The 121,896-nt window shown below is 46.1% G+C and overlaps 13 protein-coding genes and 1 pseudogene across 13 annotated transcripts; 3 read left to right on the plus strand and 11 right to left on the minus strand.

Annotated features, from left to right (window-relative positions):
* Positions 1–844: 844 nt before the first annotated feature.
* On the minus strand, positions 845–9,134 carry aggf1 (angiogenic factor with G patch and FHA domains 1). Its single transcript, XM_072662373.1, has 15 exons — positions 8,971–9,134; positions 8,069–8,469; positions 7,849–7,948; positions 7,327–7,538; positions 6,894–7,031; positions 6,255–6,458; positions 4,973–5,345; positions 4,550–4,652; positions 4,257–4,308; positions 4,056–4,157; positions 3,736–3,901; positions 3,377–3,456; positions 2,775–2,902; positions 1,663–1,762; positions 845–1,272 (listed from the first exon to the last, which is right to left on the minus strand). The coding sequence occupies exons 2-15, from the start codon at positions 8,435–8,437 to the stop codon at positions 1,078–1,080; spliced, it is 2,322 nt and encodes a 773-aa protein (XP_072518474.1). The 5' UTR covers positions 8,438–8,469; positions 8,971–9,134; the 3' UTR covers positions 845–1,077.
* Positions 9,135–27,454: 18,320 nt separating this feature from the next.
* On the plus strand, positions 27,455–36,098 carry crhbp (corticotropin releasing hormone binding protein). The gene is made up of 7 exons (XM_072662419.1): positions 27,455–27,563; positions 28,005–28,098; positions 28,320–28,477; positions 33,404–33,614; positions 34,376–34,518; positions 35,181–35,298; positions 35,423–36,098. Exons 1-7 carry the CDS (start codon positions 27,477–27,479, stop codon positions 35,575–35,577), a joined length of 966 nt encoding a protein of 321 aa, XP_072518520.1. The 5' UTR covers positions 27,455–27,476; the 3' UTR covers positions 35,578–36,098.
* A 10,992-nt stretch (positions 36,099–47,090) lies between these two features.
* On the minus strand, positions 47,091–52,417 carry s100z (S100 calcium binding protein Z). Its single transcript, XM_072661658.1, has 3 exons — positions 52,326–52,417; positions 51,012–51,171; positions 47,091–48,040 (listed from the first exon to the last, which is right to left on the minus strand). The coding sequence occupies exons 2-3, from the start codon at positions 51,150–51,152 to the stop codon at positions 47,888–47,890; spliced, it is 294 nt and encodes a 97-aa protein (XP_072517759.1). The 5' UTR covers positions 51,153–51,171; positions 52,326–52,417; the 3' UTR covers positions 47,091–47,887.
* Positions 52,418–60,719: 8,302 nt separating this feature from the next.
* Positions 60,720–62,739, plus strand: ch25hl2 (cholesterol 25-hydroxylase like 2). The gene has a single exon (XM_072662116.1). It carries the CDS (start codon positions 60,801–60,803, stop codon positions 61,689–61,691), a length of 891 nt encoding a protein of 296 aa, XP_072518217.1. The 5' UTR covers positions 60,720–60,800; the 3' UTR covers positions 61,692–62,739.
* Positions 62,740–70,190: 7,451 nt separating this feature from the next.
* On the minus strand, positions 70,191–73,912 carry f2rl1.2 (coagulation factor II (thrombin) receptor-like 1, tandem duplicate 2). Its single transcript, XM_072661871.1, has 2 exons — positions 73,683–73,912; positions 70,191–72,230 (listed from the first exon to the last, which is right to left on the minus strand). Exons 1-2 carry the CDS (start codon positions 73,762–73,764, stop codon positions 71,116–71,118), a joined length of 1,197 nt encoding a protein of 398 aa, XP_072517972.1. The 5' UTR covers positions 73,765–73,912; the 3' UTR covers positions 70,191–71,115.
* A 3,051-nt stretch (positions 73,913–76,963) lies between these two features.
* Positions 76,964–78,528, minus strand: LOC140539412 (proteinase-activated receptor 2-like). Its single transcript, XM_072662120.1, has 2 exons — positions 78,480–78,528; positions 76,964–78,051 (listed from the first exon to the last, which is right to left on the minus strand). Exons 1-2 carry the CDS (start codon positions 78,526–78,528, stop codon positions 76,964–76,966), a joined length of 1,137 nt encoding a protein of 378 aa, XP_072518221.1.
* Positions 78,529–80,931: 2,403 nt separating this feature from the next.
* Positions 80,932–82,410, minus strand: LOC140538814 (proteinase-activated receptor 2-like). Its single transcript, XM_072661323.1, has 2 exons — positions 82,368–82,410; positions 80,932–82,010 (listed from the first exon to the last, which is right to left on the minus strand). The coding sequence occupies exons 1-2, from the start codon at positions 82,408–82,410 to the stop codon at positions 80,932–80,934; spliced, it is 1,122 nt and encodes a 373-aa protein (XP_072517424.1).
* Positions 82,411–84,929: 2,519 nt separating this feature from the next.
* Positions 84,930–86,491, minus strand: LOC140539370 (proteinase-activated receptor 2-like). The gene is made up of 2 exons (XM_072662075.1): positions 85,968–86,491; positions 84,930–85,296 (listed from the first exon to the last, which is right to left on the minus strand). Exons 1-2 carry the CDS (start codon positions 86,489–86,491, stop codon positions 84,930–84,932), a joined length of 891 nt encoding a protein of 296 aa, XP_072518176.1.
* A 2,741-nt stretch (positions 86,492–89,232) lies between these two features.
* LOC140538815 (proteinase-activated receptor 2-like) lies at positions 89,233–90,797 on the minus strand. Its single transcript, XM_072661324.1, has 2 exons — positions 90,749–90,797; positions 89,233–90,320 (listed from the first exon to the last, which is right to left on the minus strand). Exons 1-2 carry the CDS (start codon positions 90,795–90,797, stop codon positions 89,233–89,235), a joined length of 1,137 nt encoding a protein of 378 aa, XP_072517425.1.
* A 2,708-nt stretch (positions 90,798–93,505) lies between these two features.
* Positions 93,506–96,942, minus strand: LOC140538816 (proteinase-activated receptor 2-like). Its single transcript, XM_072661325.1, has 2 exons — positions 96,882–96,942; positions 93,506–94,590 (listed from the first exon to the last, which is right to left on the minus strand). The coding sequence occupies exons 1-2, from the start codon at positions 96,940–96,942 to the stop codon at positions 93,506–93,508; spliced, it is 1,146 nt and encodes a 381-aa protein (XP_072517426.1).
* An 8,461-nt stretch (positions 96,943–105,403) lies between these two features.
* On the minus strand, positions 105,404–107,430 carry LOC140538818 (proteinase-activated receptor 2-like). The gene is made up of 3 exons (XM_072661326.1): positions 107,397–107,430; positions 107,236–107,298; positions 105,404–106,506 (listed from the first exon to the last, which is right to left on the minus strand). The coding sequence occupies exons 1-3, from the start codon at positions 107,428–107,430 to the stop codon at positions 105,404–105,406; spliced, it is 1,200 nt and encodes a 399-aa protein (XP_072517427.1).
* A 3,083-nt stretch (positions 107,431–110,513) lies between these two features.
* LOC140538819 (proteinase-activated receptor 2-like) lies at positions 110,514–111,606 on the plus strand (annotated as a pseudogene).
* Positions 111,607–114,329: 2,723 nt separating this feature from the next.
* LOC140538820 (proteinase-activated receptor 2-like) lies at positions 114,330–117,368 on the minus strand. The gene is made up of 3 exons (XM_072661327.1): positions 117,278–117,368; positions 117,076–117,177; positions 114,330–115,487 (listed from the first exon to the last, which is right to left on the minus strand). The coding sequence occupies exons 1-3, from the start codon at positions 117,366–117,368 to the stop codon at positions 114,427–114,429; spliced, it is 1,254 nt and encodes a 417-aa protein (XP_072517428.1). The 3' UTR covers positions 114,330–114,426.
* Positions 117,369–119,407: 2,039 nt separating this feature from the next.
* Positions 119,408–121,318, minus strand: LOC140538822 (proteinase-activated receptor 2-like). Its single transcript, XM_072661328.1, has 2 exons — positions 121,267–121,318; positions 119,408–120,450 (listed from the first exon to the last, which is right to left on the minus strand). The coding sequence occupies exons 1-2, from the start codon at positions 121,316–121,318 to the stop codon at positions 119,408–119,410; spliced, it is 1,095 nt and encodes a 364-aa protein (XP_072517429.1).
* Between the last annotated feature and the right edge of the window lie 578 nt (positions 121,319–121,896).

Consider the following 121,896-nt stretch of genomic DNA (forward strand, 5'->3'; position numbering starts at 1 on the left):
AGTCGACTCTGAATACGACTCGATGGAGTCGATTCCAGACGGCTTTGACCGTGAACAAGACGTCTGTCGTGAACGAACGCTCGAGGAATCGGATCAGTGGAACCGATTCCAAAGTGAACTGACCTTTTCTCGTCAGGACAGTGCAGAGAATCGACTCTCTTTAAAATTCTTCTTGAATTCAATTCCCTCAGAATATAATCTCAACATTCTCAAAACACAGCCCGGCATCGGAGTCGACTCCGAATCCAATTCCAAGTGACCGACACCAAAGAAGGAGTCGGTTTCACAGGTGTGTCTCCCCATTAAATTATAAACCACTGGACAGAAACGTTAGCGGACGCTCGAGGAATCGGATCTTTTAAAGCGGAGCAGTTGAACCGATTCTGAAGTGAACCGAGCTCTTTTATCAGTAATGTAATTATCTTAAAATCTAAACCCAGCACTTCTAAAACTCGAGGTCTAATGAATCGTGCAGAGTGAGAGAGACGAACAGCTCAGCTTGCTCGGCTAGCTTTCACACTTAAACCTCATTAAAGCAGCGTTACGTAAACCGTGACTCAGAACAGCTCCGGCGTGCGGCTGTGACATGGGTGTTGCTAGGCGGTTGTTATGGCAACAGGTTGTTGCTAGGGTAAATGTGTTGGTTGCTAAGGTGCTGCGTGTTGCTTATTTTGATCATGGGTTGGTATGGTAACAGGTTGTTGTTAAAGTGTTTCCAAGGTATAGGTATTGGCTGCTAAGGTATAGCCGTCATTTGCTAAGATGCTGCTATGGCGTCCCCATCGTCAGGTAACCGGGGTCTAGAGAGTCCTGAACAGAAGTCCACATCCACCGTTGTTGTTGTTTACTCCAATTTTATTAAGAAAATATCAGAAATGTACAGAACTCAGATCTCCTCACAACCCCCTGCTCCTCAGCTTCAGCTGTACAGTACAGTCCCCCCAGTCTCTCGCCCAGGCCGGACCTCCACATGAATAAAACTCATGGGACCGGTCGCTCTCCGAGGACGTGTCCTTCTCCCGGAACGGCGACGCCCCAGGACCAGGCGAACGCAGACAAAGACCCGTCTTCTCCCGGTCAGTCAGCAGGCTGCCCTTTGATCCAGGTCTGCGGGGGCTTCGGTGTTGGGGTGTGCGGTTCGGCCTGCGAGAACCGCTCCCTCGCCCGCTCCCAGTTCTGCTGCTTCTTACTCCGGCCTGCAGACGCCTCCTCCACCGTGAGAGCAGCGGTGGAGCCCAGCCCGGACTGCGCCGGATGCACCTGCAGCCCGATCTGCAGAGACAGAGAGAGACAGACGTTTGGGAGCCATCCTGATTTCAGACACTGTCCAGTTTAGTAAAGTCTCAGAACCGAACTCTTTAGGACTGGTCAGACCACCACTGCTGCTGCAGAGGATCTGATGGGGCTACTGGGAGGGGAAGTGCGGAAGACCAGGAGAACTCCCAGACGGAGCTCCTCCTCCTATGCTGGCAAGAAAGGCAAGGCACCCCCCTTACCTCCCAGTGCGCCATCAAAGCCCTGCAGCCTTCACAGAGGGGCCTGTGCAGGAACAGGTGGGCTACTTTCAGTAACTACAGTCCCACAAATCACACCTGCATACGGAACTCAATCTCTATCAATAAATCATTAATAATCATTTCATATGTGTGTGTGTTTGTTTACAGGCTCTGTGATGCCGGCGCTGTCTTTGCCCAGTCCCTCTCCGCTCTTCCAGCCCATTTTCTCCAACATCTGTCGGCCTTTATTCTCCTCATTGATCTCCCTACACACACACACACACACACACACACATTACAGCAGCAAATCAGCGGTTCAGATGCTGCTGTGACGAGGTGGTGGTAAGGAACAGCAGCAAAAGAGGAAGTGCAACTGTGACAAAGGACAAGCAACTAACACACACACACACACGCGCACACCTGTCTGAACATTTGTTTACTTAATCAGATGCTTTATTTAGGTGCGTTTCATTTACAACTATGTAAAAAAGTGTGAGCTGTAAAAAGTGTGTGTGTGTGTGAGATGTAGCGCAGCAGGAAGTGAGGACACCGGGCAGCTGATCGGGTTAATGACCCATTTCTCAGACGTATGCAGACTCGTACATTTAGTTATTGTTTTTTTTATGTATTGTAAAAGTATGAATGTCAGTAAATAAATAAATAAATAAAACTAAGTAATTATTTAATTAAGTATTGTAGTTTAAGGGTTTGCAGTTTAAGGGTAAGGACTTAAGCGGCGGGTCCCGAGCTCATGCTGACAGCAAAGCGACATGGCTCGGGATTCTAAAGCTGGTGAGCCGCCAGATGTCCAGGGGCCACCGAGGGGCCGAGGCCATGTTCTCACAGGAGCGTGAGCGAGAACCGAGCTCTGCTCTCTGCCCTGCGGGGAAATTTACTGCAGATGGTAATCTCCAACCTGCTTCAGCACGGCCGGATCATCCATCACAGCCAGTTCCTGAAATCGGTTATTAATAAAGTCCTGAGTTCCACCCGGGACGGGACCAGACACCCACCTCCGGGACGCAGCTGAGCTCCCAGCCATGACCTCTGCTCTACTCTACTGAGGTCAGCCCACGACAGTTTCTGCAGCTTGCATCGGAACACTGAAGGGGCAAGCTCCGCCCCCTGCGCCCCACTGCCATGATGTGGCCTGTAAGGAGCTGATCTGCATGTGCGCGGTTTCAGAACCACTGCAGCGGAGGTCAGCTGATCACCAGGATGGGATGCTGCAGACCCAGTCGTGACCGAGGAAGGGAAGGTGCTCGAGGAAATACGTACACATGCAGAGATGCTGGAGCGGCGTCTCTGTAGAAGGTCCCCTCGCTGCCCACCGTCTGTCTCCTGCTCTCGGCTCGGTCCTTGTACTTACTGTTCCTTAATGCCCCGCTCTCCTCATACTCGCTGCTCTGTAACACACACACACACACACACACACTATCTATCCGTCTGTTCGTGTGTCCGTCTACATTTTCAGAGCATTATGACCACCCCTGCTCTTTAAGGAACCCAGGCATGCCCGTCAGCTGCAGCCGAGTGCAGGACCATCGCCCGCGGGCAAAGGGTGCGATCTGGCCGCCGCACCGGGCGAACGGTGGGCCGTTCTAGAGCCGCTGTAGTGAGGGTGTCCTCAGAATGGACTTCTGGCACATTGATGCTGAAGGGGAACATTTTATATGTGCACAGTACCAGTCAAAAGTTTGGACACCCAGTAGTCCATATTTTTAGTTGTTACCGTAGTTAGGATGTCAGGGCTGAGGGGGTCATTTTGGAGCGTTTCTATTGGTCCGTTCATCCTGTTATTCAGCTGCAGTATAAAGAACCTCTCTGGGCTCACTAGTAAGTGTGGATCAGACAGACGGATCAGACGGAGTCAGACTCACTTTGAGGCCGTACTTGATCTTGATCTGTTTGAGCTCTTTCTGCCTCTGCACCTCTTTATCCTCCTTACTCAACACACACACTGAAACACACACACACACACACAAGGGTACACAGCGGTCAGTCATCACAGCTACACACAGTGTGTAATCATGCAGACAGGTGACAGATTATGGAGAAAGAGAGAGAGTGTGTGTGTGTGTGTTAGTGGGGCGTCGGCGCCGTCCTCTCTCACTATAAATATAAAAGCCATAATGCTGCCAGGACTGATCATATCAGACCCCGGCCAGGGTTCAAGCACAGCGGTGTGTGTGTGTGTGTGTGTGTGTGTGTTTGTGTGTGTGTGTACGTGCGTGCTTACCCGTGTTCTCCTCTGGGCGGCGCCGGCTCAGGTGAGCTCGGACCTGACCTGGTTCACAGCCGTCGCAGGTGTCGGTGCCTGAGTGGATGTGGAAGGACAAAACCGTCTCCCCGAGCTTCACCTCATCGCCGTGGGTCAGAGGACACGGGTCACACCTCACCTTCGGCTGCGGAGACACGGATCAGCCAGAACATTAGAACCAGCCAGCTGAAGAGACCAACACCGGTGATCTGGGTCCAGCGGCTCCTGGCTGTCAGGGGGTGGATCTACATCATTAGGCAGCGAGTGAACAGGCAGGTCTGGACCGCGAGAAGGGGTACCTGTAGTATTCTGTTGCCGTTGACGACCGTGCCGTTCTGACTGCCCTGGTCTACCAGCATGTAGCACTGCTGATCCTGATCAAAGAACACCTCCGCATGAGACTGGAAGACAGAAAACACACACCTGGCTGCTGATCCTGATCAACACACACCAGAGCGGAACACACACACAGGCTGTGTAGTGGTCAGACGCTCTCATACCTTACTCACTCCCATCTCAGGAACCCTGATGGCATGGTTCATGTCCTTCTCTCTGTCACAGAACACACACACACACACACACACACACACAGTTACTATAGTTCTCACTGCTGACACCAGTATAGATGGGAAGTATCAGAAAGTAAAAATCCTGCCTGGACATTAGCATTAGCACTAGCATTACTGACCGAACCATTCCTTTAACATTAAGATTCTGCCAACTGCGAGAGAGAGAGAGAGAGTGTTCGGGGCTAAGACGCTTTAGTGAAGGCCAGTCCTGGACCGCTACTGACCGGCCGATAGTCGCCACAGCATCAGCCGTGAGGATGAAGAGAGTTCCAGGCTGCAGGACGGGAGAACGGACCACAGTCACCCTCACACACGGAGGCCAGGCTTCTGCAAAACACACACACACACACACACACACACACACGTCCATGCTTTGCACTTTTACCGCATGCCATAGCAGCAAAACCAGGGTAACCAGGACTACAGCAGGAGTGAATTTCAGTAGGGCCAGTTTATATTAATAATATAAAACCAGCTGAACTGGACAAAAGTATTGGGACACCTCCACCCTATTCCATCTCCAGGAGCTTTCCTGACACCCCATTCTAACCCCATAGGTATTAATATGGAGCCGGTCCCCCATCCTCGCCTGTCCAGCCTGCGGTGTGTTTAATTTGTAGGGGATGAAGGGAGCCTTCCTTCCTCACCTTCCTGACTCTGGGTTTCTCTCTCCGGGCTCTCTGCTGATGGGGAGGCCGGAGGAGAGGATGAGGACGATGCTGATGAGGGTGACGAAGGCTCTTTCTCTCCCTCAGACCCCGTGATCTCTCCCTCCTCCGGCTCGCTCTCGCCGCTCGTGTCAGCAGAGCGCGACTTCTTGCTCTTATGAGCCCTCTTCTTCTTCTTCCTCTTCTTGCCACGCCCCTCGTCAGAATGCGACCCGTTCCGCCTCCGCCTTCCGTTGCCACGGCGCCCGGAACGCTTCCTGCTCCGCGAGCGAGAGCGCCGTTCCTTTCTGCGCCGGCCTTCCCTCCTTTCCTCGCCGCGCTCCTCTGAGCCCTCCCCTGCGCTGGCGGGCTCCTGTCAGTCAGCAGAGATTCAGCCAATCAGGACTGAGGACCTGTTTGGTCCAGCCTCTCTCTCCCCCCATTCATTGGTGCAGAGTCTGTGTGATCCTAATGGTCTCTAACGGCTCGTAATCACTCATGCACAAAAACCTCGGATCTCCAGATCAGCTGCTTCACGGGAGGAGGGGAAGCTTTCCGAACTTATAATAGAAAATTTGACTCCAGGTCATTCTGGGGCGTTTCTACTGGTCCGAAATTGTGATGCGTTATAAAGAACCACAGCCAGGTTTCCATTATGGAGAAAAGTGGAAAACGAAGATACAGGGCTTTTGCGCGGCTGTGACGACATACACGTTTTTACTAATTTGATAAATAATTTTATTTATGAAATATCGTACGCAACGCTCCCGGCACACGCCGCTTCCGACATGGGTGCAGCCAGCCACCCGCCTCTGTTAAGAAATGCCGCCAGCAGACGCCGGTGGCAGCCAGCACCGCACTGGAGAGAGCAAGGGCAAGGCCGACTGTGCTCCCCCAGGCTCCGGCTGCCGATGTATCTAATCAGAAGCACGAGATTCACGCCTAGCACACGGTTCAGAACGGTGGAAGGAGGACATCTACCTCTACGTGCTGGTCTTCTGCTACGCTTGGCTATCTTCAGCTTGGCCAAAGAGTTAGTGACCGCCTCAACCTACGGCAAGAAAAACAACAACACAGCATCAGAGCCTGACCCGGCCGCCACGCCTCGACCCTCATCCTACAGCCACTGACACGGTCAACCTCAGCAGTAGCATGCTCACGGTCAGTGTGTGTGTGTGGAAGAGAGCTTTGCACCAGAATGGGAGGGGAGATGTCTGGAGAACAGTGTCCATCAGCCTCATTCATCACAACACCAACAACCAATCATCAGCCAGGGCTTTACCTTGCTTTCCAAGCGGGCTGCCTTCTCTGCGGCCCTCCTGCTGCTGCTGCTGCTGCTCTTCTTCTGGCTGCTGCTGGTCTGAACCGGCTGCTCCGTGGACTGCGCTGTGGGAAGCTCAATTCTGGAGTGGAACTGGTACTTCCCGCTCTCCGGGTCGTAGTAGTAGTACATGCCCGTGTTGGCGTCGTAATACAGCTGGCTAGCCTGCAAGAGGCGAGAGGCAGAGCTTAGTCTGGATGATAATCAAGGAATCCACAGACCATTAAAAGAGCTGCAGTCTGAGCATTCTCCCCCAGGAGGAGCTAGTAGCATTTAGTGAGATCACGGGTCTTTCTACATTACATTGACAGAAGTATTGGGACACCTCCGCCGGCTTGGTTTTATACACCTGTGGTGGTGACGGGACTGAATCAGACACCTGAGGGCAGTGATTAAGATAAGATAAGATAAGATAATCCTTTATTAGTCCCGCAGTGGGGAAATTCACAAATTAAGAGGGGCGTCCCAATACTTTTGTCCAAATAGTCCTGTCCCGTCATCATCGACTCGCAGGTTTACACCGGGCTTCTGTGGTCAGGATCTGAGGTCCGCTTTGGACGGCAGCCGTCCTCCAGGTGGAGGGGTCTCGGGGGAACTCACCGAGTCGTAGTAGAAGCCTGTGGCGTGGTCGTAGTACATCCCCGACGTCTCGTCAAACACGAAGCCCGTCTGGGTCAGAGCCTCCTCCGCTGTGGCTCTCAGCATGTCCGCTATGGAGGAGTTTCCCTCACCGCCTGCCTGGAACCACCACACACCCAGTATTATTAGATATTGCATGTACACCACATGTCCAAAAGTTTGTGGACACTCCTTCTAATGGGTGCAGCTTTAAGCTGCTGACACAGATGTGCAAATGCACAGAAACAGCTTGTCTAGTCCCTGTAGAGAAGAAGAACTGCCAATAGAATGCCAGGCATGGGCTATAGAGGGGTACAAAGCCCACCTCTCTGGAATGATGGAGGTGGTCCATCCAATAATAATAATAATAATATTAATAATGACATCCTCAACACATAAATCCACGCAGTCTTACCTCTGCCACCTCGGCACCAGCCACGACGCTCTGGTCCTCTGGAGGCAGCTCGCTGACTGCCGCCGCTGATGCCGCCACCGCCTCCATCGCCGTGGGACACGCTTCTGCGTGCTCTGAGGTGTCCTGCACTTCAGTGGAGGTGCCCGGCTCTGCCTCGGCCGCTCCGTCCACAGCAGACTGATAGTAGCCGCCGTAGTAGTAATTATAATAATCTGATCAATAGAAAAAAAAATCATTGATTAAATTAAGAAAAATAAATAATAATATTTTTAATAAATAAATACATTGGTTCCCTGATTGTAACTAAAATATCTAAAAATTAAATACAATAAATATACTGTTTTGATTTATACTGTAATCTGGTTCATTTTCATATTAATATTTACATTTGATTTTAAATAAATAATTAATTATTATTATTATTATTATTATTATTATTATTACAATCGATCACTGTTAGGGCTGGTTAATAAGCACTGTGCTGTGTGTGTGTGTTTGTTTGAAAGAGGGACCCTAAGGTACCGGTTTCGGTCCAGGCGTATTCCTCAGTCTGAGTCTCGGCCTCCACCCGGTTCTTCTCCTTCTTCTTCCGTTCATGAAGCTCCGCGCTCAGATTCTCCACCTACGGCACACAGGTCAGGCCATCAACCCCCCTAAATTCACCACAGCCCCCCCCCGCCCTGCGTCACTCAGCCCAACCAGGTGTAGGGGACCCCCGAGGCATGCTGCGGCCCTCTCGTACCTGCTGTCTCAGGTCCAGGTTGTAGCTCTCCGTGCTGTTCTGGAGCCTGGCGCTGTGGCTGAGCTGCTTCTGCACTCTCTGCAGTTCCCCCCGACACTCCGTCAGCTCGCGCTGCAGCCTCTCCACCTCCTTCCGCAGAACGCCCACCTCACCCCCAGACCCGCCGGGTACAGCATCGGGCCCTGGTCCCGCCGTCTGCAGCCGCGGCGACTCTGCTCCAGCCTGAACGTCCTCGGCCCGGGCCGCTGGCTCAAACCCGCAGCCGTCGTTTTCCTCTGCCTCTGAACTCTCCCCGCCGGACCCCAAGCTCTCGCGCTGGTCCGGATCCGCCGGCCCGGGGGTGCAGCTCTCCTCAGCGCCACTCGCCATCCTGCGGCCCACCGTCCGCTCCCCAGCTAAGACTGAACAGAAGATCCGGACATGAGCCAGTCTGAAAACACCGCCCGCCCTATGTGCTCCATAACATCCAGTGACAAAAGTATTGGGACACCTGCTCACTCATTCATTCATTCAGTCACTCACTGCTTCTGCTGAAATCAAGGCTATTAAAGAGCTGACCCTGCTTTAGTTGGAGTAACTGTCTCTACTGCCCAGAGAAGAAGACCTTCTACTTTTAGGAGCATTGCTGTGAGGATTTGATTGCATTCCGCATCACTCCACAGCTCAATGCTGGGGGGCTTCATGCCTGACAATAGGTTTACACTGATCTGCTCCAGATGGTCCTAATCTATTGGCAGTACTTCTCCTCTGCAGGGACTAGACAGGCTGTTTACGTGCATTTGCACATCAGTATCAGCAATAGGCGCAGCTTAAAGCAGCTGAATGCATTGATTGGGAGGGGTGTCCACAAACATTTGGCCACGCAGTGTGTGGGCAGCTGGGGTACAGAGGGGCTCTCTCACCGTGGGTCCGGTCTCCTCTCCCCCTCTCTCTCCTCCGCCCCGCCCCTCAGCTCAACCTGCAAATCAAAGACAGACATCTTAGGACCACCCCGCGCGGGAAACCCACCGCACAAACAGTTAGTTTGATCAGAAAATCAGTTACAGTCGATCAGATCGGTGTGTTTATCTCCCCCTGCGACCCACGCGGCCATTTTCACTGAGCCCACTTCCTCCACAGGCTCCACAGGCGCCGCTGGACCGCGCTGCCGCTCTGCTGCCCTCTGCTGCCCTGGAGGGAGGGGCCGCTGCAGTCTGCTGCTGCTGTGAGGACTGTGGTTTAATCAGGAGCCCTAATTAAAACAGACCAATCAAGAGCATGATAGAAACTTCACTTAATACATGAGTATTAATAATAATAATAATAATAATAATAGTAAAGAAGCGTTAGACAAGGAGACAGAAAGACAGACAGCTAGAGAGGTCTCTGTCTGTCTGTCGTTCCATCTGTCTGTAGGTCTGTCTGTCTGTCTGTCTATCTATCTGTCTGTCTCTATAGATCTACAGACAGACAGACAGATAAACCTACAGCTCTGTCTATCTCTCTATCTGTCTGTCTATCTATCCGTCTGTCTCTCTATAGATCTACAGAAAGACAGATAGACAGATAAACCTACAGATCTGTCTGTCTATCTGTCTGTATTTCTGTCTGTCTGTAGGTCTATCTGTCTATCTATCTGTATGCCTGTCTGTCTATCTGTCTGTCTGTCTGTCTGTCTATCTATCTATCTATCTATCTATCTATCTATCTATCTATCTATCTGTCTGTCTGTCTCTCTATAGATCTACAGACAGACAGACAAACCTACAGCTCTGTCTATCTCTCTATCTGTCTGTCTATCTATCTGTCTGTCTCTCTATAGATCTACAGACAGACAGACAGATAAACCTACAGATCTGTCTGTCTATCTGACTGTATTTCTGTCTGTCTGTAGGTCTATCTCTGTCTATCTATCTGTCTGTCTGTCTGTCTGTCTGTAGGTCTATCTCTGTCTATCTATCTGTCTGTCTGTCTGTCTGTCTGTCTATCTATCTATCTATCTATCTATCTATCTATCTGTCTCTCTATAGATCTACAGACAGACAGACAGATAAACCTACAGATCTGTCTGTCTATCTGTCTGTATTTCTGTCTGTCTGTAGGTCTATCTATCTGTCTATCTATCTGTATGCCTGTCTGTCTGTCTGCCTGTCTGTAGGTCTGATACAGGTCTGTATCAGTTCAACCCCTTTGAATAAACAGCTAGCACGGCTAGCTGATTAGCACTCTGAGGCTAAAGAGGTTAATGTAGCCAAGGCCAAGCTTCCCGCGTCAGCCGTGAGCGACCCCTTCTCCAGGGCTAGTTTAAGGACTTATACAGCTTCCGACATTTCCAGCCAGCAGGGGGCAGCAGAGCCATGTCTCAAACTGAGCCTGAATGACGGAGGCCTTGTGTTCCTCACATCCCACTGGGGTTTAGATCAGCTTGGGCGAATCAGTCCGGCCCTTCGGAGTTCTGCTTTACAACTTTCCACATTTCACAACTTCTCGGAAGTTTCACAGAACCGCTCCGCCGGTTCCGGACACGACCCGTAATGAGGAGCGTCTATCAGCGCAGCAGCACCTGCTTCGGGCCCTGAGCCGCTAATGGCATCCACATGAGTCAGGCAGCGAGCGGAGCAGTAATAGGAGAGAGGCGAGGAGGGGAAATGGGAGGCTAATGAGAGAGAGGTGGAGAGCGAGAGGGGGACAGGGTGAGGGGACACCGTCTCCTGGCTCTTGTGGTAAACGGCTCTAGAGTGTAATTGACATTTGCATGAAAAGCGTGAGGCTGAAAAGGAAGCTCGCCCATACTCCCACTCTCACCCCCTAAACTCAACCAGCAACGTTATAACGGATGAGCGCTGATGCTAAACAATGTCGTAAACACGCTGTATGGACAAAAGTATCGGGACACCCGCTCATTTCTCCTGCTTTTGTTGGAGGAACTGTCTCTACTGTCCAGGGAAGAAGACTTTCCACTAGATTGTATTGCATTGCATTTAGTGGATGTTGGGCAGATGATCACCACCCCACCTCATCATCCCCATCAACTCCCCAACTCATCCTATCAAAAGTACTGGCTGGAGCTCCACCACCATCATTCCAGAGATACAGATCGATGGAGACTGATACAGATACAGACTGATGGAGACTGATACAGACCGATGGAGACTGATACAGACCGATGGAGACTGATACAGACCGATGGAGACTGATGGAGACTGATACAGACTGATGGAGACTGATACAGACTGATTCAGATAGAGACCGATGGAGACCGATGGAGACTGATGGAGACTGATGGAGACTGATACAGACTGATACAGACTGATGGAGACTGATACAGACTGATGGAGACTGATGGAGACTGATGGAGACTGATACAGACTGATACAGACTGATGGAGACTGATGGAGACTGATACAGACTGATTCAGATACAGACCGATGGAGACTGATACAGACTGATACAGACTGATGGAGACTGATGGAGACTGATATAGACTGATTCAGATACAGACTGATACAGACCGATGGAGACTGATACAGACTGATACAGACCGATGGAGACTGATACAGACTGATACAGACTGATGGAGACTGATACAGACTGATGGAGACTGATGGGACGATGATTAGTAGGACGAGGACTGGTGGGACAACAGCCAGCAGAGGTGAGGGCAGGTCTGCTTCTCAAACCACTGGTGCTGGACATTGGGGGTTTCTGGAGGTTACTGAACTGCGGCTTGCTCTGAAGATCTGAAGTTCTGCAGCTTTAACGGGGGGCCGGGGGGTCTCTGAGGAAGGTCAGGGAGGGCCTGGAAAGCGCTGGGCTCTGTGAGCTGAAGGATGGCTGTTAGCTTTGGGTTGGAGATGAAAGTTCTGCAGGAGGGTTGGTCTCCGGCTTCCAGCTCTGAAATTTACCGCCTGTTTTCAGCACTCCAACTTTGCTGCAGTAAAGCTGCAAGTTCGGGGTTTATTGGCATGGAAACACGGCAGCCCTGCAGGCTCTGAGGCTCTGAGGATCAAAGCAGGACAAAGACCGAAGACAACAGCAGAGAAGAGCTCTCAACGAGACAAAGACCTGAAGGACAAACCAGTCCTCCTCACAATGCTTTCCATTTCCACTCGTCTACTCCCCATCCGCCCCCCACTCCGAGCCCCCCTCCAACCCACCTCCAACCCCCCCCCCCCCTACATGCCTCAAGAATTCAATTAGCGTGTTTTTCCCCGGCCTGGTGAGCAGATGCTTGCTTATCGTAGCGGGAAAAAGGGGGAAACAACAGGAGAAGAATTCCTGTTGAGCTTTCAGTCGGAATCCAGTGACGCTAATTCCCATTCCAATGAGCTCAGCACACACACACACACACACACAGCTCTGGGGGTGTGTGAGTGTTTGTTTTCCTACCCTTACAGGACTTCAAGTTTTACCCATGCTAGCTCCTCACGAGCAGATCCAGCCCACGTTGGCGCAGCTGTGGAGTGTGTGTGTGTGTGTGTGTGTGTGTGTGTGTGTGTGTGTGTGTGTGTGTGTGTGTGTGTGGTTTTACGGGATCCGCGGGAACAGTAACCGGTTAGGGATGGGGACATTTCTAGAGCGCTACAGAAATCCACGCCAGCGAAGGCCGTAGATAAGATCTGGAAAGGGCTCTAAGTGGGTCAGCTCCCGAGCCCAGAGCCCAGAGCCACGCCGCTTTGCCATCAGCAGCCGCAGTCAGAGGGAGCACAATTGGCCGTGCTCTCTCCAGGTGGGTAGATGGCGCTGTCTCTCTCTCCTCATCAGCTGGCTGAAGTGGTGGCTGGAACTGGGGACCCCGGCGCTGTCCTTATCAGTAAGAAAAGAGGTGAGGGAGCATTGCTAGCACTAGGGGGAGCTAAGATCCTGCAGTTGGAGCCAGTGTGAAAGACCCCTAAGAGCACAGAAAAGACCACTCGGCCCGGATCGACTGGTCGGCAGTATGAGAACACTTGTTTGGACGGTCCGGGAATTTCAGACCGACCACGTGAAGCTGAGATGGGCCACCAGCCGGGACGTCGTCCTGACAAAGTCCCGCCCCCTTCAGAAAGAGTCAGTCGCCATGCCGATGAAGGCTAGCGTGCTAGTCAGGACGCCGTATCGCCTGAACCCGAGACTTCCTGCAGATCTGACAGCAACATTTCATAACAACTGGAAAAATGGATGATGTGCGTCCTCAGCGGGCTGGATCGGAGTGTGTGTGTGTGTGTGTGTGTGTGTGTGTGTCTGAAGATTCTGTGGTCGAGGAGCCAAGAATATCAGCAGTGCGAGGAGCATGTACGCCCGGCTGACGTAGGGATGACGCTCTTATCCCCCCAAAAGTGCCGATAAAATCTCCAATATCGCTCTCAAATTTCCCTCGGCGGCGCGGCCTCGCCGGAGTGAGCCCAGCGTTATTGCTGCTACAGTTTACTGGAGTCCTGCAGATCTACTGATCTCACACACACACACACACACACCTGCCCTTTCTTCTTCCACTGTGTGTGTGTGTGTGTGTGTCCCATTTTCGTGTCACGTTTTTGCCGATTGAACAAGCCTGTTTATATTGGGTTATGGCAGTATGTAGGAGTCATGTAGTGGACAAAAGTATTTGGACACCGAAACCCATAGACGTTAATGTGGCTATGGGTTGGACTTTCGAACCCCACTGCAGGTGGGTGTGTGTGTGTGTGACCTGGTTGCTAATCGTGTCCATCCTCCCCACCAGGCCCCGTCAGTCCTGCTTCTCACAGGTCTGATGATGACACCATATTGCGGCTAATGCTGTTAGCTGGGGGTTTGTGCAGCAGGACCTTTGCAGTAATTTAGCTCCTAATTAAATAAGGCCCTTCCACTGCTGGTGTTTGGTAGAGTAGCAGCAGGAGGTCTGGCGTGCTCCCCCAACACGGCCCGAGCGAAGGGTGAGCGCGAGAGAGAGAGCGAGAGAGAGAGAGGCCTGCAGGAACACAGAGAGGAAATTACACGGAGCAGATGATCCGCCCGAGGACAGAGAGGAGCTCGGGCCAAAATTAGGACTGAAATTAATACCAAGAATCTAAATTAGTTGAAGGCCCCTTTTCAGTGACACAGCGAGGACACACACACACACACACACACAGAGCTCTGGAGGCCTCGTTTTTCCCATGATGCATGTGCATTTCCACTTCCCTTTGGAACAGCCTTGAACGAAGTAGCGTCCAAAAACTTTCTGTTTTTAATGCGTGTATACGCAAACAGACGTGAGCACCCTCGCTGAGAGACGGGGGGCGAGGGGGAGCGCGAGGGTGATCGGGTTCACTATGCCTGTCACCTCCTGATGACCGGGCCAGCGCTTAGACAGTTGCCCCACTCAGCGGCTGAAGGGCACATTTGTTATTGCAGTTGTTTATTTGTTGTTTATCCGAGAGCCTCGCCACACTCGATCCATCTGCCTGTGTGTGTGTGTGAGTGTGTGTGTGTGTGTGTGTGTGTGAGTGATGATGACTGATTTATGACAGACTGGTGAGGATGTGCTCTAATATCCGAGCGTCTGAATGGATGGAGTGAATAAATCAGGGTGTTTCTGTATTCCGAGCGACAGAGCTGCCTCTAATTACGCTCAGAGACGTGCTGACCTCTAATGCAGCCGCACTGCGCTGCTCTGTCCCACCGGCGTGATGAGGACGGAGGGGGGACTCGTCCCTTACGAGAGCAGGCAGGAGACGCTGGTGTGCATGGGAATGTGGGAAGGCCCAGGAGACCAGGTGAACTCACCCTGCGCCCTCCGACCCAACCCACCAGGGAGGCAGCAGGACTCGACTCAGACTCACTCTTAACTGACTCTGTACTCAGACCTGCTCCTGACTGACTCTGTACTCAGACCTGTTCCTGACTGACTCTGTACTCAGACCTGCTCCTGCTCCTGACTGACTCTGTACTCAGACCTGCTCCTGACCGACTCTGTACTCAGACCTGCTCCTGACTCTGACTGACTCTGTACTCAGACCTGCTCCTGACTGACTCTGTACTCAGACCTGCTCCTGACTGACTCTGTACTCAGACCTGCTCCTGACCGACTCTGTACTCAGACCTGCTCCTGACCGACTCTGTACTCAGACCTGCTCCTGCTCCTGACCGACTCTGTACTCAGACCTGCTCCTGCTCCTGACCGACTCTGTACTCAGACCTGTTCCTGACTGACTCTGTACTCAGACCTGCTCCTGACCGACTCTGTACTCAGACCTGCTCCTGCTCCTGACTGACTCTGTACTCAGACCTGCTCCTGCTCCTGACTGACTCTGTACTCAGACCTGCTCCTGCTCCTGACTGACTCTGTACTCAGACCTGCTCCTGCTCCTGACTAACTCTGTACTCAGACCTGCTCCTGACCGACTCTGTACTCAGACCTGCTCCTGCTCCTGACCGACTCTGTACTCAGACCTGCTCCTGACTCTGACTGACTCTGTACTCAGACCTGCTCCTGACCGACTCTGTACTCAGACCTGCTCCTGCTCCTGACCGACTCTGTACTCAGACCTGCTCCTGACTCTGACCGACTCTGTACTCAGACCTGCTCCTGCTCCTGACCGACTCTGTACTCAGACCTGCTCCTGACTCTGACTGACTCTGTACTCAGACCTGCTCCTGACTGACTCTGTACTCAGACCTGCTCCTGACTGACTCACAACTCGACTCAGACTGGCTTTTGACTAATGCACAGCCTATAAATGACTCATGACTTGACTCAGACTCTGCCTTAAAAAACCTGTAACTTGACTTAGACTTGCAAGTAACTGACTAATGAGTCGAATCAGACTTAGACCTGAGCTGGTGAATTAAGTGAAGCTGAAGCTCAGATGAATTCGGAGAGTCAGAGAAGCCCCCCTGTTGACCACCCGCCCCCTTCCCCTCCCCACCCGAGCGGACAGTTCCAGTCCTCTGCAGCATTGATCAGGGATCAATCAGACCTCGGTAGATGAAGACGTCATTCTCTACAGGACACTGGACATCATCGAGTGACCGCTTCTGTCCAGAGGAGCATTGGATCACTTATTAACACACACACACACACACACACACCTGTCCGTTGGCTCAGGATGAGCTGAGGCTGTCTGATGTACAGTGTCTGACCGCCGTCGCCGTCAGAGTTCACATCTCAGTGACTTCCAGATGAGTCTAGAAGAACATGCACCACTGACTTTACACACACACACACACACACACACACACACACACACACACACACACACTAAAGAGCTTATGTAAGCAGTGCTGTGAGGAGCTCAAATGAAGCGCTTTAATACGCCAAATGGAGCGAGAGAGAGAGAGAGAGAGAGAGAGAGAGAGAGAGAGAGAGAGACCACAGCCTGGACTCACACGCCCAGCAAGGTCTACATGTGGAGGAGTGTGAGGGTCACTCGGGAGCTGAGGAGCAGGACACGTGTGTGTTTGAGGGACACTCTAGTGCTGGACAGCTGGACGTGTGTGTTCTTCCACTGCTCCACAGCTCCTCAATGCTGGGGGTCTTTATACCCCTCTAGCCCACGCCTGGCATTAGGCAGCATGGAGCCGATAGGGTCATAATGTTGATCTGCTCCTGTAGAGAGTCCTATTCTATTGGCAGTACTTCTAGACAGGCTGTGTGTGTGCATTTGCACATCTGTGTCAACAATAGGTGCAGCTTAAAGCAGCTGAATGCATTCATTAGAAGGGCTGTCCACAAACATTTGGACACATAGCGAAGCCTTGCTTTTTGAGCAGACTGGACGTTTATCGGTGACAGGTTCTCAAAGCGTCACTTTCCACAGAGTGACCTTCCGTGTTTCTGATATTGTGGCCACTGGGTGTAGATATGAGGGAGTGCATATGGTCAGTCAGACTGCAGGTCATGATTTGTCATATAAGTGTCTGTATGCAATAGTAACGTAACCCATATGTGTTACGTATATACAAGTGTCTGTGTGTAATAGTAACGTAACCCATATGTGTTACGTATATATAAGTGTCTGTATGCAATAGTAAAGTAACCCATATGTGTTACATATATACAAGTGTCTGTGTGTAATAGTAACGTAACCCATATGTGTTACATATATACAAGTGTCTGTGTGTAATAGTAACGTAACCCATGTGTGTTACGTATGTACAAGTGTCTGCGTGTAATAGTAACGTAACCCATATGTGTTACGTATATACAAGTGTCTGCGTGTAATAGTAACGTAACCCATATGTGTTACGTATGTACAAGTGCCTGCGTGTAATAGTAACGTAACCCATATGTGTTACGTATATACAAGTGTCTGCGTGTAATAGTAACGTAACCCATATGTGTTACGTATATACAAGTGCCTGCGTGTAATAGTAACGTAACCCATATGTGTTACGTATGTACAAGTGTCTGCGTGTAATAGTAACGTAACCCATATGTGTTACGTATATACAAGGGTCTGCGTGTAATAGTAACGTAACTCATATGTGTTACGTATATACAAGGGTCTGCGTGTAATAGTAACGTAACCCATATGTGTTACGTATATACAAGGGTCTGAGTGTAATAGTAACGTAACTCATATGTGTTACGTATGTACAAGGGTCTGCGTGTAATAGTAACGTAACTCATATGTGTTACGTATGTACAAGGGTCTGCGTGTAATAGTAACGTAACCCATATGTGTTACGTATGTACAAGGGTCTGCGTGTAATAGTAACGTAACCCATATGTGTTACGTATATATGTAAGTGTCTGTATGTAATAGTAATGTGTCCCATATGTATTATATATATGTATTGTATATATGTAAGTGTCTATATGTAATAGTAATGTGTCCCATATGTATTATATATATGTATTATATATATGTAAGTGTCTATATGTAATAGTAACGTATCCCATATGTATTATATATATGTAAGTGTCTATATGTAATAGTAACATATCCCATATGTATTATATATATGTGTCTATATGTAATAGTAATGTAACCCATATGTATTATATATATGTAAGTGTCTATATGTAATAGTAATGTAACCCATATGTATTATATATATGTAAGTGTCTATATGTAATAGTAACGTATCCCATATGTATTATATATATGTAAGTGTCTATATGTAATAGTAAAGTATCCCATATGTATTATATATATGTGTCTATATGTAATAGTAATGTAACCCATATGTATTATATATATGTAAGTGTCTATATGTAATAGTAATGTAACCCATATGTATTATATATATGTGTTACGTCTGTATGTAATAGTAACGTAACCCATATGTATTACGTATATACAAGTGTCTGTATGTAATAGTAAAGTAACCCATATGTATTACGTATATACAAGTGTCTGTATGTAATAGTAATGTAACCCATATGTATTACGTATATATAAGTGTTTGGAGGTTGGGGGTTCTGGTACTACGGGTCCACCCACCTTAATGTTGACAGTGAAGGAAACAGTGTGACGCAGGCTCCGCACACCTACAACCTTTAATCTTATTCTGTTTACTCCATTATTTATTAGTAATTACTGTACTCTCTCTCTCTCTCTCTCTCCGCGGAGGCAGTCGTGCAGGGCGGGCGAGCGAGTGAGTGGGGTTGGACCCGACCCGAGTGTGTGAGATGAGGAGTGGGCCGACGCAATTATGCCTAATTCTGCCAGCAGCGTAATTGACCCTGAAATGGCCGTCATTGTCCTGTTTACTTTCCCGTTGTGCAGGGAGTGCGCACACACTCACACACACACACACACACACTCACAGACACACACTCATACACACTCACACACACTCACACACACTCACACATACTCACACACTGTTATTATGTGCTTTTATGTGTGTATTGCGAGGCCTTAGGGAGCACTTGGCATTTCTTAATCTCTCAAAAAGCCTCTAGAGAGAAAAGGGAGAGGAGAGCGAGAGTGTGAGCGTGCGAGCGAGAGAGAGCGAGAGTGTGAGCGAGAGAGAGCGAGAGTGTGAGCGAGAGAGAGAGAGAGCGAGAGAGAGAGAGAGAGAGAGAGAGAGTGTGTGTCTGACCTATGCATGTGGGCTCTGCATTTGTGTGTATGAAAGTACACACATTGTATGTGCGTATGACCTGTGGTTATGCCTTGAGTGAGTGTATGTGTGTGTGTGTGTGTGTGTATGTGTGTGTGTGTGTGTGTGTTCCCCAGTGGGAGATGAAAGATTTACACTGAAACAACAGCCTGAAAGCTGCCAAGTGCGTCATACTGAATACTGGAGAGCCAGAATACAGGGATGAAACAGGGGAGTCTAGCCAGATCCTCAGCACACACACACACACACACACACACACACACACACATACACACACACACACAGGCATATGCTGAGGAACTGTAAAACGTGATGAACTGAATTGAATTAAAATGTGTATTTTGTCCGTAACTGTGCTGTGTACCCCTACACACACACACACACACACACTATGAAATGAGACGTCAGTAACCCATATGTATTAAATACAGTGGGGGAAAAGAGTATTTAGTCAGTCACCAATTGTGAAAGTTCTCCCTCTTAAAAAGATGAGAGAGGCTGTAATTGACATCATAGGTAGACTCAACTATGAGAGACAAAATGAGAAAAAAAAAAATCAGAAAATCACATTGTCTGATTTTTAAAGAATTTATTTGTAAATAATGGTGGAAAATAAGTATTTGGTCACCTACAAACAAGCAAGATTTCTGGCTGTCACAGACCTGTAACTTCTTCTTTAAGAGGCTTCTCTGTCCTCCACTCATTACCTGTATTAATGGCACCTGTTTGAACTGGTTAACAGTATAAAAGACACCTGCCCACAACCTCAAACAGTCCCACTCCAAACTCCACTATGGTGAAGACCAAAGAGCTGTCGAAGGACACCAGAAACAGAACTGTAGACCTGCACCAGGCTGGGAAGACTGAATCTGCAATAGGCAGCAGCTTGGTGTGAAGACATCTACTGTGGGAGCAATAATCAGAAAATGGGAGACCTACAAGACCACTGCTAATCTCCCTCCATCAGGGGCTCCACGCAAGATCTCAGCCCGTGGGGTCAAAATGATCACAAGAACGGTGAGCAGAAATCCCAGAACCACACAGGGGGACCTAGTGAATGACCTGCAGAAAGCTGGGACCAACGTTACAAAGGCTACCGTCAGTAACACACTACGCCGCCAGGGACTCAGATCTTGCAGTGCCAGACGTGTTCCCCTGCTTAAGCCAGTACATATCCGGGCTCAGTTTGCTAGAGAGCATTTGGATGTTCCGGAAGACTATCGGGAGAATGTCTTATGGTCAGATGAAACCAAAGTAGAACTGTTTGGTACAAACACAACTCGCTGTGTTTGGAGGAGAGAGAATGCTACTTTTTACGCTTTTATGCCTCTATCATGCTGCTCTCTTGTTTGATTTTGCTGCTGTAAAAACTGACTTTCCCTGTGGGATAAATAAAGTGATCTATCTATCTATCTATCTATCTATCTATCTATCTAATGCTGAGTTGCATCCAAAGAGCACCATACCAACTGTGAAACATGGGGACGGCAACATCATGCTTTGGGGCTGTTTCTCTGCAAAGGGACTAGGACGACTGGTCCGTGTACATGAAAGAATGAATGGGGCCATGTATTGTGAGATTTTGAGTGCAAACCTCCTTCCATCAGCAAGGGCATTGAAGATGAAAGGTGGCTGGGTCTTTTAGCATGACAATGATCCCAAGCACCATGCCAGGGCAACAAAGGAGTGGCTTCGTAAGAAGCATTTCAAGGTCCTGGAGTGGCCCAGCCAGTCTCCAGATCTCAACCCCATAGAAAAGCTTTGGAGGGAGTTGAAAGTCTGTGTTGCCGCCGACAGCCCCAAAACATCACTGCTCTAGAGGAGATCTGCATGGAGGAATGGGCCAACATACCAACAACGGTGTGAGCCAACCTTGTGAAGACTTACAGAAAACGTTTGACCTCTGTCATTGCCAACAAAGGATATATAACAAAGTATTGAGGTGAACTTTTGTTATTGACCAAATACTTATTTTCCACCATTATTAGCAAATAAATTCTTTAAAAATCAGACAATGTGATTTTCTGATATTTTTTTTTCTCATTTTGTCTCTCATAGTTGAGTCTACCTATGATGTCAATTACAGCCTCTATCATCTTTTTAAGTGGGAGAACTTTCACAATTGGTGACTGACTAAATACTTTTTCCCCCACTGTATTTATAAGTGTCTACATGTAATAGTAATGTATCCCATATGTATTATATATATGTAAGTGTCTATATGTAATAGTAATGTATCCCATATGTATTATATATATGTATTATATATATGTAAGTGTCTATATGTAATAGTAATGTATCCCATATGTATTATATATATGTATTATATATATGTAAGTGTCTATATGTAATAGTAACATATCCCAAATGTATTATATATATGTATTATATATATGTACAGTGAGTCCAAGAAGTATTTGATCCCTTGCTGATTTTCTTTGTTTGCCCACTAATAAAGACACTATCCTTCTGCACTTTTAATGGTAGATATATTCTAACATGGAGAGACAGAATATCAAGACAAAAATCCAGAATATAATTTTAAAGAATATATTTTAATTAATTTGTATTTCAATGAGGAAAATAAGTATTTGATCCCTCTTGCCAAACACACTCAATACTTAGTGGCAAAGCCTTTGTTTGCAAGCACAGCGGTGAGACGTTTGTTGTAGTTAACCACAAGTTTAGCACACACACCAGGGGGAATTTTGGCCCACTCTTCTTTGCAGATCCTCTCTAAATCATGAAGGTTGGTGGGCTGTCGCTTGGCAACTCTGACCTTCAGCTCCCTCCATAGATTTTCGATCGGATTGAGGTCTGGCGACTGGCTGGGCCACTCCATGACCTTAATGTGATTTTTCTTGAGCCAATCCTTTGTTGCCTTTGCTGTATGTTTAGGGTCGTTATCATGTTGGAAGACCCAACCACGGCCCATTTTCAGATCCCTGGCAGAGGGGAGGAGGTTGTCCCTCAGGATTGTGCGGTACATGGCTCCATCCATCTTCCCAGTGATGCGGTGAAGTAGCCCTGTACCCTTGGCAGAGAAACACCCCCAAAACATTATGCTTCCACCTCCATGCTTGACGGTGGGCACAGTGTTCTTGGGGTCATAGGCAGCATTTTTCTTCCTCCACACATGGCGGGTGGAGTTGAGGCCAAAAAGTTCAATTTTGGTCTCGTCTGACCACAAAACCTTCTCCCAATAACTTGGTTCATCTTTCAAATGATCATTGGCATACTTGAGGCGCGCCTCCACATGTGCTCTCTTCAGCAGGGGTACCTTTCGGGAATCCATTGTTGCGCAAAGTGTTGCCAATTGTTTCCTTGCAAACTGTGGTCCCAGCTGCCTTCAGGTCATTTGCTAACTCCTGCCGAGTGGTTGCAGGACGATTTCTGACTGTTCTCAGCATCATTGCCACCCCACGAGGCGAAATCTTCTTTGGAGCACCGGGCCGAGGTCTGTTGATTGTCATGTTATACTCTTTAAACTTTCTGATAATTGCACCAATAGTTGTTACTTTCACATCCAACACCTTACTAATCTTTTTGTAGCCCATTCCAGCTTTGTGAAGGTCAACAATTCTGACTCTGAGGTCCTGTGACAGCTCTTTGGTTTTACCCATGTTGGAGACTTGAAATCTGTGTGATCTGTCTGATTCTGTGGACAGGTGTTTTTCACACAAGTGATTAGTGAGAACAGGTGGCTTCAGGTCAGGTAACAAGTTGATTGGGAGTGTCTAACTGGTCTGTAAAAGCCAGAACTGCTAATGAATACTAAGGGATCAAATACTTATTTCACTCCATGAAATACAAATCAATTAATATATATTCCTTAGATTTATTTTCTGGATTTTCTTTTTAATATTCTGTCTCTCCATGTAAGAATACATCTACCATTAAAAGTATAGAATGATCATGTCTTTATTAGTGGGCCAACGAAGAAAATCAGCAAGGGATCAAATACTTCTTGGACTCACTGTAAGTGTCAATTGTTTTCTATACTGTGTCTGAATATTCATGAGGAATTGACCAATAGAAATGCTCTAAAACATCTTTAGTTTAGTTTCCTGCTCCTGTAAAGTTTCAGCTTTGGTGTGATGTGCTGAGCTCCTCGGCTCGTTCCTTCAGAAATAATCAAAAGCAGGCAGCTGGAAAGCCGCAGCATCTCTCCCACAGTAACGGGCTTTGCTCAGATCTTCGCCGGACGCATGACAGCCGCTCAGCCTCGTGTAACACTGTTGCTGACCCTGTGAAAGAGCCAAATGGGCAGCGACTCTTTCATTCTTGACGCATGTGCCTTAATCCCCCCGGTTCTTGGAGAAACCCCCTCTTTCCGCAGAAGGATGGCGTGCTCTCAGGCAGGAGGTAAGTGTCTTGCTGGGCCTGCAGGGGAAGGGTAATGACAGTGCGCTGCTGTTAGACTGGAGGAGCTCGTTTTCTAAAGCGAGACCTTCAGAAAGACTGCCAATAAAGACTGTTGTGTCCAGACCGGGGGGCGAATCTCTGCTGAAGGGCTTTCATCCTACCCTGTGTTTACTCTCCCGTCCACTGCGTTGGGTCATATACTTCAAACATTATCATTTGCTTTATATATACAACCAATTCCCAAATGTATCACTGCAAACTACACCTGTAACCCTCTGCGAGTCACACTGCGGAATACATGTTCCTGGATCCTCGTTTCGAAACTTTCCTGACCCTTTCTGCAGGTAGATACACGAGTCAACCAGCTGGTTGACTTGCCCAGTCAGGGTAATTTGAGGCATGAACTAACAAGTACTACAGAACTAGTCTTACAGTTTACTGTGCTCAATAAAACCTGGACAAATATGACAATCCCTTTAATTACAGCCTCATACGCATGTTAATCAGTGAGGTTCAGCCCTGGTGGCCCTGGCAGAAATAATGATTATTTTTCATATCATTTCTCATGAATTATTAGTAGCTCATATTTAATTATGTAAAGAGTAAATAGCTGTAAAGATCTGCCCACTCAAACACAAGGAAACCAGTGATATGATCTTGTGCAGTGTTTAGCTTGAGCTTTCAATGCAGTTGACCCCAACCGGGCAACTCAACCGAGCGGTCACGACCTGCTTGCCAGGGTAGCACAGAGACCCACTTTACTGTAATGCTTCTGTCCTTCAACAAAATATCATAGAATGAAATTCTGTCTCCCTTTTGAAACATCATTTCCTTTTACGCTGTTTCCACCCAGTGGAAAGAATCGGCATTGCACACTCCGTTCAATGAGGGGATTAAGGTCAAACAGCCGACGATGGTGTGTCGTGTATGTCCGGCGGGGTGGGGAGATGCTGGAGCTCCACTGGAAGGCTTTGAATGTTATTTTGGATGCTTCTGACCTTTCTCGGCTCCTAACACGGCACTGCCCTCTTACGCCGTGTCTCCGAGGTCTGAGATGGTGGATGCAGGCTAGGCTGGACGGGCAGGCTGACTCCCGCCGGTCAACAGATGTCACTTGCTGGGTTAGGGAGATGTGTGCACAGGAGACAACTAACCTTTCTGCTCACCTTTGGTAGAATGTGTTTGTTTATGAGTAAGAGAGAGAGAGAGAGAGAGTGTGTGTGTGTGTGTGTGTGTGTGTGTGTGTGTGTGTGTGTGTGTAGGAAAAGCACACGGACTCCCTCTGGCCGTTATTTGTCCCTACTGGCCTTCACTGGTCTTCAGTATAGTTGAACCAGTTGGTTCATTCACATCCCTGTTGCTGCCCCTACTGCCTCCTACTGGCCTCTGCTAGCCACACTGTCCTCTGCTAGCCACACTGTCCTCTGCTAGACACACTGGCCTCTGCTATACACACTGTCCACTGCTAGACACACTGTCCTCTGCTAGACACACTGGCCTCTGCTAGACACACTGGCCTCTGCTATACACACTGTCCACTGCTAGACACGCTGGCCTCTGCTAGCCACACTGGCCTCTGCTAGACACACTGTCCTCTGCTAGACACACTGGCCTCTGCTAGACACGCTGTCCTCTGCTAGCCACGCTGTCCTCTGCTAGCCACGCTGGCCTCTGCTAGCCACACTGTCCTCTGCTAGACACACTGTCCACTGCTAGCCACACTGTCCTCTGCTAGCCACACTGTCCTCTGCTAGACACACTGTCCTCTGCTAGCCTCGGTTTCATGCTGGCCCAATTAAATCTTACTGGACCCTACTTAATTGGCTTCTGCTGCCTCTTACTGACCCCTGCTGACCCACTACCATCCCCTGCTGGCTACTACAATGTTGACCATGTTGACTCCTGCTAATTTCAGTTGTAGCAATCTGATCTGATATGTAGACTGATGTATAGACTGATATGTAAACTGATGTACAGACTATTTTATAGACTGATGTGTAGACTGATGTACAGACTGTTTTATAGACTGATGTATAGACTGACATACAGACTGATGTACAGACTGTTTTATAGACTGACATGCAGACTGACATGCAGACTGATGTACAGACTGTTTTACAGACTGATGTACAGACTGTTTTATAGACAGATATGTAGACTGACATGCAGACTGATGTACAGCCTGTTTTACAGACTGATGTACAGACTGTTTTATAGACTGACATGTAGACTGTTTTACAGACTGATGTACAGACTGTTTTACAGACTGATGTACAGACTGTTTTACAGACTGATGTACAGACTGTTTTACAGACAGATATGTAGACTGATGTGCAGACTGATGTACAGACTGTTGTATAGACTGATGTACAGACTGTTTTATAGACAGATATGTAGACTGATGTACAGACTGTTGTATAGACTGATGTACAGACTGTTGTATAGACAGATATGTAGACTGATGTACAGACTGATGTACAGACTGTTGTGAAATAACATGAACATGAAATAACTTCTATGCAACTAAAAAAGATACACACACACACACAGATATTCAGGCAGATGCACGCAGCATCACGTACACCTACATTCCCGCAGTCTGCAGGGGCGCATGCTGGAGCTCACGCGCTCGTGTTTGATTGACAGGGCGTGTACCCTGCTATTGACTCCTAAATGAATGTGCGACGGGAGACCGAGCGCTACACGACTCGGGTGAGTGAGCGGAGTAATTGTGGAGGTCAGGCTGAGAGGAAAAGCTGGCATCAGTTCAATAGCCTCTCAGAACCTCAGGCCTGACCTGAGGTAGACGAGGTGGAACCGTAACGTGGAGAACCGTGAACAGCGAGGAGAAAAGCCACCTGTAGCATGATGCTAACTCCAGTTAAGCAGTAGGAAAGCTGACCTATCGGTCACTTTGCAGATGGACTGCAGCTCTGTTTCCTGCCAACAAGAGCGCTAATAATGGAAGGCAGGGCTCGGCTACATGCCTCGGTGATGTGCATGACCGCTGGGCTCATGGCGCTGTCACTATCACTCGTCCCTCTGATTAAAAATACCCTCTTTAACGGGTTCATTAATGGAGCTTCCGCTCGTCTGCGTGCGGACTGACCACAGTGTGCAAACGTGGAGCGGTGCAGGGCTATAACGAGGCTCCCAGCCGCTCCGTTCCCCGGATGAACTCCGGCTGCTCAGCCGCGAGGCGCTCAGTGACAGGCCTTCCGCTCCGTGCCTGCGCTCGTCAGGGCCAGCGGTGCCCCCGTAGTGACCGGAGTCAGACCCATTCAGACTCCACAGCATGCGGTACAGGCCCTGCGCTCGGGGGTGGGCCAGTTGTTTTTTTTTGGGGGGGGGGCGGGGGGGGTAATGCAAAGGGGCTGGATAATGCAACATTATTATTATTATTATTATTATTATTATTATTATTATTATTAACATTATACAAATAATGTTAATAATATTGCCATCATAATCATAGTTGCTTAATTATTAAGTATTATTATGATTTTTTGTATTACTTTTAAAATATGAAAGTATTTCAATAATTACATAAATAATTGCATTATTTCATAGACAATATCCTCGTTATTGTTTATCATAATTACCTAATAATTAAATATATATATTTTTAAAGATTAAACATATGTATGTATATTCTTGTTATTATTATTATTATTATTATTATTATTATTAATAATAATAATAATAATAATAATAATAATAATAATAAACTGTTGCTTTTATTAATATATCATGTTGAATGCATTTTTTGGGGATTGGAATTCAGAACTGAGTGATCTGATTGGCCGAGCTTCCCTGAGCCCCGCCCACTGTATCGATTGATCTTTCAAGGCAGTTTTATTTTATTTCACTTTATTTATTTATTTTATTTATTTATTTATTTATTTACACACACACCCCCCCTCCTTTCCTCCTCCTCTTCTTCCTCCTCCTCCTCCTCCTCGCCGGTGAGGGTGGGGTATAAAAGGCGCGAGGCAGGCAGGGCTCGGCTATTTCCCTCTGAAGTAGATCCGGACCTGCGGAGGCGGAGATGACGGGCAGCTCGCGCGCGCACTTGTGTTTTCTGCTGCTGAGCGTGACGGCGCTCCGGGGGCGCGGGCGCTACATCGACGTGCAGGTAAGGAGGAGGAGGAGGAGGAGGAGGAGGAGGAAGGACGGGAGGGGGGGACGGTGGCTGGGTGGTGCGGGGGGGTCCCTGGGGGTCCCTGGAGGTCCCTGGTATTGGTCCGCAGGTGTTTTTAATGAAGGTGGTTCTCGAGGGAGCCGAACACGCCGTGCTGGAATTTCAGAGCACCTGGGGGCTCATTAGGGTCCTGCAGAGCGGGGCTGGAGACCCCCCGCGTGGGCTGAAGTTCAGATAAGTTTGGGTGGGTGGGTGTTACAGTGCGTCCAGAGAAACTGACCGATGCAGTAAGACGTTAAACGCGTGAAAATAGTTTATAAAATATGATATAAATGAAAAAGTAAAGAGATGCATTAAAGCTGCAGACAGAGACAGACAGAGAGCTGAGCTCTGCATGAAGCCACACAAAGCCTCTTAACCCCGCCTCTGTTCCAGGAGAACGAGATCAGCGCGGAGGGACTACTTTCTCTCCTAAACTCCGAGCTGAAGCGCGAGCTGCCGGACGAGTACGTCTACCGGCGCCCCCTGAGTAAGTGGGATGATGGGAAAGTGAGTTTCTGTGTGAAATGGTGGTGCCCCCCCCCAGGCTAAGCTGCAGCACAGTGCTGTTGGCTCTCGGGCAGATCACGACCCTGCGGTCAGAGTGAGGGGGGCCGTGGGGTCCGTCCATCTGCACCCTGTCCCTGTGAGGGGTTCCCAGCCTGGCCGTGTCTCTCACGTCCCGCTCTGTGTCCGTGTGTCCCCTCTCAGGGTGTCTGGACATGGTGGCGGTGGAGGGGCAGTTCACGTTCACGGCCGACCGCCCGCAGTTGAACTGCGCCGCTTTCTTCATCGGCGAGCCCACCGACATCATCAGCCTCGAGTACGACTCCGTGGACATCGACTGCAGAGGAGGGGATTTCGTGAAGGTAAGGGGTCCGCCGCACCGCCCCGTCACGCCCAGCGTTCAGTAAACCCACCATCCCTCTTGCAGGACCAGGGGGGTTCCTCACCCTGTGGGTCCTCTGTCAGGAGCAGGGTCAGGAGCCTGCTGAGTTTAACACTATACACATAGATAAAGATATATATACTGTTAGAATCCCTGGTTCTAGAGCTTTATATACATATAAATAAATAAATATATATATATACTGTTAAAATCCCTGGTTCTAGAGCTTTATATACATATAAATAAATAAATATATATATATACTGTTAAAATCCCTGGTTCTAGAGCTTTATATACATATAAATAAATAAATATATATATATACTGTTAAAATCCCTGGTTCTAGAGCTTTATATAAATAAAAATATATATATATATACTGTTAAAATCCCTGGTTCTAGAGCTTTATATACATATAAATAAATATATATACATATATATATATATTGTTAAAATCCCTGGTTCTAGAGCTTTATATACATATAAATATATAAATATACATAAACATGACATCACAGCTACATGTGTGATCATTTTATCTACCCAAAGTGTTTCATTCCACTGGAAGATTAAAAAAAATGGCTTAAAGGATGTAAAAAGGGTAAAAAGTGTAAAATGTAATTAATACATGTAATTAAATATTTGAGTATTTATACAAAAACAGCCTCAGAAACCAGAGCTGTGAGAGTTATAGAGCAGACTGAGGATGAGCAGAGCCAATGAATGAGCTTTAGATGTTGCAGTGATCGTATGGACACACACACACACACACACACACACACACACACACACACGGTAGGCTTGTGGTCCATCTTATATCGCATGTGTCTATATATATATATATAAATCATCTGGAGTGTGGTCTGCATGTGTAGGTTATTAGATTATAATATTATAGTCTCTCCAGGGAGATATATGATATTAATATTAATAATAATAATAATAATAATAATAATAATAATTGATTTAATTCAATTTAAATGTGTTCAATTTCTCCTTATCCTTTTTTTGTTTTTAACTTCATGTTTTTCATTTGGACTCTTTTTTAATCCAGTGAATTTGGCCACAGTCGACAGATCCTTCAGTTTAGTTGAATGAAAATTAGCAGAAATGCCTTAAAATGAGGTGAAAAGAAGCGTACAGTGAAGTACAGTCTCTCAAACACAGCCTGCAGGAACCCAGCTCGTCTGCTTACTGACAGACTAAAGACGAAGCCAGGTTGGGAGGGGGTCCAAGGGGGTCACTGAGTGATGAAGAGATTAAGCCTCATCATAAAACATCTGACCAACAACACAGGAGCATCTGTCCAAAACCAACGCTGGGCTGACCTCGAGCTCCAATGTTGGACAGATGTTAAAACTTCAGTTGGAAACCGGAGTCAGACATCTGTCATAAAATAAACGTTGGGTCGATATCGAGCTCCAGTGCTGAACGGATGATAGATTCTTGCTGGAAGTCAGAGTCACGTATGTGAGAAAACGAACATTAGCTCGACATCGAGCTCCAACGTTGAACAGATGTTGAATTTTGGGTTGTTTCTGTTCTCTTTAAAACCCAACGCTAATTTAAGATGTTGAATTTTGCATGGAAACCAGACATCTGTCATAAAATTAACGTTTGGTCAACCTCGAGCTGCAGTGTTGGACAGATGTTGGATTTCAGTTGGTCTTGGTTCTCTTTATAAACCCAGGGAGGGGGAGCTGGGAGGACTGGGAGGACTGTGGAGGGCTGTGGAGGGCTGTGGAGGGCTGGGAGGACTGTGGAGGACTGTGGAGGGCTGGGAGGGCTGGGAGGACTGTGGAGGACTGTGGAGGGCTGTGGAGGGCTGTGGAGGACTGTGGAGGGCTGGGAGGACTGTGGAGGACTGGGAGGACTGTGGAGGGCTGGGAGGACTGTGGAGGACTGGGAGGACTGTGGAGGACTGTGGAGGGCTGTGGAGGACTGTGGAGGACTGGGAGGACTGTGGAGGACTGGGAGGACTGTGGAGGACTGGGAGGGCTGTGGAGGGCTGGGAGGGCCGTGGAAGACTGTGGAGGGCTGGGAGGACTGTGGAGGGCTGGGAGGGCTGTGGAGGGCTGTGGAGGGCTGAGGAGGGCTGGGAGGACTGTGAAGGGCTGGGAGGACTGTGGAGGGCTGGGAGGACTGTGGAGGGCTGTGGAGGACTGGGAGGGCTGGGAGGGCTGTGGAGGGCTGGGAGGACTGTGGAGGACTGTGGAGGACTGTGGAGGGCTGTGGAGGGCTGGGAGGACTGTGGAGGGCTGTGGAGGGCTGTGGAGGGCTGGGAGGACTGTGGAGGGCTGGGAGGACTGTGGAGGGCTGTGGAGGGCTGGGTGGACTGTGGAGGGCTGTGGGGCTGGGAGGGCTGTGGAGGGCTGTGGAGGACTGTGGAGGGCTGTGGGGGACTGTGGAGGGCTGTGGAGGGCTGTGGAGGGCTGTGGGGGACTCTGGAGGGCTGTGGGGGACTGTGGAGGGCTGTGGAGGACTGTGGAGGGCTGTGGGGGACTGTGGAGGGCTGTGGGGCTGGGAGGGCTGGGAGGACTGGGAACAGGGTTCTTGGACTGTACTATGACTAACCGTTCTAGAACCGTGTTCTTGTGCTGGTGAAACGTCAGTAGAAACCCTCGCCCCGCCGGCAGCACTTTTCTTGTATCGCTTGCGTTCAGAACCCGAGGTTCTAGGTCGATGTTTGAGATGCAGGGTACTTTAATGTATTGCCCTGAGGTCAGTGAGAGAGAAGGGGTGGGGGGGTCTGCAGGGGTTCACTGGTTGTAGGTAGACTTTGGTATCTGATGCTAATACTGGTATTAAAGTGTGTGTGTGTGTGTGTGGAGTGTTTATAATGTATGTGGATGTCCAGTGTGTGTATAGCGTTTGTACAGTGTATATGGGTGTATAGTGTATGAATAGAGTATGAATAGTGTGTGTGTAGAGTGTATGGTGTGTAGAATGTGTAGTGTGTGTATGTACATATAGAGTGTATAGTGAGTGTGTATAATGTGTGTGTATATATAATGTATAGAGTGTGTAGTGTATGTATAGTGAGTGAGTGTGTGTGTGTACATATAGAGTGTACAGTGAGTGTGTATAATGTGTGTATATATAATGTATAGAGTGTATAGTGAGTGTGTGTGTATATATAGAGTGTATAGTGAGTGTGTGTGTATATATAGAGTGTATAGTGAGTGTGTATAATGTGTGTGTATATATAATGTATAGAGTGTATAGAGTGTATAGTGAGTGTGTGTGTATATATAGAGTGTATAGTGAGTGTGTATAATGTGTGTGTATATATAATGTATAGAGTGTATAGTGAGTGTGTGTGTATATATAGAGTGTATAGTGAGTGTGTATAATGTGTGTGTGTATATACAATGTATAGAGTGTATAGAGTGTATAGTGAGTGTGTGTGTATATATAGAGTGTATAGTGAGTGTGTATAATGTGTGTGTATATATAATGTATAGAGTGTATAGAGTGTATAGTGAGTGTGTGTGTATATATAGAGTGTATAGTGAGTGTGTATAATGTGTGTGTGTATATACAATGTATAGAGTGTATAGAGTGTATAGTGAGTGTGTGTATATATAGAGTGTATAGTGAGTGTGTATAATGTGTGTGTATATATAATGTATAGAGTGTATAGTGAGTGTGTGTGTATATATAGAGTGTATAGTGAGTGTGTATAATGTGTGTGTGTATATATAATGTATAGAGTGTATAGAGTGTATAGTGAGTGTGTGTGTATATATAGAGTGTATAGTGAGTGTGTATAATGTGTGTGTATATACAATGTATAGAGTGTATAGAGTGTATAGTGAGTGTGTGTATATATAGAGTGTATAGTGAGTGTGTATAATGTGTGTGTATATATAATGTATAGAGTGTATAGTGAGTGTGTGTGTATATATAGAGTGTATAGTGAGTGTGTATAATGTGTGTGTGTATATATAATGTATAGAGTGTATAGAGTGTATAGTGAGTGTGTGTGTATATATAGAGTGTATAGTGAGTATGTATAATGTGTGTGTATATACAATGTATAGAGTGTATAGTGAGTGTGTGTATATATAGAGTGTATAGTGAGTGTGTATAATGTGTGTGTATATATAATGTATAGAGTGTATAGTGAGTGTGTGTGTATATATAGAGTGTATAGTGAGTGTGTATAATGTGTGTGTGTGTATATATAATGTATAGAGTGTATAGAGTGTATAGTGAGTGTGTGTGTATATATAGAGTGTATAGTGAGTGTGTATAATGTGTGTGTATATATAATGTATAGAGTGTATAGTGTATGTATAGTGAGTGTGTGTGTGTGTATATATATATAGTGTATTGTAAGTGTGTGAGTATATATACAGAGAGAGTGTGTAGTGTTTGTAGTGTATGTGTAGTGTGTATAGTGAGTGTGTATATAATGTATGGTGTGTGTGTGTGTGTGTGTGTGTGTGTGTGTGTTTGTGTGTGTGTATATGTATGTTGTGTGTAGAGTGTAATACTGTGATGTGAGGATGCATCTGGTTTAGTTATAAAATAGGTAAACATCTGTAAAGTCAAAAACCTGAATCTGAACAACAACAAACAACAATACTACTACTAATATTATTATTAATAATAATAATAATAATAATATTAATACTACTACTACTACTACTAATAATAATAATATTCATACTACTACTACTACGACTACTACTAATAATAATAATATTCATAATAATATTAATACTAATAATAATACTACTACTAAAGCTGTACCCGGTGAAATCCGGTACGGTTACAGCCTCATCATCTGGAGTTACTGCCCCTCCTAAAATGCCTCTCAGCCAATCAGATTGCGGGTTCCGCCGCAGCGGGTGGGCGTGGACTGTAACCCGAGCCTTCCTCTCTCTCCTCCTCTGCCCAGGTGTTTGACGGCTGGGTGATGAAGGGCGAGAAGTTCCCGAGCTCTCAGGACCACCCGCTTCCTCTCTACGAGCGCTACTCGGACTACTGCGACAGCGGGGAGGCTCAGCCAATCGTGCGCTCCTCTCAGAACGTTGCCATGGTGTTCTTCAGGCTCCACCAGTCAGGGAGCAGCTTCACCGTCACCTTCCGCAAAGTCCTCAACCCCTTCCGTAAGTGGAGCTCACGCCCTCCGCCGATCCGCTCTTTCTTTAGGTTGATCAAAGACCGGAGATCAAAGCATCTGGGTCCTCTTTGTAGTGTGAACACTTCGTTTGGACATTGCAGGGACTGTCCCGTGAGTGAGGACAGTGGTCCTGGATTGAGAGACCTGTGTTCTCTGAAATGAGGGTGGTGGAGCTCCATCCAGTACTTTTTTGGGTGGATGGGATGAGGTGGGGTGCTGATCACCATCCTGATCAACATCCTGACCTCACTAACAGTAGTAGTAGTAGTAGTAGTAGTAGTAGAAGGCCTTTTCCCTGGACAGTAGAGACAGTTACTCCAATAAAAGCAGGATTATTATTATTATTATTATTCCAAATACTTTTGTCTAAACGTTGCTCTTCTTTCCTACCATCTGTCTCTCTCTCTTTTTCTCTCTCTCTCTTTCTCTCTCTCTCTCTTTCTCTCTCTCTCTCTTTTTCTCTCTCTCTCTCTCTCCCGCTCTCTCTCTCTTTCTCTTTCTCTTTCTCTCTCTCTCTCTCTCTCTCTCTCCCGCTCTCTGTATCTCTCTCTCTCTCTCTCTCTCTCTCTCTCTCTCTCTCTGTGTATCTCTCTGTATCTCTCTCTCTCTTTCTCTCTCTCTGTATCTCTCTGTATCTCTCTCTCTTTCTCTCTCTCTGTATCTCTCTCTCTCTCTCTCTCCCTCTCTCTCTCTCTCTCTCTCTCTCTCTCTCTCTCTCTCTGTATCTCTCTCTCTCTCTCTCTCCAGCATGTAATGTGATCTCTCAGACTCCAGAGGGCAGGTTCAGTATGGTTATCCCGCAGCAGCACAGGAACTGCAGTTACTCCATCATTTACCCGGTGGAGATCCAGATCGGAGAGCTCAGCCTTGGACACCACAATGACCTGAAGGTGAGCTCTGCAGACGCCTGGCCGAGGCCCCCAGCAGATAGAGCAGTTTTAAGCCTGGTCCTGGTCCTGGTTCTGGTTCTGGAGATCCCACACTTAACACCCCTGCTCCAGTAGATGAGGGGCTTGTTCAGGAGCTAGTTCATGACTCGACCCCCCTTTGAAATCCAGTCCCGGCTCTGTAGAACCCCGCTCTGCACATTTCCGAGTTCCCTGTCCTGGACTCGTGGGCCCGGGTTGGCAGCCCCTGGTCCAGTGAGTCCGGTTGATTCCATAATGGAATCTCATGGAGCTTTTCTGGGCTTCAAAGCCTCGGCCGCTCTGCAGACGCTGCAGCTGGGCAGGAGCAGAGCCGGAAGCAGCCTGGCATCGGGAGAACTGGCGAGTCTCGGCCAGGGCAGAGAATCGCAGCGGAACCGCTGATCAGGGCTGACCAGACCCGGTCCTGGAGGACCCGCGCCCTGCAGAGCCTCCGTCCAGCCGCAGTCCATCTCAGCTGCCCCGAGAGCCCCAGCAAGCCGGGTCAGGTGTACAGGATTAGGGCTCGCCCTGAGTCAGGTGTGCTGGAGCAGCAGAGAGGGTCTTCAGGGCCAGAACCGGACCCTGACGCCTTTAACCGGTCAGTTGAGTGATGTGGGTCTGTTTGCTCTCTGTTTCCTGTGCAGCGCTCGGTGCCCGGGTGTGTGGGTGCGGGGGATTTCGTGGAACTCCTGGGGGGTAAAGGGGTCGACCCCTCCAAAATGTTCCCCATGGCAGATCTCTGTTACTCCTTCAACGGACCAGGTGAGACCCCTCTCTCGTCCTCTCTTGCCCTTTCTCTCTCTCTCTCTCTCTCTCTGCCGATTCTGTTCCCACTCTGAACCTCTGTGTGTGTGTGTGTGTGTGTGTGTGTGTGTTTGTCCCGCAGCCCAGCTGAAAGTAGGCTGTGATAACACGGTGGTCAGGATGGTCTCCAGCGGGAAGTTTGTGAATCGGGTCACTTTCCAGTACCGGCTACTGGGCGGCCAGGAGCTGCAGAAGCTGAAGGGGAACAGTGTGGAGGACGTGTGTTTAAGTGGATAAAGGGCGAGTCAGGACCTCTCTCTCTCTCTCTCTCTCTCTCTCTCGCTCTCTCTCTCTCTCATTTTAGTGTCCTTGCATTGGTCACTGGGTTCCAGGCTACCTGGAGGCTGATATTGCTGAAGTTCTGGGGTGGCTATTGTACATTATTATTATTATTATTATTATTATTATTATTAATATTAATATTTTCTGTCAGAGATTATTTATTTTGTATGATTTTTCTGGTCTTTATTTTTTTCATGTTTCCTCTTGGAGAGAATCTTGACCCTGTACCGGTCCAGTCTGTGGCTGAAGTGAAGTAAAGAAATAAAGAGAAGCCTCCTGTGTTTTGTGCTCACTGCTAATGATTTGACCAGTGTTCTCTTTGTTTGTTTGTTTGTTTGTTTGTTTGTTTGCGGATGTGAAAAAAAGGAAAATGCAGACCCTCGCCCCCTCGCCCCCGACCTGCTGCTCTGACACTCACAGTTATATGGGTGATATGGCTGCCGGGGTTACGCTCACAGCGGTGGGGGTGGTGGGTGATGGGGGGGTGAGGGGGGACGAGGGGGGACGAGGGGGGACGTAAATCCAGTGAAGAAATGTTTCTGTCTGTATTTATTTGTATTAAACAAGTTTTGTAATAAAATCAGTCTGCATGATCAAAGCAAACCAGCCCGACTCTCTGATCTCATTTCCACCTAATAAACAACAGAGAGACCCTCTCCCTCTGATCTGCTGAGATTACTAACCTTCACACACACACACACTCTCACTCACACACTCACACTCTCACACTCTCTCAGACACACATACACACACTCTCACACACACACTCACACACTCTCACACACACACTCACACACACACTCTCACTCACACACACACACTCTCACACTCTCTCAGACACACATACACACACTCTCACACACACACTCACACACTCACTCACACACACACACACTCTCACACACACTCGCACACACTCTCACTCACACACACACACACTCTCACACACTCTCACACACACACTCGCACACACACTCTCACTCTCACACACACACTCTCACACACACACTCACACACACTCTCACACACACTCTCACACACTCTCACACACACACACTCTCACTCACACACACACACTCTCACACACACTCTCACTCACACACACTCACTCTCACACACACTATCACACACACTCTCACTCACACACTCTCACACACACTCACACTCTAACACACACACACACACTTACTCACACCCACTCACTCACACACACTCACTCATACTCACTCACACACACACTCACACACACACACACACACTCTCACTCACACACACACACACACACTCTCACTCAGCTGAGGGTGGAGTAATCAGTAATGGATCAGCTGCAGTAGATGAATGATTAATGATCTCGGCTCTAATCACCTGTAATGATTGTAATCGCTGGTTATCAGTCACAGCTTCTTTTCTGTTCTTCAAACAAACAAATCAAAGACAAAAGCACCAAAAGTTCCAGAAATCAAAAGTCAGCTGCTAGAACTTTCCTAGAACCTTTTTAGTCCTTTATTTTCATTTTAATTCTTTTTTAGACTTTACTAGAACTTCAGAACTTTTATCTTTTATAATATAAAAATTAAAAATAATATAAAAAATAATAAAAAATAAAAAATAAAAAATAATATAAGTATTTATTTTAACTTTGTTCTTTCTTTTTTTATTTATTTATTTTAATTAGTATTATATTGATTACATTTAGTTTTATTATGTTTAAAACTTTTCTTTATTATTGTTATTGCATGCATTTATTTTTCAAAACTTTACTAGAAGCTTTTATTTATTTATTTATTTATTTATTTTTGGGACTTTACTAGAATATTTTTATTTAGTTTTAGTTAGTTTTCTTACTTGATGTTTATTTTATTTAGTTTTTAGAACTTTACTAGAATCTTTAGAATATTTATTTTATTTTCTTACTTTATTATTATTTTAATTTGGTTTAGAACCTTTTTTGTTTATTTATTTATTTATCTGTATAACTTTACTGGATCCTTTATTTATTTTTATTTATTTATTTTTTAAAACTTTTCTTTCTTTCATTTAATTTCTTTCTGTTTCAGAACTTATTTATTTTTTAATTAATTGAATGAATAAACTTATTAATGGATGAATGATGACGGGCATCACAGTAGGTGCAGCAGGTGAAGTAACTCAGGTGAGCTGGAGCAGTGAAATGAGCTGGGTGAGCAGAGCCTCGGCCCTTCAGAACCAGAACCAGAACCAGAACCGGGCCCTTCTCCCACACCAGTCAGGAGTCCGGAGGGGCGGGTCCTGGATCAGCACCGGGGACAGGGGGACAGGCCTGTCCTTACCCACAGTTCCCTGTTCTGCAGGCCAGGTCTCCAGACTCGCGCGCCGGCTTGGCCTCTGATGTCACAGATCGCGGCGAGTTTCCCGGGAGTGACTCACCCGCGTAAGAGCCGCTGTTAGCCGCACGCGGTAATCCGCGCGCCCGTCGGGGGGGCTGCGCTCCCCTCGGCAGGTTTTAATGAGACCCGCGGGCTCGCGCTTGATTAAAGGTCGCAGCGTGCGTTAGCCCGGTCGGAAGCGCCGCGCGCCACAGAGACTTTAGCGGGATTAATTGATAACGATCTGAAATTCCCGGCGGGGGCGCGCGAGAGGTGAAGCAGCTGCGCCGGTCCCCCGCCGCGCGCATCAACGGAAAGATCACCGCCGAGTCGGAAATTACTCCACCTACTCACGTGCTTCACCAGGGAGAGAGAGAGAGCGCGCGAGAGAGAGAGAGCGTGAGAGAGAGCGCGAGAGAGTGTACGGGCCTCTCTCCACCACAGAGCACGCGCCCTGCACTTACACTGCATGTCCAAAAGTTTGTGGACACCCCCTTTCTAACGAGTGCATACAAGCCCCCATCACACACAGCCTGTCTAGGTCTAAGAAGTACTGCCAATAGATTAGGACCATCTGCTGGACTGCCTATAGAGGGGTGTAAAGCACCCCCCTCAACCCAACAAGGCAAAGGTGGCCTGCTGTGCTGCCGCCTACCAGCAGAGGGCGACGGCAGCGGGACACTGTTACCCAAGAGAACTCCAACTCCCAGAATCCCTCGGGGTAATCAGGGGTAATCAGAGCCAACCAGGCGCACCTGGTGGTCACAGCATTTAAGGCTGGGGGAAAGACCCCGCCCTCGTCACACCTTTGTAGAGGGGTGACCGGTACGGTACACAAGACAAGACAAGACAAGACAAGACAAGACAAGACAAGACAAGACAAGACAAGACAAGACAAGACAAGACAAGACAGAGGTCTCAGCTCAGTTATCAAAGAGTTCAAAGGGAGCTTTGATCTTCAGGTTCATTGATTGAGGAGCTGTGAGGGACAGGTGGTGTCCGTGCTGGCTGAGCTGCACCGTCTTTGCGTCCCCTTTGTTTGGTTTTCCTGCCTTTTTCCCCTCATTCTTAGGGGTGCAGCTCCACCTGTTGCCTTGCTGCTGCTGCTGGTGGTGCAGTGGGTCAGGTGTTGGATCTCCACTGCTAAGGGTTGCTGGGAGCAACTTTATTCCCACAGTGCACCAAAACACACCCAGTCACATCCCCGTCCCCTGTCCCCCGTCCCCCCAGGTTCTCCTCCCTGAAGTATCACACACACCATGGCTTTCTCCATAATGTGGGTCTGGCAATCTGCCAGAATTCCCTGATAAATGGACCAATAGAAATGCTCCGAAATGACCTGGAGATGCTCCAGGGCACAACGCCGCCCCCTGCTGGTGATGTCGGCTAAAGCTATCAGGCCACAGGCCGTTAAAGACCACGTCAGCTGATGCTGGAAGACGGAAGTAATAGGAGGCCGTTTGGGGAGGCCGTGGACGTGGTGGAGGGGGGTTGTGACCTCTGGGGGTGGATATAGTGTAGAACCCTGATCTGCACCGTCCACACTTCCTCATTATCCAGCCGCTGTCTGCCCGTCTCTGCAGGCCGGCGTCCCCTGGGTGGGGACGCTCCGGTGCCGTATTAATGCAGGACAGGCTTAGTGTCCCCCTCCGTCGCCCTGGTTATCTCGAGGCGCAGGGAGCAGTTAGGTCATTCTGGAAAACGCAGCAGAGTTCAGCCTGAGTTTCATTGGTCTTCCGTGTGACGGAGCCATAACTCACATGACTCACCCGGCGGAGGCGGAGGTGGAGATACGGGGGGACGGGGAGAGGAGATGAGTGGAAAGATGGAGCAGGTGAAGGGAGGAGGGTGTTGTTGAGTGATTAAGGTAACAACCTGCTTCCTGTTTGCCAGGGCGGCTCGACGGGGACTAACAGTGGCTGATGATGAAGATGATGAAGATGAAAGGGGCTAGGGGCTGCTGTCATATCAGAGACCCTCTGTTCCGGCAGCAATGCCCACACTCTAATGTTCAAGCATGTGGTCCGGAAACCAGAGGCGGTTCTAGATCCTGCCCAGACAGCTTTGACTCCTCTAGCCTGTGAAACACTCAAAAGGAGAACCGTTCGAAGAACCTTTTGAGAAGAACCCAGAGGAACCCTCTCAAAACCCTGAAAGGAACCAAGATTTAAAAGGAGAACCTCTCCACGAGCATGGTGAGGAACCACTGAGCAGAACCAAGATGTAAAAGAACCTCCAAGAGGACTAAAGCCTCAAGCGGAGAACCTCTCTAGGAGCATGAGGAAGAACCCCTGAGAGGAACCAAGCCTCAAATGGAGGATATCTCTAGTAGCACAAGGTAGAAGCTCTAAAAGAAACCAAGCCTCAAACGAAGAACCGCTCTAGGAGGATGAGGAAGAACCTCTGAGAGGAACCAAGACTAAAAATAAATGATCTAAACATGAAAAGGAAACCCTGAAAGGAACCAAGATTTAAAAGGAGAACATCTCCATGAGCATGGTGAAGAACCACTGAGCAGAACCAAGATGAAGAAGAACCTCCAAGAGGACTCAAGCCTCTAGAAGAGAACCGCTCTTGGAGCATGAGGAAGAACCTCTGAGAGGAACCAAAAGTCAAAAGAACCTCTCACACTCTCTCACTTGGAGTGTGTGTGTGTGTGGGGGTGCTCTCGTACGCAGAGCTGAGAATGTGGTCAGTGGTCAGAGAGGGCTTCTGAAGAGTCCGGCTGTGTTCCATCACCAGCTCACAGCAAGCGTGTTCCTCTGTTTTTGTGGCCTGAAGGTTGATCTCTTCCGGCCACTCAAACCGAACTGACCAGGCGTCCCACGTCCAGATGGCTTCCAGGATGTTGCTATGTGGTTAATGTGGTATTCCAGAGAATCTCTATGGTGTTAGCTGGTTGCCATGGTGATGCTAGGTGCTTGATATGGCATCACATGAAGTTGCTGTGATGTTGCTAGGCAGTTGCTATGGTATCCCATGTGGCTGTTTATATGGGTGTTATGATAGAGTTATGGTTGCGCAGACTGTTGCCAGACTGTGGCTATGGCGTCGCACTGGTATTCCAGGTGATTTTTATGGTGTTAGCTGGTTGCTATGGTGAGGCTTGGTGCCTGAAATGGAATCACACATGGTTGCTATGGTGTTGCTAGATGGGCACTATGGTATCCCAGGTAGTTGCTAGGTGGTTGCTATGGTGTGACTAAGCAGTTGCTATGGGCTCTCAGGTGGTTATGTTGCTGCTGTGTCTGTGCTATAGTGTACGTCTAATGGCTGGGGAGCTAAAGTGGTTCCTATTTCCAGCCATTAATATGGCATTCCAGGTGATGCTATGGAGTTGCTAGGAAGTTGCTATGGTATCCCAGGTGGTTGTTTATATGGGTGCTATAATGTAAGCATTATGGTTGGATGATTTCTGGGTGGATACCAGACTGTGGCTACAGGGTTGCAGTGGTATTCCAGGTGATTCCTATGATGTTAGCTCATTGCTATGGCGTTGCTAGGTGGTTGCAATGGTATCCCAGCTGGTTATATTGTTTCCTAAGTGGTTTGCCATATGGAAGCTGTAGTGAATGGGTTAATGGCTGGGCAGGTAAAGGAGCTCCTACTTCCAGGCATTGCTATGGCGTTGCTTGGAAGTTGCTATGGTATCCCAGGTGGTTTCTGTGGTGTTGCTAGGTGGTTGATATTGCATCATGCATGGTTGCTATGTTTTCCTGGGGGATTTAATGTTGGTCCTAGGTTGTTGCCACTGTACGGTTGCCATAGCGCCCCCCAAGGGTATTTGTTCCAAAATCCAGAGAAACGCACTGCTCTGTAGAAACTGTGCGTCCAGTCAAAGCTCACAATGAGGTGAGTGGAGGAACGGTGGCAGTAAAGCTGGAACAGCAGAGAGGATCTCTGGGAGAAGACCCTCCGAGTGAGCCTCCAGAGCCGGGTTTACGCTTCTGTGCATAATCCCGATCCGAGCCTCCTGCTCCGGCACACAGCGGCAGCGGAAAGTTGGCCGCTGGCTCTGGAACCTTCGGTCTTCGTGCCAGTTTAGCAGATCATCTGCAGCCCCGCTGAGCCTCACCTCCCAGAGCACCAGCGCAGAGCTCGAACACTGCAGAGCCTCCAGCGCTCTCCGCACTCTCCGCACTCTCTCGCGCTGTCGAGATTCTACTCCATGAGGCTCCGCTCAGCCCCTCGCCCTCCAGCTTCCAGGCAGGGGTTTACTGGTTGGACTGACCAATATAGCGAATATAATATAAACATTTATAGCGTATAATAAACATTTGGGGGCCGCTGCCCATGCCCACTGTCCACCACACGGTTCTCCAGGGTTCTCCAGAGTTCTCAAATCCTGCTGCTACCCTCAACCCAAAATCCACCCCCCTTACTCTGATTCTAAACCCAGTGCCGGCCCTAACACTAACCATAGGCCTAATGTTGCTGAGAATCTAGATGGACAAAAGTATTGGGACACCTGCCTTCACTGTTTCTTCAAGGGTTTTAACGTTGGATGCATGGATGGATGATCACCACCCCCAACTCCCCAGCAGTTCCACTGCCCCACAGCTCAATGCTGGGGGCTTTATACCCCTCTAGCCCACGCCTGACATTCGGCAGCATGGAGCCAATAGGTTATAATAGCAAGGGACGCAACTTAGAGTAGCTGAGTGCATTTGTAAGAAGGGGTGTCCACAAACTTTTGGACATGTAGTGCATCTGTATATTTCTAGCACCTCCGCTATTGCACAGGATCAGCGGAAACACTGTGATGGCACAGCTTGCGTCACTGTTGGATGGGATTGTGTGTGAGTGTGTGTGTGTGTGTGTGTGTGTGTGTGTGTGTGTGTGTGTGTGTGTCTCTAAACACTCGATTTAGCATGAATGAGCAGAGTCAAGTGATGCAAAGCCCTATGGAGCGCGCCCCACACACACACAAAGCTCTATGGAGGACACCAGCTTTGTTTCCACAATCAGACAACCATCAAAGGATGCACACACACACACACACACACACACACACACACACACACACACACACACACGAGCGCTGCTCTTCACGTGTCAGACTTAGGTGTTGACCCCATCCCCCTCCCCCCCCTCCTGTGTACGGCTGTGAGGGTGTGAAAGCAGCGAGCAGATTTGGGATGATTTGGGACGACGTGACGTGTTTGGCACAGCCGGACGCTCGCTGACCGCGGAGCCCCGAGGGTTCATCCCTGCAGAGACGAGCGTCACCTTCACCGTCACTCTCAGCCTCATCATCATCATCACCTGATCTGATATATGGCATGTTTACTGTCTGGAGCAACTAAATGATGAAACCAGTCCTTTAATAAAACAGGAGGAGTGAAACCGGAGAGGATCCAGGTCCGGAAAGTTCGAATATCCTGGGGCGGATTTTCGGAGATTCCATGTCAGCCGGAATTAATTACGCATTCACATTTTGCTCGTCGTACTTTAGCGCCCCCTACCACTAGGATAGTAAGGCCTTAACGCTGGTCTCCTCCGGCAGCCGGCACGCTCGTCAGAAATTGTGTGTGAGTATTTGTGAGTGTTGAGACAGATGGGTCCACCCGTTTTTCCGGTATCGCTCACTCTTAACGAGAAGTGGCAAGGCGGCGAGGCGCTGGCTGACGGAGGAGTGGACGGATGGAGGGAAGGTGTGTGCTGAGATAAGAGGAGCGGGCCGGGGTTTCTCTGCCTCTGATAAATCACAGTGAGAGGTTCTGACGGGGAACGCTGGGAAACGGATAACGAGGCCTGCAACATGAGCTCCCCGCCCCTCTGCCGCTCGTTCTCCCTTTATCTCCCATTCTCATTCGCTTCCGTCTCCGTAACTCCCTGCCCTGCTCCCTCGCGGGCTCTGAAACCCGATAGTCTGGCGAAAAACGCAAGTTGCGGGAGCTCCGGGTGGCTCAGTGGCCGCCGCTAGGGTGCTCTGCCATCGGCGGCCAGAGTCAGAGAGAGCACGACTTTTGCATGTATCGTTAAGTCCTGACCAATCGGTGGCAGCTACCTAGGTAGTGAACCCACAACCATGTGACCAACACTGTGTCGCACAGTGTCTTTGAACTTTCTGCCCCCCTGCCCCCACTTCCCCTCGCTCTTATCCTCCACTCCAGCCCATGAGGAATCTCTGCTGTCGACTCCGCCAGTACTAATCAAATCTCTCTCTCGCGCGCACACACACACTTACACACACACACTTACACACCCTCCCACTGCCCGGCGTTAATGGGACCCCTGCATTGGTCTCAGCAGTGAAGCGTTGCAAAGTCCTTATCTCTCCGTCTCTCAATATGGACCTGTCAGCCGTATCTCTCCCGCCTGCGGCTATCAGCCCGCCACAATGCCCGAGGTAGGAGTCCATTCAGGGCGGACTGGACAGAGTGTTCCCTCGCGCCATGACCACTGAGAGGATTGGGGTTCTTATTTTTAATTTTTTTTGGTCTTTTTGACCCTTTAAATTCTGCTCTCCGAGCTTTTTGGGCCTCGTGGAGGTGGTGGTGGTGATGTTCAAATATATACATACACCTACAAAAGTATTGGGACACCTGATTCTTCTGAAATCAAGAGTATTAAACTCTCTCTCTACTAGTTTTTGGAGGAGCATTGCTGTGAGGATTTGATTAATTGATTGACTCCCTCATCCACCGCCATCATTCCCGAGAAACCTGCTAAAAAAAACACCACTTTTGGATCACCCAATAATAAACCCCAAGATTCAGTGGGGTTGAAGTAGCTGAATGCATTTGTAAAAAGGGGTGTCCACAAACTTTTGGACACATAGTGTATGATTCATTGTGTTTGGTTATTGATGATTGAGGTCTGAGCGACGGCAGTAAGAAGCTTCGGGTCGGAGTTAGATTGGAAAGAAAGAGCGAGCGAGCGAGAGAGTGAGCGAGACAGTCAGTCGAGAGGAAAGCAAGATGTAATTTTTGCTGCAAATGAAAGGAAGATGATTAAAGGTCATTATGAGAATGCAGTCAATTACGGTGTCACAGATCCTCTCATCACTGCCTATTTATAGCCTCCTCTCAACCAGGAGGGCCTTTTTAAATCAGAGGAAGTGTGCGCCGTCTCTCCACCGTAGGACGTTGCAGAAATAGCCAAAGTCATGCTGGCCGTCCGTCACGACGAGGAGCGCTGTTTGCTCGCCCTCCGTCACGCTCCTGTATCCAGACGCTCGACCGTCCTTCGGAGAAAGAAAAATAATACTGCTTTTGACTGACGGCTCCTTCAGAGCCATTACATCACTGCAACCAGCCTGAGCACGACCTGTCCTTCAGAAACTCCACAATGTCCTCGTCCTCTTCCTGTCTTTCAGTGTCCTCTTTAGAGGTCCTTACCATAGAACCTGACCTTCAGAGGTCTTTACTGTAGACCTCATATTCATATGTCTGATCTTTAGAGGTCTTTACCGTAGGACCTGATCCTCAGAGGTCCTTACCGTAGGACCTGATCCTCAGAGGTCCTTACTGTAGGACCTGACCTTTAGAGGTCTATACCTCCTTCAGAGGACTGGTGCAGGTCTACAGATGAGCAGGTGAAGGTATAGGTGAATGTAGTTGTGGAGAGCAGTGAACAGTCCATCACTGTTCTTAATAAAAACTGTTGTTGATATTTAAGACTCACACACATACACCGGTCTTTCTGTTAGCGCTCTCGCGCTGACGTTAATCCCACTCTGACACTCGCGCAGGACACCAATCATCAGCTTCATCAGACCCCCCATTACTCTGATGGGGTCTGACAGGCTGCTCACCAAGGCTTCTTCACACGTTCCCCCACTGATTACTCACGGTACCTTTAACAGAGCCGGTATCCGTCTTCTGTCTCGCGCTCCCAAGAACAGGAGCCCAACCCATTTAGAACACCTTAGAACCATGGAACAGATGCAAATAAAAACCACGGGTTGGTTCCAGATTTCTCCCGGGACGCCACCAAGCATGGGTCTGTGAAATTAGTCAATCCAGGTATTTGTTGGATAAACCAGAGCTGGTTAAAGTACTGCTTACTGTTCTCATGTTTTCACTGTGTGTTTATTATAACATCAGCCTTTTACTGAGCAAATACTCATCATGTACGCCCTTAACAAAGGGTCTTTAAGGGTTCTTTAAAGGTAACGCTTCCATAAAGAAGGTTGAAAATCAATGTCTGACTTTCATTGGTTAATTTTAATAGAATTTTTATTTATTATTACTTTTGTCTGATTCAAGTTATTTCTGTGACCATTATGTTTTGTTTTTTTTTTTAACTGAGGGGTACCAACATTTTCATATGTATACTACATATATGATGTTTATAAATATAATGAAAAAAAACCCATCATGCATCATGTTGATGCAGTCATCTAGCGCTGAGCTGCGGTCTAACTGAACGAGCGTGTCTGTGAGATGGCAGGTAAGGGAGCGTCTGTAATTGATAATGAGCCCCCTGGAGTTCTGCCCAGCCTACAGCGGCAGTGTGACGCAGAAGCATGCTCTAATGATAGCCGTCTGTCTTCTGACCACCGTGTTTCCCACCGCCACTGAAGCCCTCCTGCAAGACAGTAGCACCGCAGGGCTAAGGCTCCAGCAGGGCGGCTTGTCACATCACTGAGAGCTCCGCTGATGATGTGGGAGGGGCATCCGGCCGTCTCTAACCAAAGGTTTTTCAAAAAAAGGTACACACGACTTACAAGAGGGTCTGAATGACCTAGGGAAGAGAGGGGCTGGTCGGCACGGTGACTTCTATGAACCAGACCTACCAGGGGGTTGACTGGGTCCATGTTGTGGGACATGGTTGACCCATGTTATAGGGGATGGTTGACCCATGTTATAGGGGATGATTGGTCCATGTTATAGGGGATGATTGGTCCATGTTATAGGGGATGATTGGTCCATGGTGTGGGGCATGGTTGGCATATTCTAAGGGAAGAGTGCTGCATGTTCTTATGATGGCTGGAACGGGTTATATGGAGGTTGGTAAATGTTATGAGGATGTTCTAATCGAACCTTTTACCCACAAAAGTATCCATTACATTTTCCCTCACCTTAAGAAACACCTGAGAACTCATGTACACATCCAGGACAGGTCCAGTAGAAGTATGTTTATTAGTTATCATTAGTGTAGTACATATTTATTACATTAATAACATTAATAACAGTTATTAACAGACACAGAAAACACAGGAACTACTGAATCTTTCCAGAGCCCAGCTGAGGTGCTTTATTCTCTTTAAAAATATTAAATATTTTCTATCTTTAGAGTGGTTTTGTATCTTTGGAGTTGCACACTAGTTGGTGCTGTCTGCCAAGTGCACTAATATCCAATTATAGAGGACCCCCAGTTTACAGTGAGAAAATCCAATAAACAATCCAAACCAGTCAAGATTTTATAGAAGCCCATTTAGTCAACATATCTCAGCATTAGGGAATGAAATTGCATCCTGATTCAGCACACACATGCATACATACACACACACACACACACACCCATACAACTTCCTAATATCCCAGTTAACATGCCCATGTGGGGTCTGTAGGGATCGCCCAACTGGGAACCAGAACGTTTTGTCCATGTTGGCCCCACATATGGATGCCCAGCAGGGTCAATGATTGGGCCAGGAAGGGTTAAACATGGGTCCTATCTGGGTTGTAGACTGCACATAGAGCCTGGATGGGCCTCATGTGAGATCAGGGTGGACTGTAAGGACTGGGCCCATTTGGGAATCCCAACTGGGTCCCAGTAACAACACATGTACAAACCCACTCAGAGCCCATGCCCATCTGGAACCCACCTAGCCCACATTCCACCCCTGTGAGCCTCACACGGGCATGTTGGCTGGGACTGCAGCAAAACCTATACAGAGAGCTAACAGCACTACACGGTTCTAGCATGTACTTCTAACATGGAACGTCCACTGCATGCTGCTGAGGGGCCGTTCATTTGTTTTTCTGCGCCTCCTGGAAGAAGTCGTTACAGGCGACGGTCAGCGCCGCCACCAACACCACAAACTCGTTAAAGTCCACCTCGTTGTCTTTGTTGGAGTCCAGATCGTTCATGATCTTCTCCACCAGCATCGGGTCCTTCTGAGACTGAGAGGGAGAGGTAATGATTACCCTAATGAATTTAAGCTTAATGAAGCACAGGAACACTTTACTGTACCCACTGTACTGAGCTATTGGACTTTTAGGGCTTTTCCTGCCTATTGTGGCCAAAAAATCCGTAAACTTTTAATCCAAAATTCAGACTTCTCTACAGGTCACGTTTCTGGAGCTACAAGCAGCACATTTGGCAAAATCGTAGAACCGACAGTCTAGTTTTATGATTTATGCTTTATGAATCGATACGTCGGACAGTTTGAGTAAAATGATCATAATTTTCTAGCTCATAGGAATGAATGATGGTATGTTCTGAAAAGTCACACTACATTTTGACCGCTTTTTGATCTATTCTGCAAAACTTTTGGCAACCCACATTTTAGCCAAAAGTTTGTGGACACCGCTCTATCAGCCAATCTTATTGGATGAGATTTTGGGGCTAAATGTTTTGACACCCTACATTTCAGACAAAAGTTTGTGCTTTATTAGCCAACCATATTGCAGGATTTTTTTTGGGTGGGGCAAACATTTCAGCACCCTACATTTCGCTCATAAACACGTGAGGAACTCTCATAATTAAGAGCGCTACACCCACAGGAACCTGTGTGTGTGTTAAAATCAGGTGAACTCTAAATTTTAATGAACACAGATATGGAAAACTATGACTTTCTGTAGCTGTGTGTGTGTGTGTGTGTGTGTGTGTGTGTGTGTGTAGTGACTTTTTCCTCTCTTACTGCAGCCAATCAACCGAGGCCTGTCCTGCAATCCACACAGAGTTATCACCACGGAAACCCATCAACCTGCTGGTGGTTAAATTCGGTGACCCGCAACAGAGGAGCCATCATACTCTCGTAGCCTGCATTATTCGCCATCAATAAGTGTGTGTGTGTGTGTGTGTGTATGAGGGAGCTGTGGAAATATGTGTGAATGTGCATCCAGGATGACTCACAGGACAGCATTAACCAGCTCATTCCTCCGTCTCGTCTTCATTATTAACACCTCCCACACCACGCCACAGTTACTGCTCCCATCCGTCCTCTCTCTCTCTCTCGCTCGCTCGCGCTCTCTCTCTCTCTCCGTGTCTTTCCCTGTCTGTCTCTGCCGCAGTATCTCAGGCTCTCTATCTGGTTTCCATGCACAGTGTTTAATTGTAAACGTCCTGTATTTTTATAAATGTATATATGTGTGTGTGTGTGTGTGTGTGTGTACCGTCGCTGAATTAATGAGTGAATGGACCAATAGATGCGCTCCAGAAATACGTTGTGTGTTTACTGCAGGCGTGAACAGGCGGTCACACCAGTCAGCTGTAGTCGAGTGCAGAACCATTGTCACAGCCAAAGGATGCAATCTGGCCGAGGTCCCAGGGTGGTCATAATGTTCTGATATGACTCTGTGCATGTGTGTGTGTGTGTATACACACACTTTATGAACATAAGTATTGGGACATTTGCTCAAGGGTATCAAAAAGAGTCGCCTCTACTGTCCAGGGAAAAAAAGGCTTTCTGCTAGATCCTGGAGCAGCATTGCTGTGAGGATTTGATTGCATTCATCAACGAGCGCTCTCTAGTGAGTCCCCCAACTCATCCCTTTCCAAAGTCCTGGATGGAGCTCCACCACCAGCGAGCAGAGAGAAACGGATTCCGACTGACCTCCCTCCTGTTTATTCCGAACTCTCTGCTGCATAAATTAGCATAGATAAGTGCTAGATCATCTCTGATGGGGCTGTTGGAGCAGCAGGCCTTAGCTTCTGTATCTGCTGGTGACCTCTGACACCGCCTTGGCCAGTGATCCGGGCTAAGCTGCCCTCCACGCAGCGAGCGAATTAAACAGCGGGTCCATCGACTAGCTAAAAAAAAGTTCACAATCCGACGGGCCCCCGATAATCAACATGTGCACACCACGCTGTGGACGGCCCTCTCTCTGCGTTACTGTGGTGATTTCGAGCCGCGGTTCAGTGGGCAGCTAATCGGGCCGGTTTATGCATAAATGCGTCCTGTTTTCGTAGAGACGAGGAGATGGCTTGTGGCACCGAGCAGCGTCCTCATGAACTCGCCAAGACATTACCCCGGCCCCCCGCCCTCGTCCTCGCCTCTATTCACTCCTCTCTCTTTCCTCGATCTGATGGTGTGCAATGATGCATTCCTTCCAGAACTGATCCCGCGTTCAGGGACGCTACAACATTCCCGCGCCCAGACGACGGCGTGGCGAGCTTGATGGGAATTTCCATAAACGTGCACGAGCAGGCTTCTCACGGATGTCCACGGAAAAGCAACAAGCCCGGCCCCTCCCATCGGCTCTCGTTCCTACAGGCCGAGATCAGAAATGGCTGTGTCCTTACAGAAACACTGGAAGTGAGAAACCGTCAACCTCAGAAGAACCTCCAGCAGAACCAGAACAGAGCTGAAAAAGGGCCAGTTCCAGAACCCCAAAACTGTTGTATCACAGCCCCCCCATCATTTACATAAACCCCACCCACTAAAGAAAACTCTAGTCTAGAGAAAGGGGAAAATGCGGCGGCGACCTCAGGAGAACATGGTGGTGCTGATGCTGGTGAGCAGCTCATCACCTAGTTAAGGGAATACGGGTTGCTACGATAACCAGGCCTCATGACCGCGGCTTTTCCTGTTGCAGTGTCCGCAGAAGGGAAGCTCAAACTCTGCACGCGAGACGGGGATATGTAGCCTCTCTTTACTTGCTAGCGACACTGCGAACATCAGACATGGAATAAGCTGCATCCGGGAGCGGGGAGGATTGTGGGAATTGGATTTGTGGCCGAACTATCGCTCAGAGTCTGAGCTAACGCCTCCCTCAGCTGAGTGTCTATAAACAGGTGTTGGCGAGGAGAATCCTGTAGAAGGGCTTTGTGCTGGCTCTGCTCAACAGAGGGGTTTTGGTGTGTGTGTGTGTGTGTGGGTGTGGTAAGAGGTTTTGTGGGGTCTTTGTTTGGTGTGTTTTGGGGACTCACTGTGAGAAAGTCGGTCAGCTCGCTGGTCAGAAGCTCCTTCAGCTCCCCCTTGTTGAGCTTGTACTTGTCGCCGTCATTACCCGAGTAGTTGTAGAAGACTCTGATCAGAGCGTCCATGGCTCCTTCCAGCTGGCTCGGCATGATGACCGCACGGATTTAACTACACACAACAACGGTCAGTGGTTACACAACAGGTAGTGATATAGCCAGAGACCTGCCGATCAACATTACGTTATCTGCTGGAAACAGGATTACCTCCTATAATCAACTTCGTCTACCTTCAACATTACCTTCTACAATCAACTACGACCGCCAACATTACCCTCTACAGTCAAAATTAACTTCTATAATCAACATTACCTGCTAGAAACAGTTTTACCTCCTATAATCAACATTACTTCCTATAATCAACATTACCTGCTAGAAACAGTTTTACCTCCTATAATCAACATTACTTCCTATAATCAACATTACCTCCTATAATCAACATTACCTCCTATAATCAACATTACCTCCTATAATCAACATTACCTTCTATAATCAACATTACCTGCTAGAAACAGTTTTACCTTCTATAATCAACAATCCCTGCTAGAAACAGTTTTACCTCCTATAATCAACATTACCTTCTATAATCAACATTACCTCCTATAATCAACATTACCTGCTAGAAACAGTTTTACCTTCTATAATCAACAATCCCTGCTAGAAACAGTTTTACCTCCTATAATCAACATTACCTTCTATAATCAACATTACCTCCTATAATCAACATTACCTGCTAGAAACAGTTTTACCTCCTATAATCAACATTACCTCCTATAATCAACATTACCTGCTAGAAACAGTATTATAAAATAAACTTATAAAATAAACATCTTCTACAATCTGCATTACCTTCTGCAAATAGTATCACCTGCTACAATCAACATTACCTCCTATAATCAACATTACCTGCTTAAAACAGTGTTCTCTTTTATAATCAGCATCACCTGCTATACATTCATTATGACCTGATAAATCTAGATCTGAAGGTATAAACTATACAGTAAATACAAATGTAATTGAGTATGGTAATGATGTAATTGCTAACAGGTGTAAATACTGTTGATAGATACTGCTATAGAGAGAATGTCCAGCAGCACAGTGATGGCTGCAGTGTGTCTACAGAATGTCGTCTCCACTCATCTAGCGAACAGTAAACCCACACCCACACCAACCCCCTAATGAGCACGAAGAGTTAACCCCTCAGATTCCGGGATTATTACTGAGTAATTACATGGAGAGAGAGACAGAGACAGAGAGAGTGCTTACCTGAGTCCTGCGAACAGGTGAGAGCTGGGGCACACCCGTGAGTGTGTGTGTGTGTGTTCGTTCAGGCTCTTCGGGATGTTGAGAGTCTTCGTCCTGCAGGTCGGAGAGTGTGTGTAAGTGTGTTTAAACACCTGGTTTATGAACTTACCTGTGACGCTGTCCCTCCTCCGTTACCATGGTAATATGTGACATGTCAGATGTAGCCCCATGGTAACACTGCGATCTTTTCCTGACGCCCCGCCTACGACGCACCTGCTCACCTCTGCATCATAAGAAAAGAAGTCTATACACACACACACACACACACACACACACATTATTTCTTTAGTAAAGTTTTAAAAAGTTTGACTTTAATGTTGATTTTTACAGTTGAAGTTTTATGTGAATTTATTTAGATTTAATACACTTTTGATTTAATACATTTTCTATGGTAATTTAAAAAATAGATGTAATTATTGATTTCATTACATTTCAATTCAATAAAGTACATTTTGAACTGAAAAAAGTTTTATTTAGAAATAATTCAATTTAAGTGCTGATTTGACTCAAGTTTAATTTAATGTGTTTGATTTAGTATTGTTTGATATGATTACATTTACAAATTAATTTAATTTAGTTTTAATTTTATTAAAGTTTAATTTAATATGGTTTTGAATTAATATCGTTTGGATATGATACATTTAGGAAACTTTGAATTTGATTTAAATTTAATACAGTTTCCATTTAATGTTTGAATTGAATGAAACAAAGTTTACATTTAGTGTTGCTGTAATGACCTATTTTATCTCATTAATGTATAAACTTTAGATTTTTAAGCATTTTAATATAGTAGATATAGAAAGGTACATTAAGTGTTGATTTTATTGGTTATTATTTAATACAGTTTTGACTTAATAAATGTTTGATTGGTTAATTAGAAAATAGTTTTGAAACAATAAAGTTTTAGTCATTTTAAAGGTTATAATGTTTTTACTACAATTTAAAATAGATTTATGATTGGGTAAATGTAATAGCATTTTGATGTAGTTTATGGGTTTATTAAAGCACAACTGTTTACTCCATCAGCTGGAGTTTGTGAGTTTGAACCCTGGTGCTCGTCCGTGTACGTTTGGATCTGTGTGAAGTGTCTTTTTCTCACTTTGAGAAACTTTCAGTACATTTTCTCATATTAGCAGATTTATAAATATTATTAACCACAAGGTTTCCGCTTACAGCCCCCCAACCCCCCGACCCAACTCCCGATCCAGCCCCTGTGCATCAGTGAAGTGTGAACTTCCTCCTGCGTCTGTAACTGTAGACCTGCTGCGTTCACCCTGGAGAGCTGCACACACCCAGGGGTGTACAAGCCCACTGTCACACACCTGGTGCACCTTAGAACACACTGCTCACCTCCATGTCAGTGCACAAATACACACGCTCTAAAATAAACTGTCACACACTCCCGGCATAAACAATACGCCCCGGTTTAACGTCAGCGCCGTCCCAGAGCCTCCAGCTCCCCGCTCAGAGGCCCTCACTGCAGAGCACTCAGCCAGGTTTAACCCCTGACTGCTCCCAGAATCCTCCCGTATTAAAAACACACCTGTCCACACCTTCCGTTATCATCATAAATATGTATAAATCTAACGACCGCAGAGCTCAGGACCCCGCAGGACGGACCGCCACAGAGCAGTGGACGGACGCGGTGTTTAAACACTCCAGCAGCACTGCCGTGTCTCAGCCACTTGTACCAGCAGCCCAACACGCACTCCTAACACACTCGCCCAAATACTGAGCTCCCATACGGTGAGTGCAGAGGCAGTAGTGGTAGCAGTAGGACCCCCTCTAACCCCCCCTATACCCCCTCTTCTTGTTGCCAGCAGTGTATGAAGCTAAAAGCTGAGGATGAGGGGGGTGAGGAAGAGTGCCTCCTCTCCTCTGTTCAGGGGAGGCTATTTTTACTGCTGCGGTGTTACCTGAGGGACAGGCCGAGATGAGGCTCAGGTGTGTGTATCTCTCTCTCGCTCTCTCTCTCTCTCTCTCTTTCTCTCTCTCTCTCTCTTTGTGTTTTCCGTTTGTTAGGATGATGAAATCTGTCGCCTGAGGGTTTTGCCTGCTGTTAAGCGCTGGAGATTGCAACACTGCTTATAGCCACAGCCTTTCTCAATTTTTACACACACACACACACACACACACACACACACACTTATATATATGTGTGTATACACTGGCCACTTTCATCTTCAGCAGCAATATCAATGATATGCAATATAATTTATTTTATTTATGTATTTATTTATAATAAAAATGTACATTTTTAATTATGCACAAGGCGTGCATAATTAAAGGCGTCCCATTTCTTGAATTCACTCAGGCCCCCAGCAAAGCATCCCCTCACTATCACACTACCACCACCATGTTTAACAGTTCCTTTCACTGACCATTGTGTTTGGCCGGATGTAATGGGACACCTGTCTGGTGTGTGCATCATATAGACTGGATCTTTGACAACCCTCACTGTGGGTCATCCAACAAGGCACTCTGGATAATGGCATCTTCGGTCCAGTCCTAGAAGACTCCCAACTGATCCCCATGTTGTTGAGCTCCATTTCATTAACACACCTGGGTCAGGTAACTGCAGCCTGCATAATGGGAAACTCTGGAGTGCCTGAAAAGCCTTAGTGGTTCTTTTGGAGCACTTGGCTGTAGAAACACCAGGTTTGGTTCCCTGAGGAACGTTTCAGTGGATGTTTTTCAAATCAGAAGTGAGCCTGAAGAACCTTAGGCTCTTATTTCTTTTAAAGTTTAAAGAACCTCCAGATGGTGCAAAGGTTCTAGATAGGGTCTGTAAATGTGGATTTTAGACATGTTTAAGATGTTGAGAGCTCAGTTAAACAAACTCTGCTCTCGTTGTTGACACAGAAAGTGCAAGGCTGACCCCTGGAGGCTGAGGGTGGTACTGTTGTGCAAGTTGTTGAAGTTAGTGGAAGTCAATTAGTGGAGTTTGTTTTTACAGGGCTTTTAAAAGACAACCAATTCATCAGTGTTAGCAGGGCCAGACACGTCCATCACCATTTCTCCATATTATTACGTGTTCGCCCAAAATGCACTGTGATAGCGCTACTTCCCTTACACTCTCAGTGGTCACAACATTCCCAGGTTAGTCTGATAATTTTCTGCAACATTCTGCAGCACCTTATCTACAATCATGAACTACTATGTTTTGGACAGGCTCCCCAACTTCCTATTTGTTTTGTTTTTTTTAGCTATCCCCAAAAAACATTCAATTTTGCAGTAAATATAGATGCTTCCCGTTTGGAGGGTGAACATTTTGAACCCTAGCTTCATTATTCTGTTGCAGGAAATACTGCAACAGTGTGGCATCCTTCGTGGTGTCACGCAGGGTTCTATTGTGGGGTCTGTAAAACTGCTAATGCATGTATGAGAAGGGGAGAACCAGAGTGCAGGCCTCGGTACAGGGGGAGCTCACTGGTGCCCCACTGTACTGGGGTCCACTGCTGAAGGCCTTGCTGGCTGAGTCTTAGTGAACCATGTGAACCTGAGGTTAGTGGTCGGTCACTGAAGGCGCTTTGAGTAATGTTGATGATGCTGAAACAGTGCTGGGCCAACGACTGACCACATTACAGCCGCCTGTCGAAACACTGCAGTTACACGTGTGTGAGTGTGTGTGTGTGTGTGTGTGTGTGTGTGTGTGCACACTGCTGTTACACACCAGCATTGCAAAGAAAACATCAAGATTTCAACAACCAATTCAGTTACTTTAAGTTGCCCCCATTGCTAACACAGATGTGCAAATGCACACACACAGCTTGTCTATTCCCTGTAGAGAAGAAATACTGCCAATAGAATAGGACTGTCTGGAGCAGATCAACACTGATGACAATGGAGGGCTTTAGAGGGGTACCAAGCCCCCCCCAGCATTGAGCTGTTGAGCAGTGTTCTGTGTTCTCTGGAATGATGGTGGTGGAGCTCCATCCAGTGGCTGGATGAGGGAAATGCAGTACAGTGGGGTCATGTTGGCTGTTACAATGCCCTCGAAGCAAAGGAGAGTAGAGTAGAGACTAGACAACAGATAGTGGATAATCTGAAATCATCTGAGCAAAACTGTCCGTGACGGGGTGGTATTACCCATTTTTATGAAAACTGTCTAAAAGAAAAGTCTGTCTCGTTACCAACATCCAGGTCTACACCCTCCTCCAACGGCTGAGTGGAGCTTTTGGTGCACATCCCATTTCTATGTTTGCAGAATCCAGATCCATGAGGTGGAGAACAGAGAGCTGTATGACCCTTCCTCAGCGTGTAAATGCAGCAGCGCTGGAGCTGATTTCCTTCATGGATGTCCGAACATTAAATTAAAACCGTCAGAACTGTGGTGTAATTGGAAGAACACATCGAGCTTGAGCACTACACTTAGGCGAAGCCATAGAAGAACCACTTCTATTGATCATGAGGTTCTTAGCCATTACGAGCCTCAATGAAAATGGTTCTTTAAGGGAACCAAAAGCCTTGCTTAAGCCTTGCTTACTTTTAAGAGTGTACTGTGAGATGGTGGTGTGCTGATGTTCTCAACCTTCGGCCTTGAATCTGCGATAACCACTGCAGACCAGTGTCAGCGTGTTACTGCGTTATTTGGTTGCATTGGTTGCATTATGGGTGGTACAGTGGTGCTGCAGTGGTGCTTAACACCCTAGAGGTGTGTGGTGCCCTGTTCAGGGGGTGTTCCTGCCTTGCACCCCATTAACAATGACCCAGAACTGAAAGAAGAAGATGATGACGATGGATATTTGGGTTGTTATGGATTCACGATGGTCTATGTTTAGAGGCTCGTCCTAAGAGAAGTCCTCCAGTTCTGAAGCTTAGCAGTTTTTAACGATCAGTATCTGCTGATGCTCCAGATTTCAGTACTGTTATCAGCAACAGTGCAGTTCACACACACTCGCGCACACACAGACACTCGCAGCCAGACAGAAATGGGACTTGGCACCAGTGTTTGACACTGAGTCATGCTTCTGTTGGTTTAAGCGACTCTGACTCATTAGAGCAATTGATTTCAATGGGAAATGAAGATCAGATGAAATCCCTTCAGACTCACTTCACCCACCAACACACGTCTGTCTGCAGCCCGTCCTCCGTACTGTACCGCTGCTCCAGCACCACACTGTAAGACCATCCACATCATCCCCATTACATAATGTTGATTCGGCCCGAGGCTGGGGCCGCATCCGGCACCCACACACCGCACACCGAGGGCCTGAATGATGGTCCAGGCGAGGGTCAGGTACGAGGGTCAGATCATTTTCGCTAGATCTAGTGGTCAGTTCTGACTGTGAAGCTGCTATGATATGATATAGATTGATAGATAGTTAAATTCTTAACGTCCCGATAATTGATTATGCTTATATTGTTTATTAATAATATTAATTAATTAGGTCCGCATGTGATCGTGTCTGGGTCCGGACCTGGATAATGCAGTCCGCCTGTTACTGAACCTCTGGTGCAGGCCTCCCTGAAATAAGTCAATAAAACTACGACTTCTCAAACGTCCAATACTGAATGTCTAAATGTCTGAATTTTCAAAAAGGGAAGCGCCCCCACTTCAAAAGAAGTCCCACATTAGGCTCATTCCCCTAAGCGATGAACTGTGGTAGAACTGTGGCCTCCAGGTGGTGCTACTGAGGTGAGATTTGCTTCACTACCAGTGAACGAATAAAAGCATGAACGGTCGTTCAGAAAGCTGAGCGAGAAGCTAGACTTTAACTAATAAAGTGAAGCATCTCGGTTATTTCCTGGCAACGGAACATCATACGTGAGCCATATTTGGTAGAGGAACGCTGTTTGCCCTCGAGAGCAAGATGGAGCTGTTAAGACATTTACGGCATTTAGCTGATGCTCTTATCCAGAGCGACTTACAAGGTAACTAGAGGTGGGCCAGTGTAGTGTTAGGAGTCTTGCCCAAGGACAGTCACCCAGACCAGTAATAGCTCACTGGCAGGTAGCGGTGTTACCTGTTGCACCACATTAACCACCTTGTTACCAAGACCCAGCTCGTACTGAAGCGTGGTGTTACTTGGTACCGGAACAGAGTGGCAACGCCAGCCTGTGTGTGCGGAGAGCTGGCCTGTGTTTGAAGTGGTAGAGATGTGTATTAATATGCCTGGCATGGCTCGCGGAGAGGCTGGGTTTAATAACTCCACAGAGCTCCATAGAGACCGGCGCTGCAGCACCCTGACCTGCCCCCAGCTCCGCTTTTCTCTCCACACACAAACTCCATCCGTCTGAGAGAGCGGCGCTGCTACTGCTACTTCCTGCTGAAGGAAAAAACCAACAAAAAAAGAGGCTGTGACACATCGGCAGCGTCTCTGATCTCTACAAGAGACTGACAGCCAAGATATGATTAATTACATCTGCGAGAGAGAGAGAGAGAGAGAGAGAGAGAGAGAGAGAGGGCGAGATTCAGGGTATATGGTCCACTCAAGCCTAACAACTGTATGCATATTTATGTGGATGTTATGTAACATGCTCTTTATGTAAATATGGAAATGCTGAATTCTTATGAGCTACAGATTCAGTGGCTTTTACTCCGAGCCAATAATTTTACAATTTGGAAACAATAGCAAAAAAAAACAAAAAAGAAATTACCCAAACGCTTTCCTCCGACCAGTTCTGCAGAGAAACCCTGATGAAGTGATGGTGAAACGGGGAGAATGTGAGAAATTCACTCGACACTCTTTGGCCATGAAAAAGATCCAGAACCACAGCTGCTCGAATTCATGTAGCATTACGTGATGGGGTAACGCTAGTATAGCTATGCTAACTCTGTGAAATTCGCAATGTGTCTTTTGGTGTAGATTCAAGATGGAGAGGAACCAGAAAACATCCCATTTTAAAAGTCATGTTGGACCATGTGCAGAGTTTACTGCCTTGGCACCACCTGCAAAAGATATACCATCTTGGCAATAAAGGATAGAGCCTTTGTCTATTCATCAATTTCTGACCACCTTCTCGAGATATTTAACAATTTCTCACCACCTTCACGAGATATTCAATTATTTCTGACCACCTTCTTGAGATATTTAACACTTTTTCACCACCATCTCGAGATATTTACCAATTTCTGACCACCTTCTCGAGATATTCAATGATTTCTGACCACCTTCTCGAGATATTTAACACTTTTTCACCACCATCTCGAGATATTTACCAATTTCTGACTACCTTCTCGAGATGTTCAATGATTTCTGACCACCTTCTCGAGATGTTCAATGATTTCTGACCACCTTCTCGAGATGTTCAACAATGTTCAACAGTTTTTACTGAGATATTTAATGATTTCTCCACACTTTAACCACCTGCAAATGAAGCCCAGTGCTTTTTAGCCACCTATGAAAGACATTCACCACATTTTGACCAAGTGCAAAAGATATTCTGTGATTTCTGGCCACCAGACTTTTGCCTCTTTTGGGCACCTCAGAACGATATTTACATATTTGATCACTTGCAAAATATGAATCATTTTTGACCATGACTCAAAAGATATTTAGTGATTTTTATGTTTTTGCTGCTTGCTAAAGATCTATTTAGTGATTGCTATCTGTCTACAATTTTGAGCACCTGTGAAGGATCTGCAGTTATTTCAGCATCTGAAACGATGGCGCAGAAAAAGCCTTTCTTTCACAGGTGGTCAGAAATCCCTCAGGTCTGTGGACATGCTGTGTCTGATGGAGCTGGTTGTTTAGCGGTTAGCGAAGTAGAGTTGAAATCAGGCTGTGTGCCTGGTTCAGTCGCTCTCTGAAGGAAATCTCTGGAGAAAAGGCTGTTGTAATTTTGTAGCCGAGCTCCTGGAGGCTGTTATTCTTGCGTACGGACAGCAGCCAGATTTCCTCACATCGCGGTGACTGACTACCCCTTTTCAACCTGGTCTAACATTTACTTCCTCTCTCTCTCACTCTCTCTCTCCCTCTCTCTCTTTCTGTTCATCTCTCAGATAAACCCTCTGATGGTCTTTTTAAAGAGTCTCTCTCTCTCACTCGCATACCAAGAAATTCAGGTCAGAAATGAGTCGGATTCAGTGTTCAAATGGATGCTGGATCATTCTCACACTACTGATGAAAGCCTTTGCACACTCTCTCTCTCTTTCTCACACACACATACATAGAGGAAGAGAGATCTATGGAGAGGCAGTGAGTGAGAGAGTGAGAGAGAGAGTGCGGATGTAGGAGGTGGTTCTTAGACAGACATTAGCCGTTTAGTCCTGCCTCGTTTGGCTCCTCAGACTGCAGATGAGAAGATCTGCCGTTCACAAAAATCCCAACCGAACCCTCAGAAGCCAGAACGGAGACTTTCGCACAAGCCGTCCTCCAGCAAGCCACGGCATCACCTCCATCCAGAAGCAGACGCTCTCCGAGCCGCCGGTTGGTCTGTACCTCTCTCTCTATCTGTCTCTGTGTCTACTCTCTGAGTGTGGAGAGGCTGGGGATGGCTCTCTCCAGTGTTTGGGACGGCGGGAACGCGACGTGGCCGCTGTCCGAGCGCCCCGTCCTCCAGCCGGTGTGGGACTACCTCCGTCAGAACCATGAAGGCACCCTTCGTTCCCCTCTTTTCCCCGTTCTCCTCTCCGTCTCCACCTATCTTCTGCTGGTGGTGCTCTACACCATCCTGGACTTGCTTGCTCCCACCTGGCCCAGCATCCGCCGCTACCAGATCCACCCCGACCACATCGTCAGCTGGGCCAACATCGGCAACACGCTGGCACTCACCACCTACAACCACCTGCTGTACATCTTCCCAGCAGCTGTGGCGCAATGGCTGTGGCGCCCACCTGTGCCTCTTCCCAGCGAAGCACCCTCGCTGGCCACCTTTCTGCTGGGAATCCTGGGATGCACGGTGGTCTTCGACTTCCAGTACTACCTGTGGCACGTCTTGCACCACCGCGTCAGCTGGCTGTACAGCACCTTCCACGCCATCCACCATCAGTACAGGCAGCCGTTCAGCCTAGTCACGCAATACCTCTCGGCCTGGGAGCTCTTCAGCGTGGGCCTCTGGACCACTGTGGATCCGGTGCTGCTGCAATGCCACTGCTTGACCGCCTGGGCCTTCATGGTCTTCAATGTGTGGGTTTCTGCGGAGGACCACTGCGGCTACGATTTCCCCTGGGCCCTGCACCGCCTGGTGCCCTTCGGCCTTTGGGGCGGCGTCCTGCGCCACGATATCCACCACCTCCACCCCTGCACCAACTTTGCTCCGTTCTTCACGCACTGGGACTGGCTGGCGGGGACCGCCTGCGCACCATCCGCAAAACTTCGCGAGAACGAGAGCGATGAAAACAACACTAAGGCCAACGGACGGAGAGCGGACAGAGGGGCCTGAGGGACCATCTGTAGCACCTCCGCTACCGTTCACAAGTTTGGAATCAAGGTTTTCAGATCATTAAAAGCGATAAAAAACTGGCAATGTTGTAGGCAACGATTCTGGTGATCTGGACTGGTGCAAATTTACAAGGTTTGAAGAATCAAGAAAGGTCCAGAGCTGTACGTGATCCATACTCTGCCTTATCTTTTCTAACGTGGCGGTCGACTCTTGAAGCAGATGACTGTAAATAAATACATGCAGTGTTTTTAATTTATCATGCCACAATGGGCCTCATCCTCCAATCTATCCTCCGAGTGGCTCGGCGGGGGTCACAAGTTCGAATCCCCGGCCATGCTCTGCTTTGCCATCAGCAGCCGAAGTCAAAGAGAGCACAATCGGGAGGGTTAATTGGCCGAACCAAATTCTTAGTTTAAGGAAACCTTTAGGAGGATGTTGGAGAATGATTTCCAGTGTACTGTCATTCCTAGAATACTTGAGTATGTGACTGAAACGCCTCAAGCGACCTTTTCGGTTTCGGGGAAGGGACTGGATATAAAACAGCACCTGTGATTTCAAACTTCTGAATGGTGGAGTGGTGTTTCTGCCTCATTTTCTCTCTCTTTATCTCCCATATCTCTCGTACCTCCCTCGCTCCACGTTCTCCCTCTCTTCTTGCTTTTGATTTTTCCATGTTTTTATTATTTATTTCTCATTCATTCCCCTTCCTCACCATCTTCCTCTGGTCCTTTTTTTATTTTACTCAGAGCTGAACACGATGTCTTACTAACTTCACCGAGTACGCGAGGGAGCTGAGCCGAGCTGTGGGACTGGAAGCTTGTGTGTTGAGCGGATTGTATAAGGCCTTTTATTCTTGTGAAGCATATATATTTTTCTAGAGCCTTTCTACTGTCAGCGAGTGTGTGGGCATCCGGAGGCTGCCTCAGGTCAGCAGCTTTGGCCTTTTTGTGTGTTCCCAGAGCGCTCCGGGGTCTGCTGACCCGCAAGAACACCAACATGTTGTTGCTGCTGTTGCTACTAGCTGGTACTGGAGTTTACCGGGTGCGTTTTTTCCACTGAAGTTTGTCCAATAAAACGCTGCGCTTGAGTCCTGTCTGCTCGTGGCCTTGAGGGGTTTCTTTACTTGCGTTTACACAACGATCAGCCGAAACATTAAAACCACCCACATCAGGGGAGCATCAGTGCTTCCCAGTGCACCCCACAAGACCTGCCTGCTGATGTTCTGGAGATGTTCTGACCCAGCCATCGTCTAGAACATCACAGTCTGGTTCTTGTCCAAGTGTCTCAGATTCTTACGCTTGTCCATTTTTCCCACTTCAGCACCTTCATCACCCTCAAAAACTGACCGTTCACTCACTGCCTGATAATGCAGCTCCACCCCCTAACCCCCTAATCTTAATTTGAGTGAAATGCAGTGGTGGTTTTGATGTAATGGCTGGCCGGTGTATTTAGCATCAGAGGTTGCCGCAGAAAGGAGAGGATGCTCTGGAGATAAGGCAGCGCTGCTCTGAGAACAGCCGAGCGAGCAGTTTTAGCACATAGCAGCTGATGGTGCGTGGGGGAAAAGGGCCCTACAGTAAAGGCGTAAAAGTCCGACAGCTCGCAGAGAGCTATGTGCGAGGGAAAAGGGTGAAGAGCCATGGCGTGGATGAAGCACTTTAATGCATACACCATCTGTACACTGCAGCCACTCCACAGTAAAGCTAGCCGTGCTCTCCATCAGGACACACTGCGGCTCGCTGCTTCTTTAGTACTGCAGTTTTGGCCTTTGCCGTACTGACAGTCAAAACAGCTGACCAATCACAGCAGGCCCTGACCTTTCTGACCACACCTCTTGAGAAGGGTGAAACGATTTCGGAAAACAAATCAGAAAATCACGGTTTAAACAGTGTATTGAAACTTTTACAAATGTTTTATAGACAAAGATCAGCTGGAGAACAAAAAGATCAGACCTCCAATAACACTTCCTAGAACCTACACCAGCACAATCCTGCACCATCAGACTCCACCATGCTAGGAAGTGCTAGGGCTAACACTAGCACTTTCTAGCACCACCAGACTTTTAGGAACACTACCTAGCACCCTCTAGAACACCAGCTCTTTCTAGCATGACCAGACCTCCAATAGTAATATCTACCAAAATTTAGAACACCAGCATCCCCAGCACCATCACAACTCCACCAGCACTTCCCAGCACCTCTAGACTTCCAACAGCACTTCCTGGCGCCCTCTAGAACACAAGCTCTTCCTAGCACCATCACAACTTCACCAGCACTTCCTAGCACCACCTCAACTACACCAGCACATCTAGACCTCCAATAGCACTTCTTGGGACCCTCTGGAACACCAGCTCTTCTGAGCCCCACCAGCACTCCACCATGACTTCCCAGCACTATCACAACTCCGCCAGTACTTCCTGGCACCTCCAGACCTCTAATAGCAGTTCCTGGTACCCTCGAAAACACCAGCTCTTTTGAGCACCACCAGCACTCCACCAGCACTTCCTAGTGCCACCAAACTACACCAGCACTTTCTAGCATCTTTTTAGAACTCTTGCTAGCACATGTAGATCTCCAATAGCACTTCTTGGGACCCTCTAGAACACCAGCTCTTTTGAGCACCACCAGCACTCCACCAGCTCTTCCTGGTATTTCCAGAACTCCAATACTGCTTTCCAGCACCACCACAACCCCACCAGCACTTTCCAGCAACTCTAGAGCTCCAATAGCACTTCCTAGCACCACCTTAACTCCACCAGTGGAGACAGTGAAGGGTGTCATTTAAGCCTCTAGTTTCTATCAGTGAATGTAAAGACCCGTTCATCTGCTTGTTAGTCTGGGTCATTAGCACTCTGTGTGACTGGTTTAGATTGGGCAGAGTGTTTGAGATGTAGCGAAAGGTCCACCTCGCTCCCCGCAGTACCGGACCGGACTCTCAGTGGCAGTATTCTGACCGCAGCGTCCGGTCTGGCTGACGGCAGATCATCTCACACTGCTTTACTCTCAGTGCCAATTTCAATTAATCATCTCTTTCAGCCTCCCACTGCCTCCACTGACACGAGGAGAAAAGCTCCATCCTCCAAGCACACACACACACATACACACACACACTCTCTGGGAGTCTTTTATTCCTTCTGCCTTTGACGAGCCGAAGGTCACAAATAGTGTGTGTGTGTGTGTGTGTGTGTGTGTGTGTGTTTTGTATGTGCATGTATATGTATGTGACGTGTGTGTGTGTGTTTGTGTGTGTGTGTCTGTGCGCATGTTTTAAAGGATGGGTTCTGAAGAGCAGTTCTTGGCGGAGCTCCAGCTGCTCCGTGGCTCTGCGGAGCCGAACACTGAGCCGTTATCTGAAGCCCAGAACAGGAAGCGCTGGCCCATTTTTCCTCAGGCAGTGGCTCAGACAGAACCCCCACCCCCACCCTCTTTGCTTCTGGCACGGCAACAGAGGGGTCCTTCAGGAAGGTGTAGACCAGCAGGAGATGTGTGCTGGGCTCAGAAAGAAGGAGAGGAGCAGGGAGGAGGACATGGTCAGTCAGGGTGACCGTCTTCTGGGTTTGTAAGAGCAGGACCCCGGGGGACGCTGTGGTTAGGGTGTTGTGGCTGAGGGTTGGGGGGAGTTTAAGTAGGCCTCAGTTGTAGAACTGTGTGTGATGAGCAGTCATGATGATGATGAGCAAAATCATTTTTGATTGGACACTGTCCTTCTGGTGGATTTGAGATGGGCTGGACTAAGCTGGAATACACTGGGATCAGGTGACCCCCTCGTCTCACACCAATCACCAAAGTCCTGTTACTGAGAGACCCACATGCCCCCCCCCCCCCCCCCCCCCCCATTAAATAAATAAGGATTGCTCTAGGATTGGTCAGTGTGTCACACACTGCTTCTGCTAAACCCACTGAGTGAATTACCGGCTTTTGGGCACCAGAGGGAGCAAAAAACCTACAAATCCAACAACAACAACAACAAAAAAAGAAAGGTGCAAATGCGCAAACACACAGCATGTCCAGCCCCTTTAGAGAAGTATTGCCAATAGAATACGACTCTCTGCAGGAGCAGATCAACACTAATGACCCTATTGGCTCCATGCTGTCTAATGCCAGGCGTGGGCTATAGAGGGGGACTGCACAGCATCGAGCTGTGGAGCAGTGGAAGAACGGTGTTCTCTGGAAAGATGGTGGTGGAGTTTCATCCAGTACTTCTGGATGGGATAAGTTGGGGGGAGTTAGGGATGATCAAATCCTCACAACAATCCTCCAAGTAGCATTTAATACCTTTGATTTCAGGAGCGATAATGAATGAGCAGATGTCCCAATACCTTTGTCCAGATAGTGTGGCAACTTAACCAGTTTTTTTTTTTTGACGTTATAACCTCATATTCATGTACAGGTGATATACAGCATAGTTGTTGGTACCCCTCGGTTAATAAAATAAAAACCCAAAATGGTCACAGAAATAACTTGAATCTGACAAAAGTAATAATAATAAAAATGCTTTGAAAATTAAGTCTTTTCAATCATGCTTCAACAGAATTATTTAAAAATAAACTCATTAAACAGGCCTGGACAGAAATAATGGTACCCCTGAAGATAATGTGACCAAAGGGACATGTTAAATCAAGGTGTGTCCACTAATTAGCATCACAGGTGTCTACAATCTTGTAATCAGTCAGTGGGCCTATATATAGGGCTACATGTCGGTAAAGGTTATAAGATCATCTCCAAGCAGCCTGATGTTCCCGTGACTACAGTTGCACATATTATTCAGAAATTTAAGATCCATGGGACTGTAGCCAACCTCCCTGGACGTGGCTGCAGGAGGAAAATTGCTGACAAATCAAAGAGATGGAAAATACGGATGGTAACAAAAGAGCCCAGAAAAACTAGATAAAGATTAAAGATGAACTTCAAGCTCAAGGAACAAAAGTGTCAGATCGCACCATCTGTCATTGTTTGAGCCAAAGGGGAGACTACCAAGGAGGACACTGAAAAGAAATCACAAAAAAGCCAGACTGAAATTTGCCAAACTACATGTTGACAAGCCCCAAAGCTTCTGGGAGAATGTCATATGGACAGATGAGACAAAAAAGAACACTGTCTCTACTGTGAAACATGGAGGAGGCTCTGTTATGTTCTGGGGCTGCTTTGCTGCATCTGACACAGGGTGTCTTGAATTTGTGCAGGGTACAATGAAATCTCAAGACTATCAAGGGATTCTAGAGAGAAATATGCTGCCCAGTGTCAGAAAGCTTGGTCTCAGTCGCAGGTCGTAAGTCTTGCAACAGGATAATGACCCAAAACACACAGCTAAAAACACCCAAGAATGGCTAAGAGGGAAACATTGGACTATTCTGAAGTGGTCTTCTATGAGCCCTGACCTAAATCCTATTGAGCATCTTTGGAAGGAGCTGAAACATGCCCTCTGGAAAAGGCTCCCTCCAAACCTGAGACAACTGGAGCAGTTTGCTCATGAGGAGTGGGCCAAAATACCTGCTGAGAACCTGCATGGTTCAAAATCAATGTCGGATTTTATTTTTGTCAGATTCAAGTTATTTCTGTGTCCATTGTAGGGTACCAACAATTTTGTCCATGTGTGTATATACTTTAAACAGTGACAGGGTCACCAATCAAATGAGGTGACAAACAAACAAACAAAGGAATGAATGAATAAATGATTTGAGGAACTGAGATCTGATCTGATGGTGAGACTGTTGCATGATTTCACCACTAGATTACTTATCTTACACTACTGAATAACAAACACACACACACACACACTATGCAGAACTTAGCTGGTAATACTGTGACAGAGAGAGAGCGAGAGAGAGAGAGAGAGAAAGAGAGAGAGAGGGGTGTCTTTAGTTCACTGCTAAAATAGAGCTCATCTGACCAGTTCTGACTGCTGTGGGATTGCCAATCACTCTGGATGTTGGATGGAGGATCATCACCCCCACCTCAACATCCCCACCTCCTCAACTCAAGTACTGGATGGAGCTCCACCACCATCATTCCAGAGAACACCGTTCTTCCACTGCTCCACAGCTCAATGCTGGGGGGGCTTCATACCCCTCTAGCCCACGCTTCTTCTCTACAGGGACTAGACAAGCTGTTTATGTGTAGAAGGGGTGTCCACAAACATTTGGACACATGAGCAGTAAAATTCTCTCTATAGCATCTCTCTTTGTCTTCTCTGCATGTTCATTTCTGGGCAGCTCACCAGTCGGGGTTAGACAGGCCTGGGAAGCTTCCCAGGAAAAGATTGACTGTGTAATCAGCCTGCTGCACATTTATAAACCCGACGACTGGAGAAGTCGAGCCCCAAGCCACCAGGCGGATGACCTCCTTCACTCCGGGTAGCACCTCAGAGGAGCAGATAAAAACACCTCCTTTTATTAAAGCATCAGCTCAGCTCATACTGCGTACTCCTTTCCCTTCACCCCAGTATCAGCAGCAGCCCTGCAGCTGTGGGTGGGCTGAACCTTGACTTTCGCTCGTATGGCTGCAATGAGCGAAGCATCGGTTAAACATTGACTCAAGCTTAAGCTTTGACTGAACAGGCTCTGACTCCAGTACCTTTGGATGGGATGAATTTTGAAGCCTGGGGACGATGAAGTGTTGTGGTCGTTCTGTGGTCTGCTGAATGCAATCAAATCCTCACAGCAATGCTCCTCCTCCAAAATCTAGTACACAAGTCTTCTTCTCTGGACTGTAGAGACAGGTACTCCACTAAAAGCAGGATCAACTCTTTTAATACCCTTGCTTTCAGAAGAGACAGTGAATGAATGAGCAGGTTTCCAAATCCTTTTTTTTTTTTTTTTAAAGATATCATGTGTCAAAAACCACACAAGCAAGTTTGGTCTAGGAAAGTTGGCTTCAGGCCAAAATGCAGCTGTGTCTCCAGCGGTGGCGGGTAAGGGACCTGGCAGTGCTTTCTCAGACTCTCACAGGCCTGTTTGTATATCAGACCTGTTTGGCAGCATGCGTCACATCGGCAAGCGAACAGTCACCCAGTGAGGTCACCGCGACTGCACATTTCACCGGTCGGGGCCTGACTCACAAACACATTCCAGTAGTCGACATCTACTACAGTTTCTCCACCGTTCCAGTCTGGGCTGGTTTTGGCTGCATCGTTTCAGTGAATTTTAGTATCTGCTACTAACCGCAAGCCAATGAGAGCATGTCTGCTTTGAGTAATAATAACAATAACAATAGAAAAAACAGAAAAAGATCATTCAAATAAAAATAGTGCAATAATATAAATAATGTTATAATGTAAATAAAAAAAATAATTTTAATGACAGTGGTATATTTCATGTCCTTTTTGTTTTTATGGTGATACTGCTTGATTAGTAATTAACTGAAACTTGAAAGTAAATATTACAATTTTGGCCTTTTTGGTTTGGTATTTAAATATATTTATAATAATAAATTAGATTTATGTATAATGGATATAAAACAACACATTTATTATTAAAGGTACTATTCAAAAATAAATATTATAAAAAATATTAAACCAAAAATGATTATAAACCAAGTATGATCATGAATAATTTTACTTCATGTAAAATGCTTCATAGCCACATCAGTGACTGGGGAAGTTCCTCTCTAAGTCAGGGGAAGTGTGCTCCGATTGTTTGCGAATCCACCTCAGAAACCCTGCTCTAGTTCATACGACTCGCTCAGAGGCTGTGAACGAGGTGGTGGAAACAAATGTGGTGGTGATGTACAGGAAGGGGTTCAGCACAAACTCCAGCTGGGCCAGAAACTCGCGCTCGCTCGAAAACCAATAAATCCAAAGTGCGTCACGTCGCTGATAATAGAAGAGACACGTCCAAACCACGGCTGGACAAAGTACGAGCCTTCCGCTCTGGAGTAAAAGTAGAACAGGGCTCTGTCCACAGGCCTACTTTAGCAGAAGTGCAGAGCTCTGAGGTAGGGGTCGGTCACCACGTAAAACCATAAACAAAGGCCTCCTGAAAAAAAAGGGCCGGCGTCCAACATCCAGGTCCACTTAGAATGAGTTTTTACACTAATTACACTGAGTGAACTGTGATGAACAGCTATAGAGAAGTGAGCTCCTTATCAGAGTGTGAATGGGCGAAGATAAGGTATAAGCTACTAGCCGAATATGCAGATTCACGCAAATAAGTTTCATGACCTCACCAAAACCAATTCATGTTAATATCAGGCTGGTTTCTATTGTTAACTTCCCTTAAAAGAAACGTACAAACAGGGAGCTGATCGGTGGGTCCTGAAACCTTTACAAGATTACACACACATATATATATATATATATATATATATATATATATATATATATATATATATATATATATATATATATATATATATATATACTGTTATTCTGTTTGATGGGAGCAGGTAGGACTGTGTACGTGACACACAAATGTAGATTTGATTTGATAACATTATTTTACAAAAGCAAAAAATGCACTTTTTCAATAAAAGAAGCTGTTTAATAAACAAACATTCTCACAAAACAAAAATGCTCACAAAACAAAAATTGTACAACATGCGTCATGGCTTAAAATTACTCTTAAAACATATGTACAATGACATTTCCTCAAATAATAATATTCATATTTTACCATTTAGTCCATGCCTGGAGCAAACCAGCGGCAAAGCTAATTGTTTCAGTCCGTCAGTAACAGAAGAGATTCACAGATATATATAGGAAACTCAGAGGGGTATTTCACCAAACAGGATTGCTCAGTTAGCTGCATAACTCAAGCCTAAAGTGAGAACTGTCCAACTGTCCAGCCTTCCATGCTGCCCCGCTTCACTCCGAGCTCAATTTATCTTAATCATAATCTGGGAGCATTTTACCTTGAGCCTAAAGTCCAGGGCTGCCCAATAAAATTTTGACCAAAGCTAAGCTCCTGCTTTGTGAAATACCCCCCCGGCCAAGCTCAGATTTACACTAAGAAAGGATTCTTTTAGCGACATAACAGTGGTTCTCAAACCAGTCCTCAGTAAACCCTAGACAGTCCACGTCATCGCTCTACTACTGTGTGGCATGGGTACCGCTGGGTACCGCTGCCCTAAACAACCCTGCAAGGGATTCTTTAGGAGAACCGTTTTTAAACGAGGTGCTTGAGGGAGAAAAACCTTGAAAGGACATTTAAACTGGTCTTAATGTGGTTCTTCTACAGCTCAAAGAACCTGGTCAGTTTAGCGATCAGCTTTGTAACAGAAGGTTTCAGTGCATTGTGCTGCTTTAGCCTCGGAACTTGATTATGTGCCAGAATAGGCATTAACATACGCTCAGTCTCAGACAAGTGGAACCTATCTGGAGTTTGGTTTCCTGAGACGGGACGGAACGTAACTGAGGTCAAAAGTCCAGGTCTATTCCCACAAGATCATCACGGTTAGTCATTCACTCCTCGTGTAAGGCGTGCTCGCTCTCAGCATGTGCTGCTATCCGTATGGCCGGAGCTGGAGACGTAGCTTTTGCTCTTCTGGGAGTACTTCATGGAGCTGAAGGAAACCCTCATCCTCTCCACCGTCCGGCTGCTTCGGCAGAGGAGTGTGTTCTTCACATGCTCCCTGAACTCCTCCGACACGTAATAGTAGATGAAGGGGTCCAGACAGCTGTTGAGGCTGGCCAGACAGAGCGTGGTGATGTAGAAGGCGTACCCATTGTCAGCTACCCCTTTGGCCATCAGGGAGTAATGAATCAGTGACATCACATTGCTGGGGATGAAGCAGACCAGGAAAGTGACGAGTACTGTAATGATGAGATTGATGGCCTTGCGACGCTTCTTGCCAGCACCACTCCCATCCATGGTGGAGTCTCCCAGCTTTTGCAGCATCAGGGTGTACGCGACCATGATGATCACACACGGCATGAAGAACGCCAGCACTGCCATCACCATGAAGTAGTAGTAGGGCTCCTTCAACTCCTGAAAGATGCTCCCCTTCTCGAAGTTTGCCCGACTGATGAGCTTCACATCGTGGCATGTTGTGATGTTCAGCTCTAAGAGGTTGGCCGTCTGCTCGTACATGAACAGCGGCGTACTACTGATCCAAATAAGGACCCAGATGGTGATGGACACAGCGATGGCCAGCCTGTTGTCGGTTCTCTGCTGCGTGAGAGGATGAGCCACCACCCAATACCTCTGGACGCTGAGGCACGCGATGAACAGCACCGAGCAGTACATGTTCCCATAGAAGAAGCCCACGAGAACCTTACACAGCGGCTCCCCGAAGGTCCAGTTGTTGCCGTTGAAGTGGTAGGCGATCTTCAGCGGGAGCCAGACGACGAACAGCAGGTCGGCCAGTGCCAGGTTAGCCATGTAAATCGAAGCGGGGTGGATCTTCTTCCTCGACCGGACGAGCAAGACCCATATCGCCATGGCGTTGGTGGGCAACCCAACAGCAAACACAACGATGTAGACGACAGGCAGAAAGATGGTGGTCAAGCTGCTCTTTAGGGTGTTCACCACTACTTCATCTAAAGAGTTGGTGCCGTCGGAATTCTCGATAACAATCATGCTTCGTCCTTTTGTCCTATTTAGTTCTGTTTGAAAAATAAAGACATGGTTAATTCTATTTGAATTTAAAGTCATAATAAATAATAATAATAATAATAATAAAATGCAAACAAAATAAAGGAAAACATGAGCTGTAAGGATCACAAAACTCAAATCACACAGGAGATGAGTCTGAACTTCACAATTTACAGTGATCAAAATGAAACAGCCCTAAAAATCGCGGCCCTTAAAGAGGGTTTTCTAGGGTTTTCCATCACGGCTCATTTCTAAACCAGGGTTGCTAACGTTTCTTTTTCTGAATACAAATGAGGAAATTACAGATCGGAGGGGAAATTGGTTCTACAGACAATGGCCCACGACATTACTAAATAACTTCCTCCATTGCCAGACGTAGCTGCATTCTCACAGGTACAGAATTTGAGAACCTGAATTTTTACATTTTTTAATTTATTTTTATTCCCAATTTTCTTCTCAATTCTGGCAATTAGAGACACTGGTTCGGACACTAGGAGGCGTAAGGAGTCAGTCGTCGCCTTAATTTTCAAACTGCGGCCAACGCAGTACCATCAACCCCTTTAGAGAGACCACAGCCAACTGTGCTCTCCTGGGCTCCGGCTGCTGATGGCGAGGCAGCACGACCCGGGATTCGAACTCGCGATCCTCTGGTCGTAGTGTCAGCGCTACGTTAGAAGGCAGCCTAAACAAAATCCTGGGGTGGGTTTAGTTAACATCATCAGGCCTGGTTAACAGTACTGAGTGCAGGGCACTGTATCAAACACTGAATATTTTATATAAACCTAAATTAATATATATTTGCAACAAATGTACTGAAAAATATATTCAGAATATATGAAATTGGCTGATGTATTTCTTTTTATTATATTTCAAATATAATTATATAATTTTTTATTTATTATTTTTTTAAATACATTGGTTTTAGTTGTTGGTTTTAAAAACATATGAAATGTCAAATGTATATTTGCTAATACAGCACTTTAAGATATGCTACATATGTGTTTATTATCTACTCATAAAATTAAAAAATGTATTTAAAAAATAAATGTTACACATGTAAGTGTATTTTGGAATAGAATTTATGTTCATGTATTTGACCTTTTTAAATGTATAAAACAATCCCTGGTATGAGAAACATCAATTAAATCAATAATAAATTCAGCTGAATTATTAGAATATTTTTAAGTTGACCATCTGTAAAATATCTACAGTGGACAGGAATCTGCAAAATATTATATTTCCTGTATGAGGAGTTTCACTCCAGCTAAGCTAAGTCCAAAGGTGACTCGGGTCGGTCTTACGACTTACTGTCCTTCAGCTATCCTCACACAGACCTGCTGGACAGGCTGGACCTGGGGGTCAGGTTACCCGGTTAAAGAGAGAGAGAGAGACCCTGCTTTGTGGCCCCCTCCCCCTGCTGGAGATCAGGGTGAGGAGTGTGGACAGGAGGACCAGCAGCTCACCTTTCTGCGCAGAGGAGACTCCAGCACAGCCCAGGACGAGCAAAAGCAGGAGCAGGGCGAGGCGCGCTGCAGCTCCAGCCATGGCGCGAGAGGGTCCGGTGGAGGGTCGGGTGGAGGCTCCGCTGGTACAGCTGATGAAGGAGAGGTTCGTCGACGGATCTCCTAGAGGAACAGAGAGACGCGAGCCGTCCGCGCGCTGAGACTTTTCTCGTCTTCCGGAGTGAACGAGGTACACACCTGCAGCCGCGGGGGGAGGGGCTGGAGCCGTCAGGTTGGTGCGCAACACCTGCGCTACGTCACACACGCCAACCCCGCGCACGCACGCACGCACGCACGCACTCTCGCACACATTCGCGCCGGTTTCCGCCCACACCCACTGGTTTCGAGTGCCGAGAGAGAGACTGACGACAGAGCCCGATACACTTTCCATATTTAGAGAGAGAGAGAGAGACAAAGAGAGAGAGAGTGAAAGAGAGAGAGACAAAGAGAGAGACAGAGAGAGGGGGGAGGGGTTAGAGATTTAGAGAGTGTGTGTGTGTGTCTTGGTGTGTTTTATTTATATATATATATATATATATATATATATATATATATATATATATACACACGTGGACAAAATTGTTGGTACCCCTCGGTTAATGAAAGAAAAACCCACAATGGTCACAGAAATAACTGGCAAAATTAATAATAATAATAAAAAAAAAATTTAAGAGTAAACTCATTAAACAGGTCTGGACAGAAATGATGGTACCCCTGAAAATAATGTGTCCAAAGGGACATGTTAAATCAAGGTGTGTTCACTAATTAGCATCACAGGTGTCTACAATCTTGTAATCAGTCAGTGGGTCTATATATAGGGCTACAGGTAGTCACTGTGCTGTTTGGTCACATGGTGTGTACCACACTCAACATGGACCAGAGGAAGCCAAAGTGGACTTCATGGGAGACGACAAAGAAGGAAACCATTGTTGAAAACAAATCATAAAAAAGCCAGACTGAAATTTGCCAAACTAAATGTTGACAAGCCCCAAAGCTTCTGGGAGAATGTCCTATGGACAGATGAGACAAAAATGGAACTTTTTGCCAAGGCACATCAGCTCTATGTTCACAGATGGAAAAATGAAGCATATCAAGAAAAGAACACTGTCACTACTGTAAAACATGGAGGAGGCTCTGTTATGTTCTGGGGCTGCTTTGCTGCATCTGGCACAGGGTGTCTTGAATCTGTGCAGGGTACAATGAAATCTCAAGACCATCAAGAGATTCTAGAGAGAAATGTGCTGCCCAGTGTCAGAAAGCTTGGTTTCATTCACAGGTCATAGGTCTTGCAACAGGATAATGACCCAAAACACACAGCTAAAAACACCCAAGAATGGCTAAGAGAAAAAATATATTCTGAAGTAGCCTTCTATGAGCCCTGACCTAAATCCTATTGAGCATCTTTGGATGGAGCTGAAACATGCCTTCTGGAAAAGGCTCCCTTCAAACCTGAGAGAGAGAGAGTGTGTGTATTCACTGTATACCCTCACTCTCTAAACAGCAAAAGCCCTTTTTACCTTTAATGGGAGTCTGTGTAACAGATTAGACTCTGTGATCAGACTCTGTGGGGAGGTAAGTGGTGGTGTCTGAGTGTGCTGAGCAGGGCTGAAGACTGACTCAGGGCTGCTGGGAGTTAATGAGTATGCAGCCCCATAAAGCTGAAACACGGGCTGTTCAGCATGGAGCTCTTCCAGTAAACCCAGCCTTACCCCAGAGCAGGCGTCGCTTCGGAGAACCAAGCAGCAGGATCAAAGGGCAGCCTCAGCAGATCCCAGGTGGTTCCTAGGGACTTTTTTAGGTGGTTGCTAGATGTTTGCTAAATAGGGTTGCTAGGTGGTTGCTATGGGGTTGCAAGGTGGTTGTTATGTTGTTCCAAAGTGTTAGCATGGTGTTGCTAAACACTTGCTATGGTATCCCAGGCTGGCAGCAGGATTACCTATAAAATGGGTGGTTGCTATGGAGTTGCTAGGTGGTTTCTCTGCTGTTCTAAGTAGTTCCCATAGTGTTGCTCTGCATTTGCTATGATAGCCCAGGTGGTTGCTATGCTGTGTAAGGTTGGTGTTGCTAAAAGGTGTTGCTATGGTACCCCAAGCTGGCAGCACAATTAGACAAGGGGTACCATGACACAGTATTTTTAGAATGCTATATTTTTGAGAAGTGGTTACTATGCTACCAATGATGGCAGCAGCATACCAAAAAGTTCCTATGGTGTTGCTGTGCAGTTGCAGTGGTCTCCAGTGGTGTCTGCAGTGGTGTTGCTAAATAATGTTGCTTTGGTATACTAGTCCATCAGCAGGCTTAAGATCCACTTTAGCAAATCCCATTTGGTTGCTAGGGTTACACTGTTCCAAGTATTTCCTGAGGTGTTGCTATGCTGTGTCCCAAACTGCGCACTACCACACTACATATTGTGTAAGGTATAGTGCAAATCCACTAGAAGTAATAGAAACAGACAGAAACTGAAGCTTCAATTAACATATATATATATCTTTATTACACATTTATGACACAGCTATTACATATTTAATATATGGCAAATGCACTACTTAACCTAAAGTACTCTAAAGACAGCCTGGCAAAAATGCAATACCATAGCAACTGTCCAGCAACACCCTAGCACATCATAGCAATGAAGAACCAGGAAGAACCAGGTCATAGAAGGTCACTTGAAGCAAAGGTTCTTCACACTCTCAACATTGGTTCTTTAGCTAATCTAAAGTGGTTCTTCTAATCAGGGTCCAAATCAGAATGCTCTCCTGATTGGTTACCTTTATCCGATGATGAAACATCTCTTAATCAGAGTGGGGTCTTCTTCCCCTTGTCCTTTGCAGTCACCAGATCTCCACCAGAACCCTGTTAAACAGTTGTGGAGGATTCTGGCCTGACATACGCTATATGGACAAAAGTATTGGGACACCTGCTCATTCATTGTTTGTTTCTTCTGAGGATTCTAAAACAATCGATTCTGCTGTTTTTTTCTTTTGGAAGACTTTTTATTAGACATTGGAGGAGGACTTTATAGCCTTCTAGCCCACGCCTGGCATGAGGCAGCATGGAGCCAATAGGGTCATGATGTTGATCTGCTCCAGAGAGTCCTATTCTATTGGCAGTACTTCTTCTCTACAGGAACTAGAAAAAAATGGATCGAGCTTAAAGTAGCACGATGCATTGATTAGAAGGAGTGTCCACACAATTTTGGACATATAGCACCAACTGAGGCAATGTCTGTTAGATATTCTCTGTCAAGGTTGTTTCGTCTTCAGAGGACCACTCTGCTGATCTCCTTGTGATGTAGGAGTTGACAGGCTCTGGGTTTCTACACGAGTAAAGGAAACCTTCTTTCTCTCAACAGATCGTTCACTATGACACTTTAGCGTGTTCTTCACCTGATCTCTGAACTCCTCAGAGATGAAGCAGTACAATAACGGGTCCAGACAGCTGTTCAGACTGCCCAGACACAGAGCGACGATGTAGAAGCCGTAGTCATCGTTCTGAATCCCTGCACCCAGGAGAGAATAGTGCACCATCAGCATGACGTTACTGGGAGTGAAACACACCAGGAACATCACCAGAACAATCACCATGAAGATGATCGCCTTCTTCTTATTATTATTATTGCTGCTGGAATCTTTTACAGACCTCCTGAGAGAGCGGAACGTCAGCAGATACGCTACTACACACACCACACAGGGGACTACATATCCCACAATGCCCATGGTGAGAAAATATCCAATAGGCAGGTTTTCTTGGCTGGGGCGTATGGCATCATGGCAGGTGGTGATGTTGAGGTTGATCACTTCCACAGTCTGCTCATACAGGTAGAGAGGTGTGGTGAGGAGCCAGACCACGAGCCACACACACACCGATATACACATCGCTACCCGGTTGTCCAGTCTGTGAGAGAGTGGGTGTGCGACTGCCCAGTAGCGCTGCACGCTGATGCAGGCTATGAAGATGGTGGAGCAGTACATGTTCCCATAGAAAAAGCCCACTAGAACTTTACACAGCGGCTCCCCGAAGGTCCAGTGGTTGCCCTTGAAGTGGTAGGTGATCTTCAGCGGGAGCCAGATGATGAAGAGCAGGTCAGCCAGGGCGAGGTTGGCCAGCAGGATGGACCCTGGATGCTTCTTCTTCGTCCTAAAGAGGAACACCCAGACGGCCATGGCATTGGGGGGTAATCCCACAATGAAGATGAGGATGTAGACGACCGGGAGGAAGACTGTGGTGAGACTGCTGGTCAGAACACTCATGGAAGTGTTTGTGATGACCACACCCAGTGTGCTCTCCGTCACTGGAGGAAATCCAGCAAAACTGAACTTAGTGGAGTTGTCTGTAGGGAGAGAAAGAAGACTGGGTCAAGGTTTTTCAGCAGTTTTGAGATTCCAAGTCAACTCCTAATGTCCATCCCAGAGTTCCTCAAACCTCTTGGTTCATTGAAAAGCTTTAGAACAACACCTCAGTTAGATAACAATCTGAAACAAGACACCTGAATGAGCCTTTCAAGATAACAACAGACCAGAGAGCATTGGATTTGCACAAGTCGGGGGTGTCTCTTGGAGTTCTTAAACAACTGCAGATTCCAAGATCAGAATTTAAATCTCCATGGATTGTGTTTTATGTTCTTATTTTTACATTAATATTTGTTGTCATTTCAGTTTTATCTTTCCAGGGCACTGTCTTAAATTTTCCACAGGCTCAGATTTAGTTCCTTGTTACTTTCACTGTTAAAAATGTTGTAGAAATCCTCTGAAGACTCACTTGGTGAGAAAGGCCACTTGTCGTCATAATCTTTAGAACCTGCATCCATCTGATAATCCATAGTGATATCTGTTCAGGAATAAGGACAGTTCAGGGTTAATATTTGGCTTCTGCTCTCCCGTATCTTTCAGCAGCGAGAAGAAAGAGAAAGTAACTCACCCTGAGACAGGTCGGTCATGCTGAAGAGCTCCTCACTGAAGAGGTTCAGGAAGTTCTGGAGATTGAATGCGAGTGTATGGATGAAGAGCAGTGAGTGTGTTCTGCTCTCTGGTTCTGCTTCAGTCAAGTTTGAAGTGTAATCCCAGACGGTTCACGGCTCTTCCTTCTTCACAGGCTCCACGGAGCTGCACATGCATTCCTCCTCCGAAGTGGGACTGCAGCGTCTGTTGCCAGTCTAGCCTCCAGAGCTAAGGCTTTGTGGTTACTGCTGCTTTGCTGGGTGGGGGCATGGAAGGTGTGGCCTTCCATGGAAGACAGTGGTGGAGTGATTCTGGAAATGAGCAGCTGAGATTTTCAGATATCTGCATGCCTGTTGGGCGGAAACAGAACTGATTTCTGGTGCTGGTTGGAAATGAGGAGAGTTAAATGAAGCTCTTCTGTCTTTCTGGGAAATCTAGCTCATCTGATGCACAGTAAATGATTTAAATATGAAGAGCTCGGTGAGTGGATTGGACCTTAAACTTCACCACATGTTCATATTAATCAAGGCCTTCAGTACATCAATACCACCAGTTACACACCAATCACTGTGCCTAATCAGTTGGCCATTGGTAGAATCACTGTGTGATCTGGAGCAGAATCAGTACCCCTATTACCCTTCCACCACCGTGAAGATGAGATGCTACTGAAGTACAGACCTACACTCTGCGCTGGGCCCATGCTACCCAGATCTGCCACCAAAGCCAAGCAAAAGTAAGACAAATAAGTTCTGCACTTCAGCGAGGCAACCCCCCCTCCAGATGTTTGTCAAATGTTGACAAATCACATGACTCACCTGTTCTTGGTGGTGATGTGGAAGACATTTCCTCTACAGCATTCTGGAACACACCATTTCAAGTGAAAGTCAACCAAAATGCTCATGCACTACGTTTGACATTGGTGCTTCACTTTCAGCAGGTAGAGCAGATCTTGTTCAACAGTCAAACAGAAAGACTCAACTCTGGGTATTCCCACCAATTCCCCCATAGCCCTTGTTTGGCAGCAGAGAGCAAAGACTGGCTCTTCTGGAGGACTTTAAGCAATTGTTTGATCGACATTTAGACCACACCTCAGTCAACCAGTCAACTGATCCCTGTATCATTTCTCCCCTCTTAAAAACTACTTATTGAAGAGCAAGTCCAAAAAATGTTACAAGATGGGATTATTCAGCTGGCATCTGGTCCATGGGCAGCACCTGTAGTCATTGTTAATCGTAGAGGCTCCAATCCCAGATTATACATGGATTACAGTGGCCTTCACCAGCTAACAGTGAAAGATTCATATCCTCTTCCTAGAGTTGAGGAATCTCTGGATTTTCTGGCCAGAGGGAAGTATATAACCACTCTAGACCTTGCATGTAGCTACTGGCAAGTCTATGTAGAGTAACAGTCAAAGCCCAAAACTGCCTTAACTTCACACTGTGGCCTTTTCCAGTTCAGAGTTCTACCATTCGGCCTTTGTAATGCACCTGCGCTATTCCAAGACTCATGAAAAACATTCTAGTGGGACTAATCTACCAGTGTTGTGCAGTTTAGCTGGATGACAACCCCTCGATGACTTTCGAACAACTGACATGCAAGAAGTGCTCTCAAGGCTGGACTCCACGGGTTTCTGATTAAAACGAAAAAGTGCAAATTCTGCTTGAAAGAGCTTCCATTTCCTGGGTACCGTGTCACCCCATTAGGTATTCTGCCAAGACAACGTATTTAGTCACAACAAATATCATGTGTACTATGGCAACCATGTTCCTGTAATTCCTTGGCCGGACAGAATGGGAAAGCAGAGATGAGGGGCCTCTGTATGACCCCCTCCTGAGGAACCAGGCCTGTGTAGAACTGCTCTTCATCTGCACAACATATAACACTAACTCAATGAACTCCACACCCACATTTATTGATGTATGAATTACAGAGGTGAGAGAAAGTCAAAAGCTGCAGGACATACAGGACATGCTCAAGGACAGATGATGAATGAGGAATACTCAAACCCAAACCTGTTGCTCTTAAAGTTGGAGTACTGTGATTGGTTGAGGATACCGTAACAGAAGATTAGACAGCAGGTCTGAGCGTCAGTGCCGAGATTAGATTTCCATGTAAAAACAGAATGAAACACAAAACCAAACGGAGACACTTCTGCTCACTAATTAACCCTGATTTCCCTTGATGACAGAGTTTAATTACACTCACGCTACTGTAACAGAAACTGACAATGACGAATTCTTACTAAGTTTCAGAAACACCACAGACTCACTCAATCATGGTGTTTTTGTTTTCAGAGGACCACTCTGCTGACCCCCAGTAAGAGTTGACATGGTCTGGGATTCTACAGGAGTGAAGGAAACCTTCTTCCTCTCAGCAGATCGTTCACTACGACACTTTAGCGTGTTCTTCGCCTGATCTCTGAACTCCTCAGAGATGAAGTAGTACACTGACGGGTCCAGACAGCTGTTCAGACTGCCCAGACACAGCGCAATGATGTAGAAGCCGTAGCCGTCGTTCTGAATCCCTGCACCCAGGAGAGAGTAGTGCACCATCAGCATGACGTTACTGGGAGTGAAACACACCAGGAACATTACCAGAACAATCACCATGAAGATGATTGCCTTCTTCTTCTTCTTTTCGCCACTGGAATCCATTCTGGACTTCCTGAGAGAGCGGAACGTCTGCAGATATGCTACTACACACACCACACAGGGGACTACATATCCCACAATGCCCATGGTCAAGAAATAGCCAACAGGGATGTGGGACTGGCTGGGGAGAGGGACATCATGGCAGGTGGTGATGTTGAGGTTGGTCACTTCCACAGTCTGGTCATACAGGTAGAGAGGTGTGGTGAGGACCCAGACCACGAGCCAAACACACACCGATACACACACCGCTACCCGGTTGTCCAGTCTGTGAGAGAGTGGGTGTGCGACTGCCCAGTAGCGCTGCACGCTGATGCAGGCTATGAAGATGGTGGAGCAGTACATGTTCCCATAGAAAAAGCCCACTAGAACTTTACACAGCGGCTCCCCGAAGGTCCAGTGGTTGCCCTTGAAGTGGTAGGCGATCTTCAGCGGGAGCCAGATGATGAAGAGCAGGTCAGCCAGGGCGAGGTTGGCCAGTAGGATGGACCCTGGATGCTTCTTCTTCGACCTGAAGAGAAACACCCAGACGGCCATGGTGTTGGTGGGCAGTCCCAGGATGAAGACGAGGATATAGACGACCGGGAGGAAGATTGTGGTGAGACTGCTGGTCAGAACACTCATGGAAGTGTCTGTGATGACCACACCCAGTGTGCTCTCCGTCACTGGAGGAAATCCAGGAAGATAGAACTCAGTGGAGTTGTCTGTAGGGAGAGAAAGAAGACTGGGTCAAGATTTTTCAGCATTTCTGAGATTCCAAGTCTACTAGAATGATTTTAGTTTTTAGCATAATTTGAAGATTTCAGTTTTTACATTTCATGTTAGTTGTCTTTTGGTTCTCTTGTAAAGATTTAATCCTGAAGATAAAAACATATTACCACATATTAAATATTCTTTTTAACTAATTTTGTTTATGTTCTGATTTGTACATTAATATGTGTTGTCATTTCAGTTTTCTCCATTGGAGAGCACTGTGGAGTCTTTATATTTCCACAGGCTAGTATTAAATCTGTTACTTTCACTATTCAAAATGTTGTATCGGAAATCCTCTGAAGACTCACTTGGTGGAAAAGGCCAGTCAGTAGAATTCATCTGATAATCCATAGTGATATCTGTTCAGGGATGAATACAGTTCAGGGTTAATATTTGGTTTTTATCACATCATCATCATCATCATCATCATTACTGAACTCAAAAATGCTCCCTGATTAGGGTCCTTTCCACAAACCAGCACTAGACTACTATACAACACAGCACACACTGGCCTAAACTGACCCGTCATCGCTGGGTTCTGAACTACGCCATGACTACCCAAACTACAGCACTGTGTAAGGCCACCAGCCTCCACCCAGCGTTTAGACTGGAGTGAGCGATGGCCTCTGCTCTCCCGTATCTTTCAGCAGCGAGGAGAAAGAGAAAGTAACTCACCCTGAGACAGGTTGGTCATGCTGAAGAGCACCTCACTCAAGAGATTCAGGAGGTTCTGGAGATTGAATGCGAGTGTATGGAGCAGTGAGTGTGTTCTGCTCTGTGGTTCGGCTTCAGTAAAGTTTGAAGGGTAATCCCAGACGGTTCACGGGTCTTCCTTCTTCACAGGCTCCAGGGCTCTCAGCGTCTGTTACCAATCTAGCCTCCAGAGCTGAGGGTTTGTGGTTAATGCTGCTTGCTGGGTGGGGGCATGGAAGGTGTGGTCTTCCATGGAAGACAGTGGTGGAGTGATAATGGAAATGAGTAGCAAGGCATTTAGTACATCAATATCATCTAGTTACACACCCTCCACTGTGCCTATTCATTTTGCCATTAGTGGAATCTCTGTGATCTGCAGCAGAATCAATAACCCCATTACACGTCTACCACCGCAAAGATGAGATGCTACCATAAACAGCCTGTTAAAACCTCACATGTTACTCCTCTCCACTTAGTGGAGTGCTAGTCCTCTTCTAGGTCCAGGTAGAAGACCATTCGACTGGGCTCCAAGTGGCTCAGTGCTGTGATGCACTGCCGCTGTGGTCCAGATTATATGAGTTTCAATCCTGAGCCCTGCCGCTCTGCTTTGCCATCAGCTGGCGGAGTCCAAGAGAGCACAGTTGGCTTGGCTGTATCCAGGTGGGTAGATGGTGCTCTCTTATCTTATCACTCAGCATCTGGTGATCTCCTCCGAGCATGATGGCTGCCAATCTAAAAAAAGGAAGGGTTCTGGCTTTGCTGGTATCGGAGGAGGCAAGGGTTAAGTCTGTACCCCCCTAGTGTCAAACCCTCCTACAATCCTCATGCTAGGTATCCCAGGCTAGCTGCATAATCAGTTAGACAAGAGGTAACTGGAAGCAGGTTTACAGAATGCTACGCTGTTGCTAAGTGGTTACTATGGTACCAAGACTGGCAGTAGGAACAATTAGATAAGGGGTAGCTTCAGCACAACCCAGATGGTTGATGAAGAGTTGCAAGGTGGTTGCTGTGGAACTGCTTGGCGGAATCACCTTCACCTCTTCATGACCCCTCCTGAGGAACCGGGCCTGTGTAGACCTGCTCTTCATCTGCACAACATTTATCAATATATATAACAATAACTCCATGAACTCCACACCCACAACAAATCTGAGTCACATTTATTGATGTATGAGTTACAGAGGTGAGAGAAAGTCAAAAGCTGCAGGACATACAGGACATACTCAAGGACAGATGCTGAACGAGGAATACTCAAACCCAAACCTGCTGCTCTTAAAGTTGGAGTACTGTGAGTGGTTGATGAAACCTTAACAGGAGATCAGACAGCAGGTCTGAGCGTCATGCCGAGATTAGATTTCCATGTAAAAACAGAATAAAACACAAAACCAAACGGAGACACTTCTGCTCACTAATTAGCCCTGATTTCCCTTTATTACAGAGTTTAATTACACTCCACATTATGGCGACTGTCACAGAAACCGAAGCTGCTATTACACATTTATTGCATAGCTATTACACAGTTATTACACAGCTATTACACACTTATTAGACATGTTACACACTTATTACACTGCAAAGGCACTGCTTGAGCTGAAGTACCCTAATAACAGCCTAGCAACACTCCAGCAACAATAAAAGAATACCATAGCAACACCATAAGACACCATAGCAACTACATAGCAGTGCAGAAACCCCTCAAAGCCGCACACTGATGTAAAGAGGTGTGGGAAATGTGGTGAGGTCATTTGGCTGACAAATCAGGGTCCAAATCAGGGTTGTTGGAGTAACTGTCTCCACTTTCCTGGGAAGAAGAGTTGCTGTGAGGATTTGATTGCATTCAGCGACATGATTGTTAGTCCGCAACTCATCCCAACTCATCCCACTTATTCAGCTCAATGCTGCAGTAGAGCTTCAAGCTGCTGAATTCATTGATTAGAAGGGGTGTCCACAAATGTATGGACATATGCTGTAGGTTAGTCCACCATCATCAAAACACCAACCGAGGGAGAGTCAGTTGGATTGTATCTGTCCTTTTGATTCTTACTGCCAAAAACTCCCTCAATTAATCAAGGTTGTGTCATCTTCAGAGGACCACTCTGCTGATCTCCCTGTGATGTAGGAGTTGACAGGGTCTGGGTTTCTACGCGAGTGAAGGAAACCTTCTTCCTCTCAGCAGATCATTCACTACGACACTTCAGCGTGTTCTTCGCCTGATCTCTGAACTCCTCAGAGATGAAGTAGTACACTGACGGGTCCAGACAGCTGTTCAGACTGCCCAGACACAGCGCGACGATGTAGAAGCCGTAGCCGTCGTTCTGAATCCCTGCACCCAGGAGAGAGTAGTGCAGCATCAGCATGACGTTACTGGGAGTGAAACACACCAGGAACATCACCAGAACAATCACCATGAAGATGATCGCCTTCCTCTTATTATTGCTGCTGGAATCTTTTACAGACCTCCTGAGAGAGCGGAACGTCAGCAGATATGCTACTACACACACCACACAGGGGACTACATGTCCCACAATGCCCATGGTCAAAAAAAGGTAAAGGTAAAGGTGCACGTATTTGTCACTGTACAGTGTACAGCGAAATGTGTCCTCCGCATTTAACCCATCCGGTAGTGAACACACACTCACACACACACACGTGTTAGGGGCAGTGAGTACACACACACACCCAGAGCGGTGGGCAGCCAACTCCAGCGCCTGGGGAGCAGAGAGGGTAAAGGGCCTTGCTCAAAGGCCCAACAGTGGCAGCTTGCCGAGCCCGGGAACCCACAACCCTGTTATCGATATCCCGGCGCTCTAACGGCTGAACCACCACTGCCCCTAGCCAGGCCTGTGTAGAACTGCTCTTCATCTGCACAACATATAACAATAACTCAATGAACTCCACACCCACATTTATTGATGTATGAATTATAGAGGTGAGAGAAAGTCAATAGCTGCAGGACATACAGGACATGCTCAAGGACAGATGATGAATGAGGAATACTCAAACCCAAACCTGTTGCTCTTAAAGTTGGAGTACTGTGATTGGTTGAGGATACCGTAACAGAAGATTAGACAGCAGGTCTGAGCATCAGTGCCAAGATTAGATTTCCATGTAAAAACAGAATGAAACACAAAACCAAACGGAGACACTTCTGCTCACTAATTAACCCTGATTTCCCTTGATGACAGAGTTTAATTACACTCCACATTATGGAGAAATAGCCAACAGGGATGTGGGACTGGCTGGGGAGAGGGACATCATGGCAGGTGTTGATGTTGAGGTTGGTCACTTCCACAGTCTGGTCATACAGGTAGAGAGATGTGGTGAGGACCCAGACCATGAGCCAAACACACACCGATACACACACCGCTACCCGGTTGTCCAGTCTGTGAGAGAGTGGGTGTGCGACTGCCCAGTAGCGCTGCACGCTGATGCAGGCTATGAAGATGGTGGAGCAGTACATGTTCCCATAGAAAAAGCCCACTAGAACTTTACACAGCGGCTCCCCGAAGGTCCAGTGGTTGCCCTTGAAGTGGTAGGCGATCTTCAGCGGGAGCCAGATGATGAAGAGCAGGTCAGCCAGGGCGAGGTTGGCCAGCAGGATGGACCCTGGATGCTTCTTCTTCGACCTGAAGAGAAACACCCAGACGGCCATGGCGTTGGTGGGCAGTCCCAGGATGAAGACGAGGATATAGACGACCGGGAGGAAGATTGTGGTGAGACTGCTGGTCAGAACACTCATGGAAGTGTCTGTGATGACCACACCCAGTGTGCTCTCCGTCACTGGAGGAAATCCAGGAAGATAGAACTCAGTGGAGTTGTCTGTAGGGAGAGAAAGAAGACTGGGTCAAGATTTTTCAGCATTTCTGAGATTCCAAGTCTACTAGAATGATTTTAGTTTTTAGCATAATTTGAAGATTTCAGTTTTTACATTTCATGTTAGTTGTCTTTTGGTTCTCTTGTAAAGATTTTATCCTGAAGATAAAAACATATTACCACATATTAAATATTCTTTTTAACTAATTTTGTTTATGTTCTGATTTGTACATTAATATGTGTTGTCATTTCAGTTTTCTCCATTTGACAGCACTGTGGAGTCTTTATATTTCCACAGGTTAGTATTAATTCTGTTACTTTCACTGTTCAAAATGTTGTATTGGAAATCCTCTGAAGACTCACTAGGTGGAAAAGGCCAGTCAGTAGTATTCATCTGATAATCCATAGTGATATCTGTTCAGGGATAAAGACAGTTCAGGGTTAATATTTGGCTTGCTCACGTCATCATCATCATCATCATTACTGAACTCAAAAATGCTCCTTGATTAGCGTCCGATCCACAACTAGGTTACTATACAACACAGCACACACTGGCCTAAACTGACCCGTCATCGCTGGATTCTGAACTACGCCATGACTACGCAAACTACAGCACTGTGTAAGGACACCAGCCTCCACCCAGCGTTTAGACTGGAGTGAGCAATGGCTTCTGCTCTCCCGTATCTTTTAGCAGCAAGAAGAGCAGTGAGTGTGTTCTGCTCTCCGGTTCTGCTTCAGTAAAGTTTGACCCTCCACTGTGCCTATTCATTTTGCCATTAGTGGAATCTCTGTGATCTGCAGCAGAATCAATAACCCCATTACCCGTTGTCGTGGAATTCTGTCAAGAATCGATAAGGCAGACAAGAATATGCATTGAGTAGCAAAGTTTTATTGAGTCTGCACGCAGCTCGTGACCACGATACAGACTGAGGTAGAAACAGTTAACATACGTATTTATAGTATAGATTAGGGAGTTGAGAAAAGGGAGGAGGAGAGGGTGTGCGTGCCACACCGACGTCTGAAGAGATACATTGTTAAGGAGTGCTGGCGCCTGAGAGGACACATTGTCCGGGTCGAGAGGTTACTAGCAGGTTAAGATAGGCTGTAAATACGTCAGGTGCACTCGCAATGCAGCTGTAATCTATGCTAGGAAAAACAACAGTGTTTCATGGGAAGAGAATCGCTCGATTTAACATATGCCGTACAGGCAGTTGCAAGGCCAACACATGATTATGGTTAGCACACACTATCACAAGGCTAAGCATGATTACAATGAATGAGTGGATTTTAAATGAGTCTATTATGAATCAACATAATATTATAATGTGGTTATAATATAATTTTCCATAACACCGTCTACCACCGCAAAGATGAGATGCTACCGTAAACAGCCTGTTAAAACCTTACATGTTACTCCCCCTCCACATAGTGGAGAGCTAGTCCTCTTCTAGGTCCAGGTAGAAGACCATTCGACTGGGCTCCAAGTGGCTCAGTGCTGTGGTGCACTGCCGCTGTGGCCCAGATTATATGAGTTTCAATCCTGAGCCCTGCCGCTCTACCTTGCCATCAGCAGGCGGAGTCCAAGAGAGCACAGTTGGCTTGGCTGTGTCCAGGTGGGTAGATGGTGCTCTCTCATCTCATTACTCTTGGTCGGCATCTGGTGATCTCCTCCGAGCATGATGGCTGCCAATCTAAAAAAAGGGAAGGTTTCTGGCTTTGCTGGTATCAGAGGAGGCAAGGGTTAAGTCTGTACCCCCCTAGTGTCAAACCCTCCTACAATCCTCATGCTAGGTATCCCAGGCTAGCTGCATAATCAGTTAGACAAGAGGTAACTGGAAGCAGGTTTACAGAATGCTACGCTGTTGCTAAGTGGTTACTATGGTACCAAGACTGGCAGTAGGAACAATTAGATAAGGGGTAGCTTCAGCACAACCCAGATGGTTGATGAAGAGTTGCAAGGTGGTTGCTGTGGAACTGCTTGGCGGAATCACCTTCACCTCTTCATGACCCCTCCTGAGGAACCGGGCCTGTGTAGACCTGCTCTTCATCTGCACAACATTTATCAATATTTATAACAATAACTCAATGAACTCCACACCCACAACAAATCAGAGTCACATTTATTGATGTATGAGTTACAGAGGTGAGAGAAAGTTAAAAGCTGCAGTACATACAGGACATGCTCAAGGACAGATGCTGAACGAGGAATACTCAAACCCAAACCTGCTGCTCTTAAAGTTGGAGTACTGTGATTGGTTGATGAAACCGTAACAGGAGATCAGAGAGCAGGTCTGAGCGTCATGCCGAGATTAGATTTCCATGTAAAAACAGAATAAAACACAAAACCAAATGGAGACACTTCTGCTCACTAATTAGCCCTGATTTCCCTTTATTACAGAGTTTAATTTAATAACAAAAAAAGAGTTGCTGTGAGGATTTGATTGCATTCAGCGACAAGATTATTAGTCCGCAACTCATCCCAACTTATCCCACTCATTCAGCTCAATGCTGCAGTAGAGCTTCAAGCTGCTGAATTCATTGATTAGATGGGTGTCCACAAATGTATGCTGTAGGTTATTCCACCATCATCAAAACACCAACCGAGGGAGAGTCAGTTGGATTGTATCCGTCTTTTTGATTCTAAATGCCACAAACTCCCTCAATTAATCAAGGTTGTGTTGACTTTAGAGGACCACCCTGCTGATCTCCCTGTGATGTAGGAGTTGACAGGGTCTGGGATTCTACAGGAGTGAAGGAAACCTTCTTCCTCTCAGCAGATCGTTCACTACGACACTTCAGCGTGTTCTTCGCCTGATCTCTGAACTCCTCAGAGATGAGGTAGTACACTGACGGGTCCAGACAGCTGTTCAGACTGCCCAGACACAGCGCAACAATGTAGAAGCCGTAGCCGTCATTCTGAATGTTGGCAGCCTGGAGCGAGTAGTGCACCATCAGCATGATGTTACTGGGAGTGAAACACACCAGGAACATCACCAGAACAATCACCATGAAGATGATCGCCTTCTTCTTCTTATTATTAGCACTGCTGGAATCTTTTACAGACCTCCTGAGAGAGCGGAATGTCAGCAGATACACTACTACACACACCACACAGGGGACTACATATCCCACAATGCCTATGGTGAGGAAATAGCCAATAGGCAGGTTTTCTTGGCTGGGGCGTATGGCATCATGGCAGGTGGTGATGTTGAGGTTGGTCACTCTGACAGTCTGGTCATACAGGTAGAGAGGTGTGGTGAGGAGCCAGACCACGAGCCAAACACACACCGATACACACACCGCTACCCGGTTGTCCAGTCTGTGAGAGAGTGGGTGTGCGACTGCCCAGTAGCGCTGCACGCTGATGCAGGCTATGAAGATGCTGGAGCAGTACATGTTCCCATAGAAAAAGCCCACTAGAACTTTACACAGCGGCTCCCCGAAGGTCCAGTGGTTGCCCTTGAAGTGGTAGGCGATCTTCAGCGGGAGCCAGACGATGAAGAGCAGGTCAGCCAGGGCGAGGTTGGCCAGTAGGATGGACGTTGGATGCTTCTTCTTCGTCCTGAAGAGTAACACCCAGACGGCCATGGCATTGGTGGGCAGCCCCACGATGAAGATGAGGATGTAGACGACCGGGAGGAAGACTGTGGTGAGACTGCTGGTCAGAACACTCATGGAAGTATTTGTGATGACCACACCCAGTGTGCTCTCCGTCACTGGAGGAAATCCAGCAAAACTGAACTTAGTGGAGTTGTCTGTAGGGAGAGAAAGAAGACTGGGTCAAGGTTTTTCAGCAGTTTTGAGATTCCAAGTCAACTCCTAATGTCCATCCCAGAGTTCCTCAAACCTCTTGGTTCATTGAAAAGCTTTAGAACAACACCTCAGTTAGATAACAATCTGAAACATGACACCTGAATGAGCCTTTCAAGATAACAACAGACCAGAGAGCATTGGATTTGCACAAGTCGGGGGTGTCTCTTGGAGTTCTTAAACAACTGCAGATTCCAAGATCAGAATTTAAATCTCCATGGATTGTGTTTTATGTTCTTATTTTTACATTAATATTTGTTGTCATTTCAGTTTTATCTTTCCAGGGCACTGTCTTAAATTTTCCACAGGCTCAGATTTAGTTCCTTGTTACTTTCACTGTTAAAAATGTTGTAGAAATCCTCTGAAGACTCACTTGGTGAGAAAGGCCACTTGTCGTCATAATCTTTAGAACCTGCATCCATCTGATAATCCATAGTGATATCTGTTCAGGAATAAGGACAGTTCAGGGTTAATATTTGGCTTCTGCTCTCCCGTATCTTTCAGCAGCGAGAAGAAAGAGAAAGTAACTCACCCTGAGACAGGTCGGTCATGCTGAAGAGCTCCTCACTGAAGAGATTCAGAAAGTTCTGGAGATTGAATGTGAGTGTATGGATAAAGAGCAGTGAGTGTGTTCTGCTCTCTGGTTCTGCTTCAGTAAAGTTTGAAAGGTAATACCAGATGGTTCACGGGTCTTCCTTCTTCACAGGCTCCACAGAGCTGCACATGCATTCCTCCTCCGAAGTGGGACTGCAGTGTCTGTTACCAGTCTAGCCTCCAGAGCTGAGTGTTTGTGGTTAATGCTGCTTTGCTGGGTGGGGGCATGGGAGGTGTGGCCTTCCATGGAAGACAGTGGTGGAGTGACTCTGGAAATGAGCAGCTGAGATTTTCAGATATCTGCATATCTGTTCAGGGATGAAGACAGTTCAGGGTTAATATTTGGCTTTTATCACATCATCATCATCTTCATTATTACTGAACTCAAAAATGCTCCCTGATTAGGATCCTTTCCACAAACCAGCACTAGACTACTATACAACACAGCACACACTGGCCTAAACTGACCCGTCATCGCTGGGTTCTGAACTACGCCATGACTACCCAAACTACAGCACTGTGTAAGGCCACCAGCCTCCACCCAGCGTTTAGACTGGAGTGATTGATGGCTTCTGCTCTCCCGTTCTTTCAGCAGCGAGGAGAAAGAGAAAGTAACTCACCCTGAGACAGGTTGGTCATGCTGAAGAGCACCTCACTCAAGAGATTCAGGAGGTTCAGGAGATTGAATGCGAGTGTATGGAGCAGTGAGTGTGTTCTGCTCTCTGGTTCTGCTTCAGTAAAGTTTGAAGGGTAATCCCAGACGGTTCACGGCTCTTCCTTCTTCACAGGCTCCACCGAAGTGGGACTGCAGGGTCTGTTACCAGTCTAGCCTCCAGAGCTGAGGGTTTGTGGTTAATGCTGCTTGCTGGGTGGGGGCATGGAAGGTGTGGTCTTCCATTGAAGACAGTGGTGGAGTGATAATGGAAATGAGTAGCAAGGCATTTAGTACATCAATATCATCTAGTTACACACCCTCCACTGTGCCTATTCATTTTGCCATTAGTGGAATCTCTGTGATCTGCAGCAGAATCAATAACCCCATTACACGTCTACCACTGCTAAGATGAGATGCTACCATAAACAGCCTGTTGAAACCTCACATGTTACTCCCCCTCCACATAGTGGAGAGCTAGTCCTCTTCTAGGTCCAGGTAGAAGACCATTCGACTGGGCTCCAAGTGGCTCAGTGCTGTGATGCACTGCCGCTGTGGCCCAGATTATATGAGTTTCAAACCTGAGCCCTGCCGCTCTGCTTTGCCATCAGCTGGCAGAGTCCAAGAGAGCACAGTTGGCTTGGCTGTATCCAGGTGGGTAGATGGTGCTCTCTCATCTTATCACTCTTGTTCGGCATCTGGTAATCTCCTCCGAGCATGATGGCTGCCAATCTAAAAAAAAGGAAGGGTTCTGGCTTTGCTGGTATCGGAGGAGGCAAGGGTTAAGTCTGTACCCCCCTAGTGTCAAACCCTCCTACAATCCTCATGCTAGGTATCCCAGGCTAGCTGCATAATCAGTTAGACAAGAGGTAACTGGAAGCAGGTTTACAGAATGCTACGCTGTTGCTAAGTGGTTACTATGGTACCAAGACTGGCAGTAGGAACAATTAGATAAGGGGTAGCTTCAGCACAACCCAGATGGTTGATGAAGAGTTGCAAGGTGGTTGCTGTGGAACTGCTTGGCGGAATCACCTTCACCTCTTCATGACCCCTCCTGAGGAACCGGGCCTGTGTAGACCTGCTCTTCATCTGCACGACATTTATCAATATATATAACAATAACTCAATGAACTCCACACCCACAACAAATCTGAGTCACATTTATTGATGTATGAGTTACAGAGGTGAGAGAAAGTCAAAAGCTGCAGGACATACAGGACATGCTCAAGGACAGATGCTGAACGAGGAATAGTCAAACCCAAACCTGCTGCTCTTAAAGTTGGAGTACTGTGAGTGGTTGATGAAACTGCTATTACACATTTATTACATAGCTATTACACACTTATTACACAGCTATTACACACTTATTAGACATGTTACACACTTATTACACTGCAAAGGCACTGCTTGAGCTGAAGTACCCCAATAACAGCCTAGCAACACTCCAGCAACAATAAAAGAATACCATAGCAACACCATAAGACACCATAGCAACTACATAGCAGTGCAGAAACCCCTCAAAGCCGCACACTGATGTAAAGAGGTGTGGGAAATGTGGTGAGGTCATTTGGCTGACAAATCAGGGTCCAAATCAGGGTTGTTGGAGTAACTGTCTCCACTGTCCTGGGAAGAAGAGTTGCTGTGAGGATTTGATTGCATTCAGCGACAAGATTGTTAGTCCGCAACTCATCCCAACTCATCCCACTCATTCAGCTCAATGCTGCAGTAAAGCTTCAAGCTGCTGAATTCATTGATTAGAAGGGGTGTCCACAAATGTATGGACATATGTTGTAGGTTAGTCCACCATCATCAAAACACCAACCGAGGGAGAGTCAGTTGGATTTTATCTGTCTTTTTGATTCTGCCACAAACTCCCTCAATTAATCAAGGCTGTGTCATCTTCAGAGGACCACTCTGCTGATCTCCCTGTGATGTAGGAGTTGACAGGGTCTGGGTTTCTACACGAGTAAAGGAAACCTTCTTCCTCTCAGCAGATCGTTCACTACGACACTTCAGCGTGTTCTTCGCCTGATCTCTGAACTCCTCAGAGATGAAGTAGTACACTGACGGGTCCAGACAGCTGTTCAGACTGCCCAGACACAGAGCGACGATGTAGAAGCCGTAGCTGTCGTTCTGAATGTTGGCAGCCTGGAGAGAGTAGTGCACGATCAGCATGATGTTACTGGGAGTGAAACACACCAGGAACATCACCAGAACAATCACCATGAAGATGATCGCCTTCTTCTTCTTTTTATTGCTGCTGGAATCTTTTACAGACCTCCTGAGAGAGCGGAACGTCAGCAGATACGCTACTACACACACCACACAGGGGACTACATATCCCACAATGCCCATGGTCAAGAAATAGCCAACAGGGATGTGGGACTGTTTGAGGAGAGTGACATCATGGCAGGTGGTGATGTTGAGGTTGGTCACTCTGACAGTCTGGTCATACAGGTAGAGAGGTGTGGTGAGGAGCCAGACCACGAGCCACACACACACCGATACACACACCGCTACCCGGTTGTCCAGTCTGTGAGAGAGTGGGTGTGCGACTGCCCAGTAGCGCTGCACGCTGATGCAGGCTATGAAGATGCTGGAGCAGTACATGTTCCCATAGAAAAAGCCCACCAGAACTTTACACAGCGGCTCCCCGAAGGTCCAGTGGTTGCCCTTGAAGTGGTAGGCGATCTTCAGCGGGAGCCAAACGATGAAGAGCAGGTCAGCCAGGGCGAGGTTGGCCAGTAGGATGGACATTGGATTTTTCTTTTGCTTCCTGAAGAGGAACACCCAGATGGCCATGGCGTTGGTGGGCAGTCCCAGGATGAAGACAAGGATGTAGACGACCGGGAGGAAGACTGTGGTGAGACTGCTGGTCAGAACACTCATGGAAGTGTCTGTGATGACCACACCCAGTGTGCTCTCCGTCACTGGAAGAATACCAGCAAAACTGAACTCAGTGGAGTTGTCTGTAGGGACAGAAAGAAGACTGGGTCAAGGTTTTTCAGCATTTCTGAGATTTCAAGTCTACTCTCAATGTCCGTCCCAGAGTTCCTCAAACCTCTCGGCTCGCTGAAAAGCTTTAGAACAACACCTCAGTTAGATAACAATCTGGAAAATGACACTTGTCAGAAACGTCTCTTAACGTTCCTAAACAACTGCCAATTCCAAGAACAACATTTTGTACCACATGCATGTAAGAACACGTTACTGGAAGGTGGAGCCACTTTGTCAAGGTCTGGAGGAAGACCCAGACTGTCCCTCTCAGGTTTAGATGGCCAGCCCACAATTAGCTGGAAGCTACAGTGCATCACAAAAGTGAGCACACCCCATTTACATTTCTGCAGATATTTAAGTATATCTTAACCACCGGCAACAAAAGTGAAGCACTGCTTGTCATTTTCTCTACAAAATGTCATGTGACTCCTAGGTCTCCAGTGTGCATAGGGAGTAGGTGTGTTCAATTTTGTAGTACAGCTCTCACACTCTCTCATACTGGTCACTGAAAGTTCCAACATGGCTCCTCATGGCAAAGAACTCTCTGAGGATCGTAAAAGATGAATTGCGCTACATGAAGATGGCCAAGGCTACAAGAAGAGCCAACACCCTGAAACTGAGCTGCAACACAGTGGCAAAGATCATCCAGCGTTTTAAAAGAGCAGGGTCCACTCAGAACAGACATTGCATTGGTCGTCCAAAGAAATTGAATGCACGTGCTCAGCATCACATCCAAATGCTGTGTTTGAAAGACAGGTGCAGAAGTGCTGTCAGCATTGCTGCAGAGATTAAAGAGGTGGGGGGTCAGCCTGTCAGTGCTCAGACCATACACCGCACACTACATCAAATAGGTCTGCATGGCTGTCACCCCAGAAGGAAGCCTCATCTGAAGTCTGTACACAAGAAAGCCCACAAACAGTTGGCTGAAGACATGTCAACAAAGGGCATGGATTACTAGAACCATGTCCTATGGTCTGATGAGACCAAGATTAATTTGTTTGGTTCAGATGGTCTCAAACATGTGTGGAGGCAGTTAGGTGAGGAGTACAAAGATAAGTGTGTCATGCCTACAGTCAAGCATGGTGGTTGGAATGTCATGGTCTGGGGCTGCATGAGTGCAGCAGGTGTTGGGGATTTCATTGAGGGACACATGAACTCCAATATGTACTGTGAAATACTGAAGCAGAGCATGATCCCCTCCCTCCGGAAACTGGGCCGCAGGGCAGTGTTCCAGCATGATAATGACCCCAAACACACCTCTAAGACCACCACTGCTTTATTGAAGAGGCTGACGGTACAGGTGATGGACTGGCCAAGCATGTCTCCAGACCTAAATCCAATAGAACATCTTTGGGGCGTCCTCAAGCGGAAGGTGGAGGAGCACAAAGTCTCAAATATCCGCCAGCTCCGTGATGTCATCATGGAGGAGTGGAAAAGCATTCCGGTGGCAACCTGTGAAGCTCTGGTAAACTCCATGCCAGTTAAGGCAGTTCTGGAAAATAATGGCGGCCACACAAAATATTGACACTAAAGGGACTTTCACTAAGGGGTGTACTCACTTTTGTTGCTGGTGGTTTAGACATTAATGGCTGTATATTGAGTTATTTTGAATGAAGAATAAATGTACACTGTTATATAAGCTACACACAGACTACTTTTCATTGTGTCAAAGTGTAATTTTGTCAGTGTACTTAAATATCTGCAGAAATGTGAGGGATGTACTCCCTTTTGTGATACACTGTAGATCAGCTAGGTGGTTGAAACTTAGACACAGTTGGGTTTTCCCAAAGGACAATGACCCCAAAACACACATCAGAGGTTGTGGAGTGGATAAAGCAGGGTAACTGGAAGGTTTTGGAATGACCTTCCCAAAATCCTGACCTTTTCAAAGTTGGGTCTTTGCAAGAATACCAACACATTTAAACAAACTCTGCCAAAAAGAGTGAAATGAACAACCAGAATTCAGAATTCATTTGTTGTAAGAGTTGTAATTTATGGATCATTTTTCAACCCTGTTTTAATTATAATGCCAATTTTACCATGACATTTCATGTTCATGATGAGTATATAAACCTCTGACCACAGATGAGAGAAGTGAACACTGTGTTCACTTTTAAATAGAGTGAAGGTTAAAAAGCGAACTCTTTTGTGTCACTGGAGGGCACTGCAGAGTCTTTATATTTGCAAAGGCTCGGATGTACTTCTTTGTTACTTTCACTTTTAAAAATGTTGTTTCCTTATTAGAAATCATATGAAGACTCACTTGGTGGGAAAGGCCACTTGTAGTCGTAATCATCTGAACCTGCATCCATCTGATAATCCATAGTGATATCTGTTCAGGAATAAGGACAGTTCAGGGTTAATACTTGGCTTCTGCTCTCCCGTATCTTTCAGCAGTGAGGAGAAAGAGTAGGTACCTCACCCTGAGACAGGTCGGTCATGCTGAAGAGCTCCTCACTGAAGAGGTTCAGGAGATTCTGGATATTGAATGCGAGTGTATGGATGAAGAGCAGTGAGTGTGTTCTGCTCTCTGGTTCTGCTTCAGTAAAGTTTGAAAGGTAACCCCAGACGGTTCACGGCTCTTCCTTCTTCACAGGCTCCACAGAGCTGCACATGCATTCCTCCTCCGAAGTGGGACTGCAGCGTCTGTTACCAGTCTAGCCTCCAGAGCTGAGTGTTTGTGGTTAATGCTGCTTTGCTGGGTGGGGGCATGGAAGGCGTGGCCTTCCATGGAAGACAGTGGTGGAGTGATTCTGGAAATGAGCATCTGAGATTTTCAGATATCTGCATGCCTGTTGGGCGGAAACAGAACTGGTTTCTGGTGCTGGTTGGAAATGAAGAGAGTTAAATGACGCTCTTCTGCCTTTCTGGGAAATCTAGCTCATCTGATATGTGATGCACAGTAAATGATTTAAATATGAAGAGCTCGGTGAGTGGATTGGACCTAAAATTCCTCCACCACATGTTCATATTAATTAAGGCATTCAGTACATCATTATTAGTGGACCATTGGTGGAATCAGTACCCCCATTACCTTTCCACCATTGTGAAGATGAGACGCTCCCATAAACAGCCTGGAGAAGCCCGGCAGCACTGTGAGGATCACCTTCTTCGATTTCTCCAGTGCTTTTAACACCATACAGCCAGGCCTCCTAAAGGACAAGTTGGGACATTGTGGAGTGGACAGTCACCTGTCAAACTGGATACTGGACTACCTCACCAACCGACCACAGTATGTGAGGGCACGGGACTGTGTCTCTGACTTGGTGGTCAGCAGCACAGGAGCCCCTCAAGGAACGGTCTTGGCACCGTTCCTCTTCACCCTGTACACTGCTGACTTCATGTACAGCTCACCAACCTGTCACCTCCAGAAGTTCTCTGATGACTCAGCGATCGTCGGCCTCATATCCAATGAGGAGGACAGCGAGTACAGAGAACTTATCCAGGACTTTGTGGACTGGTGTCTGCAGAACCATCTGCAGATAAACGCTGGAAAAACCAAAGAACTGGTAGTGGATTTCCGCAGGTGCAGACACCCCCCTCCATCAGTGAACATCCGGGGTATGAACATCGAGAGTGTGGACTCTTATAAATACCTGGGTGTTCATCTGAACAACAAACTGGACTGGTCAGTCAACACTGCTGCTCTCTATAAGAAAGGCCAGAGCAGACTCTACCTGCTGAGGAGATTGAGGTCCTTTGGAGTGCAGGGAGCACTTCTGAGGACGTTCTTCGACACAGTGGTGGCATCTGCCATCTTTTATGGAGTGGTCTGCTGGGGTAGTAGCATCTCGATGGCAGATAAGAAGAGACTGGACAAACTCATAAAGAGGGCCGGCTCTGTCCTGGGGTGCTTCTTAGACCCAGTGCAGGTGGTGGGAGACAGGAGGATGATAACCAAGCTGGCATCCATGCTGGAGAACAGCTCCCACCCCATGCATGAGACTCTGGCAGCACTGGGCAGCTCCTTTAGCGACAGACTGCTTCACCCCAAGTGTGTGAAGGAGCGGTATCGCAGGTCCTTCCTTCCTGCTGCCGTCAGACTGCACAACCAACACTGCTCCCAACGGACCACATACACACACACTTAACTACACACACACGTTCATGTTCAGGGAATACTATGTGCAATATCCCATCCCCATGTGCAATTAAGAGTCTTTTACTGTAAATAATATTGTTTATTGCTTTTTTAATCCTTATTTATATTGTGTATATAGTGTAAATTATTTATCCAAATTTTTTGTAACTGAGTGTCCTGCTATCCCTTTCTGCTGCTACACTGTGAATTTCCCCACTGCGGGACTAATAAAGGATTATCTTATCTTATCTTATCTTATCTTAAAACCCCACATATTACTCTGTTATCTCTAGGGTTAGGAAAGTGGAGGGCTTGTCGTCTTCTAGGCTTGAGTAGAGGATCATTCACCTGTCCTTTAGTCACATGACAGGAAGAAATTGTTTTATGTATATATAGTGTAACTACAGTCAGAGTGTTTAATGGCGAAATGAATGGTTGCTTAGAGGGTAGGCTCAGGCTTTGCCCCTGCCCTCCTTGTACGGCAGGATTTTAGGTCCAGCAGACCTAGCTGTCACTGTGATCAGAGGTTTGCTGGTTCGCTGGGTAGATGGCGCAACCCCCTCCCCCCATCACTCTAGTGCAGCACTGGCCATCGCTGCTGTCTGCTAGCCAGTGCTTCAGAGCAGGGTATACAGCGCTTTCCTCTAGGCACGTTGGTTGGTCCTCTAGAGCAGTGATGTTTTGGGGCTGCCGCTGGGCAACATTCATTGTACCCTGCACAGATTCAAGACAGCCTGTGCCAGATGCAACAAAGCAGCCCCAGAACATAACAGAGCCTCCTCCATGTTTCACAGTAGGGACAGTGTTCTTTTCTTTATATGCTTCATTTTTCTGTCTCATCTGTCCATAGGACATTCTCTCAAAAGCTTTGGGGCTTGTCAACATGTAGTTTGGCAAATTCCAATCTGGCTTTTTTATTATTTGTTTTCAACAATTGTGTCCTCCTTGGTCGTCTCCCATGAAGTCCACTTTGGCTCAAACAATGACGGATGGTGCGATCTGACACTGATGTTCCTTGAGCTTGAAGTTCACCTTTAATATATTTTCTGGGCTCTTTTGTTACCATTCGTATTATCCGTCTCTTTGATTTGTCATCAATTTTCCTCCTGTGGCCACGTCCAGGGAGGTTGGCCCTAATAGGCCCACTGACTGATTACAAGATTGTAGACACCTGTGATGCTAATTAGTGGACACACTTTGATTTAACATGTCTCTTTGGTCACATTATTTTCAGAGGTGCCATAATTTATTACAGGCCTGTTTAATGAGTTTACTTTTTATTTTGTATATATTTTTTCTTGATATAATTCTGTTGAAGCATGGTTCAAAATCAATGTCGCGTTTTCATTGGTTAATTTTCATAGAATTTTTACTTGGTGTGTTCATTATTACTTTTGTTAGATTCAAGTTATTTCTGTGACCATTGTGGGTTTTTCTTTCATTAACCGAGGGGTACCAACAATTTTGTCCACGAGTGTGTATATATATATACACACACACATTGCGTATATATACAGTACATAGTGCAAACTGGACCAGTACATGCTCTATCCTGAATATTTTACCAGTATGTACTGGGATATGGTGTATGTACTGTCATGTAAACTGCACATTGAACACATATGTACTGTACACTGTATGTAATGTATACTTTTTGCTGTACCTGTATACATGTTGTACATTGCACCTTTATTTATATGTGTACATATATATAATTGAAACTGTAGTAGTTGTAAGATATTTTATGAGGAGAGATGATAATAGATGTTTAATGAGTTTTAACGGCCTGTTAACAAACATTCATGTTTGGACTGGTGTTGTTAATTCAGCTTCTGGAGGGCAGGTTTTAAGAAACCCTTACTTTGGCAACCCAGTCCTGCCCGCAGTCATAGCCTGGTAGTTTGAGAACCTGTCAAACCGGTGCAGAGCCAGCACACGCCATGCTCATGTTCACCCATTAAACTATAATGTTACAGTGTGGAGTGTACTGTATAATGTACACTCCGCACTGTAGATGCATAGCACAGTCAGTGCTAACACACCGTGGACCACCTCTGGTACTGAGCAACCAAGACACTGCTGCAGTGAGATGAATGTGGGGAATGCAAATGGTGGTACAGCACTGTAAACAGCAGACCGCAGGACCTCCAGTTATTAAATAGACCACGTCACCTAAGCTGAAATACAGGCCAGAATCAACGCGGTTGCCCCGACGCCCTGCAGTTCAGAATAGTACTCTGGAGTGAGGAATCCAGCTTCAGCATCTGGCAGTGTGGTGGACGCCAGGAGAATGCAGCCTGCCAGACTGCAGAGTGTCTACAGTAGAGTCTAGAGGAGGAGGGGTAATGGTCGGGGAATGTTCTTCAGCTCTGGCTGATCCCTGCATGAGATTGACTGGGCTGAGGAGCAGGTCTGATCAGGTACCAGTCTACAGTCTATTACTGTGAACAAGCTCCTTTACCTCAGTACCTTTACCTTTACTTTTGTCTGTTGTCTTCTATCTGTGTGGACCACAAAAAGTATATATTAATAATATAAATAAATAGAGTTTGGTCATAAAAAGGGCATTATTAAACTATTTTAATTGTTTCTACCTTTTATTTTGTATGCATTTTCAGATTTCTACTTTTCTACACTGGTATAAATCTGTATATGCTTAATTATTTATTTATTTATTTCCAAATATGTACATGAATTTACTTACTGTATTTACAAAATTCTACATTTCAACACTGGTATCTGTATTTCCATATTTCTACATTTGTTTATTTCCATATTTTCCAAATTCTACACCTTTTTACACTACACTTTAAAAAAATGTCTACACTGGTTTAGTTCTGTATTTTAGCAGTTCTTCATTTATGTGTTTCTGTATTTACAATTATCTACATTTCAACACTATATAAATCTGTATTTTCATGTTTCCACATTATTTATTAATATATTTCCACATTTCTACATTTCCACAGTGCTTTAAATTTGTATTTCTATATATTTATACATTTATTTATTTATGAGTTTACATATTATTACATTAATTTACTTCTGTATTCACAAATGTCTACATTTCAACACTGGTTTAGGTCTGCATTGCCATATGTCTTCATTTCTTAATTTATGTATTTTTACAGTTTTACATTAATTTACTTTATTACAAAATTTATTTTTATATATTTATTTATTTATTCTCCATTTCATGATTTCTGTATATTACGCTCTAATCAAAGACACTAACAGCAGGTTCAGAAACTGGTAAATACTGGTTAAATAATGTCACCTAGCATTTAAGAAGTGGTCTTAATAGTCTCGGGCTGAGCCCCAGGTCTTTACACAATCTTGACGTGTCCCCTTTTATTGTGCTCCTAAATTGTTGTTTAATCCCGGGTCATTAATTACTGAATTATTTTAAGGACCTTCATTACAGATTTTGTCCACGCTTTAAATGCAGCTTTCACTCTGGGTGTTCAGTATATGTGTTGAGTGTCTCCTGTCCTGATGGTTGGCACTCACATCTGGTTGTTCCATTTGTTCCATCCCTTGGCGTTATCCAGCAAAACCAGAAACACAATCTACGTCAAACCAGTCCTCCACACTGGTGTCCAGTTTGGCTGCTGTTGATTCACCACTGCAGAGTGGCACATGCCAGTAAGTGGGCTGGACCAGAGTCCTGTAATCCAGATTCTGTTCAGAGACGTCTTCACTTTAGAGCCCTTCAGAAAAATCAGAAAGGCCCAGTTAGAGGAGGGTTCCTCAAGCCATGGTCCAGAAAATCATGGTGTCCAACCTGATTTATGATTCAGAGCCATGTCCAATCAGAATATCCAATCAGATCACAGCTTAGTTACGGTTCAGTACGTTATTCAGGATTTATGGTCAGATTATACTCTGAACCATATCAGGCATCTGAGTCTGGACCTGGCCTATTAGTGACCTCTGTTCTAGACCGTGTTTGTTGTGATGCTCTATTTTGTTGCATCTTTGGTCATTTTTAGCTGGTTGGATGCTTACTGTGACTTTAATGTGCACCTCAGTTTCTGGTGTTTGTGAATTTTATTTTATTTCAGTGCTTCACACTTTATCCTTGCCTGCTGCTTTAGTAACTGTGGTGTGTTCAGCTACTAAACTAGTTCCCTGAAACAGGACTATGCTAATAAAGGATTATCTTATCTCTTAAGGGCTGGCTCCAGGACTTGGACACCTCTGTCCACTAGAGGGAGGTGACGGGTGGCTTCTGGAGCCAATTAAGCCCAAGGCCTAACACCTGGTCAAAGGGCTTTATAAGAGGGAGAGACACAGGCCCTCGTTGCTGTCTTTGACTCTAGTTTGAGCCACAAGGTTACAGCCAGTAATGGTAGAGGGTGGAGTTTTGTGCTCCTTCTCCTTCTACTTAGCTTTTACTCATCAAGACTCTTGAGTCTGTTTGTCTTAAGTTCTCCAGTTTGTTTATTTCTCTGGAGGAAACCAGTCTTCTCCCTATTTCTTAGTTTCTCTTCCTGTTAGTTCCTCTTGGTTGGAAAGCCAGCTCTGTTTCTAGTTCTCTGTTTCTCCTGTGTTTGACCTCTCTCCTGGTTGACCAGAGTTCACCTGGCATCCTTTGTTCTTTTTCCCGCCATTTTTTTTTACATTACCCATAGTGACCTGGGTTCAAATCCCACTGTAGTTTTTTTTTTCCTGTTTGGCTCAGTCTGCTCTCAGTCCTTTTAGCTCTGCTTTTAACCACCAATTTCACCCAGTTAAGCGGTTTGGTTAATCACAACACTTCCAAAGTCACACTTTTATTCCTTCTATTGGGGTATTATGTAAGTTTGAACCAATATGGCTGGTTTGCAGGGCTGGCAGTGACCGACAACAGCAGCTTTACAGGAGAAGACAAAACCCCTTCTGAACTGGAAGATATAGAAATGGAAGATAATGCTATTGGTACGGTCATCATTAAAATTCACATTATGACTTTTTTTGTATATTTCAAATTGAAATATACAAGATTTCTGTTCATCAGAAATTATAAATATCTCTAAAAACACCAGCTCTATAAGATAGTCCTTTATTAGTCCCGCAGTGGGGAAATTCACATATATAGAACCATGGTTCTATATAGAACCATGAACCATGACAATGCAAAGAACGAATGGGCTTCTTAAATAGTTCTCTACCTTAGGAGTTCTTCACAATTTTGAAAAAAACATTTGTAGATGGCTTAGTTTAAGTACTATTAGTAGTATATAGAACCTTTTTGTGTTCGGTCTCACCAATAATAGCTCCAATAACCTGGTTACAAATACAACACTTCATATCAAAGCCAATGGGCAGGTGGACCTTGTGGTTCTCTCCTCTCTGTGGATCTCGAATGCATGTAGGTGATGTGAGGCCAACACTTTCACTAACCCTGGTGTCGGTTCATCATTCAGCTACATCTTGTTGTATTATACAAATATATAAATGTATAAAATATATAAATATATTATCTCCTGTCTAACTGAAGTGTGAGTGAAGGACAGTACTCAGTAAAGGTCAGTGCTTTGTGGCTTGAGCGCTGAACTGGTAACTTGATCATCATACACACAGTAAGCATCATGTTGACTCTGGATTTGATTTTATTTGACAATTCTAACCACCAACATAATACCACTGTTCATAACTGTGCTCTGACCAGATTTGATGATGATGATTATGATAAAAGGTTGGATATTAGATCAGACTGGACATTATTATGTGTATGTACAGTGATATATGGACTAGATACAACGTGCTGTAACTGTATATTCTGTCTGTAAAGAAGGAAATCCCCAACCAATATCCCATATGTCCCCTTAAACTGCTGAGAACCGAGAGCACTATATTCTGATCTAGGAGGGTTCTGTAGCGAGGAATTTAGATTAAGATTTCACACCAACCTGAAAGGACTAAGCAACAGCTAATTTAAATTACTGATTTAAACCTACTGTTCAGTAGGTTAAACTGCACAACGGTTGAAGGTAACAGCAGCTACATCGCCTGTCCACCACCTGTCCAAAATGTAAATCCACTAAAAATGGTTCAATCAAACTGACTTTTGAGCTAAAAATAATGCTTTACATGGTGACATCATTCAAGTTTTGGATTATTGATCAAATGCTGAACTGCAAATGTGTAAATGTGTAAATCCCCCCCCCCCCCCCCCAAAAAAAAGAATCTGGAAAAAAGTTTGTTTCCACAGCCCACATTAACTACCATTATCATTAAAATATCTGATTGATTATTTGACTATAAATTGCCACATGACATCATTGGTAACTGTATTTGAAGCAACACATACAGTAAAATACATAAACAGTATATAAACAATATATTATAAATCATTACATTTCAGAGAATCCACAGAATACCACAGTAAATTCATCTGTGCATTTTCATAAAGGCTGGAAATTTGACAGACTGACTAAAATGATGTGTACTACTCAGAAAAGTTAAGTAACCTCACTACCATGGAAAAAAAGCTGTTGAAGCTGAAGCTGGTTCTATAGCCACTTTCAGAAGGAACTGCTTGAAAAAGATGGTACACTGGATGAGAATGATTTGTAATTGTTCGCTTTGCTTAATGAAGGGTGCACTGAATTTATACAACTACAAGTAAACTGCAGGAAGCGATATCCCAGTGATCTTTGAAGCTGTGGTCAGTGTGAACAAGCCTAAGGTGTCTGTTTTAGCTCATTAGCTAATTACCTTTATGTGGTCAGATCAGTATTCAGGGGACCTTGAACCTGATGATCAGCAGTAGATGTGTGAGTTGACGATGTCTGATTTTCTGTAGAAGACTTCACTGGAGTGAAGGAAACCATCAACTGCTTGGCTGAGCGTTCACTGCGACACTTCAGCACGTTCCTCACATGCTCTCTGAACTCTTTTGAACTAAAGTAGTACACAAACGGGTCCAGACAGCTGTTCAGACTGCCCAGACACACTGCAACAATGTACAATCGGTAGGCTTCGTTCTGAATCTCTGCACCCACAAGAGAGTAGTGCACCATTAGCATGACGTTACTGGGAGTAAAACACACCAGGAAAATCACCAGAACAATCACCATGAGGACAACAGCCTTCTTTCTCTTCTTATTGATGCTTGCATCTATTCTGGACTTCCTGAGAGAGCGGAGCATCAGCAGATACGCCACCACACACACCACACAGGGGACTACATATCCCACAACACCCATGGTCAAGAAATATCTAACAGGGATGTGGGACTGGTTGAGGCGAGTGACATCATGGCAGGTGGTGATGTTAAGATTGGTGATTCTAATGGTCTGGTCATACAGGTAGAGTGGGATGGTGAGGAGACAGACCACGAGCCACACACACAACGATACACACACCGCTACCTGGTTGTCCAGTCTGTGAGAGAGTGGGTGTGCGACTGCCCAGTAGCGCTGCACGCTGATGCAGGCTATAAAGATGGTGGAGCAGTACATGTTCCCATAGAAAAAGCCCACTAGAACTTTACACAGCAAGTTCCCAAAGATCCAGTGGTTGCCCTTGAAGTGGTAGGCGATCTTCAGTGGGAGCCAGATAATGAAGAGCAGGTCAGCCAGGGCGAGGTTGGCCAGCAGGATGGACCCTGGATGCTTCTTTTTCGTCCTGAAAAGGAACACCCAGACGGCCATGGCATTGGGGGGTAATCCCACAATGAAGACTATGACATAGACCACAGGGAGGAAGACTGTGGTGAGACTGCTGTTCAGAATAATCTTGGCAGTGTTGGTTACGTTCATACCTTGTTCATCATCCCCCACAATAGGAAATCCAAGTCTATAGAAGAGGGTGAGGTTGTCTGTAGTGAAAGAAAGAAAGCTTGTGAGCAATGGGCTGCACACCTGCCCTCATTATAATTCAAGCGTATAGCAGTCTGCCAGTGTTTTAACCACTTCCATTTTAAACAAAAAATATAAGATCCCATCATGGTAAAGTTCTGTACCAGGTATTGCAACACTGTAACACAGCCCTGCATGCTCCACTCTCAAGAGATGTGTAATGACCCTGAAATAAGACATGTTGGACATGCTCTATGTGGGTATTTGGTGCGGGAACACCCAGCTATCACACCTATGGAGAGCATCTATGGAAATTTGTGTCCATTTAGTCAAAAGAGCATCTTGGGGACCAGGCACTGATGTTGGACAAGAAGGCCTGGCTTTGCCACCAACGTCCCAGTTCATCCCAAAGGTATTTGGTGGTGTCTAGTTTAGAGCTCAGTTCCTCTAAACCAATCTCATCAAACCAGGTCTTAAGAGACCCTTGCTTTGAGCACATGGGTGCTGTTACCCTGGGACAGGAAAGGGTCTTCCTGCAACTTCTGTCACAAAGTTGGAAGCATATCATCACAATCATGCAAAAACCTCAAATCTCAAAAATGGCAGCTTTACAGGAGAAGTAAAAAAACCTTCCAAACTTTCAGTCTGAGTCAAAGATTTGATTCTGAAGTCATTCTGAAGTCTAGATCATTGTTTTAATTACAAATGCTGTGGAAACTCACTAATTGTAAACAATGTGTCATACTCACTGTTTCCTTGCGCTTCTTGAGATGCATTGATCTTTGCATTGATCTGATCATCAGCAGTAAGCTCTGTTTGGAGAGAAAGTTAATTCTGTCACATCACCATTCCTGATTCCTGAACTAACTGTTCTCATTAGTTTTACCTCCAAAGACAAAAAGTGGCTTACCTCCAAACGAGTTAGTGAGGTTTAAAAACTCCATCAGAACCCAATTCCAAGATAAAAAAAAAATAAAACTTGGATTTTTCTCTGGATCTGTTTGGTAAAGTGTGAGGGGCCAGCAATTTCACATCCTTTATCTTCTGTGTGAATGCCACGCCTATTGCCAGTAACAGCAGGTTTGCAGAGCTGTGGGTTTGCTGTTAATTTTGTCTAAGTAAGAGAGGGAGGAAATGGAGGGAGTGGGTTTTAAGCCAAATGGGTCGTAATGGAGATGGAGGATTGCTATTCATGCAGTGCTTCAGTCGAGCTGAACCCTCTCAGTTTGCAAATGATTGAAATATGGTTTTATTGTGGGTGTCAGTGAGGCCGTTTCGGTCAGGTTACTGGAGCGAACCCATGAAAGAAGCTGGAAGAAGGTCTGTGGAGACCGAAATTGAGCTTTTCAGCCATCAGACTAGATGCTGTTTTGTACAGCGAAGTTGAAGATCTTTGTCAGTTCAGCTTTTGCCAGCTTTTTTGTCGACCATGCCCTGTGCTGGAACTGGAGGGTGAACTCTGTTTTTGGCTTGGAGTCCAGATTGGCCTTTCTGTGGTCTGTGTAAGAAACCAGGTTCAACTGCTACATTTGGTTCTACCCAAAATTTAGTAAGGTCATGATGGTGGGAGGGTATCACAAGGAACTGCCAGAGAACTGCCTTAATCTGTGTTTAATCAAGAAAACACTGTGTGCTGCTGTTATTAGGTTATGTAGGTTTCCACTGATCAACTCTAATTCAATCTCCAGTTCTCTTTAGATTTTAAGATCGATTTGATCGGTCAATAAATCATGCTAATTTGAAATGATGCTTTTCATCGCAAGAAGAATGATTGATTATAATATAAGGGAGAGAGGGAGAGAGAGAGGGAGAGATAGGCACTTAATCAAACACATAATGTTCCACTGGGAGAACACCTCAGCTGTACTGGAGGAAAAGGAATTTGGTGAATGCGCTGTTAAGTGCACTGTAATAACAGGCTGTAAAATACACCTTCCTGACATTCAGACTGTGGTGTCCCTGGTGTCTCTTTTGTTCTGTGCAACTGCTACATTTGCATGAGATCCCAATGCAAACCTGCAACCCTGCAAACTTTCTGTTACTAGTATGAGAATCTCAATCCGACAGTTGTTCTTTATATTGCATTAGAATACCATGATACCATAGATGGGCCAATAAAAATGCTCCAAAATGACTCAAATGAAGTTGAGAAGCTCTTTTCATTCTCTTAGAAAGTTGCAATTTTTGAAATACAAGGTATTTGTGTTACAGCAAGATAGATGGATGTCTATTTCTCTTCTCTACAAACCCTCTCACACTCAGGTTTTCTACAGCAATGACCACTCATTAACTTCTCTGGGTTTTTGATTGGCTGTCACTGGTGTCGTATAAAGCTGTCATGGTGTAAAGTGTGAGTTACTGCAGTGTTTTATGAATCTGAGCCTTTATGGATGAGCAAATTTGTGGGAGGTCTATCGGGTCTTAATTGCGTTTGTTTTTTTCATATTTTAACAGGCTGCGGGAAAAAGGATCCAAATCTGAGATTTTCCGGCACGAATGAAGCCCTTCTTTTAAGTAACACTCCATCTCCATTACCATTTTCCCCATTTGGCTGAAAGCCCACTCCCTCCATTTCCTCACTCACTTGGATAAAATTAACAGCAAACCCACAACCCTGCAAACTTGCTGTTACTGGAATGAGGTGGGTGTGTCATTCACACTGTATATGAGGAACACGCATACCTCCTCACAACCACCGTGAAGTAAGGAGTGTGAAAACAGCTGAGAACCAGAAAGCTGCTAATAATAATAATAATAATAATAATTATAATAATCACTCTTATTCATCTGTACCTCTGAATCTCAGAATCAGCTTCTGATGGATTTTTTTAACTTCACAATCCTGTTGGCAGGTAAGCTTCTGTTTCTTTACCGTGGTAATGTCCGGTTCTTTAATTCTTCACATTGCCCTAAATATCTTAACCCATTACAAGAATTTAGAAATTCAATTTTATACAAGATACAAGTAACAAGTGTTTCCATGACATTTTCAGCACAGACGATGGGGTATATACAGTGTGTGTACAGAGCGGCCACCCAGGTGCATCCAGGGACTACTGCAGCTCCCTCCTGGCTGGCCGGCTCCCTTTTGCGCACCATTAGGCCCCTGCAATTCATCCAGAACACAGCGGCATGGGTCGCCTTCCACGTTTCTAAGTTCAGCCATGTTCAGCTCGGCTTGAACCACCATCCATCAAGACAAGCATCCTGGCACCGAAGTGGTGGAACTAATTCCCCCAGATGTCTTCAAACGCAGACTGAAGACCCAACATCTCATCCAAGAGTTACCTGAATCCGCACTTGTCCTGTGATTTCTTTGATATTCTGGTGAAGAGTAGTGTGGTCAGTATTATGTATCTAGGTCTCCATGCTGACTTTTGTATTTGGCAGCACCTAAGCTTGAGGTATCCTTTTGGATTCTAGCTCAGACAGGCAGATCTTTCTGGCTACGGTGTTGCGTTTAACACCCAGCCTCTGAATTCCGCAGTGAAGGTGCAGAGGTGATACGCACCAACGTTAGGGACAGGGAGGTATGTGGGGTTGCTCCCCCCAATTGTGGCTCAAGCTTTAGCTCACTAGGTTGCTCGGACTCGAAGGCAATGCAAAGCCAAGTTAGCCTTGAGATTGGCCAGGGGTATGCTAATGTCAACCTGACCCATGGAAGATCTTCATAAGACATACTCTGTACATTTCCACTGAGGGCCCTGAGGAGCCAGGTTATCTTGATTTAGGTTCCCAGGAGCTTCAAATGTAAATGCATACCCCGTTTACTTCATGTCCAAGGCTGCCGAGCAAAAAAGGTCGTAGAAAATGAGAATCTTCAGCCCACACTGGTGAACCGCAGCCTCTGAATGTTCTGAAAAAAAGATAAAAGCTTCTCCATCGGCCGCTTTACCTAAACCGCACCCACATCATCCACCCAAGTAATCGACCCACACATATACAGAACCCTCAGCACTTCCCCTGACACTCATCTGCTGTCAGTCACTAATGGAAAAACATTGTCTTTTTTCTCACTACAGAAAGCATGACTCCACGTCTCCGCAGGACAGGTGGGGTTCATCTAGTGAAGGAGACTGAACAGGGTGTGACCACGGCCGACACTGCTGCTCATGTTCTGACCAGCAGTCTCACCACACTCTTTCTCCCGGTCGTCTACATCCTCGTCTTCATTGTGGGACTGCCCACCAACACCATGGCCATCTGGGTTTTCCTCTTCAGGACAAAGAAGAAGCAAGCAGCGTCCATCCTACTGGCCAACCTCGCCCTGGCTGACCTGCTCTTCATCATCTGGCTCCCGCTGAAGATCGCCTACCACTTCAAGGGCAACCACTGGACCTTCGGGGAGCCGCTGTGTAAAGTTCTGGTGGGCTTTTTCTATGGTAACATGTACTGCTCCAGCATCTTCATAGCCTGCATCAGCGTGCAGCGCTACTGGGCAGTCGCACACCCACTCTCTCACAGACTGGACAACCGGGTAGCGGTGTGTGTATTGGTGTGTGTGTGGCTCGTGGTCTGTTTCCTCACCACACCTCTCTACCTGTATGACCAGACTGTGGAAGTGACCAACCTCAACATCACCACCTGCCATGATGCCGTACGCCCTAGCCAAGAAAACCTGCCTATTGGATATTTCTTGACCATGGGCATTGTGGGATATGTAGTCCCCTGAGTGGTGTGTAGGAGCGTATCTGCTGACGTTCCGCTCTAAGATAAAAGATTCCAGCAGCAATAATAAGAAGAAGAAGGCGATCATCTTCATGGTGATTGTTCTGGTGATGTTCCTGGTGTGTTTCACTCCCAGTAACGTCATGCTGATGGTGCACTACTCTCTCCTGGGTGCAGGTTTTCAGAACGACGCCTACAGCTTGTACATCCTTGCAGTGTGTCTGGGCAGTCTGAACAGCTGTCTGGATCCGTTAGTGTACTACTTCATCTCTGAGGAGTTCAGAGATCAGGTGAAGAACACGCTGAAGTGCCGTAGTGAACGCTCAGCCCAGCAGTTGAGGGTGAACTTTAGACCCCTGAAGACTTCTTCAGAAACCAAAATGTCTCCAAACTCAACAACATCTAAGCTGGATCACCAGGTTGAAGGTCTTCCAAATACAGAGCATGAGTAGAAGAATACATGGGCAGTCTGATATGACCAGATAATAAAAATGTAAGTGATTCAGTGAGTTCAGAGTACATGCAAGGCCACAAATGCTTCAAAACCTGCTTCTCTGCAGACTCCATAATTAGCCTTCTTTCACCATGTTTGTTCTTCAGTGCTCAGGACCCAAAGGAGTCAGAAGTATTGACACTCATCTCTCAGGTAGAAGTGAGTGGAGATACTAGGGTTTAAAAGACTTCTATAGAAGCTGAAGTATCAGCTTAAGCTTTTTACTCCAGTAAAAGTGTAAAAGTACTGGTTTCAGAACGACTTCATGCAAATTTTCGCTTTGCACAAAATTTCATCACAAGAACGAGAAGGGAGAGGAACGGTTTTATAGTGTGTAGAAATGGAGGGGAGGTGTTTGGGTCCTTTTCCCAAACTTTCAGTTATTACATAACTCATACATTTAAAATAAATTAAAAGAAAACATACATATATGCTGTGTGTTTGTGTTTTTTTCTCATTCTGAAATAACAATAACCAACAGCAAGTGTTGGATAAACATCTTTAATAAGTTGATTTTTATTTTTATTTGATTCTGAATTAATTTTGTAATATCCAGCCTTTTAGGAAGCTGTGGCACATTGGGAAAGTAGCCAACAGTAATCTGCTCCCTGCTAGTTTACCATTCTCCTCCTCCGTTTCCATTTGTATCCAATTTGGCAGCAAATCCACAAATCTGGCAACCCTGCTGGGTAAGGAACCAATGAGTGAAACATGTGCATGTGGAGCACTGTGTGGTTTTTCTTTTCTTTTCTTTTCTGGTTGCTATGGCAACCCTGTGGATCAAAATCCCTGCTGCTGTTGTTCAGAGCTCGAGTGACGCCGTCTTGCCCCGCCTCCCCTCCAAGTCAAAGGGGTGTAATTCCACCTCTCACTGGAGCCTCTCGTGGGCACATTCCAGCCTGGGACAAGCACCCCCCTCCCCATCTCCTGCACACTTTTTCAGGACACACTGCTCGTAAACACTGTATAACACACGAGCTGATCTCTCCCCCAGTAACTGCTGTGTTCAGGCATGCTAGAAGCTAACTGTGTCTGTGCTGCACTGTCCTGTCTATTTACTGTGTCTAATGTCTGTCGTATTTATGGTGTTTATTGCGATCACTGAAGCCTGTGTACACAACCTGTGTGCTTGTTTTTTAGGGTCCTTTTATATAGTTTTAAACCTGAATTTACACCACAGTGACCTGGATCGCTTTCCTTGATAACTACTGTTACAAAAGTAGAACTACAGTTCTAGGCTACAACTGAGCCCCAAACTGGCCTTACATGTTTTAATGTCGTAACCAACACTCCTCCCAGTACAACCAACACTCCTCCCAGTACAACCAACACTTCTCCCAGAACAACTGGAATCCCTCATAGTACAACCAACACTCCTCCCAGTACAACCAACACTTCTCCTAGAACAACTGAAATCCTTCATAGTACAACCAAAACTCCTCCCAGTACAACCAACACTCTTCCTAGAACAACTGGAATCCCTCATTGTACAACCAAAACTCCTCCCAGTACAACCAACACTCTTCCTAGAACAACTGGAATCCCTCCCAGTACAACCAACACTCCTCCCAGTACAACCAACACTCCTCCTAGAACAACTGGAATCCCTCCCAGTACAACCAACACTCCTCCCAGTACAACCAACACTCCTCCTAGAACAACTGGAATCCCTCCCAGTACAACCAACACTCCTCCCAGTACAACCAAAACTTCTCCTAGAGAGAGTTGTTGGTTCTACCTGTCCTGAACAAGGCACTTAACCCCCTCTGGTCCAGGAGCACCACATAGTGGCTGAACTTGACAAACAGGACCTTGCTTGTTCTTAGCTGAGAAAACCTGGGCAACTCGCTGTTGATCTAGAGGTCGCACTACATTCTGTTAGAGAGTGAAAATCTGGTCTGTCGAGTGTCCTGTCAAGTGCACTCTCCGGATGATGATGATGATGATAAGCAGTCAGGTCTGTTCGGAGAAAAGGAAAAGTTCATCTCTGATAGTAAATCTATTCTTTCTTATGAGATCTTAATTCCTGAGAGATTTTTTCTACCTCGCCATAGCATGTAGCTGTAAGTGAGAACATCACCTACCTTCAAATAGGTTGATTTTGTTGTAATGGATCCATCAGCTGCTTTTCAAGGTTTACCCCAAAAGTACCAGTGATGACTGATGTTCTTTGCCATCATTGGCAAATTTTTAAATTATTTTTATTATTAGTTTAATTATGACTGAATACAGTATGTAAAAATGAAAATGCTATTACACAACAAATACAATATTTATTTCATTTTATTTATTTTTTACAAAAGTAGCACTGTGAGAAAGCTCAGCCGGACCGCATTGACAGTGTTGCTGGCGACATGAAAAGATCTGAGACTCTTCAGAAAGCCTACTGTTAAGCCATGAAATAACATAGTCTATTTGTTTTTTTATTGATTTAGAAATAGTGCATTTCAGTGGTAGTAGATGGCTAAAATCAGAATCAGAATCTGACTTTATTGGCCAAGTATGCTTACACATACAAGGAATTTGTTTTTGGTTACAGTAGCTCACAGTGCACGATAACTGACATTACAGAAGTAACACACCCAACCCACACACACACACACACACAGTGACATAGACGCACACACACCTGTAAACATCAAAATCATCATCATCATAGCATTGTCCAAATGCTGGCTCAGACATTCGATGGTTATTATGAGCAGGTGTCCCAATACTTTTGTCCACTACTTTAATCCGTTTTTGTTGATCTCCCTGGATGTCAATTGTAGATATTTACTTATTGTGTTGTTGAGTCTGTTGAAGGTGAGGAGGTTTCTGTGGAGACCTTGACCAGGCTGAAGTTCACTTTCATCCTTCTGACCGTACGTTCACTACGACACCTCAGCGTGTTCTTCACATGCTCCCGGAACTCTGGTGATATGAAGTAGTACACGAACGGGTCCATGCTGCTGTTGATGCTGGAAATGCACAGCGTAGCGACATAGATGCCAAAGACATGGTTATGAAGCCATCGACTCATCAGAGAGTAGTACACCATCAGCATGACGTTACTGGGAGTGAAACACACCAGGAACATCACCAGCACAGTGATGGTGAGGATGGTGGCTTTCTTCTTGACGTCATTGGCACTGCTGACTGTCATGGACCTCCTTATGGAGCGAAACGTCAGTGCATAAGAAACTGTACACACCAAACAGGGGACTACATATCCCACAATGCCCATGGTCCAGAAACAGCCAATAGGGATATGTATTTGGGTGGGGCGTACGGCATCATGGCAGGTGGTGATGTTGAGGTTGGTCACTTCCACAGTCTGGTCATACAGATACAGAGGGATGGTGAGGAGACAGACCACGAGCCACACACACACCGATACACACACCACTACCCGGTTGTCCAGTCTGTGAGAGAGTGGGTGTGCGACTGCCCAGTAGCGCTGCAAGCTGATGCAGGCTATGAAGATGCTGGAGCAGTACATGTTCCCATAGAAAAAGCCCACCAGAACTTTACACAGCGGCTCCCCGAAGGTCCAGTGGTTGCCATTGAAGTGGTAGGTGATCTTCAGCGGGAGCCAGATGATGAAGAGCAGGTCAGCCAGGGCGAGGTTGGCCAGCAAGATGGACGCTGGATGCTTCTTCTTCGTCCTGAAGAGGAACACCCAGACGGCCATGGTGTTGGTGGGCAGTCCCACAATGAAGACAAGGATGTAGACGACCGGGAGGAAGACTGTGGTGAGACTGCTGGTCAGAACCTTTGTGCCAGCTCTGGTCAGGCTCACACCCTGTACAGTCTCCTCCTTGACACAATAGAATCCAGCAAAAAAGTCGGTGGAGTTGTCTGTGGGGAAGACAAGAACGGTCTGATCTGTATTATTCACTGGAAAACATCTGAGATGTCAAATTCTGGACCAACTGTGAGTCTCTGAGCTTTCCCCAGAGGCTGAGATCATAGTAGGAATCTGTACAGAGAGACAAGAGGCAAACAGCAAAAGTGGGAAGTCTTACATGACTCGTCATTAGACTCAAAGCTGCTCTTTTAGTCCTGTTCTTATTGATTTGGCCACTGTTTCAACAGCACCACATTTCACTGTCAAAAATCTATGCAGTAAAATAGCAGTATTGGGTAAGAAAAGGTGCTTACCTGCAGTGTAACAGCTGTGTACAGGGAGTTTAATCAACAGCGCAGTTTTATAAAGTAAAAAGATCTGTTTCAGTTTGATTGCAGCACAAAATCAAACTGGACTGTAATCTGGGAGTGCTCTCAAAGTTTACTCCTCTTACCTCTAAACTCGAAACGCAATCGGGTGTAATCACTGAAACAAACCTTAAGTTCATAGGATTTTGGAGTTGTTACTAGAACCTTTTATTTTTGTCATTTTGCAAAAATTGTGAACCATTAAATTTTTATTTTAGTTCATACAACTCTCATTTGGGCTTAGATTCTAAAGCCTTATGTCTGCATTCCAGACCTTTTCGTTACTGTGATCCTGTTTTTGTTTGTTTGCATTTTTAAAATTTTCTGCTGAATGTTTCTGCTAAAGTTTATCATTTTTAAATGAGCAGTATCTTTTGTAGACATGGTTGCACATGCAGTAGCACACTTTTAATGTAATGCTGCTAATAATAATAATAATAATAATAATAATAAATAAGGATCTGCCCTGAGCACACTACACTAAGTCAATCAATTCATTCAATTCATTCAATTCAGTTGTATTTATTTAGGCTTTACAGAGATCCGGGTCCGAGCCTTTTTTGAGCGAGCCAGTGGCGACAGTGGCAAAGTAAAAGCTCCCTCGGGTCGAGAGGAAGAAACCTTGAGGGAAACCAAGACTCAAAAGAGGAACCCGTCCTCCTTAGGTCCACACCAGACCATAACAATAACAATCCAAACAGGAATAAAAACAACAATAAAACTAAAATGGTAAATTGTGATGAAAATGTGAGTGAGATGATAAGGCCTGCAGATTCGGTCAGTTCGGTATTTTCTCAGAGGCTGTTGACGTTGTTTTCTCTGCTTTCTCTACCTCACGTCATATTCTGTTGGATTGTTCCCATATGCAGAATGTTTCCATTTCATCCATAAGGAACACTCATTAGCCCCCACCATTACATACGTGGTCCACAGACACATCTGGACCACGTTTAAATCAATGTCATGTCCACCCAAAGGGATGTCCAAATCTAAACAGCATCTTATGTTCGTTCGATTCATGTATAGTTTTCACATTTGGTCAGGAATTGGGGCCCCCTTTCTTTTCTACATCTACCCCGTGTGGCTTACCATATCATTCCTCAACTCCATACCATTCCTTCAGGCCTATGAACATCTGCATAGCCAATAAATACACTACACAAGCTTTCTTTACTGCTGCTGCAGGAGCCAGGCCACAGCTGGTGATCATTAGAAGTGTGATTGTACTCACTAGGTGGAAACGGCCAGTCGTAGTAATCATCGTAATCGCTTTGTGACTCCTGAGAGGACGTGTCCGGTACGGTACGGATGGTGTGATAATCCGCAGGGAGATCTGTATGGAGAGGAAGACAGTTGTGGTTCTGGAGTTTGATTGTTTTCTTGTTTGCTTTTATTAAGTCCACCTCCAAACGGGCAACGGGTAGCGAGCGTACCGTCAGACATGCTGGTAAACCCGAAGAAATCCATCAGAACCGAACTCACCGTTTCTCCCTGTGAGCTGAGAGTACCTGATGAAGGAGCCATTCTGCTGATGGATCTCCGTGTCCCTGCAGTTTCACACGGCTTCTGTCTACTGCAGAGATTGAGGGAGGCTGGGATCAGCTAGTTCAGACATGCCTGGAGAAAATATGCAGTCATGTGTCTGCGTACGACTAAATGACTACAACTGCCTTACCCACAACCTATCCCTGATCCTAATCTTAACCCTAACCCTGATCCACAACCCAACCCTATCCCTGATCCTAACCCTGATCCTAACCCTGATCCTCATCTTCACCCTAACCCTGATCCTAATCTTCACCCTAACCCTGATCCTAATCTTAACCCTGATTCTAATTATAACCCTAACCCTGATCCACAACCCAATCCTAATCTTAATCCTAATCTTAACCCTAACCCTGATCCACAACCCAACCCTAACACTGATTCTAATCTTAACCCTATCCCTGATCCTAATCCTAACACTGATCCACGACCTAACCCTGATCCTAATCCTAACCTCATCCCCAAACCTAATCCAGCCTTACCCTTAACCTAATCCTAAACTTAACCCTGATCCACAACCCAACCCTGATCCTGATCCTAAACCTTAACCTCAACCCAAACCTAACCTTTATCCTGGCCCGTTAATCCCTGCAGATTGAGGATGGTGAGCTGGTCTGTATTAGAGCTGTAAGCTGATCGGTGGTCTCTCGGGTCCATGTCCCCCCTCTACATTTTTTATGGGGAACATGACTGGGTGGAACATCTCACTCTCCGAAACGCAGGATTCCTCCGTTCAGCCAGATAATGTGAACCCAAAGGTGTCCCAAAGGTGTCCCATGTCTGTTACCGATTAAAGGCTCGGTCCCAGTGTGAGCTCGGCGTCCTCGGATCAGGACCTCTCGATTTGAATACGCTGTGATCACAGACACGCTCAGGCTGGTCTGATTTTATTCAGCAGACTCGCCCCGCGGGAGTCGGGATGTGTAATCAGTGTGAGGTTGCGGATCTTTGGGTGGGACATCTTTTAGGGAATGTGGGAGAGTCTGGTGTGGCGCTGGAGCCAACCTCTACCTGTAGGACATCCCTATTAATGGACACTTCATCGGTTAGACCTTGGACATGCGTCTTATTCCCACTTCCGGGGACATGTTCGGCTAATGCCTCAGATATATTACGGTTGCTAAGCAATGCTCTAAAGCTTGAAGTTCTTATTAATTATAATTTTTTGACAGAGTTTGGCCACACTACGTTTTTTTTTTTTTTTTTAACATCACACCCCATTTAGCCCTCATATACTCATGACCTTCAGCAGTGGCTGTCCTTGCATGTGGAATTAAGGCTTGAACAGGGAACGGACAGCTCCCCCTGCTGGACAGAGGAGTGATGTAATTGAAGGAGTGATGGAACAGTGTGTTGTGAGTTCTATTACAGTGGTCTATGAGGAGATATGCGGCAGTGTAGATTACACGGTTAGCCTTTTTGGAGCGTGAAAAGCATGAAAGGTTAATAAGGTTTTTACATAACAAATAAAGTAAAAGCTAAAATGTTTCAAATGTTTGTTTTGTGTTTAAATAATTACATTAATTATCACTGTCAGGTATGTTTAAATGATTTTTGATAAGCGATTTTCTTATTCCAATTTGTGCATCAGCATTAGCAAAAAAACATTGTGGTAAATTTTTTACATTAATTTATTTTGCAATATGTTGATATCCTGAGACATTTTTTGACATTTTGACATCCTGAGAAACATCTCATCTGTTGGTGTGGCGCAACAGATAACACCACTACCTGCCAGTGAGCTACCACACCACGTGGGAGACTGGGGTTCGATTCCCAGTCTGGGTGACTGTGCTGCGCTACACCAATAGAGTCCTTGGGCAAGACTCCTAACACTACATAAATGCCATAAATGTAAATGTAAATCTGACATAGTTCATTGACCTGTGAGTCTGGATTTCCAGAAGTCTGCACAGGGAAAAGTCCTAGATGCTTGTGTTCCAAGCCTTTTTCAGGATGGTAGGTGTTATCAGATGTTGTCATACTGGGCATCTCGCATCTTCTGCAGGTTCTGTTGTCTAATTGTCTGAGCAGTGTTCCACATGTTTGTACACAACCCTCATCCTCTCAGCAGATCGTTTACTACGACACTTCAGTGTGTTCTTCACCTGATCTCTGAACTCCCCCGAAATGAAGTAGTACACTAACGGGTCCAGACAGCTGTTCAGACTGGACAGGGACAGTGTGATGGTGTAGAAGCTATGGGTGTTGTTGCTGATTCTTTGATAAAGGAGAGAGAAGTGCAGCATCAGCATGATGTTACTGGGAGTGAAACACACCAGGAACATCACCAGAACAATCACCATGAAGATGATCGCCTTCTTCTTCTTATCGCCACTGGAATCCATTCTGGACTTCCTGAGAGAGCGGAACGTCAGAAGATACGCTCCTACACACACCACACAGGGGACTACATATCCCACAATGCCCATGGTGAGGAAATATCCAACTGGAATATCTACCTGGCTTGACTCAACAATGTCATGACAGGTGACAATTTGAAGATCAGTCACTTCCACAGTCTGGTCATACAGGTAGAGAGGTGTGGTGAGGAGACAGACCACGAGCCACACACACACCGATACACACACCGCTACCCGGTTGTCCAGTCTGTGAGAGAGTGGGTGTGCGACTGCCCAGTAGCGCTGCACGCTGATGCAGGCTATGAAGATGCTGGAGCAGTACATGTTCCCATAGAAAAAGCCCACCAGAACTTTACACAGCGGCTCCCCGAAGGTCCAGTGGTTGCCCTTGAAGTGGTAGGCGATCTTCAGCGGGAGCCAGATGATGAAGAGCAGGTCAGCCAGGGCGAGGTTGGCCAGTAGGATGGACGCTGGATGCTTCTTCTTCGTCCTGAAGAGGAACACCCAGACGGCCATGGCGTTGGTGGGCAGCCCCACGATGAAGATGAGGATGTAGATGACAGGGAGGAAGACTGTGGTAAAGTTTCCGTTTAAGAAAGCTTTGTCACCTTTCCCTAGCAAATCTAAGTTACTGATTATTATCTCAGGGTAAGCTAAATCTGTTGTCCTCTGTAGTGTGTGGTTATCCAGCTCTGTACCTGTATAAAGAGGACAGAAATTATTATTATTATTATTATTATTATTATTATTAAGTCAACATTTATTAATGTAGCTTCAATAGAAAGATCAAATATAAAAACTACACTAAATAAAACCAATAACAAATGAGACAATCCTACCTTATCCACAACTACATAAGCAGAAAGACTAGCTGTGTTAGACCCATCATTAGACCCAGCATCTCCAGCAATCTCCTTTAGGCTTAATCCTAGGGACTATTAAGAGGACCTCAGTGTCCTAGAAGCCATGAATATGGAACTACAAGCTAAGATCTATACATTTTGGTCAACGCCGGAATTTTACCCTTCACCCTAAAAGCCACAGTCAGACAATGCAGTCAAGCCAAGCCTCCAGGACGAGGAGTCTCCAGTCTGCTGAAATCCTTTCTCTTTACAGAGAGATAAAGCTGTGTATCAAAACAACGAATTAAACTGCCCACACAGGCATGTGTAACGAAAATAGAAGAGGACCAAGGATTGACCTTTGTGGAACCCCACAGGAAATACCAGCACACGAGGATCACGCTATCTCTGATAGATACCATAAAGCTTCTATTTGACGAATATGACACAAACCAGTCTAAAACAGTCCCTGATTGTCCAACCTCTGATGTCCAAAACCACCAAAACAGACACCACAGCATCTCCAGCATCAGCAAAGTTTTTTTTCTTGTTTTACTTTTACTGCCGTTAAAAGTCAGGAAGGTTTTTTTCCTCCTGTAAAGCTGCTGTTTTAAAGATATTCAAAAACATTCAAACCTTTACCTTCTTCAGCGTAAAAGACCTGTAACTTACCTTCTAAAAAGCTGTCACTGCTAGAAGAGCCCATCTCTGTGCAAGTGCCCATCTACAATTCAGCCCAGCTATGCTTTTCTATTGCCTAAACCTTCTTATGGGACTTACAGGTGAAGCTACATGATCAGTCTTGCTTCAGACTTGCCTCTGGGCAGATTCCACCGCTCCTGCTTTTTTTTTTTCAGTTCGAGTTTGAAAACAAACAGCGTCAAACTGTGTTTAGGCTTTCAGGTTATGAATTATGTCAAAATCAGTAGAAAAGAAGATGTCGAGCTTGTTCTTAGACCTTAGTCTCAATCTAGTGCTGCGTTTTTGCAGTGTATCTCCTCGGGATATAGATAAGACGCTTTCTGCTGTTAAACACCAAGAAAACACCAATAAAATATCTTCAGTTAATGCTGCTTTTGGGTTCTTTTGGCGCTATAAAGAACCAGGCCAAGAACCATTTAGGCATTCAGACAGTTATTTGAGTTGTTCTGGTTCTACAGAGCACGGCTACCTTTGACATGAGTGTAATACCCTACTTGTGCAGACCCCCAGTGGCCAGTCTGCTGGTGGATGGATGTGTAGTCTGGACAGATTCCAGTAGAATCAGCAACTGGGGTTCTAGATTATTGGTGCAAAATAACA

Source organism: Salminus brasiliensis, chromosome 18 (genome assembly GCF_030463535.1).
Source record: "Salminus brasiliensis chromosome 18, fSalBra1.hap2, whole genome shotgun sequence".
NCBI classification, from domain to species: domain Eukaryota; kingdom Metazoa; phylum Chordata; class Actinopteri; order Characiformes; family Bryconidae; genus Salminus; species Salminus brasiliensis.

Excerpts from the sequence above, each read along its gene's own strand:
- aggf1 (XM_072662373.1), bottom strand. The coding sequence starts at position 8,437 with ATGGCGAGTGGCGCTGAGGAGAGCTGCACCCCCGGGCCGGCGGATCCG. Across the intron at positions 7,539-7,848 it reads ATACGCCTGGACCGAAACCG|ATTATTATAATTACTACTAC; the intron begins GTACCTTAGGGT and ends TCTATTGATCAG. Across the intron at positions 7,032-7,326 it reads CTGGTGCCGAGGTGGCAGAG|GCAGGCGGTGAGGGAAACTC; the intron begins GTAAGACTGCGT and ends TGGTGGTTCCAG.
- crhbp (XM_072662419.1), top strand. The coding sequence starts at position 27,477 with ATGACGGGCAGCTCGCGCGCGCACTTGTGTTTTCTGCTGCTGAGCGTG. Across the intron at positions 34,519-35,180 it reads GACACCACAATGACCTGAAG|CGCTCGGTGCCCGGGTGTGT; the intron begins GTGAGCTCTGCA and ends TTTCCTGTGCAG. Across the intron at positions 35,299-35,422 it reads TTACTCCTTCAACGGACCAG|CCCAGCTGAAAGTAGGCTGT; the intron begins GTGAGACCCCTC and ends TTTGTCCCGCAG.
- s100z (XM_072661658.1), bottom strand. The coding sequence starts at position 51,152 with ATGCCGAGCCAGCTGGAAGGAGCCATGGACGCTCTGATCAGAGTCTTC. Across the intron at positions 48,041-51,011 it reads AGCTGACCGACTTTCTCACA|TCTCAGAAGGACCCGATGCT; the intron begins GTGAGTCCCCAA and ends TCTCCCTCTCAG.
- ch25hl2 (XM_072662116.1), top strand. The coding sequence starts at position 60,801 with ATGGCTCTCTCCAGTGTTTGGGACGGCGGGAACGCGACGTGGCCGCTG.
- f2rl1.2 (XM_072661871.1), bottom strand. The coding sequence starts at position 73,764 with ATGGCTGGAGCTGCAGCGCGCCTCGCCCTGCTCCTGCTTTTGCTCGTC. Across the intron at positions 72,231-73,682 it reads AGTCTCCTCTGCGCAGAAAG|AACTAAATAGGACAAAAGGA; the intron begins GTGAGCTGCTGG and ends TTTTTCAAACAG.
- LOC140539412 (XM_072662120.1), bottom strand. The coding sequence starts at position 78,528 with ATGGATGCAGGTTCTAAAGATTATGACGACAAGTGGCCTTTCTCACCA. Across the intron at positions 78,052-78,479 it reads CAAGTGGCCTTTCTCACCAA|ACAACTCCACTAAGTTCAGT; the intron begins GTGAGTCTTCAG and ends CTCTCCCTACAG.
- LOC140538814 (XM_072661323.1), bottom strand. The coding sequence starts at position 82,410 with ATGGATTATCAGATGAATTCTACTGACTGGCCTTTTCCACCAA. Across the intron at positions 82,011-82,367 it reads TGACTGGCCTTTTCCACCAA|ACAACTCCACTGAGTTCTAT; the intron begins GTGAGTCTTCAG and ends CTCTCCCTACAG.
- LOC140539370 (XM_072662075.1), bottom strand. The coding sequence starts at position 86,491 with ATGAGTGTTCTGACCAGCAGTCTCACCACAATCTTCCTCCCGGTCGTC. Across the intron at positions 85,297-85,967 it reads TCCCACATCCCTGTTGGCTA|TTTTTTGACCATGGGCATTG; the intron begins TTTCTCCATAAT and ends TTACCTTTACCT.
- LOC140538815 (XM_072661324.1), bottom strand. The coding sequence starts at position 90,797 with ATGGATGCAGGTTCTAAAGATTATGACGACAAGTGGCCTTTCTCACCA. Across the intron at positions 90,321-90,748 it reads CAAGTGGCCTTTCTCACCAA|ACAACTCCACTAAGTTCAGT; the intron begins GTGAGTCTTCAG and ends CTCTCCCTACAG.
- LOC140538816 (XM_072661325.1), bottom strand. The coding sequence starts at position 96,942 with ATGGATTATCAGATGGATGCAGGTTCAGATGATTACGACTACAAGTGG. Across the intron at positions 94,591-96,881 it reads CAAGTGGCCTTTCCCACCAA|ACAACTCCACTGAGTTCAGT; the intron begins GTGAGTCTTCAT and ends CTGTCCCTACAG.
- LOC140538818 (XM_072661326.1), bottom strand. The coding sequence starts at position 107,430 with ATGGAGTTTTTAAACCTCACTAACTCGTTTGGAG. Across the intron at positions 107,299-107,396 it reads CCTCACTAACTCGTTTGGAG|AGCTTACTGCTGATGATCAG; the intron begins GTAAGCCACTTT and ends CTCTCCAAACAG. Across the intron at positions 106,507-107,235 it reads TCAAGAAGCGCAAGGAAACA|ACAACCTCACCCTCTTCTAT; the intron begins GTGAGTATGACA and ends CTTTCACTACAG.
- LOC140538820 (XM_072661327.1), bottom strand. The coding sequence starts at position 117,368 with ATGGCTCCTTCATCAGGTACTCTCAGCTCACAGGGAGAAACGGTGAGT. Across the intron at positions 117,178-117,277 it reads GTTTACCAGCATGTCTGACG|ATCTCCCTGCGGATTATCAC; the intron begins GTACGCTCGCTA and ends CTCTCCATACAG. Across the intron at positions 115,488-117,075 it reads CGACTGGCCGTTTCCACCTA|ACAACTCCACCGACTTTTTT; the intron begins GTGAGTACAATC and ends TCTTCCCCACAG.
- LOC140538822 (XM_072661328.1), bottom strand. The coding sequence starts at position 121,318 with ATGGGCACTTGCACAGAGATGGGCTCTTCTAGCAGTGACAGCTTTTTA. Across the intron at positions 120,451-121,266 it reads CAGTGACAGCTTTTTAGAAG|GTACAGAGCTGGATAACCAC; the intron begins GTAAGTTACAGG and ends CTCTTTATACAG.